We start from the raw sequence: 144,179 nt of genomic DNA on the forward strand, positions 1-144,179 counted from the left end.
TCTGATCAACGAAAATGTCGTCTAGCTTTGCCCACATCACTGGTAACGGAATTTTGTGGATGTTTGGGCCTTTTGAAATTTAAGTGCGATACAATAATATGGCAACATAAGCCTCAAGATGATAGATTTTAAACTATTATATCTGCAACTGCAGCATCAGCCAAGTCTATAAATAATGGAAAGAATAATGAATAGAGGATCTGGAAAGTGGCTTTGAAGTGAGAATGTTTATTTCTAGGGAACCTCAACGTGAGGTAAGTGTCTTAACAGGTTATGAATTGTAGAAAAGCATAAGCAGAAACAGCGATTGCATGCTACTGACTTGGCTACGATGAAAACTGAATTGACTGATCCTAAATCTTGATACTCCTGATTAGAATACTCAGAAAGCTGTCACACAGCGCTGTTACTTAGACATGCAGTTGCTTAGACGAGTGTGCTTCTTACAGAGGGGTTTTTGCCTCTCTTTCCGAGTGATTGGCGAGGAGAGGTTGCAGGAGAAGCCCAGGAGGTGGCACCCGCGTCCCCAGTTTGGGCTCAGTCAATGCCGGAGTGTGAGTGTTCAGTGAAATTACCTGCTCCAGCTACCAACTGGTGAACAGGAGAGCAGCATCGACCAGAAACTGCAGGTTAAGTATGGCGCTAGATACAAATCGGTATGGGCTAGGCGATACTGATGCTCAGTGAGACAAGATCTATCTGACCACAAACGCCTTTTCTCCATATGAAACCACGTTCCTGCCAAGACTGGAGCGTGGCATGAGCCAAGATCAGGGATCTGCTGCATGATACAGATGCTCCTTTCAAGCCCCTGGGCTGTGCTGCTTTAAATCATGCCAGCTTGATTATACTTGCTGTAGGTTGTTGTCTCTACACTATTAAATAATGGTAGATGCTGGAAAGAAGAAAATTCTTTCTTCTATTTAAAGGTCCATGGACTTATTTGGTAAAAAGCTTATTTGCAATGAGTGTGTTCTGTTTGAATTGCATCTATGGACATTCATTCTGAGCTTTTCATTCTAGGTTTGATTTACCCAAGGGTAACTGGTAGAATACAGAATGTTTCTCTACATAATCCAGCAGAATGCAGGCTACCTAAGTGTCTGTTTAATATATGGCAAGGCTGTAAAATATCTTCCATATTCTTACTCTCTTGTTCTTGGAGGTCTTTCCTGATGCTCTGCAATATTTTCCGCATGACTTTGCTTGATGAATGGCTGTAGTGTGTCTCGAACTTGCTCCAGAGCTTCCACTGATTTCCCTCATTTTACATCTCCAGCAGTGGGAGAGAGCCAGACTTAAAGTATTCATCTACCCAACTGTGTAAGGCTTGTTGTCTGATTAATAACCATTTGAGATTTCATCTAGAACATGGCAGTTCTGTAAATACATCAGTAAGCTGCTGTGAGTGCTCTGTAGTTCTCTTCTGTAAGCAGCTCACGCTTGGCAGAGAATAAAGACTGAGCGCCCTATGAATTTTCAGAAAATTGTGCTGACCAATCTGAACTTAAAAGCTGGACAAATAACTCTCTCACATGCTTCCAAAAATAAGTTGTAATGTTTTGCCCAGACTGGCTTTAAATGCAAGAGCATTCAGAAGGAAGAGGAGAGAAGTGCTGCCGACCAGACACACATCAACAGCTCATCTCAGGGTGGCCCCGGGGCTGCTGTCGGGTGCCAAAACTGAGAGTGGCAGTGAGGTCTGTTCATCAGGACAGTGCAGCCTCTATGGCTTACCTAGGTAAAAAGCATGTTTGACTGCATGTACAAATCCAAAACACACCAGAGTGGACTGGTCAGATACCTTCTTGATAGACCTTCAAAGAATGAGGTTAGGTTTAGGTTGCTATTGATAATGGGAGATGTTTTCTTGAGAAATAAATAGCCCCCCTTAGTGACCTCCCAATTTTGTTTTAATTGCAGGTTTCATTCTCAGATGCACAGGATGGCTTTGTTTTGCAAACTGTTGTATGCACAATCTGTTTCTACTCATTTGGTTGAATATTGAAAACAATTGGTAACATTCAGGATTCAGACAGAAAATTATTGTCCTGATGTGTGTTTTTGGTTTTTTTTGTATTTTTTTTTTTTACTCACTGAAAAATAAGATGTCCTGCACTGCTGAAGATTCTGTGCCTATAACACACACAGACAGATATGTTAACTTCTTTACCCCCAAATTTCTGCATTTCCAGTGTCATGAAATGTATCTGTTCCTTACCAAGGTTTTTGGCAGCACCCAGGACTAGACAGCTAAGAATGATCTTTCCGGCAGATCCTTTGGGGTGACAGCTCCACGCTGCTTAGCCTGTGCCTTCGTCCTTTCTTTCACATAGCTGAATGTGTTTAATTGCAGTGATTGCGGCACCTTCCTGCTTGGCTCTAACTTATTTAGTGATTGAGTTTTCACTGCAGCAATGAGGAATGCAATGCTTTTACCTGTTGTCTCTCTTTAAATTTCTAAACATTTGCAATTGAAATCAGAGTTGTTTTCTACTTGGCCTGTTTTTCTCAGCTATTCAGTTTCTGAAAGAAACAGCTGTGGCTACAGAGACAAATCTGCAATGACTGGAGCCCAAAATGAAGAAGAAAAAAAAATCCTTTCCTCATAAATAATTTATAGTTCACTGCTTTAGTGTAATGAATAGGTTAATCAGCATTCTGCTTGGGATAAGAAAAGGTCTAGACTCACTTTAGTGTATTTCACATTTACTGTGGCACTTTGCATCTGAACTGTACTCTCAAAATGTTCTTCACGCTTACCTTATAAGTAATTAAGTGATTTACTAGTAGATCATAACAAAAACAAGTCCCCGTAGGGAATCCCTGCTGATTTCTGTTTGTTGGAGTTACTAGGAGAGAGGTTATTCATTCATTCAATTATTGATTTGGAGGTAAAGTATCAAGCTGCTGCTGATAAAATCTGCAGTTGGCACACCTGTCGGGGAGTGCTGACAAGGGCAGAGCACCCTGTCCTGTTCCGCTGGCTGGCTCTGCTCAAGTATCTGCATACAAATTCGACTCGGTGCTGAGTTTTTACATCTAGCTGCAGAGGGCGAAAGCAGCACTTAATTCCCTGGAAAGCAATGATACTGGAAATCATAGTGAAAAACTCATCATCTGCTTCTGTGTGATCTTTCAATACATTTGAGCAAAGATGAGCATCACATCACGTTATCTTTGTGTGCTGTATGGATGAGACTGACACTCATGATGTACGATTCTCATTTTTGAAAGGAAGTAGAAAAAATGGAGTGCTGAGAAGGGAAAAGGGAATTATTGAGGGCATGCACTGCTAGTTAAGCTTTTTACATCTTCCAGTATTAGTTTGTTGAAAAGAAAACCAATAGAAAATACCATTGTGGTGTATCAGAACCTCCATAGGGAGAAAATACGAAACAAAGGGTACTTTAATCTCACAGAGAAGGTAGTAAATGGAAATAGAAGTCAGACAAATTCCAATTTAAAATAAGAAGATGGCATATGCAGAATTACAACTGCTTAATCACTGGAACAAACTATGAAGAAAGATGGTGGGGCTTTCATTTTTCAGTGCTTTCCTGGATACTAGATGCCTTTCTGGAAGAGCTGCTTTAGCCCACAGTTACTCAAACTTTCTGCAAGTTCAGGACTCACCTAGGAGTGTTCCCTGGAGCGGCCAGCAGCAGCTCAGTTTCTTTCAGCTGAGAAAGGAAAACCAGCTGAAATATTCCATGTTTACACTCATTCTTCCCTGCAAAAGAAACAGAGGTATCCCCAAAAAGTTAAAGTCCAGAGCAGTTCGCTCACTTGTAGACAAGACTCACTTGTCTTCCTCACTTTTCAACTCTTCTGTTCTGGAAAAGCTGAGCAGCACCTCCAATGTTATTTTCTAGCACTTTCCAGGATCAGACTTTAATGAATCCTAAGGACTGCAGTTTCCATAATGAGAAATACTGCTCTAGCTGAACACAAGCAGAATTAGTTAGTCACAATACAGGTGTAATTGGGTAGAATGTAATGACCTAGGAATCTACAACGGAACTGTCAGTAGCAGTTGGGCATTGCAAAATCTTTCTGTTAACTTAGATTGAAATATTCTCTCATCTAGCTAACCTGTTTGTTAACTTTTTCAAGCGCATTTCATTCTGAGATAAGTTTCTGCCCCAATCCTAGATCAGATTGCTAATATTTGAGTAGTTCAGATTAGGTTTCAAAATACCAGTTGACATATTTTTTGCAAGAGGGTGTTAAGCAAATAGTCAATGGATGGAAGAGGTCTCTTCTCCCTCCACTGAGTAAAGATCAGAAAGAGAAGTATTATCTATGCCTAGTTTTTGGCCGTTGACTGCTGCAATGATACAGATAGCTTAAAATACTTCCTCACTGTCATGAGGTAAACAGAAAAACTTGATAAAGACTGAAAAATGTATTTATTTCATTTCCTATTTTCCTCTCTTTGATTGCTGTCTCCCCTAGCCTACATCTACGAGATCACACAGTTACATTCAAATCCACTTGTTTCCTCACCACCACCAGAACTGCGGACTAGTTAGCGCAACTCAAATTTAACTGACACAGTGAAGTTTTTCTGAAGCTCACCTTGATTTTAGCCAGATTTTGGGAGCGCAACACTTCCAACAGCTGCTTAGGCTTGGCACGCTGGTGCTCAGGTAAGAACCTGAGTTTTGAAGTTTCTGATCTATGAGCACAGGTCTTTTTATGGCATTGTTTTGTTTTAAAATGGGAAAAGGGAGGATTCATGATTATTTTTTTTCTGCTAACTTCTTTCCCCAGCTCTAGAATAATTCTTATTGAAAAGATGCAATTACATCTGGCAGAGGGCATAAACTTTTCCCAGCATTTTCATGAGGAAAAATCCCCATTTCCATAATCTGCCACTATCCAGTGTCATAATGAATCTATTCCAGTGTATGCAAAGTGTAAAATTCTCTCTTCCTTACTATTACAGTAAAATATTGTTTCATTTTTTATAAAAAGAAGAGAAACTTGCATCTGATCAATAGGTACAAATTCTTATACCAAATGTTGAAGTATGAAGAAAAAAAGAACACCTTCATGAACCGCCCCCCCAAACCAAAACCCAAACCCAAACCCTAGAATTAAAATATTTTGCTTTCCTAACTGCTTTCCCCAAGAAAGCTTTGCAACCTTGTCTTTCCATGCTATGCAATATCTCTTCTATTTCCCTACACACAAATCAGTGGAACATACATACTCACGCAGGCCTGCACACCCATGTACCCATGTACATAGCTAACTTTATAAAGCAACATGCTAGGTATTACGTGTTTAGAGGATATGAATTCAAATGCAAACACTATGCCTAGGATCCATCTTCAAATAACTTGAATAGTGTGCACAGAATTATTTTTTTCCTTAACGAGAAACGCAAGGCAGGCTGTGCATGTAAGTCAAGCAAGGTTACTTAATGGCTAAATACTACAGGACAGAAAGAAAGAGTTTCTATTTAGTAATGAGGTGATATATTGGTTGTATAAAGGTCCTATTAACCTCTCCCTAATTTGCAGTTGTTGAATAGGAGAACCATAAAGAATACAAAGCATAAGTTTTCTTTCAATATAAAAAAGCTAGTGAATTATTTTTTTTCTTGACAATCCTAATGTTCTTTTCTAGTTTGATCTATGTACCTCTTTTCTCTATTAAAATCAGCAGTGAAAACTAGAGCCAATATACAGCATAATCATCTACAATACATTTTAAGTGGAATTTAAGCGCCAATATCCACATTTGGTATTTAAAAGCTGCTCAACTGCAGCCAAGTGGCAGTTACAGAACTTCTTAGGTATTGTAACTGTAGATACATTTATGGATTCTAGAGTTAAATCTATTCCTAATTTTGTCTCTGTACATGCTGGAGTTACCCCATTGTCTGCAGCTAAATGTATGCAGAAGCATCCAACCGGCACCTAGAGGTAGCTGGCACCTAGATGACAGAACAGAATGCTTAAATCCCCACGAGATCTGAATCCCAAGCACAGCACACGGAGTATTTATTGATGAGATTTGCTTCCTGCCAAAAGAGCAGCAGCAGCCACTGCTTCTTTTGTGATGTGGCAGAATGAAGAGGAAATAACTCCCCCCTGAGATAACTTATACAGGGAGTCTAATAGTTAGATGACGGTTGAGATCTACATAGCAGGTGGATTCGTTATTTGAGAAAGAGAAGAGATGGGTTGATTGATCACCCCCTTCCTGACACTCCAAAATGTGAGTAATGCCTCATTTTAAATCTAACTTCTGGGAGAATGGTCTTATCAACAGGCTACAGTCTTTTCTGTCAAAACTCATGAGAAGGAGAAGTGGAACTTGTTACTTGTGTTCGCCTGCACTACCATAAAAAAATACTAATTGAAAGAGCAAGAGGAAGCCTGGCTCTGTAGCCCAGTGATTATCTCACTTGCCTGGCAGGGAGAGAGAAAACTGGATTCTGGTACCTACTCCCAGCGTTTATTCTGTATATTAAACCAGCAAGTGTGAATTATCCTAAGAAAGGAGGAGCTTGTGCCACCCACAGAGAAAACTCAGGATCTTTTTTTCCAGGAAATTTCTAAGCATCAGGCTAAAGTCACACATTTTTATCTTTAAAGAATCTTTAAGATCTTTATAGCACTGAAACCAACCAACAGTTTTCAACCTGAGGGGCATATTCCTTTAAAACCAGGAAGGTCCTGCTGGCTGGTCAAGCTCCAGTTTGAAGGCCAAGAAGAGAGATGCCAAAAGGAGTCAACCCCCTGGATCTTTCTCAGGGAAGCAAATAAAACTGCCCAGTTCAGCAGAAGACTAATCTTCTCCTGCCTGCTCTAACCTCAGGAAGACCCGGGCAGACACTGCATCTCTTTGGCCTCTCTTGGCCACTGCTTCCAAATAAAACTTTGGGTGCGTGTGCCTTTTTACAGTTTTAACTATGATTTTATATACACCACATGCTTGTTAAAAGTTTGTTGAATTTTCCCAACAAGGCCTCTTACCAAGATAGAAATTTCCTTTACAAGGCATATCAAGCTTTAACAGGCACAACGGAAGGAATTTAAGATATGCTGGCAGAGGGAGTGAAGAGTTCAGCTCTAGGAAAGAAAAGAGGCTTTCATGATTACTTGCCTACTTGCCTCGGAAAAGGGACTGATTTTCAAATACAGTAGAATATGCCCTTGCCTAAACGTAGGCAAAATCCTTGGACAGTACTTAGATTTTACCAAAAATATATGCTCAGGAGTAGTACGAAGGAATGGAAAATGTATGTAATGATGGAACTGCTCCTTCTCATCTAGAGTTTCAAGACAGTTAATGATGAATTTTCAAAGAGTAGAACAGAATTTTATAGCAGCAGTACAGAAATTTACTTCTGAATTTGATAGCAAAAATCTGCAATTTTCTGTGTTTGAAACTATAAAAACTCTAATTAGAATCAAGCATTTGTTGAGGGTAAAATCTCTTCCACAAATTTAAAATTTGAGTTACCGCATAGTTCAACAGTACTGTAACTGTGGAAAGGTATACTGAGATAAAAAAAGCTAGCTATTCATAGCTTTAATAGATGACTGAAGAGCGAGAGAGGGCACACAAGTACATAAAGCATATACACCATACAAAAGAGAATTCATACCAAAAGAGAGGCTATATCTCTTTTATAGACAGAATGAGCCTACTAAATGTAAATATGAATGTTGAGTATCAGGATGGCATCTATCAAGAGGCTGTGGAACAACCATCCATGAAGTGATGGAAATCTTTTTAGATGTAAAGAAGAGACACTAGCAATCTTGCAAACTGTCAGGTGATGCGATTGGTACATTTAATCTCTAGTATCTAAAAAAAATAAAATTAAAGCATTAATTTGAATTCCCTTAAAAACTTTATGTTTACTGCAGCCATACTACATTGCTGTGGCAATGAAATATGTAAAATTCAAGATCTCTTTGGGAAAACTAATGGACCGAGAGGAATTTTCTTAGTTAAAAACTTAAAGAGCTAAGGGTCAATGACATTTTTGAACTGAGAAGTATTAATCCCAGCAAACATTTATTCTAGAAATGAAGTTTTGTTTATATTTTTCTTGAATTTGAAGTTGCATAATTATGTTTTTATGAAGACAGTTATTCTTCGTTAGCAGTCTGCCAATTTCTGGGATTTTTTTTCCCATTAATGCAACAGTCACACATAGGTCTGTTGTGCATTTAGGAGGATAGTGTGGGTGAGCCATTCTGGCAGTTTAATATTAAGTGTGGGCGTTTATATGCATATTTCAAAATGTTTCATTCTCAGCGTGGCTTATTCACTATTGAGTATATAGATTGTAATGCTCAAAAATGGAACATATTCTCTAAGGAAATGTCATTGGCTATTTTCATAACCTGGCCTCTCCCAGTGTGCCATGCTGGTGGTTTTGCTTTTATGTGTAAACACAGGTGATGATTGCTTTCCAGCTTCTACTTCTTTAGACAGAAATTTATACTGAAAGATGTAATCTTTGCCACATAAATGGTTTTGAAATGGTGCTTAAATTAAACACAGTGTTGCATATATTAAGTACCTTTTACTGAATGCAGGTGCTACAGGTGTAAGGGTTATGGGCCCCTGAGGACACCAACTGGCCTTAGTGGCCCTGACCAGCCTCACCTGGGGCCTCCACCAGCCCCCTGCCCATGACCCCAGTCCCTATCACAGGAGCGCTGCTCTTCAGCTTGGCCACCACTGTGCCAGGCATTGCTACAGGCTCTACTGATCCTGGACCAGTGTACTGACTCCCCAGATTGTCCTCGAATCGGTCTAATCATCAGGACCCTGCCCGACAGCCAGGACTGGGTGCTGGCCCCAGCCTGCCCTGCTCGGGCCCCGGCTGGCCTTGCCCAGCCACATTGTGCTTGGCTCCTCAGCCCCCAGGGAGCTGCTCCCTGATGGAAGGTTGGGGAAATGGAGTTCCAATGTCTGCCATGATGTGGGAGGAGGGAGATGAAGGAGCCTAACAAAGGCCATCCCCCTTGCATCCAGCTCCTTGCTGTCTGAAGCAATGGCATAGAAAAAGCAACCAGCAGGGCACGCATCCACCCCTCCCCAAGCAACGCGTGGGTCAACACCTCCCTCATCATGGATCTAGCAAATAAATCCTCCCTCAGTGCACAAAACAACTAAGAGGAGATGCTGCATGTTTGCTGAGGACCTCTGTTACCAGAGAACATACTCAGTACACAGCAGAGGAGCACTTAATTTTGTCCTTTGCCTCGCAGTACCAAAATGGTAGCTCCCCCTCTGATCACTAAGCACTTGTCAAGTACTTCTGTTGAAGCTGTTCCTCTCTGAATATAAAACTTTAACATTTACTGGTGAAGGATGTGAGTGAAAATAACTTTATAGTTCTACTGAGTGGTTTAAAATAGATTGCAGCAAGAACTAAATACCACATCTCCCTGATCCCCAGTGATACACTAGGACACTCTGCCATTCTTTTTCTTTGGCCTAAGTCTTGATCTACACCATACAAAGGAAAATATGGAGAACATGGAGATGGGTCTGAACATGTTTTGAAGCCTCGCAGCTATTAGCCAGAAAGTAGGAAACACAAATTCAAGCAGAATGAGGAACTGAACTCATTTACCTTTAAAAGCAAGATCATCCAAATGACCAAGAAATGTGAAGAGATGCAATGCTTCCTCTAAGTGCACTATGCTTCAGTGTTTCCTGATATATTACACGTTTAGCAGGATTTTAAAGATCCTGTTCGTTAGTACCCAAATTTTCACCAGAACTGTATAATAACGGCGATTTGATTAGATAGCAACTAAATGTTACAACACTCAATGTTACAGCAACTAGCCTTTTTGATGGAATGGTCTTTCTGCAATCTCATGCAAGCTCCGCTTCAGGGATTCATAAAAGTGTTTCTTAACTTTAAAGCTGATCTTTTCCATTCAAAAGAACACTTATTCAGTTCTTGGAATGAAAAAATTGCAAGAATGGAGTCAGAACAATTTTGGTACATTCTCCTGGACTACAGAATTACAAAGTTAAATGTGAGCTCAGGTAAACAAATGAGAACAGTGAGTTGGTAAAAAAGCTTAGAATGATAAGTGATGTAAATGTTAGTCCCACATGCCTGAAAAAGAGTATTTGAAAATCTAATCACTTCGCCAAAGACTGAAAACCACTGTCACGTGGTGAGCGGGGTATCCTGGTGGCTGTGACAGATAAATCCCTGAATGTCTGTATAACGATAAGCATGTTGACCAGGGTCAGCTAAGTTAGGCATAAGATCACAGAATCACAGTGATTGGAAGAGACCTCTAGACATCGTCTAGTCCAACAGCCCTGCTCAAGCAGGGTCACCTAGAGCATGTTGCACAGGATCACATCCAGGTGGGTTTTGAGTATCTCCAGAGAAGGAGTCTCCACAACCTCTCTGGGCAACATGTTCCAGTGCTCTGTCACCCACAGAGTAAAGAAGTTTTTCCTCATATTCAAATGGAAATACCTTTGTTTCAGTTTGTGTCCATTGCTTCTTGTCCTATCACTGGGCACCACCAAAAAAAAAATCCAGTCCCATCATCTCGACACCACTCCTAAGATATTTATATACACAATGGAAACATCCCCTCTCAGCCATCTCTTCTCCATGCTAAACAGGCCCAGGCCTCTCAGCCTCTCCTCACAAAAAGAGATGCTCCAATTCTCTGACCATCTTCACAGTCCTACACTGGACTCGTTCCAGGAGCTCCAGTACTGGGGAGCCCAGACCTGGACGCAGCACTGCAGGTAAGATCTCTCCAGGGCTGAGAAGAGGGACAAGATCGCCTCCCTCAACCTGCTGGCCACACTCTTCCTAATGCTCCCCAGGATCCCATTGGCTTTCTTGGCCACAAGGGCACATTGCTGGCTCATGGTCAGCCTGCTGTCCACCAGGACTCCCAGGTCCCTCTCTGCAGATCTGCTCTCCAGCAGGTCAGCCCCCAGCCTGTACTGGTGCACGAGGTTATTCCTCCCTACGTGCAGGACCCTGCACTTGCCCTTGTTGAACTTCATGAGGTTCCTCTCGGCCCAACTCCCCAGCCTGTCCAGGTCTCTCTGAATGGCAGCACAGCTTTCTGGTGGATCAGCCACCCCTCCTCATTTTGTGCCACCAGCAAACTTGCTGAGAGTGCGCTTTGTCCCTTCATCCAGGTCATCAACGAGTAAGTTGAACAAGATTGGGTCCAGTACTTACCCCTAAGGGACATCGTTAGCTAAAGGCTTCCAAATAGACTGTGCTGCTGATCACAACCCTCTGAGCTCTGCCATCCAGTCAGTTCTCAAAAGTAACTCACAATTCCTGAGATTAGCTATGAGGATTTGGGGGAAGGCAGTGTCAAAAGCCTTGCTGAAGTCCAGGTAGACAACATCCACTGCTCTCTCCTCATCTATCCAGCCAGTCATCCCAACATAGAAGGATATCAGATTGGTGAAGCACGATCTCCCCTTGGTGAAACCATGCTGACTACTACTGGTCACCTTCTTTTCCTCCACATGCTTAGATGACATCCAGGATGCACTGTTCCATCATCTTTCCAGGGATGGAGGTGAGGCTGACTGGCCTGTAGTTTCCTGGGTCCTCTTTTTCACCCTTTTTGAAGACTGGAGTGACATTGGCTTTCTTCCAGTCCTCAGGCACCTCTCTGTGACCTTTCAAAGATGATGGAGAGTGTCTTAGAAATATCATCCACCAGCTCCCTCAGCACTCGTGGGTGCATCTCATGTAGACCCACGGATCTGTGAGTTTGTGTAAATGATCTCTAACATGATCCTCCTCAACTAAGGCAAAGTCTTTCTTTCTCCAGACTTTCTCTTGTCTCCAGCATTTAGGATTCCTGAGAGCTGGCCTTGGTAGTAAAGACTGAAGCAAAGAAGGCATTTAGTTAGAGATCACTGAAGTGTTTCCTATGCTGTAAGGAAAGGCAAAAATGCAGGTTATGTCTATTTGCAGAACAGGAAGGCTGTGAGGAAAGACATTTAATGGCAGCAGAAGGAAGCGGGTGGTGTGGTTCAGGGCTGGAGGTGCTTTGTAGCAGTGTGTTCCCAGAAGGACACTGTACTGGTGAGAAGGGCCAAGACCTCCCTTCACCTGGTCTGCTGGTCCTACCAAATATAAGACAACCAGAGGTGCACAGAGCTCTGAAAAACCTCCCATTACGTTACTCAACATCTTCCTCCACCCAAATCCTGCACATCAACAGCGAGCCACTAACTGCATCTGGGTCAGGCTGGCGAACACACACCGTTTTTGAAGCTCTAGGTGAGCAACCCAGCTGAGCTAACACCAGCTGAAGAAACACCCAGCGGGAAGCTACTTCAGCCAAATTTTTAGCACCTTCCACATTCACAGCAGCCTAGCCAACCGCCTAGGACTATCTCTAGGACCACACAGGCGGCACGCAGATAAGGGTTATTTATCACACTTCCTGACGCCACAAAAAACCCGCTACAACTCCTGAGGGGGCTGCAGACCCCGGGCGGTCGGGCGGCTGCCGGGACAACCCCACGGCTCCGCGCCGCAGGGCGGCCACGTCAACCCGCCCCGCCCCGCCCCGCTCCTCCAGCAGCCGCGGGCGGCGTGAGCCGGGCGGCCCGGGCGGCGCTGGTTGGCGGGGCCGGGGGAAGCGGCGCGGCCGGAAGGGGCGGCCCAGTCGCCCCGGTGACAGGAGGCCGAGATGGCGGCGCGGGAGGCGGCGGCGAGCGCCAGGCTTTGAATGAGGGGCGGCCGGAGGCTGCGCTTTGGCCGCTTCGGCGCCCGGCGGCCCCCCGGCCGGGGCAGGTGAGCGGGAAGGGGGCCGCCATTTGGCGGAGGGGTGCCCGCTTCCACCTCGGGCACCGCCGGGCCGGGGAAAGGGGCCGGGGGGGGGGTCCCAGAGGCTGGGACAAACGGGAGGAGTCGGGGGCGCAGTCTTGGGTCGTGCTGACAGCAGGCGTGCATAACGAGCCGTGTGGAAGTTGGGCAGTGCAGCTCTAAAGGGTCCGGATCCTGTAGTCCAAAGGTGGACGGCTTCCTCTGGTGTCTGTGCGGTCCTCGGAAAGCTCAGCCCTGGGCCGGTGCTGGGGTGCTGCTTCGTGGTCAGCGATTCGTGCTGCCTCCGTGGCACGTCTAATGAAAAATAGCACAGCGTTCTGCTTTATGGTCCTCCTGGCTACTCTGGGAATACTGGCGAGCTGTGTAGGGACTTCTTCAAGCTGTCTCACACAACACGACCTATAGTGTGTCACGACTGTGAAGTATTGCGGCTTGTTGAGACACCAGATTTTGCAAGATGATTTTGTGGTAGTAACAAGAGTACGTTAATTTATGTTTATGGCTTTCAGTGTGAATACAGATAACTTAAGTCCAGCATGACCAGTAAAGACTGTGGCACAACTGGGATATCATGAAGTCTGTGTCTGAGAACTCCAGTGCTGCATAGGGAGATACGTGAAGTAGTGCACTGTGTCAAAGGTTTCCTATATGACCAAAGTTACTTCCTATATGACCAGTGTAGTATCATGGGATTGCACAGATTCCATCTTTATATTCTGTGTCTGTTTTTAGAAGACAGTAGCACATATAGATAACAAATTATCAAAGAATGACTGTACCTAGTCAGTGGGCTTATATTTTCTGTTTTCACTAATACTATCTCAAAAAACAGGATGCATTCTAGTTCAGAAGAGAAAGCTTCAAGAGCTTGCGTTAACAAGATTGGAACTATACTCAGCTTCTTCGAGAGGAAGGGGTGAGATGAGGTGATACTAGTCTAGAAGTTTTACAACTCCAGGATAGTAGGTTTAAAAAGGAAAAGTTTAAGCTCCAGTCTGTAAACAGTTAGGTGTCTAGGAATGATTTAGGTAGGGCTAGTTTCTGTGTTTACTTATAGAGACAAATACATTCTTTCTTAAATTTTGGTATCCTCTGCAAAAGATTGTCTTAAAATCTCTTCTTGCATTTGAACACCTTGGATGACTTGTCTCACTCCCGCAAGTCATAGGCAAAGTAGTCTTTTCTCCCAGCTGCCTCGTAACGTCTTATTTAGGGTTCTTACACTGAAACTTAGAACATCAGTGTTGAAACTACAGTTCCTTAAGGACATCCCCGTAACCACCCGCATGTAGACAGATTCTACTCTTCTAATGCCATAGTAGCATGGCTACTACAAAATGTCGTAATGCTGCCATTTCATCTATCCATTTATCAAAATCAATGGTAAAGATGTTGGCCTAGTTGTTTTTTTCCTCCTGCCTCAGTGCTCCCAATATTATGTTTCTACGTAAAGCAATTAAAAAAAATAAAGAAGGATCAAATCATACTGGAAGAGGGGAGTGGAACATCTTCATTAGGTTACAGAATCACGGTTACTCTCTGAAGTGCAGGAGATGCTGGTTTTGGCTTTCAGTACCTGGCTGAATGCTGCTCCTGAATCATTACGTTGCTGTTTTAAAAAGTCAATGTCTTTGTACATCTTTTAATGTACACGATTTGGAGGAGGGGTTTTGTGCTTGTAAAGAAACACTTTTTTTTTTATCTCTTTTTACTAATCTTCATAAGGTTCCATCTCCCTGTAAATCTCTGGTCATCTTCAGACTAATGTGGTAGCACTGCTTGTTTAAAATTTTATGTAAAATGAACTTCTAAGAAACCTTATCGTTGCCACTTAAACTTCGGACTAATCATATGGTGCTTTTTGATTTTTATCATCTGTTTGTTCTAGCGCAGACATGCTGGTTCGCTGGTGCTCTTGTGGAGTTTTGGGGCTGACACGTGTGAGTACCCAAGGGCACATTAGTCTTCTGTACCAGGAAATGGATGTCTCATTTTGCCTTAGGAGGTTTTTTGTGGTTACTCATGTAAACATGTTGTTGGTGGGGAAACGATCAGTTTCAGTCAAGTTATTTTTAATTTTGATTTAGACTTCTTCCCTTGGCTATTTAATTAGCTGTATTTAATGCAAGGAAAAGCTACTGTTTCCAAGGTGTCTTCATGTATTCATTGCAGAGTCACAGATGAGCTGATGTGAAAGAATGTGCAATCAACTCACAAAGCAGTGGTAATTCGAGACAGAAATTCCATTCAGAAGGTGATGATATCTCAAGAAAACGACACAGCACAAGTCAGTCAGCATTACAAGTAGAACATGGGAGCAACAGAGGAGAGGATAGGTGTCCTTTAATATTAATCTTCTGACATCGTTTTAACTGTTGGAAGGACGTGAGTTCAGTAAGAGGAAAAAAAACTTAAGTCTTTAAAACCATTTGAGTGCCAGAAAGTGACTTTGTTTTAGAATTGGCTCTGTCTCTTGAGATATTGCTTAAGTAGTGTTTGTGTGTGCAATTAGGTATAAAAGAGGAAGTGCTCCTGCAGACGACGAGGTGCTCGTTGCACGGTGATGGCCAGTGAGCATTTTGTCTCTTGCACCTTAGTTCACATACTCAGCTGGTCGGTGTGTGCCGCAGGCTGGTGCCAGCGAGGTCCGAGTTGCCAGGAGCTCTAACGCCGCTGCAAGCTGAGCGCAGTGTAAAAGTGTTTCAATACATTTCTGAACTTTCCCTGCCTTCCCTGTATTTCCTTTATTGATCCATAAAATGTTTCTAGGGCTAAGTTGCCTTGGGCTTCTCACTTGTCTCTGTGTTCAATGTCTTGCTGCTACCATGCTCTAATCTTTTTGGTACACAACTTCCATGTGAGCAATTGCTGTAACTTCTTACCAGTAGAAAGCAGGATGAGCTACATGAGTCAAACTCTTGCTAGATGTGGTAACTTTTACAAAATTGTTGCACTGACTGCTAAAATTAGATTAATTAGGGTTCATGTCCTGATTCACTTACTTCTATCTATTGCAATGGAGCTTAAAAGTTAGTTGACAGAAAGTCTGATAAATGTTATACATTTGAGGCAATGTTAATGGGAGAAGGAAAACTATTACATGTTGCAAATGGGAAGCTGAGGCATGGGGCGTGATACATGCAAAGCTGTGTCAGGCTGACAGGTTATCAGATTTTTTGAATTCTAGTCCAGTGTTTCACCTCTGCCTCCATCTGTTAAGAAATGTTCGAGTATTCTTGCTGGAGCACTGCCACTCTGTGTTCTGTCTCAGTGCTCTACGTGGCTGTGCATCTCTTCTTCCCTTGGCTGGAAAAGGACTGACAACAGAAATAGAAGGGACACCTTGTTTTACCTAACAAGTCTCGTGTCATGTTGTCAGGTGAATTCAGTTTGCACTAAACTCAGAAAATGCAGTAACACAAATGCTCCAAGTGCTGTTTTAGATGTCTGGCAGGGAATGCTTGACGTGCCCTAATCTTGAACCAAGTACTTGGTTTAAGATTCTTTTTACCTAACGTTTAGCATATTGCCAAAATTAATGCATATGCATTGCTTCACATCTTAATTAGCTGTAGAAAAACTAGATACACTGATAAAAGTACCTTTTAAAGCTGGGTGATTGCTGGCAGTACAATGTCTAGTGATTCCTTGCTGTTGCCAGAACTCTGGCTGTGGATCTGACGACTTTGAGCACAGGGCTTAACTTAATTGGGGAGGTTACAATCAAAGCTTAGAGCAGAAGAAAGCAAAATGATACTTGCTGTCTTGAAGGGCTTGATGCTGCCGTAGTTAAAGTGGAACGCAGCTCAAACACACGCGTGCAGCATGTGGCTGTGTCTCGCCCTCCTTCAATATAACGCTGCAGTTCCTGCGTGGCACATAGGAAGTGGAGCAAGGAGTCACCTGAGCGGTGTGGGGAATGAAGGGAGCTGTTGAACCCTGCTGAACAGGCGTGTGGGTGATATTGGAAGTGTGTGCTGCCACGTATAGGAATGCCCTGGGGAAAATGCAATAATTTCTGGTGACTAACAAACACTTGTCAGCAGTGAACTTCAAGAAATTGTGAGCTAGACTGTCCTTGTGGATTGTGTTTTTTTTTCTTTTTTCTTAAAACTTAGGGAAAAATAATATTGAGTCTAGAAATTTTTGAGTAGTAGTGCTTCCTAAAACAATCTTTTCAATCAGTAGGGTGTTTTGTTTTGTTTTTAAATTTAGGATCTGCCTGGACTGTCTGGTTTGGCAGTTCAGTAGGCTAAACAGTAGGAAAGTAGGAAAGTTGCTTTATTCTTTGAAGTGTTGAGTAACTTTGCTACTAACTCCCTCTGACCCCTAAGCCAATAAAAGAGTGAATTCTGATGGAGAAGAATGGAATGAGCTTCTAAATAACCTTCCTTTCAGAAAAGACATACCTTTATTCTTATTTCAGCAGGTCACCTGCTCTTCATTCCTGAAATCCCAGGTAGATGGCTTTTAGCTGCATCTCTTTAATGTAACAATTTCTTTTGCCAATTAAGTGCTCCTTTGCAGTAATCTTTACCTTTAGAATAGAGAGCTATCCATCCAGTTGCCGTCTGCTGTTTTTTTTGCTAGCTTCCACTGTTCCTAAATCCTTCACATTTTTGACTGATGTATTATCCTGTCACATAGATATTGTCCAAATCGCTTATGCCAGAAGGTGAGGAAGTGCATGAGTACAATACCAAATGATAGTTCTGTTTTTAAATCGGAAAGCTAAGTGTGTTGGCTGGTGTCTGATGTCACTACTTTTTGTGGGAAGTTTGACTGTTTCCTGTTCCTGTTAGGTAAAAAGCCCGTTTGATACCCACTCTTCTACAAAGAGTCTCCTGTGAAATGAGATTAAGACAAGGCCAGCATCGAGGTAGAGGTGAAGTGTGTCCCACAGGGCCTTTCTCCTGAGCTACAGCTTGGTAGCATGGCCTGTAATTTGGTGGTTATATTATATATTTGGTGTAATTATTTTGGTGGTTATGCAAAGGCTTAAGCCTTCCTTTTTTTTTTTTTTTTCAATAAAAGGACCCACTTGCTTAGTAGTAACCCTGCACAACTTTTCAGTAGCAAAAATTCCTTTTCTGGACTGTACGTGAAGTAGTATTTCCAGCACCATGTTACTATGTTTAATACTAGTTATCTAGTAAATGAGCACCAGTAAAGTAAATCTAAGCTCCGTGAAGCTCACAAATCCCATGATGTACTTTTTAATAAAATCCTCAGGGCAGTATTGGAGCAGCCTACCTAATGACCCACCTTCCTGACTCTTCCTAACTTAAAGCCTGGAATATAAAAAGTGATTTAAATGCCATAGCATATTTGAAATCAAGCTGTCCTTCCATGGAATACTCATGGCCTGAGGAAAATGTCACAGGGCTGCCTTCTCTTCTCACCAGGAGGTATGTTAAACTGGCATCAGAAAATGTTGTTACAAGTGTAGCTGTATATAATTAAAAGCTAGTTGTGAAGCCTAACCTCTTCTTCCTTACTCTGAGATGTTCACCTATAGAAGAAAGAAAAGGGATCCTTGAATTACAGTTTATTATTCAAACTGGGTCTGTACCTATTTGAGGGGACCTGTTGGAATAAATGTGATATGTTGAATATGAATTACCTAAATTCTCTAATTGATGCTGAAAAATAGCAACCAGCATTGGTGGTTTCAGCTGAAGATCAATTTTTGCTTATCTGGGTTTGTTAGCATGATCTGGGCTGTCACAGGAGCATTGATGTATCCAGGGGATTAACTTGTCCTGTAGCGCACGTAGTGTGAACAGGATCCTTCTTCCCTGATGATCTTTCAGTGACATTGGTCACTAAAATAAAATGTTGGTTCTCATCACACATCTCCAGTTAAAATCACTGGAAACTTCAAACAACCACTTTTAGGTTTTGACTTAATGCTGATTTCATGTACATTGATAATTTGCATATGCAAGGTTTGCGCAAGGAGGTGTGAGCTTCTTACCGGTCATAATTCCTTTCTCCTTGCATTGTTAGCGTCTAAAATAGATCAGTCACCACAACTGATTGGCACTTTAAAAGTGCTTTTAATTGTGTCTTTATCTATGATTATGTGCTGTTTTTTTTTAAAGGCTGTACACATGAGGTGCTTGCATTTTTTACATCAGTGAAATGTCCAGATAGTAGGCGGGTAGAGTCTCTGCTCTAGGTACCTCCTCTCTTTTCTTGCATGAATGTAGCTTCACAGAATGCTCCCTGTTTATGAGCAACTAAGGAAATTGGCTTTAAGGGCTATAAAGATATATGATGCTCTACATCTAACTTTTTTTTTTTTCTTTTGCAGGAAGGGTTTCTCATCATGGCCATAACACAGTTTCGGCTCTTTAAAATCTGTACTTGCCTGGCAGCTGTGCTTTCTTTTATTAAAAAGTTAATATGCAGGTAAACATGTCTTAATTTGGTTACCTTTTCTGGTTTAATTACAAGTTTTTTCTCTTTTTTCTTTCTCCCCAACACATACCCACCTCTTTTCCTAATTCTGGTTTTGCTACTGATTGCAAAACAATCAAGAAGGATACAAAATAAGTCAAATTCACTCTTTAATCTGCATATTCCTGCGGAGTTCAAAAGTCTGTGTAGTGCAATTGTGAGTCCGTGTATTTTTGTGTTATGATAGCTCTAGTGGGGATTGTTTTCTGAACAGCTATGACAGGGTTTAAAAATTGCCTTTTAACGTTATCCTCTGTCAAGTGACTAAAAACTGTTCACGATTTTTTTAAAAAGGATTTGGCAAGTAATATTTTGTTTTTAAGAGGTTCACTTAATGGCAGCATCCACCCAGTCATCAGTCAGTAGGCTTTCATTGTAAATATAACTCATTCTCGTCCTGCTTGGTCAAGAAACAGTTGCTTGAGATGCTTGAGACTAGGTTCTTCTGCCTGCTAAAGGTTCATACAAATGTTTAGAGGACAGTGATTAGTTTCAGAGAACTGCTTTTTTTTCCCTTTTTTTTTTAATGAACATCTTACAACTTACAAGAGAAAGCAAAAACACTCAGTGTTCTTTTGAGTTGTAAATTCATGAACACAGGGGTAGTATCCAGAAGCATTACAAAAAAAAAAGGACAAAAAAACCCCACACATCTGTATCTATCTATCTATATATCCAGATTTATGGTTATATATTAGTAGGATTCAACAGTACCTGATGCTGATCTTCTCAGATACTGTGCCATCTTCTGGACTACTTTTTCTTCTCATCACCCTTACAGGATGTTGTTTTATTTAAACAATTAGCAGTCTGAAGAAATGTATTCTTCTTTTGTGTATGATAACTACTACCTTGCCACTGAGATTAAAGCATATGCAGAGTATGTGGTAGACACAAAATAGCATCTGAATTGTTTTTTGTCCTGTTCACCTTTGCTCATTGTATGAATAAGAGGAAGCTTTCAGTTCGTTGTTGGTAAATTCACTCCACATTTGTTGAAGTTTTAAAAAGATGCATTTTAATGCTGCATACAACTTAATAGCTGTCAGCTTTAGTTTTGTGATTTGAATACTAAATTAAATTAAGAATACTTGCCATTCAGGTTCTTAAAGAAGTCAAAACACTGAGTTGGTATGATTTCTGTAATATATATTTTTATATAAGTTTCTGTAATATGTGGACCCTTAATCAAAGTGTTAAGGTATCTTTTATAAACAGTACTGTCACTGCACCTAATAAACAATTTTCTTCTTTTTCAATTTCTGAATGAACTAAATCATTGCAGTGAACAGGCGAGGAACTGGTTGGGAGCAAAAAGTAGGAGAATTTTTCTTCTCTTAATAACAGTTAGTTGAAGGAATGAAAATTTTAAAACTTTCACATAAGCAAGTGAGTTGATCAAGTTAGTTCGGTCCGTTAACCACAGAGAGTTCTTCATTTTAATGTCAGCTGCAAAGCATAGTTTAATAAATTTTGTTTTCTTATAATGCACCCCTGCATATGAGTAAGCTTGGTAACCAGCAAATGTGATTAATTAAATGTGAATTTTAATTTGATGGATATGAGCTGGTACTTATTTGGATTACACATTTCAGTTTTTAATTTAAACAAGTGCCTGTAGAGACTGTGCATCTCTCCAGTCAGCATAAAGCCTATGCATAGCACTTGGCATTTTTCAGTTAACTTTCTTTTTTGATGAACAGCAGCCTGCTTGAATCCACTGTTTCCAGCAAACAACAGGTATAAATACAAAATAAGGTGAAATTTCATTCCGTTTACAACCTTCATCCTGCTGACAAATCTGGATGCTGCTAATTATTATAGATAAACAAAACCAAGAAGCATTGAGACATTTGGCCTTCAGAGCAGTGATCAGTGTCTGTCTAATGATGGTTGGGAAGCAGCTGTTTCCAGGCTTGGGTTTCTGTTAGAGACATCAACAAAATCTAGTCAGCCCAAGTATCAGAAGTTTCTAATGTGTTTGAGGGGGCTTTGTTTTTCTTTTTGCCTGTTACAGAACCTAGCGTCAAGTTCGTTAAATATTTTTATGTGAAGGGAAGATTAAAACAGGTCTCATATGACTGCATATGTAAGTCAAACAGGCCTACAACAATGACATTTTTGTCATTGTTGACACCGCAGTAGTAGATTACCTTTTGTATGAAGACTTCATTTTTTTCAAGGATATAATCTGAAAATTGTGCTTAAATTTGGTTGCCTAAGTAGTCTTTTATAACGGAACCTGCTTGAAGATTGAACCTATGCATATGTACTACATAGGATAGAATTTAGAATTCTGTCCCCTATCTTGGTTACCTTGTACTTAGTAATAGCTTTTTCTGAGCTACATTTATTTTAATTTCTTAACATTGTAGAGACTTCCAGACTTAGACAGCTGTAAGTTTCAGTCTTAAAAATCTGAAGCAACTAAGATTTGCTTTCTCTTGAAGACTTCTTGCAAGTGAACTAAACTATGTTGTTTTTAAAGGAACAGTTTCTAAATGGGCTAGAGTTGATTATATGAAGTGAAAATTTGATGATAGCACCTGATCTTTCCTAAGGAGGTATCATTTGGGCCAAAAGTAGGAAAAAAATAACCTAGTCACTCACCAGTGTGCAATGGACCTTGTATTACAAGCAATTCAGCTGTTCTGATGTGGTGGTGGAATGTTCTATAATAATAAAAATAATGGACGTGAACTCCAAGTGGCAGTTCCCTGTGGCATTCTCATCAGTATCAATAAACATGTCTTTGTTCTTCCAAGCTATCAAGGTCCAAGGTCAGTTAGGTGACTGTCTTGATATAGGAGCTGACGTGGGGAGAACACGAGTGTCAGTCTCAAATTCATTCTCTTGTGTTAAAAGCTTTTAAGATACAGCAAATGTCAGCTAAAAATATTTTAATTGTTATTGTGATTTTTTTTAATGTCATTAAGTAAATATTTGCATTATTAGCAATGCAATAGTGTTTGTCTTCAATTAAAATTGATACAGTTGCTGGAACACTTTCACTGCAACACTGTTCTTTAAGTAGAAGCATGTATTGAGCAGAAGCTGTTGACTTGCATAATCTTGTGCTACCTCTCTTTAGACTTCAAAGGAAAAATGCTTTGAGGGGCTTTCAAATCGAACAGCTCAACAAACGATTTGTTAAACGCAGCTTAACGCCTCAGGCCAATAGCAGAATTTCTCGGTTTCCAGTGGAAATGGTTATCTTTGAGCTAATAGAGATCGGTAGTGTTTGCTTCTTTAGAATTGAGAATCTAAAAACTGTAACTGACTATATGCAAATAGCTGATTTAATTCATGCTTTTCAAACTAGCATAGAAACCGAGGAGGAGCAACTCTTTAAGAAACGTGAACAGTAAATGGTGCTTTGAAATTCGTGTGAACCCCGCTTTAAATTCATGATGAGAGTCCTTTGTTTAGCAGGCTCTCTTACTAGCAGTAGACAGTGCTGAGGTAGTTTAAGCACTTAATGTTTTAGCCAGACTACTTGCAGCAGTGCTGTTCTCAGACTTCCTTTTTTTTTTTTTTTTTAAACTTAGTGGTCATGTTTTCAGAGCTTGGAGGAATCCTACGTTTTTCTTTCAGGTCTGGAAGAGGGCGAAAGTTAAGTGGAGACCAAATAACTTTGCCAACCACAGTGGATTATTCATCTGTTCCCAAACAGGTAATTGCTTCAGTGGTAGGTAACTTAATAATTACTTAACAGAGTGATCATACCAGTTATCTTGTCGTAGCAAGATACAGTAAGACACATTTTTATGTGAAATTAATTTGTACCATTCACTTCTATAGCCAGAAGTAGAAGACTGGTCTTCATGGGATGAGGATGCGCCCACCAGTGTAAAGATTGAAGGTGGCAATGGTAATGTGGCAGCTCAGCAAAACCCTTTGGAACAAATGGAACCTGATTATTTCAAAGATATGACACCAACTATAAGAAAAACTCAAAAAGTAGGTATTGAGCTTTCAACTATACTTACTGAGGGCTTTCTATGCTTTAATATAGGTTATAAGTAAATTGGCAACCTACAGATAGTGCTTCAGGCAAAATTATGCTGTCCTGTTGAAATGAGAATAGATGCTGATGTCTAGTCTAACCTGGCTGATTAAAATGGTGACTTTCAGACCTTACCAAATGTGATACCGGTTCGTGTTTACATCGCTAGTCTTACAGTTCTTGGAAATTTATGGTGAACTTCATAGTCTAAATGTTCTAGGAAGTATAAATGTGAGAACCCTCACCTCACTTTTAATTCTGAAAATAGAACCATTGCACTAAGACACTTGTGCTCGTACCTCTTTGTTATTTGAACAGAGACATTCGTTGTCCTGCCCGTACTGATGTTTGATGTAGCAACACTGCTGCCTCAGAAAGCAGTGGGTACTTGTTTTACCAAGCTGTGTTGGGGTGAGTGGTATTAGGGAGCTGATATTTCAAAATAGCTTGCTTTTCAAAGATCAGATATTTGGAGAAAAAACAGATGGGTATCTCCACAGTAGTTTTAAATCCGTGAACTTTTTCTAATTAAACTTCTGGTAATTGCAAGTTTTGTTTCCATGTGGAAATATTCCAGTTGGATACCTACAGGGCTTTGAGTCGATTGGAAAACCTTTTGCACCATGAAAGTAGTCAAGGACTGGAACAGGTTGCCCAGAGTAGTCCAGTCTCCATCAAGACCCCTGCGTACCTTTGTCAGCCTCAGAGCTGACTGTGCTTTGAGCCAGAGATTCATCTGGACACCCTTGAGGCCCCTTCCAACCTTAATTCTCTGGTGCTCCTATGAACTGGAGATGTTAGTGGGTTCAATTTTGTGTATATTTGGGGTCTGCAAGATTGTGTGGATTAGAGTCTCACAAAATCTGGGGGGCAGAGGAGGACTGGGGGATAGGTGGATTTCTCCTTTGTTTCTAATGGCGTTTTCTCTTAATGGATTGAGCTTCTGGTATAGCATAACACTCAGGAAGAATCCGTGCTGCTTGAATACTGCTGTACTGGTTTAGTGTAAACACAACTCTAGGGTTGACTGCAGGCACCATAAAGACCATTGCTGCTAACTTGGCCGTGTTACCAACCTGTAAATACGAATTTGTATTTGCAGTTCCACAGTGTCGGGGCTCAATATGAACTCCAAGATCTGAGGTGGAATCCTTTTGTGTTCCTGCTCATATCTACAATGTGTGCAAATGGAATTTCAGTCAAATAACCACACCTGCCATTGCCAAACGAGACGGTCTAGTCCTGTTTGCTTTCTTGCATTGCACTCGTGTTTGTACAGTCAGTGAAATGGGGGATCTACGTCTTTTGGAAGCAGCAGGGGCTTAAAGTAGGCTAAACAAAACAACTGAGTAAGCTCATGTCTTGAGGTCAAGACAGATAAGGGATACACGATCTTAGCTACTGTGTTAAGCCTGTTAACTTGCCTTTCAGGAGAAGCATTAGTGCACGTTTTTCAGCCAAATTAGCACAGAGCTTTATCAGTTGATGTGACAGTGAGTTGCATTTCAACTACTGAAGCTTAGGTTATCTGCACAGCTGTGCTGTTGAAGTACCTGGAATAGCTCGTGTTCCAAAGCAGTACAGCTGTCCAGACAGCGCTACCTTCAGGAGTAGTATCTTACTTTCCTCTCATGGAAGCAGGGTTTCTCCAAGGAATACCTCATGTAATTGGTAGCTCAGGTGAATACTGGGAGATGTGGCTATTGGATCTGTCATTTTTTGTGCCCTTTCTGTGTTTTGATACAGTCATAGGTTGTCACAGTGCTTTGACCTCTCTTTTTGTTCCTTTTTTGAATATTTTCAGATAGTTATTAAAAAACGAGAACCTTTAAATTTTGGGATTCCAGAGGGAAACACGGGATTCTCTAGCAGATTAGCAGCTACACAAGATATTCCTTTTATTCATCAGTCTGTAAGTATGCTCTAAGTATTGATCTTTATTTGACAGGTAAATGAGTTCCTTAGGAGAAGGAATAATCTGCCTAAGATATATGTTGTGGAGAGCAAGAGCAATAGTTGTGGAATAATATAAATTATTTTAAAATTGAGTGTGTGGTTCAAAGTAATGAAGTAATTGATCTAATTCTAGTTTATTTATTTGACTGTGAAGCTTAACAGATCAGTGGTTAAAAGGTAGGAAGCTTCCAAGCACCTGTATACTAGCAAATCTTGTAAGCCAATGGCTTACATGTGTTTTGGACTCTACACAGTAAGTTCCTAACAAAAGTTTTTTTTGTTTTTTTTTGTTTTTTTCTAGGAAGTCTGTGGGTTTTCTTTGCTTTGTAATCTTGAACCCATATTTAACTTTCTGCTTCTCCCTCCTCTTTGCATAGAGCTTGTCTTCTAAGAGTCTCCTAATTTTTGCTCTTTAGTCCTTGCTAAATAGCCTGGCTATGCAACAGCCTGGCTGTTAGAGGGAGATGCTCATTTTTTCTTCCTTTTTGCCTTCTTTAACAGTGCTTTGTTTAATGTACTGCACAAAGTGGTCTAGGCAGAGAGCAGTACAGAATGGTCATAACACTTCCTTAGACTGTCATAATGAAAATAATTTGGAAAAGGGATCTAGTGAGTAAAAACAGCATTCAGGGAATAACGTTGGTCTGTCCATGCAACTTCCAGAAATTTTTAATACAGTCTTCTCAGTTCACCTGCTCGGCTTGTCTTCTCCTTCCTAAAAATGCACTCTAGTACTTCCTTCTTTCCTTTGTTCTCCAGCAACAGGATCTAAAAATCTATACTAACAAATATAAAGGCAAAAAGTCAGTATTAGAACATGAACAATAAACTGAGAAGTACTGTCATATCTCAGATGTTTCTGGAAGTCTGAAGTACCAGGGTTAAAAATAAGTGTTTTTATCTATTTTTTTTTTCCACATGAGTAGAGTTTTTCTTGTTTTGTTCCAGCCTGAACTGGGAGACTTGGATACTTGGCAAGAAAATACTAATGCCTGGGAAGAAGAAGAAGATGCTGCCTGGCAGGCAGAAGAAGTTCTTAGGTAAATGAAAATAACGTAGCACTACAAAAACTTTTATGCAAAAGAATCAAGTGCAGGTTTGTTTTCTGCAGCACTTCTGTCATTCTCAGTGCCTCACAAAATTAGTGTGAATACCTCATCTGTTTTGTTCTTCTTTTCCATTTTAAGAAGTTGAAGAAGTACAAATGGTAGCAAGGTGCTGGTTGAGTTGAAGCTAATTGCATGCGATGATTTGAGTTGGCAGTGACTTACGTTAACCTGTTTCATTTCAAGGTTTTATCAAACTTTAGGTGCTTGCTGCATGATCAGATAACCTGCCTCAGATCGCTTCAGCTTCCTAACCTGCTCTCATTCTACTCAGAAAATCACAAATCTATGGCTTCAGTGAGACAATAGTGACAGTGGGAAATAAAGACATGATGTTTTTAAAAATCATTCTAAGCCGGTGAATTCTTTAAAGAAAAAAGGTATTTTTTTTCCAGAAAGAAGATCCTGTAGAGCTATTTATTGTACCATTATTTGGGAAAATGTACTTTCCAACAGTAGAGTAAGACAAGAGGGAAGTCATACATCAGAAGCATACTTTTGATGCGTTAGTGGTGGATGATAAATTCAACCAATTCTAATGCTGTCAAACTTACATTGACATTCTGGTTAATATCTGATTAGTTGTTTTTTTGTTTTTAGTGTTATTACTGAAACTGTTTCAAGTCTGTATCACAGAAGCTATGTGATATATCTGAATGTTGTTTCTTTGGGTTGTTTTTGTTCCAGGGATAGTGCCTTTAAAGAACATCAATAGACTCAGTAAGATCTTTAATCTCAGAAGTGCAATCTATTGAGATTCAACCTGTGATGCACCAGACAAAGAAAATGAAAGACAATGAAAAATCCTGCTTATTTTGAATTGGGAAATGCCACTGCTTTTGCTAACTGCAGAGGCTGCATTGTGTTTTACTGAACCCTTACCACATTCCATTAAAGATCTTGTTTTTAAGACTATAAAAACAAGTACTGAAGCTTTCCCGAGCGTGGACTTCTTACAGAAATTAGGTAGTAGTAATCTAGGGAGTGCATGTATGTTTATTTCTGGAGTGTGAAATTGCCTGTGCAGTGGATTTTCTTGGGATGGTCAAAGGTATATTTTCTGCCAATTGTCAGTTTTGTGCTTTAGAATACTTAGTGAGAGGAGTCACTTACATAGGAATAGCAGTGGAGTTTTCCTTCAGCTCTGTTTTTCAAATTATCTTATTTGGTAGAAGCTGTTCTGAAGCTTTTGGCCTGACATATTTTTACTATGGAAAGACTTCAGCTCAAGTGGTTAATTTTCAGAGGCTTCCTCCTCTGCCCCACTAAAAAGTGTTGAACTTTACTTGCTTTAGTAGGGATGAATGTGTCCAAATATTTCAAGTGAACAGAGCACGATTAGAACTGTAACTGTCTGTATTACATATCTCTTGGCCTACTATGAATGGCAACCTCAGCACAACTGATCATTGTCTGAGTTGTACCCCAGCTGTGTGAAGTAAAACCTTTGTTTTATTCAGGACGCATCAAATTACAGTGGTTTTCTTTAACTGTGGTAAATGCTGGCTGATACTTAGCAAGATTGGTAGGAAACGCCTTCCGGGCTTACAGTCTCTCTTGCAGTAGGTATCTGTGGTGGGATTAACATCTAACTTTTGACATAAAACTTCAGTATAGTACTTGATAGGCCTGGCTCTGTTTTTTCAGCAGATTGTGTAGTAAGGGAGTGATCTGGTGTCTGTTCTTAGTGCTGTAGAGACTGCAGCATGATCTACAAAATAATCTGAAGATTTCAGATGCTAGTTGGTGAGCAGCCTCCCTGATTCTCCAGAATGCTGATGCTGATTCTGCTCCAGCAGCGCTTACTGAGGATGGTGTGTGTAGAAAAAGTAAGAATCTCCCTCAGCCAGCTGTGTCTGGGTACCTGTTGGTGCTCAGTCAGTATTCAGCAGTGTCTCAGACTGGAATAATTTTTCTGTAGCAATGGAGTGCTGCTCAATCATGCAAAAACGGGCTGTGGCCTCTTAATAGCAGGGCAGACTGTATCCTGTGTTCTCCCTGGTGACTTAATGTGCACCACAATAGTTGAAATAAGCATGTGTAGTAAGCCAAATGCTTCCTGGAAATCCAAGCGTGCTGGAAGACAGTGCTGAGGAGTAAGCCACCGTTGTCTGAGCAGTTCTTGGAGTCTGTTTCTTGCCCACTCCCCAGCAAGTTCTGGGCTGGTAGCGCTGAAATCTTCCAGTCAGTGACAAATCAGCGTGGTGGATGAAAGCTGGATTTTCATTTTTCTTTACAATTATTTGAAGTTAGGTAGAACTTCGCTGCTGCAAATTGTAGATACCTGTATGTACCTTTAGACTTTCTAATACCAATGAAGTGTTCGGTTTTTTTTTTTTTCCCCAGTGGGAACAGTTAACATAAATGGTCCTTGCTTTAATAAGTAGCTAATCGTAAAACATCCAATGTGTGAGAGTATTTTTTGTACTCTTTAATTGTGTTGAAGGAAATTTAAAAAAAAAAGTGAAATGAAATCATTCTTTGTAGTTTTTCAAAATGCATACAGTAAGAAAAAAACAAACACACACAACCAGTGGAATGTCTGATGACTGTTCTGGTTATAATTAGTGTTCTGCTAACCAATGAGAGAGGTTTAGGTTTTTTTGGACGTAACTAGTGTTAGCAGTGCAAAGCAAGACTGGCATCAATAATGAATACTTTTCTGGTTTAAATGACTGGTATCGTTCCATCCAAACTCTGCTGAACTCCTTGCGTTGGAGCCCAGAATAAGTGAGTCAGATGTGGCTGTAGTTTGTCATAGGCTCTTTATTGAGAAATTGAACCTTTCTGAGCTCGAAAGGTTGTAGTAACTTTATATTGAAAATAAGTAAAAAGTTTGGAATAGATACTAGTGTTTTGAAGAATGACCAAGTAAAAGAGCAGTAAAAGGTAATCACTTCTGTGGTAAGCTACTTGTATGTATTTTCTGGTGACTTCAGTACCTCTGTCTGAGATGACACAAAGATCTCTTCTCATTTGGACTTATGTCCAATAAAATCACTCAGCCAGTAGAGGGCATGGAAACCACTTACAGGAATCTTCACTGTGCAGTGTTCTGTGTTGTACAGCTTATACGGGGGGAAGAAACATGATCTGCTATAAATTTCCTTATTTCACAATAGCAAGTGAATAGCAAAATTGCTTAACACCTCTTGTGGCCTTTTTTTCTTTTAACTCCACTGAATCTTTTTGGAACTGCACTGTCTCTCTGTGCTTTTTACCCTCTTCTGCATCAGTTCAGAGGTATGGGAAATAAAAAAAAAAAGTACAAAATAAAATAAATTTGGGCTTCCATTAACTTCAGTAGAAATGGGAGGTAGATTCTGATGTAAATGATTGATTTCATTCTTCCATGACAGCAGAGTGGTGTATTAGAGGATAGCAAAACTTCTAGCCATTAATAATCTGTCAAATGAAACTGTGGAGGTATTAAGTACAGTTCATCTCCTACCACCGTCCAATACAAAGATAATGTGTAGTCTTGTACCTCAAATATTTTGCTTTATGTGCACAGTTTGCCCATAGTTGACAATTTACCAAAGAAAGTTGCCTCAGGTGAGGATTCTTTTTCAGGGGAGGTTCAGGTTGGAAATGAGGAGACATTTCTTCTCAGAAAGAGCAGTCAGGCATTGGGACAGGTTGCCCAGGGAGGTGGTGGAGTCACCGTCCCTGGGGGTGTTCAAGGAAAGGTTGGACGTGGTGCTTAGGGACATGGTTTGGTGGGTGATGTTGGTGGTAGGGGGATGGTTGGACCAGGTGATCTTGGAGGTCTTTTCCAACCTTTATGATTCTATGATAGTTTTTAATTCTGAATGTTTTACAGACTCGAGTGGACATGCACAAATAACGTGTTGAAAGTTAACTCCTTATTCTCTTGCCAATTAGACTTCTTTATTCTCTTATAATGAGCTATTCTTTATTCTTACTGAACCTGTTAAATTTCTCCTTTTCAAATTAATGAGGCTCCATTTTTTATTTTTAAGTCAGCTTGCAGGCAGCATGGCAATTTTTTTTTAAATACCTAGTAAGCTGAATGCAAAGCAGGAGTGGCCTCTGAACACTTTTCTATTGCTGATTATGAAGTACAGGAGCGAGCTGCCATGTGTCACTTGGAATATGAGCACTATAATGTGTCCCTGAGCAATAGAGTACAGCACGGATCCTGAGCAAGTGAAAAGGAATGTTAAAAGTTCCCATCTCACTTGGTTACATGGAAAATGTTCATAGCACTTGCATTATAAGGAGGACAGCTACTGATGCCTCTGCTGAGGAAAAGGAGGGGCAGAACTCCGTGTTCTAGATGAGTCAAATTGTGTTGGTCTGAATTTGAACAGACAGGTCATCTTGTTGTTGTAGCACTAGATTATTTTTTTTCTAATTAGTGTTGGGCCTTACAATTGCCCAATACTTGCACTAATTCTCCTGAATCTTTGAGAACTGAGTGACTTTCAGATTGTAAATCTTAGGGGGGTGGTTGGACCAGATGATCTTGGAGGTCTTTTCCAACCTTTATGAATCTGTGATATTTGAAGGAATATTACTGCCTAAGACTAGATTAACCTGAGAAAAGACCTTTAGCGTGACCAAAGAGTAACTGTTCTGAACCTAACTACAGTCGACTGAGGCTCTGTTTTCTATTAGTTATAATAAGCTAGTTATTGACTATGCTGAAAATTGGACTCCTGTTTTTTTTAGCAGTTCATTTTTTCTCTAATTACAGGCAACAGAAGATAGCAGAAAGGGAAAAAAGAGCAGCAGAACAACAGCGAAAGAAGATGGAGAAAGAGGCCCAAAGGCTAATGAAAAAAGAACAAAACAAAATTGGTGTAAAACTGTCCTAACAGAAACGACGCATCGATGGCAGTGCCAGTGGGAAAAGAGAATTCCAGCTCTACAACATGCGTATTGGTATTGATTTAAGTATTTCCAGGACTTCAACACACTGCTCAATTTCAATGCATTCTTCAGGTCATTCTTGGAAGCCAGAATTCTCCCAAAGTATCTTGAACTGCTAGTAGATGATTCTTTAAGGAGGAAAAAAAATCACAAAAAACAAAACACACACACAAAATCATGCCTTGGTGAAATGAAGTTTCCTACAATAGTTCTATTCCAGTACCCTTCTTTGCAGCAAAAGTGATTGAGCAAGGATGTTGATTGAGAGAGACTCCTAATGAACAGCTCAAGCCTAGCAAAAAGAATGTAAATATTCAGTGGTGGGGAACCTACTGTATTGTCTGTGCTTACCTGAAACATGTAATTAAACAGTTTTAAATAACCCTTTGCTTCCTACCTGATATCAAAATGTCTGCTTTTGCCTTTTTATAAAAGTATCTATAAATACCTCAGAGTTTTCCGTTGGAGAGGTTTTGGAGGGAGTCCTGATGCGGTGCCAGTATTGTGCAGCAGCAGACACAACCCCGGTGTGATACCACTGCTGTTCTAGCTACACGTGCAGAGCACAGCACTGTATGGGCTGCTGCAGGGAAAGGTGACTCCATCCCAGCCAGACCCAGCACAACATCATGCAGAAGAAGATGACTTGTTATGGGCGACCTGTGGCTGTACGTGTACTCCTGGTGTGCTGTGGTAGAGGACAGCTTACAGCTGAACGCTTCGCTGGGTTTCTCATCACTTCGTCACTTGCAGCTTCCTGGGTTACCGCACCCATTTACAACACTGCGGTGGCTACAGGCAACCGTATCGCTGCCACAACAGGGGCGTGTTCTGCTTACTGAGTGCAGGGGAGTGATTTGTTTCTTTGTATTGGTAAATTTGTATTTCTTGCATAAACTGTTACTTCCTACAGTTAGGAAAAAAATCCTGACATTTCCTATCCATTGCATAGGTAGTATAGTATAGTTGAAAAAAAATCTTCATATTAATAAATTTAGTTTAGAAATTCTCAGTTCAGTTACCAGCACTCCTTGGATTGCATTTATGTACAGGTAGACTTCAGTGGTAGGTGGCCCTGGCACAGGCTGCCCAGAGAAGCTGTGGCTGCCCCATCCCTGGAGGTGCTCAGGGCCAGACTGGATGGGGCTTTGGGCAACCTGGTCTGGTGGGAGGTGTCCCTGCCCATGGCAGGGGGGTGGAACTGGGTGGTCTCTAAGGTCCCTTCCAACCCAAACCATTCTGTGATGCTACGCTGTTATCTCTGAACTCATGGTTCAGGTGTATGGGTTTTTATCTTGTGACAGGTAAGTGAATTCTCACTTCCGTGCCTGAGGCTTGTTCCCCACACATACAGGGAACAAGGAAGTTGTAAAAGAATGGGACTGGTTGGGGGCTTGCCTATGGTGTGCTCAGAAAAACAGAATTTCTAACTAAGTTGCAGGTTCTGACACGGGTTTTGCTTGAAAGATAATTAAGATAGCAAGGTGGTAAGGCCTTAGTGACTGGAAAGTTCTTTACAAAAATGTTTATTCTGCTTGTTGTGTTCCTTAAAGTCTTGCACAAGTTGACTGATTTGACAGAAATCTCAAATGTGAAGTAAGTCCTTGGGAACTGTCCAATTTCAAAATGCATTTTAGAAGGCAACAATATTCACTTTCATGCTCATTTTTTCTGCACAAGTGCTCTGGCTGGAGCAGAACAGACGGCTACGTGCTCCGCAGACTAAACAGCCGCGTGGCAAGTAAATCTTAGAGCAAGCACTGGTAAAGCACCTGGCTGGCGAATGGGAGATAAGGGGAACGGCTGGGAATAAGATTTAATAAAAACCCCGTGTCTGTACTTTTAACCACACTGGTGAAGCGAGGCCGTAAGTGTTGTAACTTTTTCACACCTCCCAGAACGGAGCTGTGAGACGCCCTCTGGATGTGCTCGGTTTCTTTCCCTCTGGCTGCCATAGGCTCCTCCTTCCCCTCCACGCAGCCTCTTGGCCATGCCCTTTATTTTCCCGTCGCTGGGAGCCGAGCTTTCCCTGTTACTGTTGACTCTGGAGGACTGACCTGCTGGGAGGGCTGGAAAATCCTCCTTTCCTTGGCTCTGCTGTAGTGTTCGTATCTGAAATGCCGCGTGTTCGTTTGCCTGAAGGGTTTTGGAACAAAATACTTGTTTGCTCGTGTGGGACACGACACAACTAAAGCAGGACTTTGATTTGAGTGTATTGCTGCAGTCTGGAATTTGGAGGAGGTGGCTGCTTGGGGGGGAAGGAGAGAAACAACTGGATGGTCAGGAGCTAAGAACAGCCTCGTGAGTGCAGGCACAGTAAGAGTGCAGTTTAGGGGCAGGGCAGGTGCCTCTCAGCTGGATGTTAAAGAAAGGCTTACCTCTTCTTGGGTTAGGAAGGAAAGTGTGTGATGGGGTTATCAGCAGGTGTCCCTTAAGCCTGAGAAGGAGCTGCTGTTCCCGTGCTATCCTGAGAGCCTGAAGCTGGGCAGCCCCCTGCTGCTTTACCTCTTGCTGGTGAGCTGCTTGTCCTCCCCAGGTGTGTGATTTGAGGCAAAGATCACAGAATCGTCGACGTCGGAAGAGACCTCCAAGATCACCCAGTCCAACCTCTGACCTAACACTAACAAGTCCTCCACTAAACCATATCGCTAAGCTCTAAATCTAAACGTCTTTTAAAGACCTCCAGGGACAGTGACTCAACCACTTCCCTGGGCAGCCCATTGCACTGCCTAACAGCCCTTTGCTGTACTGGTATGGGCGCAAATTCTTTCTAACTGAGGACAAAAGGAGTTTGCAGTGACCTGTCTGCAGGCTGATGGTCCTCCTAGCTGCTCTGTGCAGCACCAGGGGAACGCAGCTCAGACATGTCAAAGATCAAAGCCGAGTATTAGAGGGGAAAGCAAATGAAGACGGCATGTCTGCAGCTCAGCTGCCCTGTCCCCTGTGGATAGGGTAACAATGGCCATTTCCCCGGTCTGGGATTACAGCATTTATCTTGGTACTGCAGGCCTCTTACAAAAGGCACCATGAGCTGTCCATCTCCTGGTGGCACGGCAGAGGAAAGATGGAGACTTGGAAGCGAGCTGAATTTTGGGCGGAGATCGCAGCAAGGATTTTCTTCAGGTAGGTGATGGGAACTCTGCAGCCTCTCGCTGAGCATAGCTGAATGCTTTTTGAGCTGAGCAAAGACTTTTTTAAGGGCAGGAAGCAACTTTGATATTATTCTAATGTTCGTGCCTCCTACCTTTTAAACAACCTGTTTTAAAACACTGCTGCTATATGGAGCCTGCCCAAAACAGGGTGAGAGGTGAGTTGAGCCTGTTGAAATTTTACATGTGGCGAGGTTTGTGCTTTTTTCCCCGCTTGCTACAAAAGAAACCTGGGTAGTCACAGGTGAGTGTCTCTCCTGGAACTGGAGGTCACTTTCTGCTCTAAGTTATGCTCCATTTCCCCACCACTCGAAGTGAAGAGCACTTAAACAACAGCAGATGTAACAGCGCAACCCACGATTGTAATAAAGATGCTAACACTGGGGCTAGGGAATCGGTCCATTTGCCTTGAACAGACATTTTAAAATAGGAATAATGCAATCTCCGTGACGTTTTTTTTTCATTCACAACAGGAGACATTTAGGAATGATGGGGTAAGAACGAGGCTACCTGCTTCTGTTAGTACAGCGTGGGTGCAGCTGAGCGCGTGGCGGGTGCATCTGCAGACCAAGCGGAGCCTCCTCCTGCGGAGCGCTTCCACTGGGCGCTGTAATTAGTTGTTCCTCAACCTAACTCTCTTCTGAGGGGCCTGACGATTCCTTATGCCCTCACATGGAGCCTCTTCTGGCTATGTATGTGATACCTCATCTGAAACAGAGCATTTTTTAATAGCTTTGCCAAAATAAGACACTCGTACAGTTGTAAGTTTTCTAACATGCTTTAATGAACTTGTAGTTATAAAGGTAATTTATAATAAAGCTATTAAATAAACAATAAGTTAAAACCCAATACATTTATAGATGGTATTTCACATGGCTCGAATGACTATCACGTCCCAATACATTAAGACTTTAAAACAACATTAATATTCAAAGTCTATCCACCCCTATATTTACCATTGTAACACGTTTCAAGACTCCCACCCACTTAACATTTTTGGTTACAGTCCCCTCATACGCACAAGACCAGTGGAATGCTCGAGCAATTGCAGGTTTGGAAGAGCACTACACGAGACAGGCATGAATGATGTGCTGGAAGCTGCCTGGGAAATATGGATTGTTATTATTTTTTTTAAATTGAATTGACGTTTCAGACAACACATGGAAAGCGCTAGCATGCTTTCTAGAGTACACGTGTGATACACTTATGGGAAACGAGCCTCCATCTTACTTAACGCTGCAATTTCACAAGTGTTTTAAGTTAGTGCTGCCTAAGGAAATACCCCACCTTCCTCTCGCCGTTTGTTCACGTATGCATCACATGCTGCCTTTCAGCCAGTGCATTTGCTCAGTGAAGCGGGCAGGGAAACTGAGCTTAAACTAACTCAGCAAGCAAACCTGAAGCAGTGCTAGCTGTAATTCTGCTTGCTGCCCCTGACCCTGTTCACTGGGCAGACGCGCTGATGCAAGAAAGACGCCAGCAGACGGGAGGGACCCGGTGACTGGGCACAGGAGGACTATTTCTGTAGGCAGCAATACAGTCCTACGCCAGTTACAAACATTTTGAGAAACTGCAGGGTTCAGCTTTGTCATTTTGAAACAAGGAACATGTTTTCGAATCAAGTTATAGTGCAAATCAAATAGTCAAGAGCAAAACAATGTAGTCTGCCAGAACATACAGTATTTCTCTTATCCTCCCCCCCGCCCCCTGGTGCCCCGTGACCGAGCAGAAATTAGGTTTTGATGTTGAAGGGTGTACGACGCAGTGAGTGCAGGGCCACCAGGCAGCACCCACGAAGCAGTGATCCGATGTTGTACATGGGGTCTACTCCTCCCCTCTGAGTGCTGAAGGCCCACATGACAGTGGGTATGATGGGGGCTGCTACCGCCAGGAGATCTACAAGGAAGCTGCTGTTCCAGTGCTTCTTCGTTATTCCTGTCTGAGGGCAAGTATTCACATACCAAAACTCTTCATCACATGGCTCTGTAAAATCCAGTTCTTTCATGACCCGGTTCTCGTTAACTTCACAATCCACGTTTCTGTGTGGAGACTCCACAGAAGGCAACAAGATGGCAGAGTTTGGACTGTTCGGAGTTATGTCCACCACCATACCAGAATCCACAGTGTAGGTTCCAGAAGAAAACTCACTCAGTTCCTTCACTGAGGAAGGTGGGCTAGGAAGGGAATCTCGAGATATGAAGATATTTTGAATGAACCACTCCACATTTAGGTCACGTGACATGTCGGTCTGAATGGACCGTTCCGCTGTCATGTTGATGCTTTCCTCCTCTTTCTCAGAAGAAGACAGTTTTTCATCAGAAACATTTTCCTGTGTCTCTCGATCCACAACAGAACTGGAGGAAGATGGATCACTCGCTTCAGAACTTGCGGTGGTTGAACTCTCCCTAGACGAATCGCTCTCGTTACTTGTGTTACTTGTGTCCTCAGTGTCCTCACTCCTCAATGCTTCGTTATCGCCCGTCTCCTCCGAAGCTTGGTCCTCTGCTATGAGGCTTTCTGGTGTCTTGACGTACAGTGCTAACGGCTTCCCTGGGGAGTCAGACACATACTCATCGCTCAGAGAGCCGCTGTGAGCCATCTCCATGCTGTGCAGCAAAGATTCCAGTTTCTTGTTTTGAACGTTTATGTCTATGAAATATTTCTGAATGCCTTTGTCTTTATCTGCCAAGTTGTTCTTCATGGTTTCAATAACCTGCTTGAGTTGTTTAATTTCCTTTTTTGCTTCCTTTAAGGCCAGCTGTGCCTCCACACGGCAACACTCCTCTTCAATCCAGTCTTCTCTCATGCGTTCCAGCTGAGTTTTCAGCTCTTCTATTTCTGTCTCCCTGTAGCAAAAGAAAAATGTTGTAACACTTCTGCTGACTGGCCAGCTAGAGTCAACAAAAGGCTCCACTGCACCGGGATGGCTAGGCAGAGGAGATGCTCCACGGAGGAGGCAAATTCCTCCACGCGCCACTTGCTGACACTGCTGAGAGAGTCAGCAGAGCTGTAAGGCGGCTGCCAAGACACGCTGGCTGACCGCTAACTGGAGTCACCAACCTCACCACGCAGTCAGCAGTCTTGTGGCACTTTTGAGGGTTGTGCCACGACCCCTGACATTTGGAGGTGCAAGTGGTGGCCTGTAGGTTGGATCCAATCAGTACAGCACTTGCACCTCACCTACTGCCTTGCCCTGGAGGAACGGAGAAATGTCTGCCTGGAGAGCACAAGCTACACGTTGCCCACGCCCGCAAGCAGCTCTGTGCCTGCAGCCAGGGTAACGCTGATCTCACGCGGCAGGCGAGCTCCAGACCTGAGAGATGCAGAGGCTGGGCTGGCCTCAGCTGCACCCTGGGGTCCCCGGGACTCTGCCTGGGGAGGATACTCAAATGCCCTTCATGCCTGCTTGCGTTGTGTGTGCTGGAGACCCAGCTCTCAAAGCCCATTCTCAGTCAAAGAAATGACATCTGTCGCTGTGTAATGCACATCGTCACTTCTTTGCTCAGCACCAATACAGAGGGCTATTGTGAAAAATTCAATATAAGCAACAAAAACACAAGCGGACTCACTGGTCTGTGTAACAGCTTTTCTTTCATTAGGGAGTAAGGAGCGCATTTTGAAGTCGTATTTCACCAACAGAGGTAGAAAGAAGACTAAAGTAATACAAGTTTGCAGGGATAAAACTTTTATGTATAAAAATTCTTGGTGCTAAATCAGACTGATAAAAAATACCCTTTATTTTTAATAAAATTGCCTAATATTAGGCAAGTTCAAAGGGAAAAGAGCCAGTTTTATGCATAAATAAACTGCATGGTATGTATTTACTGAGCAGATGAAACCTGCAATACCTTGAAAACAACTTAACCAGTCTGATTATATTTTAAATTTCTTAGTTACAACTTTACGAGGTGAAGAAATTAGTAAAACATTCAGGAGTCCCATCCCTATATGTTCTTGAAAAAACCTTTACAACTCTGATTTCTGAAACGAAATATACCTTTCTTTAAGCTTGCTCTCAGATTCCTTCAGCTTTGTTTTTAAATGTCGTACTGTGACTTCCTTCTGCTGTAGAGGAGTCAAATACTGTTCCGGATTTAGTGGCTTAATGCTACGGTTCTCACCACAAGACAGGTATCTCCCTGATCGCCTGAAAAGAAGGAAAGACAAACAAACCGTCACATAACATCACTCCTACAGTTCTTCAGCTTTGGCAAAAATAAAAATACCATATTGACTGACACAAAACTGAGTTTACACTTGACTCATCTGGGGCTTCTCAGTGTCAGCACAAGTGACTCACTCTGGTAAGTCAAAATACCTGAGGGAACTGCTGATATGTGGCTATAGTGAAACATTTTCTATTTATAGCACTTGGTCTCAGTGCAATTACACCAAAAGAGACATTTATCTTTAAAATAACAAGACATCCCCTCACCTAAAACGGGTGGAGTGTTCAAGAGCAGACAGGCTAAGTAAGTTAATGTAAGAACTGAGTTTAGATCCGCATATGAATTATAAAGTTGTGCACACTGAAACCTAGATTCACCCTGTCTAGCTTCAGGTGTGTATCTGACATGCTGGACTGCTGAGCTGTCTGAGAGAGAAAGGGAGATACAGAAACAGCAGCAGCATGGTGGCAATTTAGTCTCTGCACTATGTGTTGCATCCTCTGGCAAGCATCTGTTTTCTTCCCTCTGCAGGAAACTGCACTCCTTGGGTAGGTGCCTAAGGCTAGGCAGGGTGAATTTTTGCCTGAGTGTATAGTATTTTCTATAGTACCACACCCAACTCTCTCCAAAGCAAAAGGACCCTTATGCGAAAGAACCAGTAAATCCACATGGGAACTGATGGCATGAAACCACATGAAAGAGCCTGCCTTGAAGTGAAAACCAACTACAAGAGACCTTTGACTGAGAGTAACCTTTAATTTTACAGTGCTGAAACAAAAAAGCTTTTGCAGTGGTAGGAAAATATGGGTTGGAGCACCCTGCTGACTGTCAAGCCACCAGTATGAGGAGTCACACCTACGCTGAGGAGCAAGATGACTTGCTTGGCTGTTCCCTCATGCCAGTGCAGAGCACCGAACACTGGGATGATGAAATAAACACTTGCCTCATTATTGGGCTGCTGTCACTTCCTTTGTTACTTCCTGAGTTACTGCTAGGGGGAGAAGCCCCATAAAGTTGTTGGATGCTAAGAGGATTCTGCTGATTTCTGCACAGCGTAGACAAAAGGTCCTTTTCACGGAGAGCAGGTGGGCTGGCTGCAGACTTGTAGGATGACGATCCACTATTCCGACCATAAGGGCCACGACTGGAGAGGAACCAAAATGGTTAAAGCATATTGGGTTATCCTTGTCACACAACCCGTTATGTCTTACTTTACATCCACAATTGTCCATGAGATACCACTGGAACAGATAAATAACTGTGAGCAGCTGGAAAAAGAGCCTAGATATCATCAGCCACTGCATGTTTTTTCATTGACTGTGAGGGTCTTAGTTTGAACTATATGATCTAGGAAACCTCTGGCATTCATTTTCACATTTCTCTGTTTACATTACAGTTCCCAGTAACTCCATCAGATCATCCACGTTCTCTGAACCTCTGACTCCATTAAGTAATCAGAGGGCTACAAACCCGACTAGTTCCAAAAGAACCGCATTTCAGCTTTCCCCTGCCAGGCCTGCAAAGAGATGCCCAGCCTTGGAGGCTGACAGAGGCTTGTTGTAAGACCTCTGTCAGATTCCTCAGCAAGCAGCCTGAGGGATCACCGTGTGAAGTGAAAACAGATTTTGTTTGAGCCACTGTTCTTTTGTGCCTTTGGCAAACTGGGTGCTTCAGCTGTCACTGTCAGCTATTTATTTGCTTAGATATAGTTTGAACCTTGAGAGCAGGCTGAAATGGTATTAAAATAGATGAAGAAAAGCACAGTTTCTTCTTCCTTACAGTTTCTCTTGTACATACCTACCTTTCTTTTCCCTATCTTTATTAACTAACTTGTTCATTGTGTGTGCTTGAATGCAATTCATATCTGCACTGTCCAAGAGCACCAAAGAACTGGGGCACTGGGGACAGCTTTTAGAGGTGCACTCTTCATTTGTTCAGCTGATATGCTTTCCTACACTACTGTGCTGCTACCTTCAGTCTCTACTGGAAGTTGTTCTTCTAAACTCTAATGAAAGGGCAGGTTTCAAAAAATATGGAAAAAGGCAAATCTAGCCAGCAAAAGAGAAGGCTCAAACATAAAAATTAAAATACCACAGAATTATGAAGAGAAATCTCTTCTTAAAATTGTCTGAATTGGTTTCCTCCCTTCTCTGAAAATGGAACAGTTTATCAGGAACAGATGGCTGACTGGCTATGCTGCAAGCCTTCATCACAGTGCTGTGGTTTGGGTGAATTTACAATTATTTTACAATAAAGTGCAGGACTGGGGTTTGTGACAACACTGAAATGTTTCATAGTGAGTTAAAACAATCAGTTAAAAAAGAACGTGTTACAAAGGAGACATCTCTTTCCACTTTGTACAGTACAGCATCGACTTTTGTGTAATAACACAGCAATGCATTTGAAGGAGCATTATTACAGAGGACTTCTATCCAATTAAGTAGGTCAGTATAGTCTAATATTTATGTTTATATTTAAATACACAATAATAAATGAAATTACACGTTCTTGTCATTTTAGGGCTTCATATTACACCTAGTTTTTTTCCACAAGTAGTAACCTTATATTGTTAGATTTAATCCAGAGAGAGCTTAACTGATCCTTATTTTTCTAACAGTCTCATGATACAGATAGGAAATTGTTCGTTAAGCATCATTCTGCTGATCTCTGTACACTGGGCCACACTGAAGAAGTCTGTGTGACTTCAGCATATGGGTATCCTGCTGCTGGTCCCAGTCTGCCTGCCAACTCCTCTCTCGTGACTCCACAAAGGGCAGGAAACAAGTCTTGTCAACTTGAACTCTTTCCACCTACTCAAAAAAATGTACCAGCAGGGATTGCGTGGGCAGAGCACAATGTGCACTGCTTCATCCAAACACCCCAGTATTCACAAGCTGTCTAGATCTGCAGTTCACAGATGATACGGAGAAAACTTACTGAAATCTTTCAATGAAAGGTTCATTGAGGTAGATGACTATGATCATCTTTTTTATTTGCATATAATTTTAGTTATATAAAGGCTGGACGAGGGTGTTTCAGAAAAGAACATTAAAGGCAATATTGTCAACTTCTTCCTACAGAAAATAAGGTCATAACCTGGAAGTACTGATATTGTAAGCATTAATCGCAAGATCTTACACTGCAGTCTTTGCACTAGCGACACTTGAAATATACAGAAAAATTTAGTTTGCTTACTTGCGAGAAAAAGAAAATCTTTTGTTTCCAACAACAGACATACGGACTTCAGGAACTGAAACACTGCCCGTGCTGCTTGAGGAGCTAAAATCAGCTTCACTCCCTGGAAAGGAAGAGGGAACAGTAAAGATATGATGGAAATTATAACTCAAAGACTGTTTGCAAAATAACAATGAATCACAAGCATCCTTCCTTTGTCTGCATTGTGTGAATCTTAGAAGTTACATGAATTTTCAAACATCCCCAAGGACAAGCACTGGATATGTTCCAGATTTTCAACACTTCTTCAGAACTGGAACTTCAACAAGAGCACAAAAAAAATTTGGACACCATACACCGCACTCTACAGAAGCCATTTTAGAACCAGGCTAGAAACATTTGTTATGACAACCTGTTTGCTTTTTCACAGCTATCAGTATATGAATGAAGCTGCTGACATGGCTCCTTCAAGAGCATGGTGATTAAAAGCATCCAACTGTAACTACATTTCTCTTGTTTCAAACCATATGAAAATAGTATCTGCTGAGAGGAAAGCTGCTTCTAGGTTGGTTTCTGAGCTGATGTACGTGTATATGTATGTATAAATGTATATAGGCTAACAGGCAATATATATATTTATCTGTCTCTATATATGCAGGTTTCCATGTGGCACAGAAGCATAGTAAGGCAGTTCTAACAGCTTTAAAATAATCCCTTAATAATAATGCCTGGCTCTCAAGTGCTTCTTGGGTGTTAAGCCACCTATCTGATTACTGACTTCCTATAGATTACAGCCTGTGTATCCCAGGTGCTGTTAAATATGAAACAACTGATCTCATATTGCTAAGGTCAGTAGTGGATAAATGTATTAACACAGTCTTACCATGTGGAAGAAAACCCTGATGTTAGGATTTGTTTGTTGCTCAAAATGCCATTGTACCAAGCCACTTCCAAGTCTAACGCTGCAGGGTTGCAATGACAGATAATAGCTTTATTTGAGGGAATGGAAATAACTTTTTGAGGTCTTTAAGAACAGCTGCTCAGCACGAAGGCACACCGTGATCATCCAGCACCTGCCCCCCGAGAACTGGTAGGCACCTCGCAGCCGCTGCTTCCTCACACTACCGAGGACAGAGCAGAGGCCAGTGGGTGCCCTGGTGCCCTCCCAAATCAGCATGGGGATGGCTGTGGGTGGTGGCAAGGCTCGGGAGAAGCCTCCTGCTGGAGCCCTCCTGCAGGCTGATGACAGGGCCCTGCGGGTACTGGCCCTCGGTGCCCCCACCACAGCCACCTGCCCCACTCAGCAGCTGAGGACTTAGCAGAGAACTCATTTTTGCTATAAGCCACGTTTCCACGAGGGGGAGATGCAGCTACAGCTGCTGTGATCCCCACCATGGCAAATAAGCCTTTAAGTTCACAGATCCTTCAACCTTTAACAAAGCTGACAGGCAAATCTTATGCTCCTGTAATGTGCTTGGAAGAAGGCACCGTCAGAGCACCTCTTCACAGACACAGGCTGAAACGGGATGAAGCATTTAGCAACCACTCCAAGTGGCCTTCAGTTCACAGGTTTTCTGATTTAACTCGGTATTTTCCCAATTTTGCACAGTCTGAGCGCCAAGATTCACATGATTCATGACTCCGACCTGCCCACCCGGTCTCGAATAGCAGCTGGCCAGAAGCGCTCCGGCTTTTCAGCAAGGAAAGCGCTGCCCTTCCTGTGACGTTCTTTTGCCGCCTGCTTGGACGCTGCAGGGCTCAGCAGGATCCAGCTGGTTTCATTGTTCTTTTTTAGGCTGCAAGGCCACAAGCTATAGATCAAGCCTAGATACCTGTCACACACGTGGAAGCAAGGGAGTGCCACACACTCAGGCACAAAACCAACCTCGGCCCAGTCACAAGCATTTAATGGGGTCCCTTGTGATGACAGGGCAGAAGTCCACCACAGAGGGGAAAAACATTTCAGTATCTTGGCTGTTTTCACACTGTAGAGTTCCAATAAATGGAGTATTCAAGGAACATGTCTTCTGCTCCCCACAGAAAAGACAGCTCCAAGCCACAGTTATGGGGAGAGGGAGCAGGCAGCCAGGAGTGGGGGCAGCAACGCAGGTGGCCCTGACTCCGCTAGGGGCTGAGCAAGAAGTCTGTGACAGAAATGTAACCGTGCCTCCTAACTAGCAAAACCTGCGGACCACTAAATCATAGAGGACAGGAGTTTTACAAGAGGAGTTTGTTCTGAAACAGCCTCCACCATCTCACTGATGGCTGGTGTGTGCCAGGGCTGCCGGCGGCCCTCGGGGCCAAGCGTCCCTCACAGGAGGGTGACGCAAGGCGTGGGGGGGCAGCCGGGGCCTTCATGGGCACGCAGCCAGCTGTAGGCATCACTCCCTGTTTCTCCATTCGGCCCAGCCCACCCCACTCCAGGGTCTGATTTCAAAGCATGGAAATTCATAGCTTAGTTCTCAAAAAAGCTGTGCCAGGGACCCAGTTTTATCGCCCCCAGCCAATCCCAAATCCAGTTCGACATCCCTGATAACCAGACCCGGGGTGACCCAAGTCGCTACGGCTCTAAGCAAATCGAAACCACATGCAGAGGCAGGGAAGGGCGGGGAGGCAGAGCGACAATTCTGCTTTGTTCCATAGAATATTTATATCGTGTCTACAAATGCAGATGTCAGTGACCCTCTCCTTGGGGAAGTGAAATGACCGTGGGACGTAATATCTGAAGCTGCAGCAGTTTTCCTGGTAAACAAAGCACTCTCATCTAAGAGATTACAGTACAAACAACACTGCCTCGGAACCACACAAATCTACTTTTACAAACAAGACCCGAACAGGTAAACACGTCGCACGGATTTCATACCTCCGATGTTCAGGCCCCCAAAGCATTCGTGCCCTTGCAAGACGCCAACAGCTTTCCAAAGCCCAGCACTGGCTGCTACACAGAGAAACGAGCCCTGGCCAGGGCTCATCTATGATTAAGCAGACCACATCATAATCAGATCTTGTTATTGAAAGCATTTCAAGGAAGCAAGGCTTAATAATAGCCTCTCCCTGACCTGTTTGGCTTGCAACGTAGTGCTGGGAAGGGCTGCCAAGCTAGGTACTGCAGATGTGATTTAGCAGAGCCTGGAAATGCAACCACCTCAAATGCTGAGATTTCTGAAAGACTGAAGTGCATTTGAAACCAGGAACTGCTTCTGCAGAGCAAGAATTAACCTTTCTGGCCCCAATTCTGATAACTGCTATATACAAGCTTAACACTGAGCACAGGAGAATACTCATGCTCAAAATGAAGCATATGTATATTTATAGCATCTTCCAGAACGTTTTATAAATTAAAGGGGCCACTGTCTGTAATGTTTCCAAGTGTGTTAGTTATGTTCAAGCTAGCTCTGCGTGTAACAGAGCTCAACAGTAATGTTACTAGGAGAACTAAAAATATTTTCTCCTACTTGGTAGGTACCTCTACGTAAAATAACCCATATGATATAAATTGCAAGGTATTATTCTGGGTATTACTTCTGTCTTACAAATGCTCTAACAAAGAGCACAGGCAGAAGCAGAACGCAGGCCCTCACCCTTCCTACAGCCATTTTGTCACAGACAGCAACCCAAGGAAGCCTGTTGACTATTTCTGTTGCTGTGACAATGAGGCTGCAAAAGCTCACAAATGCAAGCAGCAGAACAGCCCTCAGAAGCAGCATTAACCATGACAGCAACTGACATCTCTCAAAAAACATCGTTTTTTTTTAAATCCTAAATGGCCATAACACTTGTTTTGCCCTGATCTGAGGCTCCCCTGTTGAAGAGGGCTGTATCACCCACCCTTTCCCACAACAGACCCCACAGGCTGAGCTGCCAGCTTTTGAGGTATCTCTTGAAATTCATTCACATAATCTTCCATGCTGCAGCCGCCTGGCACCACAGCATCAATAGGCTGCTGGCAGGCGAGCTGACACAGGAATATGCTCTGACAGAAATGCTGGCGCAGCCCGTCACTCCAGCCGGCCATGCAGCGGGCTCCCGAGCGGCAGCACACGCATTCTGCAGGCAAGGCGGAGCACAGCCATGAGCTGGGAAGAGCACCAGCTTCTGCTGTAACATTTTCCAGAATTGCTTCTTGCCTTGAATGGGTATCTGAGATGCAGGAGCAAAATTGTGCAGCATCTGGCACTGCCCCTGTACTGCTCGGTGGGCAATGGCACCGAGCTAACAGCATGATGCCACCAGCATCGTGCTCACTGCTGCCTTTTAGCCTTCTTGCTGCCCTGACAGCACCGTGACTGTCACGTAGCTCTGGCCGGCATAGAGAGGAGGAGAAAGGAGCCTCCAGCCCTGTGACTGCAGGCTGTGCAGCCCCATGTGGTAGGGGCATGTGGTGCATGGGTGCAGGACCACACACAGCTGCAAAGAGGGTGGCTGAAGCCTGCTGGGTGGGTGATGGCACTTATCTGTGTCCTGACCAGTCATCCTGCTGCAGCACTGCAAGTGGCTGGGCAGCCACAACTCATTACTCACGGCCAAATTCTCCAACCCATGCGTGATGCAATTGCAAACTTAATTAAAATTAAGGAGGAGGAAATGATGCCTGTGCATGGCCAGGTAATCCTCCAGTGGGCACTGCTGTATGTTTGTCCTGTTCACACACTACAGCCATTCCACCTACATTTGTGGGTGTAGATTACATTCAGAGCATTTACAGGCAGAACAGATTAGGTACACTGGATCCACCAGGATGGTATGCAAACACCGAAATACCACACCCTGTATGTATATATGCATATAGACTCAGCATGTATGTTTCTTACACAGACAGACACACAATAACCCCACATGCATACCTGGAGGACAGCGTTCCAGTCTGCTGCTTCTAGCCGTTACAGGTGGTCAAATACCACGCTGTACGGTCTTCTGGCCTCAGTATTAAAATTTTACTTGCACTTTAGCATTTAATCTTTTTCCTTTCAAAAGATTAAAGATGAAACTTTCTCGTGTGCATTCTATTGTTCATTTTTTATATGAAAAGTAAGATTAAAATACGGATAAATGGAAAAAGTTCAAGTAACATTTGCATCAGGAACACTGATAGCTGATTGGCAGAACTGGCTTCCCAAAACTCAGGAAGCATATGAGCTTATCAAAATTTAGTCTTTTTGTGTGTCAGATTTTAAATTTGATTATTATTTCATAGCTGCCAACATACATAAACCATGGAATTTACCTACCTTGTGACTCCATAAACACAGTCTCTTTATATATATCAGTCTTGATGCTACATTTTGCATATAGTCACCCAGTGAAACAGAGCTGTAAATAAAACAGGGCTGACAGAGACAGCTTGTCCTTAAGATGTAAAGCACTTAAATTCACTGAGCCTCCTTGCCTTTAAAAGCATCCTGTTATATGGCAATGGGACCAAAGTACGCATACGTGTTCACCAGCAGCAAACAGAGAAATAAATGGAATGCTGTCTCTGTAGACAGCTTTATTTAGAGACCCCAGGGGAAGAGATAGGGCCTGACTGTGCAAAAACTCCAGCAGAGCCATTAGGAGCAGCTGGAAAAGCAGACGGCCTTGTAATGCATGCTTTTGAAAGGATCTGTGGTTTTAAGAGATTTGCTTTCCTTTATCTTGAAACCTTCAATTCATCTCTCTAGCTCTGATCTCTAACAGCACAAGCAGTGTGTGCCCAGGCAATACCAACGCTGCATCCTTTCTGCTTAACATGGGGTTGCTCCCGCATGGTCCTCATGCACCACAAGCATCCTAGGGGAGAACAGCCCACTATCCCCATGCGCTGACAGAAGCAAGAAAAAGAAGCTGGAAAGAAGTGATGAGGTCTCGCTTCAGCGTTTCAGTCTTTCCTTCAGGTGGCACCCTTAAAACAACCTGTTTCGAGGGCAACGTCTCCCAGCGGACTACACGCCCAATTTTCAGTGCCAGGTCCATAACTGCCAGTGGCTTTTGTTTGCACTCCTTGATCTTTAACTTATTTCTTATTTGACTTATTACATGTGAGAGTTCTATCTGGGACTTGCTATTCTATTTTACACCACACAGTAACGAGGTAAAAGCAGATATATTCCTGTGCGCAAGGAACAGGACGTGGAGCTCTCCTCCATGTGGACTGCTCTAACTTTTGGGTGACACAAGTTGCTCTTGCATGCTCTCCTTCTGCCCATGGCTCATACTCTTGTTCAGCATGAACTCCACAGTAAATGGAGGAAGGTGAGATCAGTGGATCAGGATCTCTTACGAGAGGTGTGGATTTGAACTCCATTAGTCTAAGGAGAGTGCTGCACTCAAATCTTTTGCTTGAGCTCCAGCTCAAGGAAGCTGTTTTTGTGTAACTGCTGCACTAAACGTGGTGCTGACACTAGTGGTGGCCGTATTTCAACGAAATGAAGCATGCTGGTTGTCTGAACTGACATGGCACAGTCTAGCTGCTGCAAGGAGGTTTGGAGTGAATCTGAGGCACACTGAGGACTACAAGAAGATGGCTCAGTCAGGGAGCTAGGCACTTCTCTCTGGTATTTCCTATGGACTGGTGGAGGTGTTTTCCTGCCTGGCATGTTCTCTGCTGTGAATCTTGGATTTTAGTACCTAACAAACTCCTCATTTTATATGCAGTTCAGTCATCAAGCTCAGACTTATGAGTTGCGCTCCCAGAACCAGACAAGAAGAAGCTGGGCACAGCAATGCCTGGCATCATCAACCCTAAGTGGAGAACAGGCATACCCTCCCCTATCCCTCTGCATTGCCCAATGAAGTTACCACTCGCTACTCTTGGGTGGACAGCCACCCAAACCTTTCTCAGCACTCCCCCGCCAGCCTGCAGTGCTGCCCACACAGCACTATTAACCCCAGCTCAGCTGATGGCATGCTCCAGCCACAGCCAGTATAACCTGGGCAGCTGGCAAAGGGGCAGCCAGAAGGGATGTGGAGCCAAACTGTCAGTGTGAGCCTCCACAAACTGTTCAGAACTGCTGGGTGAGGAGACTTCCAGCTCAGTATTAACTAGCAGACTTCTGGGAAGATCTGCAATGCAGATCCTGCTTCCCAGTGTTTGAATCTAAACTTGATTTTATAAATGATCCCTTCCATTCAGTCTGCTGGCTGTGTGATCTGAACTATTTATTCCTCTTGATTTTTGCTCATCTTGCTTGCTTACTCCTCTTACTTTGGAAGAAGATTTGTTATCAAACAATATAATCAAAATTTATCTCATTAAGCAGTTTTCTGATCTCATCCAAGTACTATAGTTTGGGTAGTAATCTGAACTGTATTAATGCAAATTCTAAAGACTGCACATCTCAAAATGAATACAGAATGTGACTTGTGTATGCTGTGAAACCACAATCAATCAAGCTCCTCTCTAAAATCACAGTCACTACAAACTAATTACTGATGCTGGCAGAGAGCCATCATGTATATTCTGCATATCACTATGATCTAAGCTTGTTTTTCTTAACTGTTTTTAATTCATGCTCTTGTAGAGCAGCTACAAGTGGATGTTGGAACAGATAAAAGGCATTTCATGTAAATTATTTTTTCTGCTATATATAACTTAAGGAGATCCTTCACACAGAAATCTGCCTGACCCAATTATTTTTTGTACTGTTATAAGCAGTTTGAGCTGGTCTGACAATAACTTAGAAGTGGCTCCCACAAACTTTTCTTCTCAGCCCCTTGGCAGGGGAACTTGTTCACAGGGCAGAAGGGAAGAGTCTGGGGAGCCTACCTTCCTGTTCAGACAGACAAACAGGCTCTTGGGATCAGAGGAGGAAGAATGCCACTTTGCTACACCAACTTCACTAGAAACATTGAAACTGGATGTCTGAAAAATATACTGATAGTGATATAACCTGGTATTCAACTTGCATTTGACAGTTTTATACAATGTATGTGCAAATGCACCAATATACAAGTATCCTTTACAAGTAAATGTGTGCTGTCACCTCAGGAGATTTTTTTGCTCTGTACCTAGCAGTGCTATTTGTTCTGTTTCAAGGGAAATAGACAGGCTGGTCAGATGTATTTTTAGGAGCTGGAAAATGTCATCTTTGGCAGGATGACTTAGCAGTACACAGAAAGGGAGCGAACTCCATCACAGACTGGGAAAACATCCCAGCCCTCCTGTCACGTTGGTGGCAGAAGTTTAACAAAGGGCTTTCAGAGGCCCCTTCTTCACGTCTGCTAAATCTGGTTCCAATACACCAGGAAGAGAGAGGCTGCCTCGTGTACAGCAATTAATTGTACAGGCACGCGTCCACAGTATATATGCAAATGTATGGGCTGACATGCTAAACTTGATTCAGCTGAAAGTTTTTGCACAGTCTCCCTTAATATAAAACATATGGTTTTCATTACAATGTAAACAAAACAATTTAAATCAGTTTGACATGTTTTCAACTGGGAAGAGAAAAACACGGGAACAAGAAACATATCTGGGAGGTAACCATCTAAACAACCCTGAGGTCCCAAGGATGAAAAGCAAAATTCATCATAATCCAATAAAACATTACCATAACATACGCATTGAAATCATTACAAAAACTAATTGAGTTCAAGTGTCATTGACTGACAAGAACACTAAAACCCTACCCTGTATATCAACTAGTTGCCTAAACTACTGCTTTTATAGTAATAAAGCTACACCAGTTCTGAGGGCAATACATTACAAGTTATGACTGCTGTCACTTGCTGTTCAAGGTGTCCCTCCCCCCCCCCCCCCCCCAATAGCACTTATTGAGAAGCACTAATTACAGACATGAAGCCTGTGCTTTTCAGTTTATTAATCCCTGAGGGTTTATTGTCACACTGTGTTCTGCCAGTTCTAGCAAACAGACACAGCCTGATGAGCTCCTGGGTTCAGAAAGATAACAACATGGTATTACCTGAAGAATTTCAGAAGTGATATAGATGCCCTATTATAAAGTAGGTTCACTTTTTGGTGATAGAATCATGGAAGCATTAGGGCTGAAAAAGACCTCCAGGATCATCTGGTCCAACCGTCCACCAACCACCAATATTTCCCACTAAACCATGTCCCTAAGCACCACATCCAGTAACGTCACATTGAAGGTGGTAACACCCCAAGCTTCTTGGGAAAGTGATATCCACCTTGCAACAACTGGAGACGAGACTGATGAAACATCAGGTCTCCAGCTCCAAAGGGGGAATTTCAGAAAAAGTGCTCCCTGCCACTCACCCTGGGAATACCTCCCGCCAGTTAATCTCTCTGTTGCAGTCACCAAAACTTCTCAGATGTGTGAAGCCCTTTCTGGGTACACCGAGAAGTGGGTCAGCTTTAAAAGTGCTCAACAGCTCAAAACCTGGCCCATGTCTCACATGGTTCCCTGTGCCTGGCTTAGGGACACTGGGGTGCTTAGGGACATGGTTTAGTGGGTGACATTGGCAGTAGGGTGATGATTGGACCAGATAATCTTGAAGGTCTTTTCCAACCTTAATGATTCTATGATTTCCATCACAGTTGTTGAACTTTCTGTGGGATATCACAGACACATTGCACAGAGGAACAGACCTGAGAAAATTAAGTTCTACAATCTGAAGTTTTGGGCAAAGTTGGGCAACCGCTATCTACTTGCTCTTCCAGCTGCTTTTCTATTATTTATTTATGTACTTATGGTTTATTTGTTGGAATAGGGGACTGGAAATGCATTTCTCCTAGGCTCTTCCTCAGCTCACCATAGTAACTTCAAATGAGAACCACAACACAGTGTAGGCATCTAAAACATAACTTCACCAGGATTTAGATATCTATGAACATAAAAGGAAGTAAAATACCAGTGCTTAAACAGGCCAAGTGTTCAAAATGCCAAAGCTATCTGCAAAAACTTGCTTAGTTGTTTATGGCTGAGCTTCCACTTCTGAGCCCAGTAATCACCAACTTAGCTGATGTCTTTACACCACAGTGAAATCAAGTAAGTGAGATTTGCAGGACTAAATTAAAGACATTCCCTTAGCTTTCCATGCCTATGGATGAATACAGATATACAAACACAAGGAATATATAGACATAAACAAAACTTTTAAGGGAGTAATTTACTTACCAAAACACAAAGTTCAGAGAACACTGAAACTATGATTCGAGGTCAAACACGGCCAAAAAAAGGCAAATCAGAAACTTCAATTTTCTGTTTGAAATGGTGTTTAAATTTTGAAAATGATCAGATTTCTTTCTGCTTTTAAAAGGGGTTAAAAACATTAAAGTATCTCCCCAAATATTCTACATATTTTAGATTTAATATCATCTTTGTTCAGTATGAAACAAAGATTTTGTTTAATGTTTTGATTTGGCAGCAACACTCCAAATCAGCTATTTGCATCGTTCCACTTTGAACACAGTAAGATGACATACAAGAAAGAAATAATGGAAATAAAGGAGAATAAAAAAGGAAATAATCTATCATTTTTTAAGTAAACATTGCTCATAAAACTGTTTAAATCCCAGGATCCTCATTAAAAAGGCATTAATAACCTGGAGGAATTCCAAAAAAGGTCAACAATAATGATAATAGGATTACAGGGCACTGTTTATGAAGGGAGATTAAGGAAATGCAATTTGTGTATTCAAAGATAAAAAGAAATACTGGCAACACTGTTTATCATGGGGAGGAGGAATACAGCTGGAAAACCATAAAGAATGTCACAGCAACACAGGATTCTGGCTGTGATGTGTGATATTTTACGAATAATGACTTGAAACAAAAACTGATGGTTAGTGGGAGTTGTGCATAGTAAAATTTAGCTGGAGTTGACTCAGAATACTTTTACTATAACTGGGGAATCAGAAAGCTATTTTAAAACGTTGACATAAATAATACAGATCGTAATTTAAAAGCAGAGCACAAAAAAAATCTCCAAAGGGAAGATTCATAATGGCCTCTTTCATATGCACAGTATTTTATTCTGTGGAGGTGAAGCAGGCTGGAAGCCACAGAAAACAGCCAGAAGGAGCAGAAAATTTGCTGCAGTACATTCACAAATTGCAAATCATGTTCCAGCTTGACCTCACGCATAGTTTAAAATAAATACTTAGGAACGTATAGTGTGTATAGCATCAGTTTCTCTTTTTTGGGCTCATACTCCATTCTGGATTACCAGAGGGGATGGAAAACCTGCCTGAATAAAGGTTACAGCTACTGTCATCTTCCACGCCTGCCTCAACTCTGACCTCTAAACCCCAGTGCCTTTCTTGTGTGAGGAACATGAGAAGCACATGTCCCTCCTTTCCCCTGAGATCTGTATCTCTGTCAAAAGGCATTTGGAGCTAAAAGATGACCTGGCTGGCACAGGTCTCTGCACGACCATCAGCCCAGAGTTTTTATGGGCAGAGAGCAACTTTAGGTACCAGCCTGCAGAGCATCCTAGAGAGAGAATCTCCCTTTGAAGGTGGATGTCCCACTTTTCCTAAATCATGAGTGATACTGGGATAAATGGGCCAGAGAGAAAGGAGTTACGGTGTGCCTGCTGGGAACTCTGCTTCAAATACCCAATAAAACAGTTACTAAATTATCTGAAGTAGAACAGCTTCCCTGGGAGAAGACTCTGAATCCCCTCACCCTACCCTGCAGTCTGCTGCAAGGGCTCTCTTCTCGTATGTGCTCAAGTCCATCCTTCCAAAGATGCACACACAGATCTAAGCTTTTCCCTTCACTTGACTACTTAACAGGGATCTCCTCCCTTTTCTCCTGAGAAAGGACTTAACTACCTAACTGCAGAAAAATTGTGCCCAGGACCCTTAATTGTTGGTCTGTGCTGCCAGCCCAGAGTTGGGCAGGTAATTATCTTTGATATGTGCGATTTGGGCCTTTGCCCTTTACTTGCCATATCTTCCTCTGCGTCTTGTCAACTTCTCTTTTGGATACTCCACTTTCACCGCAGCATCTGGGCCCTTGGCACAACCTGAGAGTCTTCTGAACAGTGAGAGATACACATCTTGAGAGTCCACAACACAACCAGTAATTGCCTTCATCTCTACTAAGCAATTTCTAAATTATGTTTTCAGAAGATGGGGATCATAAAACTTATAATACAAAATTAAAAGACTGTTTTTCTAGGACACTTTAATTGGAACTTGTAGATTTGGGTTCAAAAATATGAAACACTTTGAAGTCAAAACACTTTCTGTAGCTACTACTTTCCTTATTCTCATTTCAAATAACTACTTGGCTATTTGAACATGTTTTCAACATTAATTCAAGTAAGTTTGTTTAAATTATAGTTGCAAACTAAAAATAACTGATATGCTAATAATTATCTAACTTGTTAAGAGTCTTCTGCTCAAAAATGTATACTCTAATTATATTCTAATATTAGCTATCAGAAGTTATAGAGCATTTTTTCACTTCAGTGCAATTTATTTAGCCTGTGCTCTAAAAATGCTTCATTCCTGCTGGCTAATGAAATTTGCAGTGCAAAATAACATACAGGATCTCCCTGTATAATGCTAGGCTCCTGAGGCAGTGGTCCTCAGAAACAGGACAAACAGCCTAAGCTTATCAGGGATGAACAGAAGAGCAAAAGGCATCTAATCAGACCTACTGACCTATGTTGAGTAGCCATTAGCTTCCAAGCACGATCTTCAGTCATAAACCTTCTTCTGCAACTATATGACTAAGACTGACTTTGCATTCTGTTAAACAAAAAAAGAAAGAGAAAAGAGACTTCACTTGGCTTCAATAAAGGCTAACAGCAGAGTTGTAAGAGACCTCATCTGGAATAGGGGAAACCTAAATGTCTCTAGACATCTATGTCTGAGACAGCTTAGGTCCCATTTTCAGTCAGTGCAGAGTTAGTCAGTATAACTGGTGATTTTAAAGCACTGTTTATCTTATCCTAAAGTAAGTACTTGTTTCTGGTCAGAAAACCCGCACGCTAAATTCACTCATTTTATTAATTATATCTCCTTCAACACCAAATAGGACTTTTGTCAACTCGGGTAGGCAGGGATGATTACAGCCGCAACTACAGATAAATTGCAGCCCATCACCACTCCATCCAGTTTGGCTCAAGACCATGAATTCACATCTCCCTCACCTCCAAAACCACTTTTATAACCACAGGAAGGAGAGCAAATGACAGTTTGAGCTGTGAAAGCTGCTCCACTTCCTACACACAACTGGACCAGTGGAAGTCTCCGTCCCCATCTACAGCCCAGGGCATCTGAGAGTAACCAAGGGAGGCACGCACATTGACTCCTCACCTTTCCTGACTCACAAATATTCAGGGATTTAAGCAAGAAAGAGTAGCTCCAACAGGATCTGCCGGCTCCGCTGGATCAACCGCTCCAACTGAGGGACCGTTCAGAAATCGCCACGGCGACGATTCTGAAACACACGGGCGGGGGGCGTGATGCGATGGTGACATGGGCCAGGGGGTGTGTGATGTGACGGTGACATGGCGGTGCGACCCCAGGCGCAGCTCCTGCCCACAGCCCATGGCTGTGAGGCACAGAGCCTCCCCGGGCTGAGCTCCGGGACGCTGGACGTGAGGCTAGCGCAGGCTTTTGAAGGCAGAGATGTGTATTTTAATCTCCCTGCGAAGTATACTCGGGTACTGCTGTATCCATGGAGATGAAGTCTTTAATAACTCCCTGTGCTAGCAGGTCAAGTAAGCAAATCTACACAGCTCCATAGCAACAGACGTGAAATTAAAGTGGATCCCATCAGTAAAATATGCAGAAGGGCTCTGTGCATACAGAATTATTAGCTGGAAACACTTTGTTTAAAGAAATCAGCAGTAGCTACTTCGTGTAGGCCCAAACAAGATGCTAAGAGACCAAAGAAAAGCAAAAGTAAATGAAGGAAAGGAATTGGGCCAGAAGCTGCCACAACTGTTTCTGTCAGATTGTGGGTCAGCAAATGTCTCAGGAACTTTATTGTCCCAAATCAAATGATGAAGTTGACATACAAAAAAAGGGAGAAGGCCGAGATCAAAATTCTACAGCAAATAAATGTTTCACACCGGTAGGTCTGAATGTGAGGTTACGCTGTCTGCTCTCAGGTACGGCACAGAAGTGAAGTAATCAAAGCATGTACTAACATCTGAGAAAGGCAACATGTGCTCAAGTGCCTGCTCCATTTTATTGCCAAAGCCACGTTTTTAAAAGCAGATGAAAAGCCTCCCAGAAAAGCAAGTAATCGACCACTGTGTATCTGTTCTTTGCCAAATATTGATCTGCTTAAAAATCTAATGCTCATGTGAAAGCCATCCTCGTCAGGTTTACGTGACTCAAGGAACCTGAGCTTTTGCTCTTCCTCTTCTCACTTGGAAGCTCCTCTGCACACTTCAGAGAATTTATGTTTTACACATGTAAATAAGCATGGCCACATCAAAAGACTGTTTATTATTAAATCAAATACTTCATGGAGAAAGAAAAAAAACAAGTGTATGAAAAATGCTCCATCATTTGGTATCAACTTACTTCACTCAGCCTGTCTTCAGAACATTTTTTTTGTTCTACAACCAGTTATTTAAATTACACTGAATCAGGTGTAGATCATTTCCTGATTCAGTATTTTTATATGCTTGACACCAGCCATATATTGAACTATTTGAATATTCCCAGGCATGGAAGAATGGTTCTGCTCATCTTCCCTGCACAAGCAAAGTTATGACTGACTGCAGGATGGTAGCACAGTGTACTCTGATTAAATCCAGCATTTGTGACTGAATTAAATGTTCTTTGAATTAAATGTTCTTCTTTCATCCTCTTGTTCTTACTTATTCCCCCCTTTAGAAAAAGTGCAGTACTGAAATGTGGTTATGAAATATTGGTAAATAAATCACAACATAAATAGATATACATTACAGTGAGGCCACCAGTCTCCTCATTGCTCCCACCTTTGTGTGATCCTGCTTTTACAATGAGGTACAGCAACTTATTTTGAGGAATCAGTTAAGGCAAATTCCTACCTCCACATACAGGTTTTTTGTTATTTTATTTTTGAAACAACCAAACAGGGTGGCTTTGCGTTAGAATGCACAGTTGACCAGCAGCATTTTAAAAAGTATTTCTATATGAGAGGTGAAAGTACAACTCAGCTACAAAGAACAATGAATCTCTCTGCATGACATAGGATCTATTCTAGTTAGCCCATTCTCTAACTTTGTTTTTGTATTCTGTACCTTTGCTCCTGAACAATGGGCATAACCATTCTTTTTCCCACTGCTTGCACAAATTTGATACAGAGAATGAGCAAAACCCACACATATACAAAATAAAATGTTGTTGGATAAATGCATCAGTAAAACATGTATTTCTAATATTTCATCAGTCTTCCTAAGATACAACACAGAGAAGTCCTATCATTACATCTTTCTGCAATCAGAAATGTAAAGTGCTTCAGAATGAAGCAGATTTCCAGAACTGCCTCTAAGAAAAAATTCTTGCAGAACTCATACACCAACTAATCTGTTTTCAAGGTAAAGCACATATAACATGTTGGAGTCAGACATTATTATTCCCACCTTATTACTGAAGTGAGGGAGAGAGCTGACAAAAGATTTGTAAAACCACACAGCCAGATTTCAGTAACATTAAGCTTAATCAGACCCTTTATGTTTTGCTTTTAAAACTACCAAAGTGACTCTGCTTTTAGCATACAAATACGCATGGAAGTAGAGCAGCAATATGGATAAACTTACCTGTTAATTTTACATTATTGGATTAGCTTGCCTTTCTTGCACAGAATGACCCCAAGAATAAGTTCCTGCACATTTAGTATCCTGGGAATCTGATGTTCACACACCAGACAACACAAAAAGATCAGCAGGAAGAGCATGATGCTTTAACAGCAAGACTTGCATTTCCTGTCTCATCTGTTTGGGTTATTTAACTCTAACTGTAATGTTCCCGAATGCCATTGGTCATATCCCTTGTCTCCTTTTTGTTAACTATGATCAGCTCTAATGCTGATTAAAAAAGCATCTGCAAACCTACTCAGTACTCACAACCAATTTAAGGCCAATATAGCCTGCTCCATCTGTCCCTTCTGAAAATCCTAATAGTCCTAAAACCTTCTGAGATTAATCTGTTGAGACCAGGACATCCTGTCTCAAGTCTCATTTACTTGTGACTCGACAAATTTACTGTGAAGAAGCAGGAAAGATCATAATGACAACATATGCTGAGTACAACGTTACTTACTATTGCTCAAAGTTAAATGACATTGTAATTCAATTTTGATTGTTAAAACTGCTTTTATGTATTCTTTCATTTCTGCGAACTCATTATAAGCAGAATGGTAGTACACAGATGTGAAAGGGTAGGAAAAGCACAAACTGTGCCTTGCAATGACTTAGCTAAAGATCTGGGTGATGCACTATTTAAAAGAAAAAGAGTCTGCACAACACAGAATCACTGGGGTTGGAAGAGATCTCTTGAGATCCAACTCTTGAGGTTCAACCCCCTGCTCACACGAGTTTAGCTGGAACAGGCTGCACAGGACTGTGTCCAGCTGAGTTTTGAATACCTCCATAGATGGACACTCCACAACATCTCTGGGCAAACTGTCTGACCAGTGTCACAGTAAAAACAGTGTTTCCTTGGGCTCAGATGAAGTTCTACTTTTTTTAATGTGTGCTCTTTGCCTATTGTCCAACAAAGGTAGGTGCTCTAAGTGGTAGAAACCTCTGAGATTTTCCCATTAATTTGGATAGAATGAAGTTTTAATGCCTGAATTCTAAATGACGACCTTTCTTCAAATACAATCCATTGCAGTTCAACTGCAGCACAATCCAAAATACTGCTGTTTTAGCCAAAGCCAGTAATAAACGGCCAAATATTTTATCAGCAGTGAAAGAGAAAAGCTTTTTGTATAGTCTGCTGCTACTTGGAGTGGTTATTACTGAACCGAGCTGTGAATGATGAACAGCCAGCCTTTACGAGATTCGGAAGCTGACCCTGACTGCTGCTCACCCAGGACCCCTTTCGTGCAGCTGTGCACAAATCTGTGCAGGCTCCTAAAGGTACAAAAGGCACAGGTGTGCGGAAGTCTTAATGTTTTATCTTAAATCCTAATAATTTCACGTGAACCTTCAGCACTTCTATGGGATCTCAGAGACAGCTCCAACAACCACCTTAGCTCATTCAGTAGGCTGGATCAGGGTTGCCCATGGCACCAGAAGCACGTGAAGATCAGAACTTTCACCAGAAACACTGCACACAGTCAGCTGATCTGATGCCATTCTCAAACTATGATGCTCATGGACACTGAAATGCAGGTTAGTACAGCTTTGTGTTACTTTAAACATAGAAGGCTTGAAAAAGCTATTGACACAACTCTTGCTCATGATTCCTTTCTTTATCCACATGTCCTTGGAAGTTTATCATGACTTTCCAGCTTGCAGGTCCAGATTTTGAATCCTTGTACTAAGTATTCATATGGAGGTCAAGAGATGAGATGAGAAAGACTGTCAAAGAAAACAAAATAGTTCCCACTATTCTTAACAAGATCTGGACATGAGGTACAGGAATTCAGGATGGATCTTCACAGGGTAAGTAGAACAAGAATGTGAACATGTAGAAATGCTTATGCTGCTGTTTATTCTATTACAGAAGCTGTAGGTTCAGCGCAGCATCATGATACAAAACTAGGACTAGTGTTAATTAATCTTACCGTGTCGTTTTGCTGGTTCATTTTCTGCAATGCATTTTCTTAGTATTTAGTATTGCAAAAATGAATCACATCCAAAACAGGGAAAAACTTCTAAAATCTTCAAATTAAAAGGCTTGTAACTTCCTCCTGGAGTGGATGTTGTGTGTCCACTTATGTGTTCCTTAATTTACCTGTGCTCTCTGTCCTTTCCTCGGAAAGCAGTCACAGATTTTAAGCCAAATTCACCTATAACACTGCTATGATTCAGTTTTAATGCACATGAAAAACATTAGCAACTATCCCCAATGAACAACATTTTTATGATTATAAATCTTTCAGAGGTTTAGCAAGATGCAGCGATAATGCATTCCAGGATTAAATACGGTTCACTATGTGAACAACATAAATTATGAATGATATCCAAACCTAGTTTGTTAATACTTCAAGAGCTGAGTATGACTTAGATCCACATAACAATGTCTGAGGCTGTTAGAGAAAAGAAAGCTATGTTGTATTTCATATTCTGAAGTGTAGAAGAGAGAGATGAAGTGATACTGCTAGCGTAAAAGAAAAGCACTGGAGCTTGGGAATAGCCAAAAAAAAGTCCCAAGAGTTCATTCTCAGTGCTATCCCACTCCGACATTTCCTGAATTATCCAAATATTTGTGTGAGTGTTACTTCTGAGATTCAGCATGTTCCAAGAAGACAGTCCTAGAAACAGATAAATTTTAGGCAAAATGGCAAGGCATTTTGAAGATGCACACTGACTGATGTACTTGCTTACGGAAATGTAGCAGAGGACATGGTCCATAAGATATTAGTAGACCGGATTTTTGTATCTTACATCTGGCTCCTGCTATGTACCCATTATCACAAGGCATTTCAGATAAATACTACATACAGATTATCTTCATAAATCAGTAAGGACTCAAGGTAGAGGGAAAGATATTATGCATGACTTTTTGCACTGTACTTTGAGCGATCTAGCTGTATATAGAACCAGGTTATGTATGACGTGGGTATATTGCTGTTATTCTCCTTCCACAGCTTACTTTCCTTGTACTGCTCCTGTTACTCCCTGTGCGTTTTGCTACAAGACAATGCCTTCTCTTTGTACATGGGCTCTGTCTTCCTGAGTTGCCAGGAATTCATGCACAGAAAGGTCACCAGGAATGGACTGGATCCACTTGAAACCAAGAGATAGTGATGGAACCAGCTTCCTGCTCAGAGGGTTTTGATGGATCCCAGGAATGACAGGCCTGAACTCCAGAGATCAGTTTCCAACGTTAGAGATTAATCAATGAAAAGATACTGATGCCTACTGAATAGTCTACCTACAAGAACAGCCAAATAAAGAGGAAGCTACAAAGATGACAAGTTATGAGCTTCAAATGAATGGGTGAGGGTGTCAGTATATCTGTCTGTGCCCAAAAGAGCATTAAAGGCAGTTCCACAAGCAGTAAAATAATAAAGCAAGTTGCTTTTGACTCCTCTTCACTATTTTTTTTTACCTTAGGCATATTAAAATTCTACACGGATTGCTTTTGTTTCATCCTTTCAGCCTTTTAGCCATTTGTACAACCTTACTGATTCTCCTACTCTTTTTCAAAAAATTAGCTAAGCCTGTTCAGGAAGTAAAAAAAAAAAACACAACTTAGTGATGATGGAGGTAAGAGAGGAGGCACAGGCAAGCATGACTACATGTGCAGAAAAGAATAACTAAAGCTGGTGAAGCGACTAGAAAACAAGACTTCTGAGGAGTGGCTGAGGGAACTTGGGATGTTCAGTCCGAAGAGGAGGTTGAGAGCAGACCTACTTGCTCTCTGTAACTACCTCAAAAGAGGTTGCAACTAAGATGGTGTCAGTCTCTTTCCTTAGGTAACAAGTGATAGGAAGCAAGGAAATGGTCCCCAGAGAAGGTTTAGATTGGACATTAGGAATAATTTTTTGCTGTTGAGGGTGGTCAAGAACTGGAACGGGCTGCCCAGCAAAGTGGTGGAGTCCCCATTGCTAGAGGTGTTTAAGAGACACATGGCACATGCTTTAGTGATGGGACTCAGTAGGTCAGGTTGATGGTTGGACTTGGTGATCTTGAAGATCTTTTCCAACCTAGATGAATCTATGATAAGCCTAATATTTCAAACAAAAGTAGTCTAAAGAAGATATTTTTAAAAATATCTACGCTAAGTCAGTTCAGAGATTTGAAATAGTACCATCAAGGAAAACAAAGATGACTTCTGACTATTAATGGAAAGGCTATTAACTCACTATTATTGTTTAAGTGTAAGAATTGAAAACAATGAAGTAATTTATTGAAACAAGTGCATAACTCTTTTCCATGTGCATAGGACTCCTCAGTATAATAAACTTTTAAAATTCTTTATCCACATTTTCTCAAGCTACATCTGTATTCACATATAAAATGGATGTGACAGCCATGGCTGCAGGTTTGACTGACATATATAATATTCACCACATTCTACCTGCATTAAATTCCTTTATTTTAGTGGAAAAGAAACCTTGAAAAAATATAATCTACCATCATGCAAGACTGAGAACACACAAGTAATATGGGTGCTATGAAATGATTTGAAGAACTTTGCAAGGATATTGATAAATCAGATTTAATCACCCCTTTCAGTGATCAAGCCAGCGAAGAGTTTTTGCAACAGATTCTCTACTGCTTCTAATTGCTGAAATATGGTGCTAGAAAATGTGAATGACTCCTCTTGAAAGTGTCTAAACTGCTTCCAGAGGTAAAATGACTCTGGAAACAATACAGCCATGAGGTACCTGAGCTCATAAACCATGTCAGTTCTGCAGCTGGTTCTTCACAGGGTCAAAACACCCTCTCTGTCTCCATGATTAATTAAATAACAGTACAAATATCCTGGCCATTTGTAATCAAGAGCTGCTTCTACATGAATCACAAAAATATTTTATATCCACTCATTAAAGTTACTGCCGTCTGTGACACACCAGGATATTTAGTCTTGGATGTGTGACAAGCAGGTGCTGATTTAATTGGTGGTCTAAGGTAGCCCATTAGCTTGAGGCAATGGGAGACATGCTCTTGACTCAGACAATGCACTACGGAGCTACATCTGCATAACTCCCACATATATACTGCCCATTATCCTGCCTCGATTTGACAAGTTGTACCCTGAGAGTTATCACAGCCTGATGGCATGAACTTCAGGCAGGGTCTAGCCATCAATCTACCAACATTAGAAGACTAAAATTCTTTGTTTCAACAGAAAGAGTAATTTATCTTTGGCCGGTGAAATATGAGTGCAATTACCATGGAATAGGATAAAATCCATTTCAGTTGTTATTTGACATCATCATCCACCCTCATAAAAGAAAGTGAAGACATCAATTAATTTTACTTCCATGAAGAAGCTAATACCCATAGTGTTTTCAAATCTTGCAGGTGGTTCCATAAGAAAGAACCCAATTATCTTTTCTATTTATTATCAGCAATAGTTGTATCACAGGCAGCACAATACAAAGCATCTGGACACCTGTAGATGTACTATTCAATTAGAGAGTGTAATTAAAGAAGTGAAAGGAACTATGCTATACTTACCAGGCTTTACAAGGCTTGTCTTTGTCTCCTTCTTACATCGAGTCAGCTGTGTGTTTCCTTCACTCATTGTCCCTGAATTGAATTTCTTCCTGGAGAAGTCTCCATCACTACCAGTGCAAAAACTGATTGGACTGTGTCCAGCATCAGAAGGAGTCTTAACTGGAGATACTGACTGGCTACTAGGACAGCCAGTGTCATCTAAAGAGAAAAGGAGAAACATCAGAATTTCTAACTAGTAAGTACATGAAGCTGGCAAAATGAAAAAAATATATATATAAAAAAATGGGCTACAACTATTTACAGTCTTACTTGTTACATCTAACCTTGGCTCTGAAATCTGCTGAGAAGCTATTAGTTTCTCCCATTTGTTTAAAAATTTTGGATACCTTATGGTGGTCTGAAATGGTGAGTGCTTGTTTCACCAAGCCTGATAAAAATCAGGGGCTACACAATAAAAACCAATATCTAAGATAAATTCTTTTGACTCATCGAGGATAGGGAATACTGTGACATGAACATTAAGAAATGTCCGTAAGACATGAGAATGGCTTGTATCACTGTGTGCACACTGCATGACAAGCAAGCATGGGCCATACATGTTCCTTCAAGGTATGTTCCTATCTGAACAAGAGGAAGATCTACTGATAGAACTATAGGTCTACATGAACTATCTAGAACTATCTGTCTGTATGTACAAAGTCAAGATTTTCATTTAACTGGAATTAATAAATGTTTTTTTATTATTATTATTTCTTTTAAAGTGAGCATGATCACAGCGCTCCTTCATTCTTAACGAGTGGATGTGTGTTGTTACCTCTTTCTGAAAAGGGTGCATTACACACAGACTGCTTTTGTTTAAAGCAGAATTCTTCTGAGGGAACACCCATGCTGGGAACACCAGCAATCACTGTTTGGAACAGAGCAGCTTTTCTGATCTCCAAAAATACAAACACTGCAGCTCTTAACAATGAAATGCAAAGTAAAATGTCAGAGTCGAGATGAAATCCACACATCAACCCCCACCCCTGGCCTTCACCTAAATCCCTCTTGAATAATCACATCTCTTGTAAAAGTCACGGTGGTTTTAGAGAAAGACAACAAAAACAAACACGCTACCCTGACACTGGGAAGCCATGAATATTCACCCTCCTTGAGCAATGTAATCGTTTGTTCTTTCCCAGGACAAAATGAAAGCTGCCATCTTACTAATGCAATTGCACTCAGTTCCCAGTGCATTACCTTTGTCTAACATGAAACTCAAAGAAGTACCTGTAATTTGCATGACCATATTGCACCTACCACTTCCATCCTGTTCCTAATTTAGGTCAAGCCTGATCTTGCAACGAGCTTTGCATGGGCAGACTATTTTAGTCAGCCTGTGACTGTACGTTTATGAGGTTAGAAAAAAAAAGTCTAACGCCCCCCCAGACCCCTCCCCAGCAAAGAGCAGCTTTTCCTGCGATTAACTATCGCTCCCTCAGTACAGTAAAACGTCTGCATCCTTCCATGTGAAGGAGTTTCCATGGTGTCTGACCTCTCTGCCTTCACCCACTGAAATGTTCTGCCCCCCTTCTCTCCATGTTGTGCCCCCAGCACTAGGCAGGTTACCCAGAAGAGCTGACTGTCCAGTGCCTGTAACACGCAGCAGCACGGAAGAGCAGCCAGCACTCGGAGGTATTGCTGCCCGCACCCATACAAGCTGCCACAAAAGATGCCAGCCACAGGAGGAGCCAAGCCTATTCTGAGAATGAGCTCCCCAGGCACAAAGGTGAGTAACGGTGCGAACACCTCATCCTGCTTAATTGTATTTCATTCCTCCAGCACAGTTAAGCCCGCAAGCAGCTCCTTTTGGCATCTTGCTACCGACTTCTGCGGTTCAGAATTAGGTCCTAGAGAAATAATGGCAAAGAGAAGACTGCTCGTAAGGCTTCCTGCCCATCCATTTCAGCCCACGTTCACACTGACTGAAGCAGTGCTGTCCAACGCACGGCTTTTGTTTACTTTTCATCCTTTCCATTCACATCAACATCACGATATAACTCAACACAGAGAAGACAGAAAGCAGTTTCCTCCCAGGTCTGTGCCCATTTCCTTTTTCAAGGGTTCAGAGTCTTTTCTACAGGCTGTAGGGCTGTTATCTGCAGGGGAGTGAATCAGCGTGGCAGTGAGCTTTTGAATTGTATTTAAGCAGTTCCTTTAGCTACACCCAATGTTTCTTCTCTTTAGCAGCACACAAATATTTATAATCAAACATATTTAGGATAAAGTGCATGTTCGCGGAGTTTATTTTTCTTACAGCCTTTGCACTTAGATGCTTCTCTTTGTAGTATTATTTTCATAACACTGTGTTCAAAAAACAAAAGACTGAAGAAGACTGAGAAAGAAACTAGTTACACCCACCAATAAAATCACTGCAATTACTAAACAGAATCTGCAGACCTTATGGATGTGTTTTATATGGGAGACTTTGTGTACATATGACAACCAGAGATATAAAGATCCCACCTGAAGAACCTCAGAACTGATAAAACCTCAAAATGATGAAAAACCTAAGCTGCAGCATTACGAATTGCTGCATTAGAAGACAAATATGCAAAACCACCTCTGAGTTAAGAAAATAGGGTAGCTAAAGAAAGCATACAAAACTAAATATTTTAATTACAAGCTTCCCTCCCGTTGCTGCTGCTACCACATTGATTGCATTGATCAGATAATGCCAGATGTGCATCTCCTTATTTTATGCTTAAGGACTACAGTTTTTGTTGCATCAGGGCATTTATTAAAGGAACAAATGGCATGAAGAACAACAGGTCTTCTCTACTTGTACCGCTGGCAACCTTTAGCCACACTGATAATCAGGTGAGCGTTCCCACTCCAACTGAAGGAAATGAATGATTTTATTGTACTCTGTTTTCTCTGATAGTTTGGCATTTTTAATGTAATGTATACCCTCTACTCCTTCTACAGAAATAAAAAACCAGAATTAGCCAGAAATATGAACAAAATTTAATATTTCCAATTTTTCTTCCATGCTGCTGACAAACATTTTTCCGTGACTGCTTTTTGCAGTGCCTTTTAAAGAATCAAAGCATTTACTGTCACAGGAAGGAACAGTTGCCTGTGAAACATGGGAGCTCACCACCGAAGGCCGGGTTGCAGAGGCTGTGCTGCACAGGGAGGGACACACCTCCCCACCAGCCTGCACCTCGCCGTTCTGCTACAAGGAAAAGTCCTTGGGGTGCCACCCACCTGCTCAGTGCAGGGCAAACTGCCTGCACTTACCTTTGTTTCTTCCTGCTACTGAAGCCTTAAGGAGCTAGTTGTTTATATTCAGCCACCCTCCATCCCACACAGCCCGCCCTGCCCACTGCCACAGCACGCACCTCTTCTTCCACAAAAGGCTGCAGTGGAGGTCCCAGGGGACCAAGACTTCCCCCCATACCTCCAGGCTCCTCCAAAACCATGCTGACAGCTCAGAGAGGAGGAGGTGAAAACCCCAACCTGGCCAGCAACAGGCCGAGATAAGGAACCTGTTTCCAAAGCTGGGTATGGGGAAACAGGAGCGGACGAGCCCACAGTGGAGTTCACCCTCTGCTGAAGGCATGGTGGGAACGCAGTTTTCAGCAACATCAGCAAAGGATCCAGTCTGATAATTTGCATTGCCCCATAAAGGATTTCAGGTCCAGCTCTCAGGACCATACATACACTTAATTTACCTTCTTGGGCACGAGTACCGGGGGGACAGCAGAGAGAAAGCTGGTGAAATCTGCTATGAAAGTCAATACCAATAATCCTGCTTGTGTTATTTACTTGACAAACAGAGGGAAAACACATAAATAACGCATGACTTGCACTGCTTTCCTAGCTATACTCATGGTGTCTTGTTTTCACCGCGGCCTCCCAAGAGCGTTCTGGAAGTAGCTTTTCCCTTTGAACATCAGCTGGATTTCATCACTGAAGCGCTGTGTCTAACCCCTCTCCCAGATCAGATGCACTCGCCAAGTTTCGAAGCCAAACATGGGATAGTGTCTCCTCAAACAAACAACGGGGGAAGTTACTCAGCATACTCTGACATTTGCATGCACTGACTAACTTTCAAATATTAAAGTCAGAGTATAAACAAGAGTGTTAAAGGCAATAATACTCTAACAACTGACAAAAAAATTGTTCTCACGGACTTAAATGCCACGCGTGATATTTTTCTCTGATCTTCTGGGCACAGAGGATATACAACTTTCACTGCAATGCACTTCAGAGCCTTTAGAAAAATACCACCTTTTCCTAAAGTCTTCAAGCAATACTCGTGTATGTGGCAACAATACACAACCTCCTCATTTAATCCATCCAGCTAATTAATTCACTCTTTCTGTGGAACCACTCACTTACTTCTACCTTCATTCCTAGCTGCCAGATCTAGTTGTGTGCTTTTACGAGTCCACACTGTCTGCCCCCTACCTGACCTCTTTGCTCCTGTCGTGTGTTCATCTTCTCTTAAGGTTCCCTCGATCGACGTTCAAACTCTACCCACCCTGCATTTCCACCAAGGAGTGTGCGTTTCAGAATTAAACACAGGACTCTAACGAACTTTTAGCAGTGCACTGAGGCACAACCTGTACCCTGACTTTCACCTGACAGTTCCCTTTCTGCCCGCCCAGGGCTCTGCAGGTCTGTGGAGCCGTGGCTCTGCAAACACGGTGCGCTGTGAGCTGGTCAGTGACAATGAGCCACCAAGGCTATTTCAGAATTATTCAGGAGAATCTCCCATTCTGATGGTTTGCCCCACATTTTTTAAACCCTTAAGGGTTGTTTTGGTCTTCTTTTCATGGCTGGTCTTGTAACACGGATATTTTATGCACTGATGAAAGTTGCTGGTAGACAGCAAAGAATATATCACTGAGGTTTAGTCATCTGCTACCAACAGTTTGTCACCTGCAGACCAGGACAGATTTTTACAAAACCACAGACTGTTGACAAAAGTGTTGAATGACTTCCCCAGAAGTAGAACCCTAAAAATACTAGTTGTGGTCTTTCTGATTAATCCTAAATTCATTTTACATTTTTATTTTTAAGATCTATTGGGATTGTATTTAATAAAATTAATTTGAATATCATGCGCTTCTAAGGCAGATGTCTTACCAGAAATCAAGCATACTAAAGCAGAGTAGAAGAGCAACCAAAGCTATAGCCCTGTCCAAAAAAGAGAAGAGGTTTATCTGACAAGGCCTACTTACGTGAAATCCTGCTAAGCAAATTATTTCCACATTTAATCTCTCTGCCTCTGCAGACCGAACTTGAATGAACTGTGCTGCACTTTGCCTGTGTGTGAAGGCAGGCTAACAGCTCCACCACCCCCTCAGGCAACCTGGCGAGGTTGTGCCAACTCCTGTCCTCGAAAGTTTTCAAGGCTCTGAGACACAAAGCCTTGGCTGGTGTGATGTAATGCTGGCAACAGCCCTGCCTCGGAGAAGAGGTTGGACTAAATGATCCTGGACAAACTACATGCTCAGGATCATACTTCTCCTTGACATTTTGTATATATTCCACAGCTGGGAACCATTTTTTTTCCCCAGTCCATCTTTCAAGCTGTTTTAATGTTCTAGTTGCAAAACCTAACCCAGTAGTGAGGTAGGTAAAATCAAGACCAAACACCTCCAACTCCTCTTCGTTGCTGCTTATGTTCCTATCATCATCATACAGACAACCACGACGTCTGCCCTTTACCAGTCATTTTGTGCTTGCGTCCACCACACCCAGAGGCACACAAACTGCCCGCTGCATTCAGCAAGAAGTTCCTCTGCTCGCTCACCGCGTGGCACAAACGCTGACAGGCTCACATTCTGCAGAAGATGGGAGACCAAGGTGAAAAGGGATGGATCAAGAACTCCTAAAGCTTGGGCATCTTTTACCAGGTAGTCTTTTCCATAAACGTGTCCCTAAACATATCAGCTCTTGACATCTGACTGATAATAAATGTTATACTCAAGCAGCAAATTTTAATTGACTTTGGCAGCAAACGATGCCTTTGCTAATCTTCGTTGTATTTGAACATTTCACTAATAAGCAGGACTGATCTGAGTTCTGGGAAACCACCTGAAAAGAGGACTCTGTCGTTACATTTATAGCACAACTAATGGCATTGGTATTAGAGAACAGAAGCATCAATGCCTACTAGTAAAGATATCAATAAAAAGAGCATTGTTACTAGGAGAACACTGTGGTCAGCAATAGCACAGCGCCTGGAGTTTTGGTATCACATCACAGAAAACATTTGGACAAGGTGTTTAACATGATAAAGGACTGGAAATTTTGAAGAAAAATTTTAACTAAAGATGAGGAAAGCAAAGAATCTGAAAAAGAGAGAAAGAAGAGTCTTGGCAGTTTGGTAGTTTTTTAAAGCACTTTCCTAGACCTAAATAACCTTTTGTGAGGCCAACAGTTGGAAATAGAACCACTGCTGGGAACCCTGACAGCACCAAATGTAAGTAACGTTGCCCATTTCACATGAACATCATGTGGAACATGTACAGACGGGTTTGTGTGTGTGTTTATTTCTACTATGCAGCAAGGGAAGAAACAACAAACATTCTATCCAGTTTTGAAGGGATCGATTTTGGAAAGAAAGATATTAAACAGACCACAAAGAAATTTGTAACTGTTCCTCAAATGGTATAAAACATTAAACTCCTTCTTTCTCATATCGCTCTGTCTCCTCCGTGGCTGGCAGCGTATGAATGTGACCCTCGCACAACATCACCTCACACAGTTGCACTGTTTACCTTCTGGTGGTGCCTGGAAGCCACATATATTCTATCTATTGTTGTTGTATGTATATTTTACATATTTTTTTATTTTTTTTTAACTGATACCAAACTCAGACTGGCATTTAGCATCACTCCAGGACCCTCTGACTGTAGTTGGTGATATACACACCTCAGAACACTGCTGCAAGATTTCGGGGATATATATTAACCCTATAAATGCACGGTTAGAATGCATCAAGTCGAATTTGTTTTAAAGTATCAAGACTTTCCTTTAATACAGAAGAAATCAAAGACTTGTGATTCGATAAAAGTTTCATTTCTGCTTCAAGTTGTGATGTTCTTCAGTATGCATGGCACCACTCAACTCAGTACAAAATTGTGTGAAAACTATGTTAAAGGAAAAATATTAGATTATGTACTGGTGGTGAAGAAAACATACTATATAGCTTAGAAGTAAGTCAATATAGTTATCACAGTACACAGCACATTGTGACAAATGGTACCAGAAAGGGTGCAGCACAAAGTGTTCTCAGGACACAATCCAAAACGTCCCAGGGACAATGGGGACGCTTCTGCTGACTTCAGGAGGCTCTCGGTCCGGATTTAATGGTTCACAGTGCTGACAGATACATAAAAAGGTGACAACAAACATTCAAAAGGTCAAATATTTTGGCTTCCAGATGTTGTTGTGTGGCACAGACACAAAAGGATAGTTCCTCAGTAAGAGGGAATAAACAGGGAAGTTGAAAGGGATGAAAGGAAAGGCCAAAAATGGAGGAACAGGCAGGCTTTGCTTTTAGTACCTAGACACTTTTCTCACTTCCATGTTTGGAACCCATTTCTGCTGCACAGAAACAGAAATGGTGGCTCACAATACGAAGCAATAATAAATTATTGCACGTACGTTGGCTCAGCAGGAAAATCTCCAGGGAAACAGCAGTGAGAAAAAGAGGCATGTCACCAGCACTGCCCTTATGCAGAGGCCATGCGTGCGTTTTTAAAAGTGGATTTTGTTTTGATGTTTTTGGAAAATTATTATCACAGTGATTGCTACACTGCCTTACAGAGTGCTGCAATCAAAATCCCTGGAGAACAGCTCTACTTCAGAAGTTTGAAAAAATGGCAAAAGCACTGTGCAAAAGCGTAGCACAAAGGACTGCAGGAAAGAGGAGCCAGCTTTCAGTATCAGACATTTGAGCACTTCTAAGTGTTCTCTTCAATCCAGGAACACCAAGAACAAAAAAAAAAGAATAAAAATAAACAAGCCAATAAGGAATTATTTAAACAGAATATTTCTTCATGTAACAAGAAACAAAAAGAATGGGACAGCTTACTGTTTCCATAGTAATACATAAATATATATATATATCCATCCAAATATACATAAATAACAGGGGTAATTATTTATATATACACACATACATGTATATATATATATATATATATATCAATAGTAGGGTAATTATTTTAGTAATTTATCCTAATGCTATATATGCCTTAATCTATTGACTTGTTAAAATACTGCAAATTTACTTTCCTCTATCTTTCTATTCGGAAATCTATATTTAGGTACACAGTATTGCAGCCTCAAGGGCTAGATGGCTTATGGTACACCCTACTCCAACGCTCTAGCAAAGGAATGATTTAGTAGAGTCACAGGGGGTACACAGGTCTTCGTCCAGCAACACAGGTTCAATGCACCTGTACAAACGCCCTGCTCCCCTGCCATGTGGCTAGCAACATGGGTAGTGCATCCACGCTGATTTTAATAAGCCTGTCGGGAGCCCACATGCTTTTTTTGACATATGCACTGTGAACTCAGTCTTAGCATCCCTCAACAGTTGGGCCCACTGGCAAATAATCTCCAAGTTCAAGTGGGCCATGCACAGGAGCCGCTGAGCAGCGTACGCTAAGACAGAAACTCCTGCTGCTGCAGCGCTTACACCGCAGAGCTTACAATGCCAGCATGTCACCTGAACACTATAGCCTATTACGCTACAAAATTGAGCAAGAAGTTTTTTTAAAAAAAGATCTTTATACCAGATTAATATACATATATGTATATGGAATAAACATTGAACCCAGATCCTGAAATTTGAAGGGAAAAAAAAAAAGAATCTTAAACTCCAAATTCCTATTTTGGAAAGCTCTGGTGGAACGAATCATAATCACTCATACACAGTAACCCTATTTTTTCAATGGCCTGCAGCACTACATAGTCTAGTTACTGAGATGATCTGCAGGTAAGCCTAAGAAAGGAGGAAGAGTTTGCTACCAGAAGACAACAGCTCCTCTGGCTCATAAAGTCTTTTCTGAACTGATTATTAAATATGCAAGTGCTTCTTGCAAAGCTGCATCTGAGTTAACGAAGTACTGCTGCATTATCTGCAGAAACTCAGCCAGCTGGCTTCTGGGAACAGGCTGAAGGTTAAGGCTGAGCATCGTTAAAAAGGTCGCCTCTAAGAACTCTTCTGAATAAGAAATTCAAAATCTAAGCTATTTGGAGGCAGAAACTAGAAAAAAAGAAAAGCCCAAACTGACTTTCTTTTAGAACTGAAAGCTATGCAGACTATTACTGAGATTAGCACTTCCAGGCTGCCTTCAATCCAACCAACAGGCGATTTGCTTGGTATCAAAAGGATGTGTACATAAAAATCAAGAATAACACCCCACCCTCAGCACCCTATTTCTTGTAAGGCAAATAGCGCAACTGCAAGTACCAAAGAGAGCCTCATTCCTTCTCAGAGCAGCTGCCAGGCCAGGGACCTGTGAGCAAACTGCATGTTTGTGATGTCTAAAAACGCTCTCCTCCGACGGACAAGGTAAGGGTGCACGGCAGCTTCAAAGCCAGAAGTTATGAGGAAAACATGCATGACATGGGGAAATACTCAGTAGCAGTCGAGCCAGATGAAGCTGCTGGGAGAACATTTTCTCATCACTTAACATGTGCGTTCTGTGGCTGACGTCCAAGCCAGAGGAGGGCAGAGGTTGAAGGAAGAGAAATGCTCCAGTATCAGATGACAAACAGGACCCCAGATGCGCTAAGATTTTAAAGATGGATTGCTCTCAGTGAATAGTGATGCAAAGACTCAGCTTTCAGCTTTCAAAGCTTTCTCAGTTTTCAAAGAGTCAGCAAAGACACAACATTCAGGGAGCATCCAGCTCCATTTGGTATAAACAAGGAATACTGAAAATATATTTCATCACGAATATCACAGGTGAAGTGGATTAACAGTCTCACCCTGGTTCATACAGTCTTACAAAGCAAACTGACACAAAGTCAATTGTAAAAACTTGACCAACACAAACAACCGAGTCTCTGATCTGGTCTTGTAAGACAAAGAGGGAGCTGATCATGCAAATTTAAAACTTATCTCAGCCAGAACTAACAAATTCTTCATAAGACATTACGCAGAAAAAAATGAAGTTATCTTTTGCCTACTGCTGAGCGGTACTTTTTGCTGTTTCCACCATACCCACAAAATCATGACAATTCCCCAAAGTTCTCAACCCCTTTATTTTCCTGTCCTTTGCCTACCTAAAACATCATTATCAATAACTACAAGACACTGCTGCTCCCATTTAGAGAGAAACAACTCCAAGCCTTCTTTTATGGACTGGGACCAATGTAAGCACACCAGGGAAATGGACAATGCCAGAAGCTCTAGGGAATCAAGCAGGAAATACATATTCACACAGACTGAGGATGAAAAATCAGTTCTACCAGGGGAAAAAAGAAGTCTACTGATCATAACCACTTAGTGTCAATAATAAGGGAAGAAAGGTAGATAGCAACTTTTCAAGAGAAGGGTAAAGAGGAAAGGAATTATACACTACCTGCTGCTTATCATGAAACTTCTGGCATTTAATGCCCACTACAGAATTATAAAAAAGGCATTTATCCAAATGCTCATGAGCTTCACATACACATGCTAACATTCAACATATTATTCATCTGCTCACCTTTTCTGCTTCAGAAACATTACTTGACAATTTCATTGCAGCACTTGCTGCATGTCACTTTCCAATAAGATGAAAAAGCCGGCTGGAGGCTGCAACCTCTCCACTCACCTCTCCACACTGCTCTTCTCCATCCCCTCCCCAGGAACAGGAACCAGCAGCCATCTGCTGCTGCTGCTGGGGAATTTCAATCTAAATTAGCCATATGATTATAAGGAAGGATCGTAAGTGAAAGGCAGCAAAGAGACATCAGAGAATGAGGAAATCAAGTAAGTGACTTATTATACCTGCATCATGGTAAAAAAAAAAAAAGCCACCAAACCCATTAACAACAAAAACATATCCTGTGATGGAGGACAGAGATCTGATCATGACCGATCCTCAGCTCAGTAAGTTCTAAAGACTCGCAGCAAACTGAGTGGCGTGTAATTGTTTGGGTGCTGCAGGTAGCTTGAGAGCACAAAGTTCTCAGCATAGGAAAAAAAAATACCAAACTAAACCAATAAAGCATCCAAGGAAGAATGAAAGATGAATTACAAAGAGAAAAATATCACCAGTTTTGCTTAAAAAGGCTAAGAGAACAGCATCACACTTGAATACCTCCATGAACAGTGCCTTAGAACTGCCCATCCATGAAATCTGGTACACCCAAAGTAAACACAGAGCTGCTGTGGGGACTCAAGAAATAGCCTACATAGCCTCGTGGGAAAGTAAGGATATTGCTTTGGCAGCACTACCATGAGTAAATTTGAACATGATGCAAAACTAAAGGGTATCAGAAAAAAAAAAGAACGTTAGAATGTCAGCAACCAAAATGAAAGACTTGTTAATGCACAGGAAAAAAATCAGCCACTTGGAAGAGATCGTAAAAATAATGTATTTCTAGAAAGCTTCAAATAATTTTACACATTATTTTCCTACGAGGGAACAGGCAAACTCAAACAGGTGAGGTGGAGGGATTCACAAGGCGTGGGAAAAATTCTTCAGCGTTCTCCTGACCCAAGTAGCTGTTTGTTTAACAATCTGCATTGTTCAGTAAACAATAACCAAACAGACCACTCCACTGAGCCTGAATTGCAAAATCTATCCAAGCTGAGAATGAAATATTGCAATCAGACACAGATATTGTGTTTCGTATCTAGGAAAAATCACTGTACATAGTGCTAGAGGTACTGCTTTTTGTTAGAAGAAGCATATGTGAAGACAATGATAAATGGGAGCATTTCTGATCATCCTCAGGAAAACGTCTGGTAACTTAAAACACTTTATTCATAAAGAAAGGGAAAGTTCAGAAACTTGCTCTGAAATTAAGCATTACAAAATGTCTGTTATAATTTGGGAGTTTTAGCTAGATGGAGAATGTTATACTTTCCAAACTACCAACGATTAAAACCTAATTTTCAGTCACCAAAAAATCTTTGGACCTACCACATGCATCCACTACCCAAGGACTTCATGATCTGACCCTCAAAGCCATCATCCACGTGCGTAACCTCACACAGGGCGAAGCGTTTCACTGAGCTGAAAGATTACTCACAGCTAGTAAGCATCTGAGTCACTCACTGCTAGATGAGGGACTTCAATTGTGCTCAACTCCACACATGACAAACGTTTAACATCAAACAGTCCCTGACATACAGGGATTTTGAAGAGCAAATGACACTCATTGGGGAGAGCAAATGACACTTTTGTGGTGTACAGCCGGGGAGCCCTAGCTTCCTTCTGATACATCCCCCGGCCACAGCCCCCTGCTCAGAGGTGGCACCGTGCCCAGCTCACGGCTGGCTGCACGCTGGCCAGGAGCAGCCCGAATTATCCCAATCCTCAAAGTTAACTTCCAGATGGAAACCTCGCCGACACACCGTGGCCCCGCAGGGAGCTCGGTGTCCCAAAACACGCCGAGTTACGGCATCTGACCCACGCCTGATACCTTTACCAGCACTGGCCCCGTCTCCACAGGCGGAGGCTCTCTGGTTTATGGGATTTTCAGGATTCCTCAGGCAGCCGCTGCAGGTTTTAAGGCAAATCTTCCTCTTTAGGCAACCGCTCTGCGGCAGTAGACCCGCCAGCTTTGAGCAGCGGGCAGCAGAGCCCTCAGACCCCGGGCGGGCAACATCTGGTGCCACTTCGGGCCGCGTACTCGAGGCACAGCCACCGGCTTTCTGCGGGGAATGGGGGGGCTGCGGCTCTCCCCCTCAGAGCAGCGGGACCCCGGTACCTGAGCAGAAGCTGTTGCTGCTGACGGTCCTGGCGGAGCCTCCGGAGGAGCTGGGCGGGTTGAACTCCCGGCTCTCCTCCTCCGAGAAGGGCGACTCGGAGGCGGGGGACACCTTCTGCTGGTGGTGGTGCTGCTGCTGCTGGTACTGCGGCCGGAGGACGAGGCGGGGGATGCGGCTGCGGGACGCCTCCTTCTCGGGCAGCGCCTTCTGCTCCTTTCTCGGCAAGGAAAAGCCCCCCCCCGGCCTGTCAGGGCCCTCCGCCGCCCGCGGAGGCGGGCAGCCAGCGGCCTCCGCCCCCGGGGGTGGGGGGAGCCCGGCGGGATCAGCCCGGCGGGGGCAGCCCGGCTCCCCCCCGCAAGGACCGCGGCGCCCCCTGCCCCTCAGCCCCGTTCCCCCCCCCCCCACCTTCTCCTTTACCCCCTTCCCCTCCCCGTCCCCCGTCCCCGTCCGGCCCGGCTCTCACCTTGCCGCTCTCCCGCAGGGGCCCCATGGCGCCTTCAGTCACCGCGCAGCCGGGGACGGGCACCTGGCATGGGCGAGAGGGACGCGCTCAGCCGCCGCCGCCGCCGCCGCCGCTCCTCCCGCGGCCGCCTCTGCGCTGCGGGTGGCGGAGCCCGGCCCGGCCCCGCCGCTCCCCGCCCCGACACGTGGTGCCGCCGCCGCCACCGCCGCACAGGGGGGCTGAGGACGGCGGGTCCGGGCCCGGGGGAGCCCCCGAGGCCGCCGCCGAGCCCCCCGAGGCCCGCGGCAGGTGTGGGGCAGGGGCCGGGGACTGCCCCCCGTGGCGGTTGCGCTGGGTGGCCGCGGGCCTTGGTCAGGCGCCGAGGGAGGCCGGTGCTGTGTGAGCGTGTTGCCTCCGTTCCCGGCAGCGGGGCAGCGGCTGAGCCTGCCGCCCCTCGATGTGCATGTGTGAACCCCGCACATCTGCTCCCCAAAAAGTGCTGGGAGTGGATGCAAGGGGTGTGTGTCAGCAGGACTGCCATCTGTGCTGGGTCCACACAGCCCAAAAGGAATCACATAATCATTACGGTTGGCTAAGACCTCCAAGATCATCTGGTCCAACCATCCCCCTACCACCGGTGTCACCCACCAAACCATGTCCCTAAGCACCACGTCCAACCTTTCCTTGAACACCCCCAGGAACGGTGACTCCACCACCTCCCTGGGCAACCCGTCCCAATGCCTGACTGCTCTTTCTGAGAAGAAATGTCTCCTAATTCCCAACCTGAACCTCCCCTGGCGCAACTTGAGGCCATTCCCTCTAGTCCTATCACTAGTTACCTGTGAGAAGAGGCCGACCCCCAGCTCCCCACACCTTCCTTTCAGGTAGCTGTAGAGAGCAATAAGGTCTCCCTGAGCCTCCTCTTCTCCAGACTAAACACCCACAGTTCCCTCAGCCGATCTTCATAGGACTTTTGCTCCAGGCCCTTCACCAGCTTTGTAGCCCTTCTCTGGACACATTCCAGGGCCTCAATGTCCTTCTTGTAGTGAGGGGCCCAAAACTGAACACAGTACTCGACATGCGGCCTCACCAGAGCTGAGTACAGGGGAACGATCACCTCCCTGGTCCTGCTGGCTATGCTATGCCTGATAAAAGCCAGGATGCTGGTTGCCTTCTTGGCCACCTGGGCACACTGCTGGCTCATGTTCAGACACTGCCGGCTCATGTTCAAACACTGCCAGCTCATGTTCAGGACCTCATGGCCACAAAAAAGGAGGGTGAGGTTCTCAATGTGGAGTTCGCTTGAGGTTCCACACACACATCTCCCTAAAGCACTTAGCAAACCTGCCAAAAATACTTTCATCAGGAGTGTTTTGGGGCAAAGACTTCCTTCGCATGTCTGCTTTGTACGAAGGGCCCCAATTCCTGTAGGGAACTTCTGGTTGCTATTAGAGTGTAAATATTAAATGCTGTCTCAAAAATAATGAAGAGCAAATGTGTCCATTTTGTGCAGTGCAGAGCACATACCATCAGTAATAGGAAAGGTGATGCATATTCATCTAGTCCTCAAAAGGGAAAGAGGACACTGGTGAGCACTGTCACACTGATTGTTACATAGACAACGAATTATAATTACTAATTTATTAACCTGGTGCTAGGATTAGATCCATTACTTATGTAAAGCTCCAAGTTATGATCTGCCAAAAAAATGAAGCCACCCTCCCCTGGCACTGTCAAGACAACTGTAGTTAGTTATATTTGCAAAAATGCTTAAAATTTCTGTGTTAAAAATGCTGCATGCATATAAAATACCTTCTAAACACAGGAATACACCTTCCTGAGGGTCAAAAGAGAGTATATATTCTGGACCTTCCCCTAATACTCCAAGACCATTTCCATAGAAAATTGGAAATCACATATTTTAATCCCCCAAATTTGGTGTTTCATTCAGTAGAAAACAGGGCACCTGAGCACGCAGCCTCTTGCGAGCCACACGTGGCATGTGTGCGGTGGAAATTTCTCCTGTACGTTTAGAAAGCTGTTGTATTGGTGGGAAGAGCAGAAGATGCCGTGCAGCAGCACTGCCATTGCCATAGTAACTCCGCTAGAGACTTGATGATGATTCGATTGTCGGAGCCTGCTCTACTTTCTTCCATTTGGAGCTCAAATTTTTGCCTTGCTGAGAAAAACACAAAAAGTAAAGTCTTTAAGCTGCCTCAGGAGTCATAATGGGATGTGACTCCCTTTGGTCTCCTGTCCTTTTTGCATATTTATACCTTTATCATAAATCATAAAACAATCATTAACTTTCAAGAAAAATTTTTTCCTTTCCCCTAATGGTCCGTGTATATCTAATAAACATTGAGGAATTAAGTCACTTTTCAGCTTATTGCTGTGCACTAGGTAACCAGCAGTACTGGGAGGAGCACGTACCTGAAAAGATCGCACAGTAACACTCTTAGTCTCTTCTCGTCTTTTACAAACTTTCAGTACTGCTGTATTACCTATTAAACCAATTTCTGTAATTTATATGTAACTCTGAAACAAACTGTATTTGCTGTGGAATGGAAAAACATTACAAAAAACATGAGGGCCTCACAAACCCTAGCGAACACAGTATCTTCGTAGGCTTTTTCTTGCTTTACTCCGTCCTAACAAGTACCAGCCCCACAGGAAGCTGCAGTGGGCTGCAAATTTAGCAGAAGTGCCTGGGCATGAGGAGTTGCCAGGGAAAGCTGGGCACCGGGCCAGGCCTTTTGGTTAGACCTTATGCTTTCCTGCTGGGGAGCAAGGTACATGAAGCAGTTTTTGTTCCAGGCTTTGCTACTAATATCTCCACTCAGATGGGGTGCTCTGCAGGAAGAAGACCAAGGGCGGTTTGCTGTCCCTCTGAAGCTGCTTTGCTCTCCGAGCCATCTCAGTGGAAGGGGGAATGTGCTCCTAATTCATCACAATTTTATTAGCCAGCAATTCCTCGTGTCCCTTAGCACACAGACAAGGAACTTGGTGCGTTGCTGCTTCCACATCTCAGCTATGAAGAAAAAAGCTTCACCTGGTGTTTTTACAAAGCTTTGTGTGAAATTTGTTTTTGTAAGATTATTCTATCTGATGGCACGTTGACTCTAGACATCTGCAAATTCTGTTTTCCAGTTTGACTTTTTGTAATGTATTTTTTTTGCTCTTGAGGTTTCAGAATAGCAGCAGCAGAGAAGTCAGTCCAGTAAAGGGCTCCTCTGCTCAGAATTGGGCACTTCAGAAGATCAAGACAAAAAAATACTGTAGCTGGGAGAGGACCGCGTAGAGCTCAGCAGTGCATACAAGGTCCCTTTACACCCTTCAGCACAAGAAGTTTATTCATGCTGCCAGCAGAGATCAGGTCTCAACTGAGACCATCCCTGTGGCAGAGCTGTGTACACTGCTGCTCTGATGCCATGCATTTTCCTCCTTTTCCATACAGGAGTTCAGCTTCAGCAAGAAGGTTTCCACTCCTAATTTATTTTACCTTTGGCCAGTCCCTTGTGTAGTAGAAGAAAGCAGGACTCCTAGGGAAACAGAGGTTGTAGTCTCCCCAAGTCGCAAAAGGAGTGGAACCTGTATTTTCCGTTTTCTTTTTTTGGTGTAATAATTATCAGGCTAAACAATGGTTCCTGCCTTACGTGTTTGCTCACTAAGCACTCATCCCCATGCATCACTGCTGTGTTTTATGCTCTGATTATTTGGCTGCATTGCGTCTACTTGCAAAATTTGACCTTGTGGGGAAGTGGCATGCTTCTGCCCTCGGTTTATCACCTGGAGGAAGCTGGGACATACCATACTGGCTCATTGCTCTGACCAGGACAGTTTCAAGTTTTTATACAACTGACAGAACTTGTGGACATTCAGGATGAAAACACCAGACACTTTGCAATCTTGGGTTCACTGGAGTTAGGTGGCTTTCTTGCAAAATTATTTTGTATCACTGAATTGGAGAGTTTTCATGCCTGAATTTGTTTAAGTTCAGTTTCATGTGGTTAAATTTTTCCTTTAGGTTTAGGGCTTTCAGAGGTTAACAAAATGCAGGCAATACTTATACTGCTTCAGTTCCATAAGCCAGATTTTCTTCTTGAATTGCATCCCCCTGTGAGGTCAAAGGAAATAGGGCAGAGGGCAGAGCTGGGCTCTACAATCCCAATACTGAACAATTTCATTAATGCAGGCAGATAGCTGATAGTCTGTGACCTATAGAGCATCTTAATTTTGCCAGCTGAGGCCTGTGATATTTTGATTATTTTTTTTTCTCACCCAAAAGAAGAGGATGATGCTGAAATTAGGTTTCCTGATTTTGAAAGATTGCGAAAGCACAGAAGGCTAGAGAAAATGAAGGAAACACAGCAGATTGTAAATAGTAAAAATAATTAATTGACTTGGTGATCTTATTTAAACATTTACTTTCTAACCAAGTGATTAATATGTGGGCGAGAAAGCACAATTAAAAACATTGCTAACTGTACAAGACTGTTCATTTCCTATCATGTGTTTCAGTATATTAGTAAGGGATAGGACAGAAAGAAATGATGAAGGAATTAGAACTGAAGTGTTAGAAGATCACAAATGAATCTACATTTAAAACATCAGAATCACAATGCTTTTGCATGGATTATAGATGGTAAATCAGTATAAAGTACAATCAGATAAGTATAAAAATAGAGGAAAATAAAAGATTAAGCAAATAAATATTCATTGAGTATGTTTGTTTTTAATATTTACCAATGCTATTTTTACATTTTTAAATTTTGTTTGGTGGTGGTAAACAGATGCTTTTTCTGCTTTAGAAACAAATGTGAAATCTCTATTCTGTCTGGTCTTAGTTCCAACGAGTTCAAATTCCCCAGGCTGAATAACATGCTCAAATTTGCTTATCAGATGTGTTGATCCTGATTTTCCATTCACACGGATCTCACTCAAACGTTTCCCAAATGCTAAGAAGAACATCAGCTGGAGCTAACCATTTTCATATCAGTAGTCTACACCTAGAGGTCTTCTGGGAATTACCTGAAAAAATTTTTCATCATCTTTAAGAAATACTGGAAATAAGACACAGATGAGAAGGCTATGAATAGCATTATGCTGTACAGAAAAGACAAAAAGGGAACCACAGTTCCATGTCAGTGTTGGGCAAAGTAAGAGAATAATTAATTTGGGACTCTAGCAACACAGATCAGAGGTTAAAAATATGACTAATAACTATAAGGATGTCTTTGCGGGAAGTATATCTTGTCAGAAAACATTGTTATATAGAGTGAATAGTAATGAATAAAAAAAAAAAGAGAGAGAAATTCAAAGAAAAACACCTATGACAAAATTAAAAAGCTCCTCCAACAGGATAGGAAACTGTTTTGGAAAACAATTACAAGAAAAATGTTTTGGAGTCATAATACTTAAATGCCTCATGTGAATTCCTCAACCACGACTGTGGGTAAAAGAACGAATGCCCAAGGAGAGGAATATTTAACTGAGATGGGGGAGCAATCTTGTCTGTGTACGCGGCGTCAGTGAGATGTCTGCTGGAACAGTGTGTTCAGTTCCAGTGGGGAAGAGTTCAAGGGAGATGTTATTTTCTGCAAGACGTTTATTTAATCTGACTTTTGATAAGAACTGGATGATCTGTTTGCACCGAGTAGATCAGTGTCAGTACTACTCAGCGTAACGCAAGCCAGAAAGCAACCTGAAGCACTGCACACCCTCGGATGCTTGCGTAGCAGCTCATGTGCCTAGGAATTACTTGGAGTTGACTTGTCTGACTTCAGGCATCTGGAGTTACTGTGTGAAATTGAGATAGACAGGGGCAAAGTCATGGCAAGCAGGCACACCCGTGTCTGAGCTTGGAGACGGAGGTGTGAGAAAGGACCTGTGCCTGCCTGGGGTTTAGCTTCCTTCCCCAGGGGCTCCCAGAGCTCTGCCAAAACTTGGGACTTAGTTCTGCATCCAAACAGTTTAGGAAGTATGGGCTGAAATTCAGTTTGGATCTGCTCTTGAAATACAGTACAAACATCATAAAAAATCTTACTAGAAACCACTAGGTTTCAGGAATTTATCTAGTTTATAGAATGGTTGTGTACAGCAGGACATGTATTTTGATAACCTCTGAAGATATGGCTTGATCCGGTGTCAAAGTTTAGGAGCAGCCTTGTTGTGATGCCTGAAATTCAACCAGTTGAGCTGAATATCTGTAGCTTACGACACCATATGGCTTTTTCATGTAATTTACACTCTATACTGATTTGCAGTGGGACTTGTGATGAGGCTGTGGTGAGGTCCTGAAAACGTTGATGGCATGAGGCTATTTTGGTTAGATGAGCCCTGGTTTAATCAATAGCCCTGACTGTTTTAGGGTTTGGTGTGATAGTGCTGAAATACGAACTCTCACAGAAGATGGATTGTTCTGAGATGGCCACATACACAGTGACTCCTACCTACTTTCAAAAGATTTTTTTTTGCTTTGGGGCAAGTGTTCTTCACTGCACTGTCTTGGCTCAGTGGATATCAGCCAACCAGCTTTTAAACTGAAGGATACAAGCACGGTGGATCAGACACAGACATTTTAAATACTAAATCAGAATCAGTGAGAAAGTAAGTAGAAGTGGTATTCAGTGGTTAATTATTTCTGCATGCTGCATCTCCTGGGCTTATCAAGAAAATTAATGAAGTATCTTGCTCCATTGTCCGCAATACCTTATGTATGTTTACACAGTATATTGCATTTCCAGTGTACAGCGGATGGAAAAAGCATTTGGTTGGGAATTTGGACTGAAGCACAACTTGGAGAGGAACAGTTGATGTTTTTAGTTCTATTTGGAGACGAGTGTCTCTTGATGAGTATAGCATTTGTGAAAGGATGATTTTGACCCCAAAAGGCGTGTCTGAGAAGCGTCTGCTCATTCACCTTGCACATCTATTTGTGTCTCTCCATTTTGATGAGTAGATTTATTTCAGAGCTACTTTTATTCTGTTCTTATCCTGTGGGTAGAGAGGAGTCTGATATCAAATGCTCTTCGCTGTGGGAAAGACAAAGCATGCAGTGATACCTGTATATCAAAAAGTTTCCCAGGAACTGAAGCACACTCTTGCAGAGAAAGATCTTTAGGTGAGCATGAAATTGGTTGATGACATTCAATACGGTTAAGAGGATAAGCTCTCAGTGACCTGGAATCTAATATGGTTCGTATGAGCTCTCTGCTTTGAATCAAACTAATGCCTTGCCAATTGCCACATGCTTCTGGCAAAATGTAATGTTTGAGCTAGGACAAATTTCATCAATTTATCAGAGCGCTTGCACAGGATCAAAAGGCAAAATGAGAGACCATCATGGCAGGGAAAGGGATGAGGTCTAGGAGTTCCCCACAGGCTCTTTTGAGTGCTGCACGTGCTGTAGCCAAGGTATCAGCATATATAGGAGGTAACGATCAGCGCAAAGTCCCTGCGCGGCAGCCAGGAAGGAAATGGGGAAAAGCCTATCTAGGGTGCAGATGTGATCCAAGACACTGCTGGCCAAAATAATATGATTTCCCATGCTCACTGTATGGAGCACAAATCCATCTGAACTGCCACTGACATAAGGAAAAACAACATAAATGGTATGCAGCTATCAATGTCAGTATTTGTTCAACTTAAGTAAAGAGCTGAAACTGTGTTAGCAGAGCATACAATTTGAGCTCAGGATAACTGAATTGGATTTTTAAAACATTTCACATGTAACAGTAATGAAAGATTGTTAAAACTGAGGCCTTTTATCTTGATAATGTCCTTTTAAATGGCAAAAACACGAACAATACTTTCCCCCCTTTAAATTTTAAGAAGTAAGAGTCTTACAAAGTCTTTTATCCTAACTATCATGTTAAGTACTGGATTAGTCCTTCTGGCATTGCTTTAATAATAAAATTAAGGATATAAATGAGTCTGTTCAGTACTGAGGTCCTGTGCTGAACAAGTAGAAATTTATGTATGTGTATTTATGTTCATGAAAACATCAATAGCACCAAAGAGGAACCAGAAACATGATGAGCTCTTTATTCTTTATATCTTGGTCTTATCCTTCTAAGCCTGACCTTTCTTCCAACAAGTTCACAGTACCATAGTTATTCTGCCCTTCTTCCTCCATTTTTATTGGTGTTCTTGGCTAGACACTTACCCAACACTGGGCTGCTCAGAGGCGCTCTCAGAGCAGGGTTAGAGCCTGTGAGCAAAGACAAGGCCTTTTGATCTAATTTTTTCCAGTATCTACTGTGGTCTTGAGCAGGGCCTTGACATGCTACTTCGGTATTAACAACAGATGATAGTATTAATAGGAGTAAATGATAAATTTCAATGCCTTCAACGTAATAAAGATTGCTGTGAGGCCATCTGTGAGACTGTAAATTCTTCAAGCTATTAAACAGATTGTTGTAGTCATTGGCAGTTTTTAAATCATCGGAGTAAAGGTTTTGGAGAAGAGTGTTTGTGGTTTATTTGGGTGTGTGGTTCCTGCCAGATGCATTTCTGGTTGATAACATCCCCAATATGAATGAGTTTGGTTGTTACGATCCTCACACTTCCTGTCAATAGAATAATTGTGCTATCTGGGACACTTCTAAGGCAAATGCCACGTTTTTATGTACTTATCCTCTTTCTATGGTGCTATAGTACTAATGGTACTACATTTTGCATAACTGTCAGTAAACAGCAGTGACACTGCTTTGATACAAGGGCTTAGAAACTTTCTGAGAACCCTGAATAAATATGCAAAGGAAAGAAGTACAGCTCTCCACTTCCAGGAAAAGCTGTGTGTTTGTAGGGCTGCCGGAGACTCTTACTGTGGTTTGGAAATACCAAGAAGAGAAAATGAGATTTTTAATCTTCATTCAGCATTTAATTCAATCATTTTATGTTATTATTTTGTGATCATACTTACATTTTCTGTAAAAGCAGACAAGATAAGCAAGAAAATATTTCCTACCATTCCTGAATGGTCAACTATGTCAAATATATTGTTGATTTATAGCCTGGTTATTTAGTTGAAAGAAATTGATCCAGTTTGAGCCATGAATTTACATTGTGCATGATTGTGAAAGACTGCACCAGGCTCGCTCACCTCTTTGCTCACACTCAGCTGTTTCACAGATGTTGCCCTGCTCTGGATGAGGCCCCAGGCTACAGCCCAGTGCGATGGCAAAAATCCTGCTGAGATCTGCCTTGGCTCATGCTGTGTTGTTCCAAGCTTGCTGGAGGCACACGGCCAGCAAGCTCCAGTGGACTGGGGATTGCCTCAGAGTCCCCTTGGATTTCCCCCTAAATGCCCTGTATTAAAACAGGCAGCAGGAAACAGATCCTGGTCCCATTTTGCTTTGACTTGCAAAAACAGAATAAGCTGCCTTGTAAGGTTTGTTAAACAAACTGGCAAGGAAGGGGTCTGTGTAGGGGATGGGGACAAACAGGAAGCCTGTCTGAGCTGATTTAATGTCCTGTTCCCTGTGGAAGCTCCCAGGGGGACAGGATCAGCTCTCTCTTGGGGTGCAGTGCCCCTGGGCACAGCTGGCACTGCTGGCTTCCAGCATCTCCAGCTGCAGCGCAAAGCAGGTGCAAGGCTAGCCTCACATCAGGGAAGACTAATGGGTAAGGCCAAGTAAGTCCGAAATATGATTCAGTCCTGTGGTCGCCATATATCCATAATGACCAGAACAGCTGAAAGGTTAGGTTCTGCCTTTCAGTGCTTGCCAGGCTAAAACTTGAAAATCTTCTACAGGGGAATTTTAGATCCTAAGAGTAACTCCTATAAATGCAATCTTTTTGCACCTATTGGTGATATGAATATCAGAAGCTTCAAATCCTCATTAGTAATAACATCTGTTATTAAAAGTTACCTGTTTTCTACATTTGTTTTCCTGATTTTCTTGTAGGTCGCTATGTTCATCTAGACCTCAGACAATCATTGAGCCTTCTAACTGGTTTGGGGGAGAATCAATGCAGAGTCAACCATTTAGTTTCAAAACTGTTAATTTTTCCTTTGTAAAAGTGTATTAAATGTATTAAAGTGTAGCAACTGATAGATTCTTTTCTCTTATTCCTTATGCCTGTCAATCTTTGTCATTTTCTTGGCTATATTTAATATCTTTATTTTATAAATCAGCATGAAAGACTATCCTTGCTGCTTACTGTGGCCTTGAATTAAGAGTGTATAGCAGTAAAAACCACCCGCTCAACCCACTGGATGCATTAGCCTTGTCTCTTCAAGGAATGCACGTTTAACCCATGTCAACACATGAGCCCATTAATCCGTGAGGCTGATGCAAGAAGGACTGCCATCAAGTTCATCAGCAGGCACGCACTGGCAGTTCTGCAGGATCTGGCCTCAGTCCAGAATTAAAATTACATCACTACTGGAAGATGACTTAAAAAAATTTGCATAAACAATACCCAAATAATACCCAGTGTTTTTTTTTTTTTTTTTATGGTATCAGTAGAGTTAAACATACTTCTAAACTAGACTCTAGAGAGAACTTGTGACAAAATGAAATACAGCCTGTTGAAACCTACTGTAAGCAAATACCACAAGCTATGCCAACCCATTATATTAGTTTCTCTGTAAAAGTAGGCCCAAATAAGAAGAAAGGACTTGCATATTCCTATCCCCATTGTTTTTAAATGGTACATCCATGAAGAGGGTTGGTGATCATATGGCTAAAAAAAATAATTAAACAATGCACTGCAAATATCTAATACACAGTATATCTATCTAAATATCTAATCAATACAGTTTCAGGGACTTGTTTTTTATGAGGAAAAAAAATGGAAATGAATATCAAATATGCTTCCTAATCCTACTTAGTAATATTTAGAGACCCTGCTTTTATTTCAGAATTCCATTTTCATTATGGTTTAAATTCTCTTTGGCTCCTCTGATCCAGTGTAAGATACAGACTCATTTTCTACTTTTCATTTAGAAAAGCTGTGGTGTAATGCATCTTCTATTTGCAGCAAAGCAGCAAAAATGGAATTAATGTTTACTTCATGCCAAGTCCATTATAACATTTATAAATGTAAATGGATTTCTATGGACGCCTCTGAAGTGCTGAGGTTATATGTACTTGAAACATCAGCTGTGGTGTACATGTGTCTAAAACAGTAGCTTCTGATATTCTTTTGCCAAAAGGTACTAAGCTTTGTATGCTTGTCTAAGAAAAATGAGGCTGACAACAGATCTGGGATCACAGACTCCTGGCTCAGGGCCCTTGGTGCAATTTCTCATCAGATATTCCAGTGCTTTTTCAAATATTCATTTTCTGTAACCTGACCTCAACCTCCTGCGAGAAACTCCCTTCTCCACTGCAGCAGATGAAGCTGGCCATGACTGGAGGATACAGAGTCTGATAATGTGGGGGGATTTTATCTTTACAGTTTGTCAGAGCACTCTACCAACAGTTTTGCCTTCTGAGCTGAGTTAGACTTTTTCTTTAAAGAACCGTTTGTTTTTGCCAACTGGCAATCTTCACAAATATTCAACTTGTTTTGCCAACTGGCAATCTTCACAAATATTCAATGTTAGCAATACTGCAACAGCAGTACAAGTATCTCAAGGGTTTTATATCTATATTTTTCCAAAGTGTGTGTATTGGTTTATATGTAGCCCCCACTTTTGTGTACTGTAATGTATCTTTCCATTGTACCTCACTAAACTTGTTCTTCACAGTCTATCATCAGTCAACATTACACACAAGGCACTAAGCCAACCCAGTCTAATCCCACCAAAAGTTAACTGGATTTGGGTAACTTTTTGCATCACCTAGCAAATCATTCAGTTCATTTTCAGGGCTCCCTTCTTTATCTTTTCCCAGTTTCTGTAGAATTTTTTAGTGTTGTGGCATATAGTAAATCAGGAACATGTATATGAAGAATACAAGGGGAAGTTCCAGCTTTGAAAGTGGGCCAAGTATTATCATTATTAGTAATAACTGCTATGCACAATTCAAGCTTGTAGTCATGCCTTATCAACAATATTTTGTTATTTTATCCCTGATCCTATTTTCAAGCTGTAAGAGAAAACTGATTTTAGTTATATATATTTGTATATATTGGTTCATTTGCTTTCTAGAGGTAGCCTTAACCTCAGTTCCATGACCTCAGTTAACCTTGTAAACCACACTAGTTTTTATGGGTACTTTGGCATAAACCATAAAATGATCTAATCATTTTAATGACTTCACTGAACTATACATTTTTAACAGTGTTTTTATCTTCCAGCTCCTTGTGACTTTGGAGGCAGTGTACTGAAACTGTTAATGACGTACAGTTCTTGAAGAGGGCAGAGATTTCTTTCTTTTTCTTTTTTTTTTTTTTTTCCAGGTTATAGCTGTTGCAATCTTCCATAACTTTTTCCAGCTCATCAGAATACTAGATAGTAAACTGAGAGGTGCCGTTAACTCTCTGGATGGATGAGAGACCTTGCAGAGGGATCTAGATACGTTAGAGCATTGGTCAATTGGCAACAGCATGAAGTCCAACAAAGAAAAATGACAGGTCCTGCACTTGGGATGGCGTAATGCTGGACACAGGTACAGGCTGGGAGATGAGCAGCTGGAGAACAGCACTGCAGAAAGGGATCTGGGGGTGCTGGCTGACAGCTGGCTCAACATGAACCAGCAGTGTGCCCTGCAGCCAAGAGGGCAAACTGCATTTCTGGGTGCCTTAAACACAGCACAGCCAGCTGGTCAGAAGGTGTGACCTCCCCTATCCCAGCTCCATGCCGTTCCCTCGGGTCCTGTCGCTGTCCCCAGAGAGCAGAGCTCAGCGCCTGCCCCTCCGCTCCCCTCGTGAGGGAGCTGCAGGCCGCCATGAGGCCTCCCCTCGGCCTGCTCTGCGCTGGGCTGAACAAACCAAGAGAACTCAGACCCTCCTCATACATTGCCCTCTAGACCCTTCGCCATCTTCGTAGGCCTTCTTTGGACACTCTCCAATAGTTTTATGTCCTTTTCGTACTGTGGTGCCCAGACCTGCACACAGCACTCGAGGTGCGGCCTCATCAGTGCAGAGCAGAGCAGAGCAGGACAATCCCTTCCCTCAATCAGCTAGCAATGCCGTGCCTGATGCGCCCCAGGGTATGGGTGGCCCTCCTGGCTGCCAGGGCATGCTGTTGACTCATACTCAACTTGCTGTCGACCAAACCCCCAGATTCTTTTCCATGGGGCTGCTCTCCAGCCTCTCATTCCCCAGCCTGTACAGCCAGGGCTGCCCCTTCCCAGGTACAGAATGTGGCACTTGCTCCTGTTAAACTTCAAGTGGTTGGTGGTTGCTCAGCTATCTAATTTGTCAAGATCTCTCTGCAAGAGCTCTCTGCCCTCAACCGAGTCAACAGCTACTCTCAATTTAGTATCATTTGCAAATTTACTCAAAACACCTTCTAGTCACAGAATCACAGAATCACAGAATGACGGAGGTTGGAAAAGACCTCTGAAGATCATCTTATCGACCCCCCCTGCTGAGCAGGATCACCTAGAGCTCATTGAGCAGGATGTAGTCCTACGTCCAACTCATTCGTGGAAACATTGAAGAAAACTAACCCTAAAACGGAGCCCTGGGGAACTAGTGACTGGCCACCAGCCTTATGTAACCCCCATTTACTATAACCCTTTGAGTACAATGCATCAGCCAGTTGTCCACCGATTGTATTATGTTTTTATCTAGCTGTATGATGGACATTTTGTCCAGAAGAAAGGTCCCTTTCAACTGAACTATTCTATTCTATTCTATTCTATTCTATTCTATTCTATTCTATTCTATTCTATTCTATTCTATTCTATTCTATTCTATTCTATTCTATTCTATTCTATTCTATTCTAGGGGCACAACAAATTATAAGAAGTCATTGAAAAGTGTATTTCATACTGCAACATTTTTTAGATTTTGGAATGTTAAAATATCAGCCATCAGTAAGAACCAAAACTACAGGAACTGTTGCATGAAAAAGGCCATTTCTAATTGTTTAGCTTGACTGATAGTATTAGTTAACTTCTCATTTCTTATGCTGGTTATATATGTGATTGTCCAAATTCATGCCATGACAGGCTTCTCATTTGGTTTTGGGAGGTATTTGCATTTTTTCTAATGTGAACAGTACCCTGTAGTTAGTAGAATTCCATCTTCTGTCTACTTCAAACTCTAAGAAACATTAATTCAGATATCCGGCATTCATTTTAACCTAAGATAAGAACATTTAGGAATTTGAGAAACTAGTGGTACCTTATAGGGAGGAAACATCCACTCGTAAGGTCCACTTTCAGTGACAGGCAATGAATAGCATCAGCAGAGGTGTTGGTATTTCTTATTTCTACAATTAGAATCTCATGTTCTGTAGACATAGAAAAAGTTATTACATCTCTCACTCTATTCTTACTGCAGTGCTTCACAGATGCTGTTCACACTCCCTGAATTTTTCACGGTTCTCAGATGATGTGATGCCTTTTCTAACTTTTCTTTATGATCACTTATTTCTGCTTTCATTAAAGCCCTCATAAGCTTTCCCCAGCTCCTTGTCAGAAGCTGCTCAGTTCCTAACAGGGCTAGAAAAAATATGGACAATATGAAGTCATAGTTGGATTTTTTCCCATTCACAAAATGCTTTTAGACTAAAGAGTCTGACCTCATTTGATATCTAAAATTATAGTGTTATTAAAGAAACCTGAATTCATTTTGTTCTCTGCAACACAGAAAATAAATGAAGGAAGTTTGCACGGGAGTTGATTAAATGTTTCTAATAATGGGACTTTTTATTATTCTCCTGAAAGCTCTGGTTCTTGGTGAAAATCATTGTCTTTGTAATAATTACAAAGACATGAAATTGTGGTACAGATGGCATCTTATCCTGTTGCTTACAGTAGGACATTGGAGGAAAGCAAGATAACCCCTGAACCTGTGGGTAGCTGCGTGCACATGATTTCCAAAGGGCTGTGCAAAGGTGCAGGCAGAAGGTCATCTGCAGGTGCTCAGACTTTCTGTTGCTGTAGTTAACAAGTCAGGTTCCTTCCTAACATTGTTGTGTGTGTGTTTTGATTCTCTCCTTTGTTGAGTATATCAAATAATAATGCTGGATCATGAACACAGATCACGTTTGGCTTCTACACATAAAGTGTTCTCTGCAAATAGTAATTATTCTAGCAGTAAGAGTAAATAATTCAAGCTATGGGGAGAGGATGAGGAATTCCCATTTTTGGAGTGAAGATACCCTGATTGTTAAGGTAAGAAGAAATACCTCTTAGGGGGAAAATTATTCATGCCTTCCTTGTATGGGCTCCTTCACACCTTCTTTTGGAAGCCTTTGGCTAGCTACTCTGATGACACAGAGCTAGCTGTACCACTGGCTTGATGGAATGGCAACATTTCCACTTCTTTTCTTAAAAATCCTTTAGGGACTGGCAAAATTTTACTCTGTATACATACATTATGATTATCAAAGCCTTTTCTGTTGAAGAACTGGATTAGAGGGAATTGATATCAATTTATCTCCTTTGCTTCTAGATTTCTAAATGATAGCAATGCTTTTCTAATCAAAAATAATTAGACGGATTTTTTTCCAGTGGTGTCTCTCAGCAGTACTGAATTGGAGCCAGAAGGGAGATCAGGGAGCTCATTCCGCTGATTCAGCTATGCCTGTGTTGTTTCTGGTGGATACAAGTCTAACATGCTCTTTGCAGTCTCCAGCGATGGTTTCCATAACCTCCCCAGCTAAATAATTCCTCCACTCTTAATTATATTGTCCAGGTGTGAACTTTCTGTGCTAGCGTTAAACTCATTTCTTCTTCTTGTGTCCACCACAGACATGAAGAACAGACGTCTGTTTCCTCTTTGTGGCGACTTTTTATGTGCCTGAGTATTGCCCTCTACTTATCTCCTTTGTTTATCATCATTTTTAGGCTTAATACTTGTATTTTATGCAAACTTTTACTTTAAGGCCATTTTGCATCATACCTATAACAACCTTCTAGATTGCCTTTGACTGAACCAGCCCTACATGGCATTGAAACCTGGACACACTCCTCCACTTTAGCCTCTACAAGCGGAAGAATTACTCCGCATTTTAGTGTCTCCAGAAACCATATTGCATTTTTTTCTGTTCATATGACAGTGGAGTCAGTTTGTATTTTACAGTGATACCAATACTTCATTGCAGAACTGCTTCCTAACAATTTCTTCTTCATCCTGTGCAGCACATTGTTTCTTCAGTAATTTTCACCTATCCTTTTTAGAAAAGCATCCTATTATACTAAGATGATGTAATTTGTTAGGATTCTTTTGAATTCTAAGCATTCTACAATGTATTGACAGCCCCATTCAGCTTGGAATTGTCTTCCTATTAATAATATACTCCTTATTTCGTTATCCAGGCTATTCATGAATCTTCTTGCCAGACCCAGGGCAGATCCCTGAGGACCCTACCAAAATATATGCTGCCATTTTTTTTTATAGTGAACTACTGATAGTATTTCTCCTGATACGATTTTGTAACCGGTTTTGCAGCTGAAAATGATATTTTCACCTCTATTGTGTCCCTAGTTTGCTTTGAGGATGAACTGTCAGTACAGTGTCAGAAGAAGGACTAAAATCAAAATATATGACTTCAGCTGTTTCTCTCTTACCCATCAGACCTGTCAGCCTGTCACAAAAGACTTTATATCATCTTGACATAATTTATTCTTAGCTAATTCATTTTGGCTGTTAGTCATCTGTTGTTTCTTTGGATGCTTACAGATAGTAAAAAAAAAAAAAAAAAAAGAAGACGATCTAGGCGAGGACTTGAGGGGGAACTGAGATCAGGCCAGCACGATGGCTGGCTCCCAGGTGAACATCAGTGGATACTATCGGGACAAAATCTACCTCTTCAGGCTCGTCAGCCCAGTTGCTCTTCAGACTGCAGCAGGGATTGTTACTGCCCAGGAGTTTGACGACAGGGATGTGGTCCTCCTGTGCTCTTCCAGGTGCACCTTCAATGTTCTTCACCTCCTGCATCCCTTCTCAAAGCTGAGATCTTGCACAGTTGTCACCAGTGGCAACCACTTGATTGGCAAGTGATCTTTTTAGTGAAATGGAACATAGCATCATTTGTTGCACGGAGTGGTACAATGACAGTTTGCATTTTTCTCCTGTTATTAAAGTACTCCTAATGTACATTGTTAATTGCATTACACATATATATTTTTTCACTTTTATGAAGCTAATAAGTTTGTCTTGCAATTACGACCTGTTATCTGATAGTCCTTTCAAAAAACTTTGCCATTGAATTTGGCAGAGGTGTTCATTTTCACTAAAACATGTGACAGCTTAAAATGTATGTTGATGTCACTCCATTTTAAAACAACCTCTGATACACTTATTTCAGAAAATGGGCAATTGAAGATAACAAATACCATAAACTAATCTATATGTGTATGCATACATTTACATATATGTATAATCATTGTATTTCTCTAGGAATAAATGATTTTATTTATTTTTTTCAATAATAAACTCATCAAAATCACTCTGATTAAGCTATTTAGTTATATACTTGATTTTACCCCTTAAAAGAGAAAATTAGTTCTGGTATTCAGTAGTAAATATAACAATATGTGAACAGACAAAAAAATTAATCATAACTGTGGTCTGCCTGTACAGTATTATAAATTATATACACTCATATTACTCCACCTAAATGGACCATTCTATGGAATTAATTTATTTGTATGGAAATCCTTTTTCTGCATCAGAAAATATCCTGTCTTTAGAAGGAATATCTTCTGGCGGGTACTCATTCTACATGAGAAGTACACTAAATAGTGCTAAAATTGAATACATTTTTTTTTTGAATATAAGGGAAAAAGGTACAAGCTAAAACACCATACTGACAGAAGGCCCCCAAAATTAAATGTGTAAAAATGATGCCATGCTGTCAAACTTACTTTGGAAATTTTGTGACTAAAATTTCTTTCCCTTTTATTTTGCAAATTTGTATTTATTATCATGCAAACACTTGAGCTAATGAAAGCCTACAAACGGCCATACAAGATGAGGCTGAAGGCCTGTGTGATACAGCATCCATCTGCCACTGGCCAACAGTGGGTGCACGAGAAAGACTATAAGGGCAGGGTTAATTATGCAGTGAGATGTTTGCAAAATATTTTCTCAGCCTCTGGAAATTTGTTGGTCAAAAGCTTTCTGTAGCAAGTTTGATGTATTTTAAATTTTACTTTATAACACATATTTATATTATAAAAAATTCCAACAGGACTTTTGCTCCATGACTTTGCCCAGTTGTGTTCTGCAGCCGTCTCTCAACATACACCACCTGCAGAAGGGAGTCCCAGAATCTAGTTAGATGTGGGGACACGTCGCTACTTTCCCTTGATTTTTTTCCATGCTGGTATGGCCAAATCACCTCTGCAGCAGCGCTCAGGAACCCGCATCTTGCCCTGAACTCTGTCAGCAGCAGCACTGCCCTCTCTTGTCACTGCTTTTTCACTTTGTGTTCTTCAATTGCACGGATCCATCTAGGATGGAAGAACTCAAGAAACCATCCTTGGCCCCTTCCTTCCCTACCCTGCTGCAGAATTACTCGTAGTCTTTGGTTTGCATTTCCAGGTAGCGACCTACCCAGGGAGTCTTTCTGTAGACTTCGTTCTGCAGCACCCTCTCCTGGCTGGCTCCAGGGCGGCAGCGCAGCCTTAGAAAGTGCCAGGTGTGTTGGAGGTGGAGACGAGACCGACTACACTTTGAATGGAAAGTCAAAGTGGGAATGAGGAGGAGCGAATTGAAATAATTCTTCTTTTTCCCAGCGACCCTGAGACTATTTATAGGATCGGAGAGGGGTTAAATTTGCCATAAATTGTTATTCACGGGCCCGTTGATAAGGCCGTGCCCAGGAAAGGAAATCATACAATTGCATTTTCACGTGCTCAGAAGCAGACACAGCAAGCCACCTGCGGGATGCTGTGGGGCCACAGGTCTGGTGCTGGGTGCAGACCACATGTGGTGCCAAAATCAGTCTCATGCCTAACAAGAAAAATTTCTACAAAAATTTCTAAAAACACCTCCTAATAAAGCAAACACTGACAGTTGCACCTATACTCCTAAAACACAGTAATTTTATTCCTCTTTCATTTCATTTGGTGCCTATGGGTGTTAGGATGTCATGAAATGAAAGGCAAGGCTCAAAGTCAGGCTGTTTTAAGAAAATGCTGACAAATTATACATTGTAACAATGTATCAGAGAAATATAATTTAAATGTTTTTCATGACTTCAAGGTATTTTGTGAGGATGTTTATACTGAAGGATGTATACAAAATATAAGATTAAATGAATATGAAGAAGTGAGTAATTTCACTCTTAGAGATTAGGAATAATGCCAAATTGTAACAAAGAAATTTTCAAGCCCTTTAACAATCATTTTCTCATAATGGTAAGAATAAGTCAGATGTAAGGCATTAGTTTTGATATCAAAAGAATTATCTTTGATTATAGGGTATATTACTTCCTCAAAATCTTGGTCTGAAGAATAACACTTGAAAAAGGGAAGTATTTTGTTTACTGCAATGAGACTTCAGTGACACTTAGTGATTTCAGCCATCAACTGAGCAAATCAGCTGTTATTGCAAGGTGTGGTATAACCAGATGTATGCACATGCATAGCTACAAAAGTCTTAAATGAAGCATAAAAGAGTGGATGTATCACAATAGCTTATGTCTCTTGAGCTTGTATTGACAATGTACTGTAACAGCAGTAAATTAAATCTTGTTAAATTATTACTGCAACGCTACTTGAAGCAAATAATCTTACCGCTTTCTGTTCCATGGATTTCAGCTGTTTCACGTGTAGGTATTCAGTTTAGTAACACCCTTGATTATAGCACTGGAGTTTTAGATGTATTATTCCTTTTCCACAGACTAAATGCACAGAACCACTACATGATGCATAGGGACCTATTTGACAGAGGTGCTGGAGAGCTGCTTGACTTACCAATAGCAAACACTGAAGGTCTTATGTAGTGCCCTATGAGTGACCTCCAAGCCCTCTTCTGATCAGGGTGTAGGTGTCTTCCTGTGGCCTATGTGGATGTGCCTCATGGTGCCCAAATCTGGATGCTTTCTTAAAATGAACCGTCTTAGTTTTACCCGTTGGGCATGTCAACACTATTCTCTCCCATACTCTCTAATTCGGTTTGAGATGGATCGTCCTTTTCCTTTGAAGGGATATGAACTTTCTGGAGAGTAAAACGAAGTGTGTGCAAGTGTCTTGGTCTGACATTAGGCCATTTGCCCATGCATCTGGGAGGAAATATTTCAGTCCTTCCTCCAAGACTGCCTAAATGTCATGTAAGCAGGGATCACAGTCACCTCTATCCTGCTGACTCCATCTGATGATGCTTATATTTGCCACATGGCCCAGTGACTTTAACTAGGCCATGAGCATGGGAATGGCTGCACCGGGAAGAACCATGCTCCAGTGCCTTGGAGATACTTGTGGGAATGTGTCCTTGAAGCTTGGAAAAGGAAACATGTCCAGAGACACTCTGGCCCTGCTCAACTTCAGGAAGAGGGTAATGGCAACCAGAGTGATGAGATGCTGCACGTCAGCATCCACGTGGAGAGGTCCCTCAGTGATCTTTGCAGTGGGTAGGGGGATCCTGTGGTTGTACCTCTACTTTCTGTGTAGCTCCTAGCTACTGAAGTCTCCAAATTGTCTAACACAGAAAATTAAATCAGTTGTTGACTTTTGTAAATAGAAGACTTTCAGTCCTTTACAATGCTCCTAATGTACAGAACTTACTTTGGAAAAAGGCCTTTATCTGCTATGGGAGAAGAAGGGCAGATCAGATGACCTATAGATGAAGTTTCTGAGAAAGAGTTTTTGAAATGAGCCATGCATAAATTGTAATTACAGTTTTGTCATTCTGTTTGGTAGCACTGGAGTCATTTTGTCTTGATACAGATATAGTAAATTTGGTCAAAATTGCTGAAAGTAAATGCTGAAACTGAAGTAAAAATATCCGGTTCCCTGTATTCTTCAATGATTTGTGTAACTTATCAGATCTTAATAGAAATAGAAAGTCATAGCAGCACACATATTATTACATAAAGGCACACAAATTATTACTCATACATTTATATCTAAATGTGAATATACAAATACAAAGATAATTCAAGCTGATGTAAGAAAATGAACATTTTTCAGAATCATTAAATCCATCCTCCACTCAGAGTAATTATAGTCACACACCACTGTCTCCAGACACATTAGTTTGACATTAAATTACATCCCTTGTGCTGTATGAGCAATGGGAAGTAAGAGATTTTTCATAATGTACTTATATTTCTACTGCTAGAGAAGCTGTTCCTATATGAAAAGAAATAAAAGTCTCATTGTCAATCACTTTTTCAATTTGCCTTCTGTTTGCCAGCTATTTTTAAGTTCTTTTAGAGAAATAACATTTTTGTAATTGTGCAGGAAAAGTGAAAGCTCCTAAAAGATTCACTTATTCAGACATTAGGGAGACAAATGAAATTGCGCAATGTATTACAAACAGGGCAGTTTCGAAGGACCAATCTGGCAACAACCCCAATATAAGAAGCGGGGCAGAGGCTCTTGAACCAAAGAGCTCAACAACAACAAGAACCTTGCTCTGCCAAGAGCTGCCCAACATACCTGCCTCTGCACACTTCATCAGGGATCCTGACCTATCTGAGACAATGATTCTTAGTGGGTAAAAGGCATTTTGAAATTTCCTATGAATACTGCTAGAGATTTTTTTCTGATAAAATTAATGTAATAATTAAATCTACATGGAGAACAAACTATGGCTAATGGTAATTAACATGATAATCTAGAGCTCTGCAAAATTCCTTCAATAGTTATTATTCCTTTGCAAAAGCTGCAGTATTGAGGTACAAGGTAATTATTTTCATTGTGTCCGTAAATGGAAATTGTATTAATCTTATTGGGTTAATATAAAACATTAAATATCGGGTTCTTTCTTTCTTTCTTTCTTTCTTTCTTTCTTTCTTTCTTTCTTTCTTTCTTTCTTTCTTTCTTTCTTTCTTTCTTTCTTTCTTTCTTTCTTTCTTTCTTTCTTTCTTTTTCTTTCTTCTTTCTTTCTCTCTTTCTTTCTCTCTTTCTCTCTTTCTTTCTCTCTTTCTCTCTTCCTCCCTTTCCTTCCTTCCTTCCTTCCTTCCTTCCTTCCTTCCTTCCTTCCTTCCTTCCTTCCTTCCTTCCTTCCTTCCTTCCTTCCTTCCTTCCTTCCTTCCTTCCTTCCTTTCATTTTTAATAATGAGATGTATTACACTTTGTTTCCAAATCCCACATATGCATTCAAAGCAATTGCATTAATACCATTTAGAAATACTGCAGAAATGTAGGTCAGAAAAAAATGCAGTGCTACTCTCAATTTTACAGAATCTAATGGTATTATAGCTGATTTCAGGCTATCAATTTTGAAATAAATTCACTGAAGTAGCACTCTTTTGGTGACCCAGTCACCATAGTACCACTGTAGCTCTCATGACCTGAATTAACTATTACTACTTAGGCTCAAAGTCAATCTCATGAACAATATTTTCTGTCTTTATTCTTACTGAGATTTAATGATCAGTGACCTTCCAAATCTTAGTATTCTACAGAACTGTAGAAAATCTTCAGTATCTAGCGTGAGGTACTGGCTGGGCTTTGACTGTTGTGCTTATGAAAGGGCAGCAGCAATATGAAAAATGACACACTGATATAAAAATATGATGTCTGTTGCTCTTTGCCTTTGTTTCACAAATCCATCTGGGAATTGCAGGTTTAAACCTTCTTGCACACCTGCATTCCTTTAATGTTTATGGAGATGGCCTTAGGTAATTGATTGCTTGTTTGTGAGAAATGGCCAAAAATTGATTTCCTCAGACCCTCAGCTACCTGCTTTCCCAGATTTTCTGAAATTTTCAGTAAGAAAGCATCCATAGATCTGAGGTTCCATGGAGTGCAGCTAATCAATGTCTGGGACTGCTTTGTAAGCTATGGTCTAGATCATTGGCTCTGGGGGTAGATTGTCCTCCCTCTGTCTTCTTATGTGTAGCCAATGGCTTAGAAGATTGAGCACCTTAGCTAGGACCTCCTTTATCTCAGTTGAGGTGTTGTCCTATGGCCAACAATTCAGGGATCTGGATCAGGATAACAATTCAGGGCTCTGATAATTCTCAGCTGGAGACCACCCAAGCACATGTGCCATAGCCATGCAATCAATATCTAAATATTATTTAGAACTGGAAAAAGAAACAAACAACAAAAAAACCCTACCTAAGCAAACAGAAACTAATTTCCAAAATGATTTTCCAAACTATTTTTTTTCCTTGAAGAAGATTAAAAATTAAGTTTCAAAATTTTTTCATGAACACAGAAGTGAAGAATTTGTCCCATGGTCTAGAGGCATAATTTTTAACAGGGCCACTTAAGGTCTGCTGATGGGTAGTTAGTGCAGTCTGAGTCAAATTTCCTTTTTTATGCTAATTTTTAATTGATGTAATTTTACATCATTCATTGAGAATAATCAAAATCTTCACAGATGCAAATGAAAGGAAAATAATCTTGGCCATTTTCTGAATCCATGGCATACACAAATGACACAACATGGTATTTATTAATTGCTCAGCTTTATATGTATTTAGCAGGTCTTAAACCAAACTAATTATCATTAATTCTTCCATAAAACTAATATATTTGGTATCATAATTCCATGAGAAATAGCTAGCTCTGAAGCAAATAACATTTCTAGTCTTGAAGTCCATTATCATCAGGTGAATTACCTCTTCAAACACCTTTAGTCCAGGAGGATATATATAGTATATTGCCAGTCGTCTTCTTTGGCATCATGCATAGCAATCTGATTAAGTTCTTAGCAAATTTCTCTGCTGTTTCCCTTACACTGCTTATGTGACAAAAATACAATCCATTTCTTTCTGCTAATAGAAAGTTTAATTAAGTCCTTGAAAATATGTCTCTCTTGGTATGAGAGACTTTTCAGTTGTTTTGCAACACTCATATTTTGTTATTATTACATGTTTATATCTTTCCTTGTGGGCAGATCTGAAACCAGTGAGTATCTGAAAATCTCTATTAACCTCCAACTTGAATGTCATATTTACCTGTAAAAGTGTAAAATACTGAGTCCAATTCAATTATCAATGTTCTGTTCTAGGCATATTTTCTAAGGCTGCACCAGATCCAAAGGAAAATTATAATTTCATAGCCTGACATCTTGTTTTTTTCCCATAGTCAGAATAGGCTGAAAAACAGGGAATTGCACCTTCTTTCTGTCAAATCTGTGTGTATTGCTGACAGCTGTACAAAATGGCTGTCATGTTCCTTCTTCACAGGTGATGGAGGAAATTATCCATACACTAAAATTGCTCTTTAAATGATCCTAATAAAAGAAAGGAATCAAGGACAAAGTTTCTATAATGCAGCAATTTATGTTGCAGTAATTGGGCAATAGTGAATAACTACATGCTTATTCTTAAGATAGATCCAAAGTCACTTGGGTTAATATAGACATTTTTTTCAGTACAGGCTAGGATGTCTTGAATGACATCATCCTTGTGCCAGACTTGGAAAGTTCAGCTTCTGTAATTCAGCTGATAAACCTGATCATTTGTTTGAGTCCACAGGTGGCATTTGCCTTTTTTTTTTCTTTTGTATAGAGTATTTTGTTTGTATTTTCTTTGAATTAATCCAGATACTTTAGAAATTCTGTATTAAATTTGACCTTTTCTTTCTGAAGAGTGAGGGTAATTTATGCTTATACACAGATACCTTAATTACATAATGTCAGTAGAGATTTAAAATCCAATCATGATCTTGCATAAGATTGTTTAAAATGGAAGTTCCGAGCTTTATAAAATTTGCTAAAACATGTGCAGTGCTTCAGTGTATCCCAGCTTATGAAGTTGATCATGAGGCCTCCCACAGAGAAGATGGTCCTAAGATGAATCAACTCATCAGCAAGCTACTGTACACCAGCAGCTTGCAGCATCTGGCTTTGGAAACACTTTTCTCAAATGAATGGGCAATTGCCTTTCTTTCACACAGAGTAACCTACCTAAATTACTTCACATTTTTTGGGGGATAGGAGGGCACACGGACAATTATTGTGGAACAGATGACATGTAACTTATTCTGTGCATTCAGAGTGTGAAATGAATGGGAATGCTGAGCAGCATCACAGACTTTCCTGAGGAGCACTGAGACAGAGGAAACTACTGGGAATTATTAGGGGAACTTAAAGCAAGTAAGCATAGCAGATCAGATGGACCTTCCTTTTACTTCTTAGTCTCTAATTATTTATAAAACTAGATTTTCTTAACTGACTTTGAGACTCACATGAGTTTCATCAAATAAGAATGTAGAAAACTCATTTTGTATAGTCTCAGTGTAGGCAAGAGAATACACAGAGAACTGTTATGAGGACTTTTGAATAGCAAAAATATTACAAGTTGTTTTGCAACAAAAATGAAAACAATGAACAATAGAGAGATTATTTGAGACATTTCACAGATCCTAGATTCGTTAAGTTATCTATTCTATATGGCAAGGAAAGAAAAAGGACAAAAACCTAAACACTGGTTCATACAGAAACTCCATATGAACTCTTTATACAAGACAGATAATTCCAGTTAGCATCAAATGTGATTCTCCTTATCTACATAAGACTAAAAGCTGTCATTCAAGGTCATGTACTTCTTTTATTTATGCTGACTCCAGCAGGACTAACTGTGCAATGAAGCAGAATTTGAGTGTGGCTTGATGAAGCACATGGCTGTCTGCATCCTTGGCTTGGGGGACTTAAAATATAAATGAGAATTTCAGCTTTCATTTTCCTATGAAGATAGCACAGAAAAGGAAACCCAGCTATTGCTCAGTGCAAACTTATGACAGCAAAAACGAGGGCACCTGTCTGTAATGGTGTTGCCTACACTTTATTCAAGTTCATAGGCTCTTCCCACAAAAATTCACTGCTCTTCCTTTCCTCCCTGTAGCATATTCATAGCGGTAACATCAAGGCAGAAAGTGACATCAATGAAGTTCAATATGCACCCACAACAGATCTACATGCTGCTCTTCTAAGATGCACACTAAGCACCAGGAAGATATTGGAATCAAAGGCAAAATGATTTGCCACCGGTTGTGAGCCCACGTCTCCAGAGCAAAACATGTTGCCTTGCCAGTTTGGCAGTGTTCTGGGTTAAGCACACTTAATTTACTCATTTACACATTTTGACCTCTTATAGAACTATGATTTCAACCCTATCAAGTTTAATTTCATGTTTTTATAAAAGGAAAGGGTAGAAATATTTTACATCAAATCAAATAATTATTTATATACTTCAAAACACAGCAAACACTTTTTTTTTTTTATGTCAGACCTTTCAAATACAGTTATATCTTACGGGAAATTTAAAAGGTTAAATAATATAAGGCTAAATAGTAATTCTCAAAGTTATATAAAGGAACTGCAATCACGTTAATAACTACTGTTTTTGTTTCAGATGCTTGTCTATTTATGCTGGATTGCAAAGCGAATTTGGTCTTGTTATTACTCACATCAAATGCTGTTGACACTGATAAAGGCTATTAAAATCAGTTAGTGTGAAATCCTCTCTAAAAAGCCAAAAGGCACCCAAAACAGTAATTTAAAGATTATTGTAACAGTCAAAGATTAAGATTTCTGTGTTACTGTCTGAGATGAAACATGCTGATTTCTTGATTGCTCTATTATTTTGAAGCTATGAACATGAAGGATTTTCAAAATGATTTCCCGCCCACAAACATTATTTTCTTAACCTTTTCAGTAACAATTCCTGGAACAAATCCCGTTGATTTGATTTAAGAAATCAGGCAGAGCTTGGGGCAGCATTGTCAGTACAATAGAAATGATAAATCTCCTTCAGACTTCAAACAAGAAAAGACTTGCCTTTTGAGAAGAAGAGACGAGATAACACAACAATAGCTGTGTTCTTCTTAGAGAACTCTGTCTTGGACACTCCGGTAAAAGGTATCTTCTTTCTTGATCTGGACCCAAACAATGGAGCAGTTTAAATGCACTTAGCATGCAACTGTTGTGCCCCTTGCAAACAGAAAGCAGAAAGACATGTACTAAGTCCTTAGTTGCAGAACTGCACCTTTGTTCTAGGCAGAATGCTAATGAAAAAAATGCTACTTAACACTGCTCCGTTACTTTGTTGAGCAATGATTTGATCTGACAAAGAGCTTCCAGCCAAATACCATGTTATTTTATAAGACCCACTGAGCTGTACCCTTCCAGAGTGAATGTGGACATCCACCCTGCCCCCCCCCCAAAAAAAAAAAAAAGACACCACAACCAACCAAGCTAAAAAAAAAAAAAAAACAAACCAACAACAACAACAAAAAAAACACTACTGCTAAAACAACAGTTAAGAGCATGGATACATTAAGCTGAAGAATATCAAAGCCCTGAGCATGGAACTGTTTCTTGCCCTTCCCAGAAATTCTCATACAAAGCATATGCAAGAAATGAAAATAAAATTTTAAATTTGACTAATTCCAATCCTTTCTTAACCTGCTCATATCAATGACAGTGAACATGTCCATAAGATAGTCTGAGTCAGTTGTGTCAGTACTGCTCCTGAGCACTATATGTCTCCTGCAAGGAAGATGCATTTTACAAAATGAAAAGGATGTACACACAGGAGTAAGGAGATAAACTGTAGTCAAGGAAAATACGGAGTAAAACTGAGAACACTTCCTATGAATTCCATTATAATATTTCAGAAATTTAATTCGACATGGCACAAAAGAGCAGAATCTCTTTTGGACAACGCCACCTGTCCCATGGCAAGTGTCACAGCTGGGACTGTGAAAAATCCATCTCTTTAATGAATCTACTCACATGCTTTGAGTACTGTAAGTCAGAAGAAAGTTGGTTACATGGATTTTGATTATTTTCCCCCTCTATTGTAAATATCCACAAAGTCCTACTTAGGAAGAAAAAAAAAGATAAGGAATAAAAAGCTCCAACTAATGAAGTCATAGCATAGCAATGGAATTAATTGTTATCGTACACACTAGGAATGCTCCTAAACACCCCAGAGATCTCCCAGGCCTACAAGATAGGTTGCCCTTCACTGGTATCACTCTTTGAGGTTTCCATCTCATTTTCTCTGTCTCAGGGAGAGCTTTTCTGCACTATTTGTGACTGTGACTGCTTTATTACCTTTGTTTATATGCTCCTCATTCACTTACTTCTTCTCTGGCTACTTGCCAGCAGGAAGACTGCTTCCTGTGTGCCATTCATCTTAATTAGCCTCCTTCTCAAAACTCTTGGTGTCCCTGTATGAAGGACACACTATCCCTCTATGGAAGTGGCTGTTATTTTAAGTGTTTCTTTGACTCAGAGTTTCTGGGTTGCCAAAGCCATCCTCCGCTGCCGCGGGGCTGGAGGGGCTGCTGCAGCACCACGGACAGCGCCGGGCCGTGCGGGGCCGTGCGGGGCAGAATGGGGTGGAACTGGCCCATGCAGGGCCATGCAGGGCCATGTGGGGCCATACGGGGCCATATGGAGCTGTGTGGGGTGGAACGGGGCCATGCAGGGCCATGCGGGGCCATACGGGGCCATATGGAGCTGCGTGGGGTGGAACGGGGCCATGCGGGGCCATGCGGGGCCATGCGGGGCCATGTGGAGCTGTGTGGGGTGGAACGGGGCCATGCGGGGCCATGCGGGGCCATGTGGGGCCATGTGGCCGCCCCTGCTGCTGCAGCTGAAGCCATTCCCCGAAGCGCACGGGACATGTGCCGTTAGTCCTAATGGGAGGCAACCCAGGCTCCAGTCTTATGGGAATTGTGCTCATGGAAGGAGTGTGATTAATGGTAATGGGAAGTGGGCTCGGCCTTATGCATACTGAGTATAAGAGCTGAGAGTGCTTTGCACATCTCCGAATGTAGCATCAAGAGGGCTTTAAAGCAGCAGAAGAGTAGCACAAGAGGCCAAGGTATCTGGCCTTTCAGCATTACATTGCATCTATTTGATGTGCAGCATAGCCTGAGTATTTCACCTGTATGAGTCAGGGTGTGTAATCCCCATAAAACATATCCTCAAAGTTGGACAGTATGAACTGCAAAAATGAAAAGGTACATGCAAAGCATCTTTTACATCTCATGTCAATCAAAGCATTGAATATATATACCAAACAACAACAGCTGTCCTGGTCAGTAACACAATTCAGTAAAGTTAATAAAATACATGCAAGCAGATAAGCTTCCTGAAACTGGATGATTATAGTGATGCTCTGGTCCTTTGTGGATGTGCAGAAAGACTGATATTTTCCAAAAAGCTTTGCTTTCATTGCACATTTACCTCTGGCTGTGGAACACATCCATGAGAACATATGATTCCTGTGCTTGCTATATTTTGGCCCCTGATGAAAGACCTGAACTCACATGTTTATTGCTGTCATATAGCACTTGCAGGGCACTTGAAGCCTTTTCATCTGTAATGAAGTACTATCCAGGCAAAAGTTCAAACAAGAAGGCAATTCTTCAAAACCCAAGAAGGCAAGATGGCTCAGTGGGAAATTATATATATACATATATTATATACATATACATATATTATATATATATTTTTTTTTTCATTGTAAAAACAATGAATGTATGGTAGTCCTGGTTATGAAGAAACGATCTTGACTTGGTGGGGTTAAAGCAGTTGCAACCAGGGTAATGTGACAGATCTGCTAAGGACTCTGTGCTCATCTGCATTTGAGATTATTGGAAGCATGTTAAATGGGCTTTTATACATCGGGATATAGCTGCTTCTCCAATTCTGAAAGAAGAAATGCCTTTGAAAAAAATGAGACGTATTTCTGAACTAGTGTGGCCTGTCAAGTGCTGTTTGTAAAGAGAAATCAGCGTATGACCTACTTCTGTGTTCAGTGCGTTAGCTAAAATACTTCTGGCACAACAACAAGAAAGAGATGGCTCCTTGCCATATGTGTCTCATACCTGGAACCATCGGCTTACCTCACCTCCATTTCTCCCCTACTATAGCCCTAGAATACAAAATATTTGATAATTGTACATTGTGCTTGTACATCTATTACAATGATTTTCACATTCCAATATTAAATTGAGTGTTTATCGTGAACTTCTCAAAGATGGGTGGATAAGATATCCTGTACATAGTCTCTTAGATAGTAAAGAGATAATCCACAGTAGTACTTTTAAAGCTATGTTTATTTAAAGGGCCAGACTTGGTCCTTTGAGCTTCACACAGTCCCAGGATGCACTGACACAGATATTAAACACAGCAGTGACACGGTACTTCAACAATCCACGATCTATGCACATCTGAAAAAAATGCGGTTGTATTTGTGAAGGACATAGAAGGCGTGAGGAGCAGAGACATCCCAAGCACCCTGTCAGCTCCTGTTGCAGCGATGGAGATGGCAGAAGAGGCTGCCAAGCAGCCATGCCATCACCATAGTAACAGAAAGGAGTGGATGACGATTCTGTATCGAACATGTACTCTTTCCATTGCTATGCAACCTCTTGCTGCAGGATTTTTTAAGTGCAGTCTCCAAATCGAACCTTCTTTTTACACTAAACCATCTGAAAATGCAGAGATTGCAGAGCAATCCTGTACTGCTGGGCAAGCCTGAATAAACAGAGGAGAATTTTATGTCTGATTGCTAAGTCATCACAAATATAAAAAACATTAAAATATTTGCTGAAGAGGTTTTGGAATAAATCCTACACTTATTGAATAGAGTTAAGTGATGCTTTTAGATTCCTCTGTGCATTACAGGTCCCCCCCCACTCAGGGAGCTCAGCTGTAAGTCTTTAAGTTGCTTAGTGAAAGGAGGTGGAGTAGTCTGTGAGTTACTCACAACCAGCTCTGTGAATCACTTTGACAAATATGATGTTTTTCTTCACCAAAGGGAAATGCAAAAATGGGTTAAAACTAAATTACATGAGCGTTTATAAGAGGAAAATATATTTTCTAGACTATATCTAAGAAGTCTTCAGCAGTTTGGAGTGTGGTTAATTGTGGGTACATCTGTGTGGATCTTTACCAGCAGACTGGGGCCTGCTGCATCAAGGCCCTACCCACATCCCAGCTTTCTCCACTTTCCTCCAAGCAAACTGGTACTCAGATTACTATATTAGTGTAAAGATATACTGTGGTGCTTTTCTTATCGATGCTTAATAGCACAGAATTGGTGACGTACAGCACAGCTTCTGAGATGGAGGCAGGATTAGCTGGGCGTTACCACTGACAGCCATGCTGATATACCACAAAGGCTTTCACATATTCTGTTCCTTGGTTCCTGCAGTAAATTTAGATACAGGCACACATTTCATGGAACACATGCTCAAGATTCAAGTATGCTTACACTACGGGTAGAACATAATGTAAAGACCAACAGGTGAAACTGTAGCTGGCTTTTTCTTTGATTCTACGTTAGGAAAATATAGGAGTGTGATTAATTCTTCTATGCATTTTTTTTTCTAATTTCTTTTCCTAGCAAATGAATCTCTTTTCTCTCTCCCTGTATTTTTTTTTCTTTTTTTTAGTGTTTCTTTTTCTGGGATTTTCTACTGTGTCAATATAGAGAACGTTGGCATGGTCAACGGGCATAAGGCAGTAAAATGTAATCTGATTTGCATAGTATTTTTTTTATAATGGCGAATCTTCCACTGAAGCATTAAGAAGAGGATTTATACATGGTCAAGTATTTAACCCATGGTTCCTACATATGATGGCAATAAACACATAAGAAATTCACCCCAAAAAAGCATGATTGCAAGTATGTAGAGGAAATTAAGTATGTATAGCTGCCAATACTCCTTCCTTCTAATGACTAGATTCCACATCTTTTCCTAGCTATAAATGACATATTTTAATTACATATATTTTTAATTTCTGCATATATTTTACAGAAAGAAAAAAGCAGTGAGAGATGAAACTGCATGTTTTAAGCAAGTGAGAAGAATAAGGCAGATGATTCTGAGATACTGTTTTTGATATTAACATTTACTGACAAGTTTGTTGTACTACACAGCAGCACTGACCTTATTATGCCAGTCTCATTTTCGAGCATCCTCCACGCAGCAACAGGAAAAGAGGGTAGGCTATTTTTATAAAATACAAGATGAGCATAGATCACAGTGCTCACTGAAGCAAACACATCTTATAATGACTTTAAAAGAGAAGTAAAAAAAAATGTATTTTTTTTTCTTGAGCTTGTAAGATGAATAACTGCTACTCAAAGCGTAGTGTTGGAGCTGAACTGGGGCAGATATGCCACAGTTATGACTGTGAATTCAATGAGTAAGACATTTGAGAATAAATCCCCAAGACAGATATTATTGACATAGGTATGCTTCAGTTTGAACAAACATACTTAACACTGGCAAATTCCTTTTACATTTTTTTTTATTGGAAAACGTTTTTTATGAATTTTAGAAAAGCATTCATAGGTTACAGGGCTTTTCCATTCTTCTATAATTCCTTTGGTCTAGCTCCTAACATATGAAGGCCCTCCCATGTGTAGTGGGTTTATCTGGCAAGGTTTTGGTAGCGGGGTCTATAGGGGTGGCTTCTGCGAGAAGAATCCAGAAGCTGCCCAATGTTAGATAAGGGCCCCGCTGCTGGCAAGAGCCGAGCCAATAAATGATGTTTGTGCCTCTGTGAAAGCAGATTTAAGAAAGGGAAACATTGCTGGGGAACAGCAGCTAGGAGAGAGAGAGGAGTGAGAACCAGCCCTGCAGCCCCCAAGGTCCATGCAGCAGGAGGGCAGGAGGTGCTCCAGGCACGCAGCAGCAGTTCCCCTGCGGCCTGTGGAGAGGCCCCTGGTGGAGCAGGCTGTCCCCCTGCAGCCCACGGGTCCCACACGGAGCAGATCTCCACGCTGCAGCCCGTGGAGGAGCCCCCGGTGGAGCAGGTGGATGTGGCCTGGAGGAGGCTGCGGCCCATGGAGAGCCCCCGCAGGAGCAGGCCCCGGGCCGGAGCTGCAGCCCGTGGAGAGGAGCCCACGCAGGAGCAGGGGTCTGGGGGGAGCTGCCGCCCGTGGGGGACCCGTGCTGGAGCAGTTTGCTCCTGGGGGATGGACCCCGTGGTACGGAGCCGTGTGGGAGCAGTTCCTGAAGAGCTGCTGCCTGTGGGCAGCCCCCGCAGGCTCAGTTCGGGCAGGACGGCATCCCGTGGGAGGGACCCCACGGGGAGCAGGGGCAGAGAGGGACCGTGAAGGAGTGGTGGAGACGAAGCATCAGGGACTGACCGCAGCCCCTATTCCCCCATTGCCCAGCACCGCTCAAGGGGAGGCAGCAGAAGAGGGTGGATGGGGTAAGATGATTTTAGTTTCTTTCCTTTGTTTCTCACTTCTCTAGCTTGTTAGTAAAATTTATTGCCGATTACTGTCTCCCTACTCAGAGTCTGTTTTGCTCGTCACGATAATTGTTGAGTGATCTCCCCATCCTTATCTCAACCCTTGAGTCCTTTCCATTATATTTTCTCCCCCTTTCCCTTTGAGGAGGGGGAGTGAGAAGAGTGGCTGTGGTAGAGCTCAGCTGCCCAGCCAAGTAAAACCACCGCACCATGACCTATTGAAAAGCAGTTCATATTCTCAAGCTGTGTCTCACAGATTTTACTCCTGTCTAAGAAACTCACCTTGGATACATTCAGTTGTTGTCCAGGGTCCCTCCTTCTGGAACAGAAAAGCTAACTAAAGGCAAATACAAACCTATACACTTGAGGCTAATTCTCTGAATTCAGCATGGCATTCAAATTGTATCAGTGGTGCAAAGCAAAGATGGTTTTATTTCTAAAGACAGGGGGAACACATTCATTCTCTACCTCCTCAGCCCCTCTTATCATGTAATAGTAAGCCTTATTTAAAAGAGTTATCAGAAATTCAGAATAATATGGTAAATCCGTTCGAGTACTTCCTGGAAGGAACATTAAAATGGGGAGTGAAAGAAAACTCAATTTAGAGGATTAATTTTATTTACTGAATACTACAAGGATTAGCTCTTTCTCCCTAATCCAATTTAACATGTACTTGCAGATAGATTAAGATGATATGGAGTGGCAGGTGATACAGACTTACCTGAGCTTTACCACATATAGCAACAAGACTTAGAAAAATAACAAATATTGGCATAATATCTGCCAGTACATGAAGAACTGCTGGAAACTGAGCAATTCTGGACAGTCTTGGTGCAGCCTTTTTTTTTTTTTTTTTTAAAGCAATATACCTGTGACTGCTTAATTTAGTCCCCTAATGAAGATAACTGCTGGATTCCTCACCAACATTAAATCTTAACCATTTCAAGCTGACTTCTATTTTTCACTTTATTTCTGCTGGCTCCACAGCTTTGGTGTAGGCCTATGACCCTTCACAGATCCGAAGCCTCAGGAAGCTCCACCTGGAACCCACCACCAACACATTAGCAGCAGTGGTTGCCACAAGCACATCAAACTAGTCTCCACTTGCTGGCTTCTCACAGAGTATCAGATCAAATTCAAAATCCTTGTCTCTTATTTTCAAAGCATTAAAAGGCTAGAGATCAAAGAGTGTAAAAAGCCATTTAACCTTTAGGCTGAACACAATGTCTGAAGATAAAGGAACAAGCAAATCACACAAGTTAATCACCCATGCTTAATACAGTACCAGAAGAACTTGTATTATGGCAGAGGGTGAGAGAAAAAAACAAATAGATGCCCTTGATAGTCACAACAGAGGTGAGATAAACAACCACCATTTGCCACCAAAGAGGGTCGCTTGTGATCATAAGCAAACCATGCTTGTGAGAGGTTTGCTTTGTCATGGATTACCTGGTATTTAAGTTGTAGATGGAGGATTTTGGTTCCCAGAGCTGTCAGTCTGATGTGCTACGATGTCTCATATCCACTAAGCTGCATCTGATACCTGCTTGATGGTATTAGCTTCACAAAGCTCTCTGAAGGCTGAATCATGTTCCAGTTTGACTCAGATGCCAGCTCAAGTACTTACCATGGAGTAAGATCTTTAGAAGATTCTCTTCCACTCAGAGAGCTCATTTCATTTGATACCATCTGAGGAACTTGAAAGGCACTAGAATTATGCCTTGGATGTTGGTGGCAGGATGCTTCCAGCTGACAGTCCCAGCATTAGAATGCAGTTCTATTGCTTGCACACTAAAGAAAAAGAAAACATGATTTTCTGGAGACTCAATCACTAGCTTGTTAAGAAAGCTGGGAATCTTGCTATGAAACTTAAAAGTTGGGCATTTCTATGAATAAGTTAGTCTGTGCTTGGTGCTTCTGTAATTGGACATTTTTTCCTAAGATAAAGGAGAAGGGAAAAGATTGTAAATGACCACAAAGTACAAACTATAAAACAGGCATTTTACAACAGCATGAATTTAATTAAGTAAATAAAAAAAAAGGTAGGCATTTACTATATTGTTAAGAGGTAAAGTGACAGAACAAATACTCCTGTCTTCATGGTAATATATTTAGTTATCCTTGTATTTTCCCAGTGCCTTTAGCACCAAGGGAAATGTGGTACATGTTTTCCTTTGATGTCAAATACTACTATGAAGTCCTTGCGTGACTCCATGAGTACAGTCAGGAAAGGACCTTCCTGTTTTATGTGTAAGCTAGAAAAATACCAACCAGAAGAAATGTATCCTTTTTCCAGCCAGATGGATGAATTTACCTCACCCCGAGCTGTAGTTGCTTTGAAATAAATTGTTACTTACACAGAATTTGTCATGACTAGTGTTGATTTCTGGTCTTTTTATGAGAAGTGATAGCATGCAAGTAATATTTTAAATTTTACTGAACTTCAAAGAAATAGGATAAAAAGACTTTTTACCTGACAGCAATTGCATTTTAGAACAAAGATGTTAATGTGCAGAAACTGTAGCCCATCTCAGTAATCAAAACCATTTCTAACACTGCAGTGGAAACAAACAGGAACCCTTCAACATTTTCTCTATTTTTTTCATAATCCTACAATATACCTGTGTTCTGTGCTGAGAAGCTCTGGACCCACCATCACTCAACCTCCATTGCATTTATTGGTGAAGAATCACAAAATCTTAGGCATGTGGATGACATCTCTTCCCTTCTCCACATTAACCCCTTTTGTTCAGGTGCTGTGTAACACGGACAACTCTGGAGCTGACAGCTCCTGAAGTAGCCTTTGCTGTAAGAGTTGATCTGAAGAGATCCTGACTTGACCCAGATAATCCCCTTACTGATTCTTTTGATCTGTTTTTTTAGACAGCCAGCTTGTTTCATCAGGGCTTTCATTCCTAATCTTAGGCATCATATCAGTTCCATGTATTATCTGTAATTCTACTCTTTGCAGAATTTAATCTCCCAAATATTTTACATTCTATCTTAAATAAATAAATTCTATTTAAAAAAATCTATCTTAAAAAATCACGAGCATTTCTTTTAAACTATAGTCTGGCCATCCTTGATATAGGGTTTGTCTAAATTTAGTGTTGAGTATTTCTGATCTTACATTCAAAATTAATAAGGTTATCAGTTATCAGGCACATTAATAAGGTCAGCAGTTATCAGGCCACAAATATATCTATAAACGTCCTGTAAACTGTAAAGTCTTAATGAAAGGCAGAAGAAGTAACAGACAGTGAAGCAAACAATCACCTTCCATTTTCAGACTGTATTTTCATGTGCTACACTGAACAAAGGAGCATCAGAACTGATCAAGTAATAATAGTAATTCACAACGATTTGCTTGTTGAAAACGAGCACTTATGCTTTGCTGCTGAAACAAAAAGAGAATAAAGCCATGAATATAGGGAGATTCTGAGAGCTGTTCAAAGCAGCCTTGACTACCCAGTCTGCCTCTTCATTTTGGCTGCGAGAATATTATGGGCTACTCTGATGAAAGCTTTCTAAATCCATATCCACGGGTCTTCAGCTGTTAGCTGAGCCAGTCATCTCATCCCATAAAGCTGCCAGGCTCGTCAGGCATGGTGTGCTCCTGGTAAATCTGTGCTTGGTGTTCCCAATCAACTTATTCTACTTCAAGTGCCTGGAAATGGCCTCCAGGAAGATTTGACCATTAATTTTCCTGTGAATAGATGTTAAATGAACTGGCTAGCCAGGTTTTCTTTCTTGCCCTTTGAAGATGGGTGTCACATTTGCCTTTTGTAATCATTGGGGATTTCACCTAATGTTCTTGACCTTACAGTGATGATTCAGATTGGCCTTGCAGTGGCATACAGCATCTCTCATGGTACCCACAAACACATCCACCCAGTCCTATGGGCTTGTTTACAAACAATTTCCTTAAGTGGTCCCTAATTTGATTCAAAAGGCCAGAGACAGCTGTGTGGCAGGAAGTATCTTTGCATTTGTACATTACTGTGAGATCATTTACACCATTTCCATTACACATGGGGGCTGTAAAAGCATCTGTAAATCAAAGCCAGTTTAATGAGTTGTTGAAAGACAGGCAAATTGGGCTATGACAATATTGCACCACCATCTTTAGGTTAATCCAGACTACATTTGGTATGGCGGGGGGTTGTTTCCTCATAAATTTCAGAATGTATTTTTAGTTGTTTGATTCTTTATTCTGGCAGCTGTAATTAAAGAAAACAATTATGTCTGAATTATTCAGTAACTGTCACGCAGCAAATCTGATTAGAAAGCAAGTGTTTTTAAATACAGGAGATGACAGACTCTTGAATATTGTCTAATTCTAAGGCATTTCTTGTGTTAGCTCACATCCCAGTGTAATGAATAAAAATAAAAGAAAATTCCATCAATTCCAGCATGAAATTGTAGGTCATGCTTCAGGGGTCAGCATTCTAACAACATACTGTGTTTGTCAGTCTGAACTTGTTAATGTATGATACGAATATAAATCCATGTGGGACATAACACACTGTTTTGCATGCATGAATTGTCACTTATTTCTATATTTTCTCAAGAAATTCAATCTTAAATATGTAATTTCCTTTCAGGTTTTTTTTTTTTTTTTTTTACATTGGAAACTATTCTCCATAGTGTAGCAATGAAAATGAATTTATATATAATTCTACAGTAATGTGATTATCTCTGTATTTGAAATGAACAGTGTAAAATTACTGTTATATTTGCACCTCTATTTCATTATTCAAATATTAATGAAAAATATCATAATTTGATTATAAGATTAAACTCTTACAGCTATAGCAGCTGAATTCTACAGCTTTCTGGTTTCCAGCATCTTCACACTTCATATTGTTTGTATGTTTGAATTTAGTTTCTCTTGTAAAGACAAGGATTCGATAAAAATTGGAGTCTTGAATGTGTATGTTCCTATTGAAGAATCCTCAAAATGCTGTTTCTTTGCTACAATATAAAGTACTAAAGACCCAATGAAGATAAAGGCAAGATTCCAGAACTGTCTCAGACATCTGAAGCCTGACTAGTTGGGGAAAAAAACATCCCATTCAATAAACACCTGATCCCTAGGCAGCTGCCTCTGCAGGTTTCACTGTTTTTGGTGCAGATAAGAGTGCATCCACACTGGTAGCTGGTGTGGTGCAGAGAGGGTAGGACCAGGGTTTGACTTGACGTCAACATTACAATCTAGGACTGCGTTCACAAATTTTTGCATCTAAAAAAGTGCATCCAGTGCACTGAATTGTTAAGGTAGATACATTCACAGAGGTTCTTTCTTGGTCAATTTCCAGAGGCTACTGGTTTTAGCCTCTGTCTAAACCTCTGGGGATCCTAAAAGTTCTTCTGTTAATCACTACTTTCAACTCCTGTCTGTCTTCAGACAGCCATACTCACTCCTCTTCATGTCTTCCACTTCCTGGATGAGAGCTCTTTCACTCAACAGCTCCCAACCCTGTTTTACTCAGAGAATGGTGCCACTGCATTCTTTCAAAGCGAGCAGAAATTAGGGCTGGAGGTCTAGGGGAGTGAAGATACTTGTTTGCAACAATAAGTCCTCAAAAGAGGTACCTCTGCCTTGAATAAGACAGTGTTTAGCATGCTGCCCTTAGAAAGTCTGACAGGCAGTTCTCTCATGGAGCATCAGTCCAAGTCCAAGGGCTGGGAGCATATGGGCCAGACCATAGGATTTGCTGCTACAGCTGGCAACTTCAATCTATCAGAGTCTGTTACTTGATTTGACCCGTGGATGTCTATCAAATACTGTTCTTTACTTCTCCCCAGAGGTTAAAATAAGCTTGGATCTTGGTCTTTTTTAGGGACTGAGAATCACCAAAAGTGAACGTCGAGTTTAACAGATGAAATCTTGTAATCTGACAATTTTCTTGTTTTACCTGTTGTTTAGTGTGATTTTAGTGCTTGTTAAATAAAGATAATAAAGATAATCACAGTCAATATTATACCCTGGAGTACATCACTAATGGCTCAAGGGGTATAAATAAAATGTGAAATCTTCTAAGCAGAGAGGTTTCCATAGAACATGATTGACGGCTGGAGATCTAGAGGAACTTTACTAGCAGACTCTCTGCGCTCACATACCAGGAGATACAGAAAAACAGAGAATCACTCCCATGAGGTGCTGAGTTCCTTCAAACCTACCGGGTGTTTTGAGAGTTGAGTGTGTGAAGAGCTCTCTGTGACTGAACCCACAGGAATCCCACTGTGAACCCACAGGGTTTGAGAACTTACTATCATGCCTCAGCTGACAGATTGCGGGCAGGATAGACTGGATAGGCATTACAGACCTTCCGTCTAAATAATCACAGTTCGATTCCCTTTTTACATTCCTGCCCTCCCTCTACAAGCTGATCTTCACTTTGACAACATTCACGAGGAGCACGATTGCCTTTCCGTAGCTTTGTCCCCATCACCTGGCCGTAAGAGAAACTCCAAATCTGGAAAAATGCAGCCTCACACAGCTCTTTCCTCACAGGTGAGTTTTAGTTTAGAAGAAAAAGCTGTGTATAGGTTTTGCTCATCTGATAGTCTATCGGCAAGCGGTTAGTGTAGTGTTGAATGTGTTTTATTTCTTCTCATTTCCCGTTTCTGTTTCATGGCTTGCAGTCTGAACGTTAGGAAAGAAGGTGCATTCTAGTTTGAACCTCCTTCCTTCTACATCTTAGAAGTGAAATCCTGAAAAAATCTCATGTTAATCACATAGAGAATACAATTTTATGCTTCAGGATGGCTATTCCAGTGTACTTGAAAAAGCTCGTAAGCCAGTCCAGACTGCTCAGACTATTTCAGAAAGAGCTGAAATCTGTTAACATGCATCCAGCTTCATGGTTGCTTAGAGACAAGTCACTCTAAGGACAATTCATAAATGTTTCAAATGACGGCAGATGCTGACACCCAGAGGCAGGATAATGCAGTACTTCTCAGTGGCTCACGTAAATGTGAACACCAATGCATGTCAGAAGAAACTGCAGAAATGGATTCTGAGTAAACTGGTTAGATATTGACACCTGTAATCCAGGTAGTTACTAGCATAAAAAGTAAAGAAACAAAAACAGAAGATAAAGGATATATTTTGAAATGAGATGGCATGGATCTTTTAAAAGTCTGTATTCCTTGGAGATGGCAAATGTTACAGGCAGATAGCTGCATCTTTGATTCTCCTTCTCCTACATGAAACATTTTCCTATTCCACTTCAAAGCAAGGCCACCAAGGCCACCATTTCCTTCAAAGCCCTCCTCAAGATTTCTACACCTGTCATGTCTGAAACAAAACAAAACTCTACTATTTTAGAGTCTTATAAAAGAGATATTGTGTGAGTAGTTTGATCATAGTCTACTATACAAACTTCACTGGAATGATCTTACCTAAGAGTGGGAAGAGAAGCATTTAAATGCTAGGAAATATAACTTAGAAATGTTAATTCACAACCTTTTGTTTATTCCCATGACAGATACATATATATGTTTTTCCTCCCCAGGACAGTGTTTCTTTATTAGTGTCTGTCCCAAAACATTGGTATTACTCAATCTTCAAATTCCAGTTTATAAAAAGATCAATATATTCCTCATTCAGTTGATCCAAAATAATCTTAAAAGTTAGTGAAATTAATCTCCCAGTACCATTAAAGTATTATCTGGTATTAATCAATCCTATTTTACAGGCAGGGGGCTAAGGGACATTGAGGGTAATGCTGAGTGTCCCTTAATTCTGATGCCTAGCTTTAGACAAATATAAGTTGATTTTTTGAATTCTGTGAAATCAATTTAATACTTCATGCATTCAAAGCACTGGCATGTCTATCAGGAGCTTGGACTAGGGACCTCCTGACATCCCTTTCAGCCCTGGATTGTTCTGTGATTCTATGCCTCAGCAGTCAGAAAATTCAGACAACAATATCACAAGTTACATGTCCAAAAAATGAAGAACATGGGGCTAGTGACTACTTGAAGAAAGTTTGGCTTACATGATTAGCTCTGCAACACTCTGTGACAGAGATAAAGGACAACACTCAGCCTCTCTGATCATACTACCATTTTATCTCTTTCTGTAACAAGGCAAGAATAATCCAGACAACTACCTTTTAACCTGAATTTTAGTCAGCCTGGGAGGCTGTAAAATATGAGAAATTTCAGGCCCATTGTCCATGATGAGATTTCAATTTTAAAAATAGATTTCACCACAGAAACAGGGCTGAGAATATAATACTTAATGAGCATTCATTGTTTTGCCTGAGGTTTAGTTGTTTATAAATTAAAGCCTCTATGGACTTGTTGGTCTGCAGAGATTTTTGTAAAATATTGAGCAGTCCGTGCATTACAGAAAATGCCAGAGAAGACTGGGAAGATCTAAGTAACAGCTTTTCTTCCTGTTATCATAAAGGGCCTGAATGATGCCATGCGCATCACCCAGAAGTACATGTGTAATCATGTAATTAATGACAGTGTTATAATGCTTCAGTGCTGGCATTTCCTCACTTGCAAGTGCCTCGTTCTATACTATTAGTAATATTTTGTTCTGACAAAAATGCTATCACGTAGGATGAGTGTAAATGTTGGAGCTATTAAATTCACTGCAAAGACCTTCAGGGATTTCCTTTTCCCTGCCTTTTCTCACCAGACTGTTCATCTTAACAGCATTTGACTCGTACGTCCCTGGTCTCAGCTCTCTGCCTTCATGAACCTGGCCCCTACAGACTTGAGCTGTGGTCAGTCTCTGCCTTTCCAAGGCCCAACCTCTGCTGACACTGGCCTGTGCAAATGGTGCAAGTGCTCAATGCTAACAAGCAAGCAAGCAGCACCTGTGGATCTGATGTCAAAGGTTCTTCAGGGGTCTGAAATGGCTCTAGTTGGCATAAAGCAAACTGGTGTGTGGGATGGGATGCTGCTGGAGGCAATAAACTGGCTGCAGAGCCTTGTCTTCTGCTGTGGCACATTACTTGCTGTGGCAGGGCAGGACCCCACTTGTGGCATGGTAGCTGTGGTGAGGCAGTCTCTCTGCATGGCTGAGGATGTTAGCGTACAGTTCCAGTTGTAACAGGAACATCTGGTGTGTTTTTAAAGACTCTTCTGAAACTGGGACAGAGTCCTCTGTTGCCTCTCCAGATCTTTCCTTCTGCCCTTTTGCTCCCCATGACAACTGTGGCCTGTTCCTCATATTTGAAATGACAAATCCAGTGTTGTAGTTCTTGCTGTGAAGCCGTGGTGTATCTCTGATCATGTCTTGCACCATGGCTCCCTTTCCTATCACTCCCTACCTTTGTTCAGTGTTCCAAGCTTGCCTGTGACAGCTCCTGTTTCCACCTCGGTAGGTGTTATCCTTCTTGCATTGCTTCATCCTCCCCTCCACAAGTACTTATGGCAGCAAACAAAGACTTTACCTATTCTGTGCAAGATTTAATTTCCAGTTCACTGAATTGTCCATGTAAGATTTTTCTAATCCGATCTAATTTCACCTTCTCACTCTAAACATCTTCCAACCTGTTGCCAGGAACATTTTATTTTATACTTCTCACCAAGTTTTGAAGAGAAGATGGAGACCACATTGGGTGTGCTTAACACACACAACATGAAGTGCTGGTACACATACAAGGGAACAAGCTCATAACTGTGGGCTGGGCAATGACTTGATGTTTTGCTGTATGTAACTCAGTCTAGAATGATGGTTTTGGCAAGAGATGAACGAAATTTTTACTGCCACAAGATGGCAGATGGTGACAAGACAAGACTGCAAGGATGCAATTTAATGGAACTGTAGTTTTTTTCTCACCTTTGAGCCAAATAATAGTTATTGATAGTGATTCCTCTACCTTGTGAATCACAATAGGATCTTCATGGCAAGCAACAAAGTTTTTTCACTGATGTCAAAGGGAAGCAGATGATGCTTAGGAGAGAGCTGGTGCTAAAACAATAGCATAAAAACAGCTCAGAGACTAATGACGTTAAGATTCAAAGTAGCACTCTGGATTCTATAATACTGATCTTTAAAAGAAATACATTTAGTAGGTATGACTCTCAAGTAAGAGTATGATGACAGTAAATGACTGATTTGTTGGGTTTATATATATATTTCACTTTTTATTTATTTATTTTTTATTAATTCAACTAAACGTATGCATCAAGATGACATCCCTTTCCTGATGTGGTATGTAGTTTATTTGCTCTTCTTTTTTTGTTCTAGTTTCATTCACTTGTTCACAGGCCACTCTCTCTTCCCCATTGTAATCTAAACAATCATCTCTCCTTCTTACGTGGCTAAATGCCTGAGAAACCTTCCCCTGCTCCAAGACACTGCCCTGATGGAAGCATATAATCTCCCCACAGAAGCCTGAGCTTTATTTTCTTTGGCCTTGAGCTGTTCTGAGCAATCTGAAAAACAGTGGCATCTGAGCCCCCATACAAGTGAGCTGCTCAGCCTGGCCCTCTTTGGGACCAACCAAGTGCAAGGACTGGTGCTGTGCTAAAACATTGTCACATAAACAAAAAAAATCTTGGAAGTCATTTGCAAGTCAGTTTTCTGGCCAATTGGTCTGGCTGCATGACTTACAAGTGTTTCTTTTGACATTTTGTTTGAGAGAAGGTAGGGGCTCCACATGGATTTAACATCACTGTGAAATGCAAGCTGTGTTCAAATAAAATAATACACTGTGCCTTAGCAAGAAGCTAAACAGCACCAGTCTGGCAGCCCTCCAGGCCCACTGAATTACAAGTGAAAATCAAGTAGACAGAGCAGCTTTTAAGCTTCTGCCTGCCAGCCAAAGCAGCCTTGTTAGCAGGGACACAGCTTCATGGCAGCAGCAGTGTGCGAAAGCAGCGGGTGTGGGTGCAAGCAGCTTTTGGACCCTTAGCTTCTGGCAGGCCATTGCTTCTCCCTTGAAAGGTGGTTGTGAAACTCAGAAAGTTTCACTGAAGAAATTGCTGGTGCATGATCTGTATGGCCTTGAGCAGAGCTTTCCCTGGAGCAAGGTGTTCTCTGGGACAAGCGTCATCCATCGCGGTGCTCGCTTACAGCTGAGATATTTTTGCTTCTGCAGCTATTACAGCACGTAACAGTTCATGGCAGGTACCTCAAACAGGTCTTGTACACCCACTAGGAGACTAACGCTGTTGTCAGGGCTCTGCAAGGGCTGGCAGCCCTCTGAGGCCAGGGGATATGGGGCAGCAAGCCAGGGCCTGTCAGCCAGGCCTGTCCCAGCTCCAGCCAGGTGCGGGACAGCCAGGGGCAGGCCCAGCCCTGGGCAGGGGGCACCGTGCTGTGTACAGAGTTGGACAGGGTCCCACACGGAGGCCCAGCTCTGCGGGGCCCATGGCCAGGCAGGGCAGAGCAGCGGCTCCCACTGCCGGGGTGGGCCCTGGCTCAGTCTCCCCGGCAGGGTAAGGGCCACCTCGGCTGCCCCAGCTCTGAGCTGCTCAAAGTCCCACGGTTAGACCCCCCACCTCTGCAGCCCTCACAAAGCCCGATAGCGCTATTACTAATTTACTCCTATATTTCATTACTCAGATTGGTTTCCTTGTGGTTTTCAAGTAATATTTTCAGCTTTTGGCTTTACTTAGAAAGACCCAAATGTTGAAACGTAGAATTATAGAATGAAAGGGACCGTAAGGATCATCTAATTCTGACACCCCTGCCATGGGCAGGGACACCTTCCGCTAGACCAGGTTGCTCGAAGTGATGCCTCTTTGAGGGATTGCCAGTGTTGGTACATGCCTGGAAAAATGGATTCCGCCCTGCAGAACACCTTCATATCTGAAGGCCTGACATTCATTTTGCAAGCTGTGAACCAAAACCAACACCTTAAAAGTTCCAGATGGCTAAAACATGGACTTTTAAATAGCTACTGATATAAAATACCCCAACTTCCAGCCAGGCAAAGCAGATGTAAGGGCAGTCTGTTACATCCCAGCTGAGTGATCAATGGCTGAGGCTGGAGAGCGAGTCTCTTTTCAGCTTGCCTAATTGAGCTGATCTGCTTTGTGTAAATAATTAAATATTCATTACATCTCTGAGCTCTGTAGTACTTTCCTAATCCATGCTCTGCCTCTTCACTGCACTGGTTCTTCTGGGTTAGGCTCTCAGTTGCTATCCAATGCACCTCAGGAGCCTGTGCAGTGATATTTTTATGAAGCCAAAAAAATCCTCAAAGAACATTAATGCATAGATGGAAGTAATGAAAAACTATCCACCTTTATGTGGGAAAAATGGATTAAAAATATCTTAACGATGTTTTAACATGATGTCCTTCAGAGTAAGAGCTGGATATTGCTGGCAAGATAATCTCTCCTGCCTCTTAGCCTGCTTTGGAGCCATCTTAATATTTGGATTGAAACAGATGTAGTTTGCCGGTTCTCAAAATGTGCTCTTCTGCCGTATCTTCCTGTGCTGTAGTGGAAATGTAAGAATATGGATGGATAGATGCTTTTGTGGAAATGGAGAAATAAACTGTTTCTGGACAGCTTGGGAATAAAACTGTTTGCTAAATATTGATAAAGTTTGCTAAATATTGATATAGTCTCACCAAGTACCAAGCAGTAGCAAAAAGTATTGCTTTCCTTCCTCTTTCCTTCCTCTACAGAGGTACATGAAAAGCCCACCTATCTGACTGTTCTGTTGCGTGTTTCCTATTTCCCTGAATATTTCATGTGCGACTTCTCTACAGGAGCTGTGACTCAGCTCATGCAAAGCAAAAATGCTCCCACTTACCTTCCTGTAAAGGAAAGTTTATTTTAGTTAAATAGAATGATTACATAGGAGAAATGAATGTTTGCCTTTTCAAGCAGAGGAGAAGTCAAAGAACCATCAGAGGTGGTGAGATCTTAAATGAGATTGATGGTATCTCCCAGTTTATCCCCTTGCATTCCCAAAGAAGTTATAAAGTCTAGGCCACACTAGATGTGCTGTGACTTCAAGCCAGGTTAATCAATATGGCTCTTAGATACTATGTTCATATGCATTAAGGGAAAGTATGACTCAAACCCTCTCTCTTGTGGTTTACAGGCGGTATGGTTTCATATAGACATAGCAAGAAACTGGAGCAGGTTAGACAGCAGTCTGCAATGGCTTGGCCAAACCCAGGACTACATGAACTTTCTTACTTGAGGCCTAAATGTAAGTATTTCAAGTGTGATGGACTTAACAATCATCTAAACACATATGTGTGTACATATACACAATATGTATACCTATATACGTATACACATACACTCACATGTATGTATACATACATGTGATGGGAGCCAGATGAAACAACATGTGGACTTGCACACAATATTGTATACACACATAAGTGTATAATATGTGTAGATTATATGTGTGTGTGTATGTAAGTATACAGGTACACATGGCTTTCCTGTAGTTCCAACCTGTATAAAAGTTAAACATTTTATAATCCTAGGCTATTCAGTAGCCATAATTCATCTCTGTTGCCTAGAGACTGATCTCAAGAATGAAACCACACTCAGACTGTCTCTTTCAGGCAGTCTCTTAGAGAGACACCCAACACTGAGGCAGAGATCCTAATTCCTGATTTCTGAGACCCCACATAACTTACCTGTTAGATACTGAATACTGAAGTGTGAATAGCAGTAATCGCTCCATGAACTGCATTCTAAACAGGACTTTTAATGGTACTTCTCTAGACTCATACTGATAATAGCTGCAATCTACTCAAATGTAAACAAATTTGATGTAGCACAAGGGATTTCTTCTGGAAAGAGTTGTGCACTTGTGTCAACCCTGAAAGTGCCAGGCATTGCCATGTAAGATCACCATGTCCACCTTAATGGCAAAACCCATCCTCCTCTTTTTAAATAGTAAGACTATAGCTAAAATGATTCTCCAGAAGATCTGTATGAGAATCAAGTTTATGGCTTTTCAACAGTAATCAGTTCCAGCATTTCAGATTTTCTGCCAAGAAAATGCAATTTATTCCTCTTGGGCATGCAGAAAAAATATATTTTGGATCATTTTCCTAAAGAAGGATGATTATGGGACTTCTCTGCCTGTTTGTTACTTCCCTCCTTGCAGTAGCTTTTGAATCTAAAGCTTAATTTCAACTGTATTTAATGAGCTATTCTACCCCCAAACTTTGATAAAAAATGATAGCAGGGAAAGGAGGGAGATAAAATGAATATCTCTGATGAGATAAAGGATTATCTGAGCTCAACTGATATTTCTTTTGTGGTTTGCAGGTTAGTCATTCAGCATATCCACATAGCCAGTCAGTCACCATGGGCGTAGCTGGAATCAGCTGGGAGTTTGGAGGCAGAGGGGAGTTGTCAGAGTGTGGATGAGGGGAGAACATACATAAATTTCACTGCATGCATGAAAGAAACCAATTTGTAGGAAGAGAAGCTTCAGTAGTTATAAATACTCATGGAACAATGTTTTCATCTGTGATTAACTAGGAGATTTTATCCATCCTTGGTGCATGCACAGCTAGCCAGACTCATCAGTGCCCTTTGCAGCATTAAACCAAAGTGTTGGACAGAGTTCCAGCTTTAGCCGTAGAGAGCACTCAGACAGTCTGTTTAGTCAAATACCAGACAAGCTGTCATATTACTTACTACAGTTAGCCACTGTAAGCCCACTGTTGTGCTGCTTTTACATTCTCCTATGGGTTCAATTCTTCGAGGTGCTTCTGGACTCCACAGTCTTACAAGTATGTCTCTAGAAAAATACCTGACTTTTGGTGCCCTTTCACAAGTTACCATAATCAAAGACCCTTTCATTGATGATCCTTAATCAGTTACACTTCGATACCGGAGCTAAGCCATTTACAACAGAAATAGCTTTATACTTTTTTTTTCTTTTTTTTTTCTTTTTATTTATTTTTTTTTCTTCTCACTCTAGTGAGAAAAAAGCTAGTTTTTACTGAGGTAGAAAGGCTAGGGATGATGTGGATGAAATTATTAGGGGTTGAAAATGATATGGTTGACAAATATTAGTCTTTGTAGCAGTGGATATTAACAGAAAGATTCCAGATAATATTACTAAAGTGCTATAATGCTGGAAACTATCCACAGTGAGTGAAGGTCTTGCTAGTTGTCTGCAAAGAGGTGGCTTCAATCATGCCACAATTGTCCCAACTGTCATTTTCAACAAGACTAGGACTTCTAAGTACTTATCAGGACAATTTAAAAGCTATATTAAGTACCTACTCACAGAAAAAAGACAATTTGCCATAATTAATCTGATGCACGATACCATCTGCTCCCCATTTGACTGGCATCACGGGCTTCTTCTATACCAGTAAATCAAACAGGCCAAACTTTATTGTTTGGTTGTGAGGGCAAGCAGCGTTGTGTATCCCATACCTGTTTGCCTAAAAGAACTCCCCTGATGATCTTTCCTGGTTTATACAGCCTACTGAGGAGGTTTTGTGTTTCATGCTATTCCCTGAAATGTGCTCAGTCATTCATTTTCTGGTGGTGTGTTAGTTGGGGTAGGCCAAAAGCATGCTGTGAACACGCTAGCAGTTCAAGAATACAATCGTGTTCCAATATTTCTGTGAATTATTTGGCATTACTGTTTACTGGTACACACACAGTAGCCGTTTTTCATCCAGGCTCACCACTAACACGAACTATGCGATCAAACATTTAAAAAACTGAAGCTTAATTTAGGTGACCAACATACAGTTAGATGCTAGATGCTACACTTTAGAAGGAAAACAAATAATAGGAACAGTCCAGAAATACCCTGGATGTTAGCTAATCAGTTGGATCAAAGGAACCATGATGCTGTTTAAAAAATCTTAGAACTCCAGGGTAAAGCTTTAGCCTGAAACCTAGAGCAATAAATCAACTCCATTACCCACCATTCTACAAAACATTCGAACATGACGTCTTTGTTGCATGACAGGTGTGTACCTGTCGTACAATGGGGACACGTGCAGCTGCTGGATCATAGGATGAAGTGTTCATTTCTGACATGCCAAGTGCACTTCTACTCATATGCCTGTAGGCTGGGCCTGGAAAGGGGCTAGGCCAGCTATGTACAAAAGTACGGCAAAATAGTACTATGTTGTAATAATATCATAATATTGAAATACATTCAGTCATGTCATAGATTGACATTATGTTGGATATGTTAAATTGTGTGACAAGGAGCGTGCCGTTAAATGTAGTCCTTAAGTGTTTCCATAAATGTCTGTGGAGTTTACTGATGGGAAAGTAACTGTCACTGTTTTATCTTGGCAATGTGGACTTCATACAGAACAGAGTGCTGCACAATGCCTGTCACAAAAATTAGGGGCCAACCTAAGAAAAAGCTTTTATGTATTTCAATAATTAAAAATAAGCAGATAATAGCACAAGATATACTTTCCTATTTTGACCCAGTTTCTTTAGGAGGAAAATTTAGTTAATACATTGTGAATACCACTTGCTAGGATTCATGTGAAGAACAAAATACACGTTTATTTAAAGACTGTGAGAGGTTTGGTGTGACCCTGGAGTCAAGAAAAAAATGCCTTCTGCAAGACACGAGGCAGCTGTGCTCTGAGGGGAAAACAATTCTAATGAGAAAGGTAGTTTGAACAGCCTGCTTAATTCATAGTATTAATTGAAGGAGTTAGGAGCACAGGAAGATAAAAATAAAACATTTTCTCAGCTGCTGTCACAGATGTGAATCTTCATGCAGCAAGAACACCTTAACTGGTAACACACAAATACAGAGGTGACAGCAAGTGCTTGGAGCCTTGTTTGATTGAGCAAGAGAAGGAAGGCATCTCTGGTATATTTGAAGGCACTGCAAGGTCAAATCTAGTTTCTCTAAGTGATTTACTGCTAGTAAGTATTTTCCAAGGACAAAGAATTCAGGAGAATAAAGTTCAACATATGAATGACTGCCTTAGTGCAGATTTCAGTTTAACCGAATATGAGAGTCATTAATAAGATGTACATTACTTTTTTAGCAAGCAGCATTGCGAGAACTCATCCCATATAAAAGTAGTTAGCATCTTACCACTGAAGAATTATCTCTAATTGCATGCATCAAAACTCCAGAACATTTCTATTGTAAATGTGTAATTAATTTGCATGCTAAAAATATTTCATATCCTATGCGTGTCTTAAAGCTTAATTATGGAGAACCTGTTTCCTAAACATGGGATTCAGGAAATAGCCAAAGGTGGGTTAGAAAAATACTCTCTTTTTAGATTGTCATAAGGAATTTTAGTGCGATTTATGATGTGGGAAGAAATGCTTGTAATAATGAGGCTATGTATTCCTATATGATTATTGCTATCTGTATTACAATACAAACAGGCAAAAAGCATGAATACCATACAAAGCATGACAAAGCAATAATTTTTCAGGACTTTTCTACTGAAAACTGGTAAAAATGTCTAAATATTTCTAGCCCTATACATTTTCCTTGAATGGTAATTGGGGTCTGTAGCTCTTTGGGTGATATCCTTTGCACACATAACAGTCGTGCTAATGTCAGCTTCATATTAAGCCAGAGATAGATTAATCCAATTTAAGAGTAATATTAGTGTCTTATTTGAATTACCTCTTGTTCAGTGGTTTTCCTCAGCTGAAACAGGGAGGTAACACATTGTTGTCTGTTGTTCCAGAAGGCTCATTGTATTGGCTTTATCCTCAAAAAAACACTTGGCTGACCTCTGAAGGAGGCACACACACAAAGGAAATGGCAGGAAGCTAAGCCCAACTGACATTGTGCACATGGCCCTGGGCAACCAGCTCTGGGTGTCCCTGGTTGAGCAGGGGTATTGGACCAGAGGTCCTCCAGAGGTCCTGTCCAACCTCAACCATTCTATGATTCTGTGAATCTGGACCTGGAACCAGGGCAACAGAGAAAGTAATTGGGTTTCTTGTACTGTTCTGTGTTTCTACACATTAACTCTAGACATTGCTTATGATGGAGCTTAGAAGAAATTTCCTCTCTGTTCTGGATGTTGGGAAATGAAGGCCTGCTGGGAAAAGTGAAGAAAGTCATTCAGCAGTTTTGTGGGAGAAAACTTATTTGCTCACCTTGTATTATTTATGACGTATTCACTTTTTCTAACGAATGGTGCAATTAAGATTTGAAAGATCTTAGGCTGAGTATTTTAAGTAATTTTCTCCACAAAATTCTTATTATCAACTAAATGGCATTATTGCCTGCATTTCTTTGATGCTGAGACCTTTATACAAATGGATTTTAAAAGTAAGGTAAGATCTATTGAGGTCAAGATCAAGAAACATCTTTATCCCAGCATTTAAGAATAAAGTCATGTCTAATTAAAGTGAACATCTGAGGAAACCAAATAGTGTTTAACATTTACTTAGGAGATAATAAACCTTGATGTTCTGCAGACAGTGCCGTGCTCTCATACCTAATCAGCACTATCTGGGAATCCTTCCATAAACCACAGCTTGGAGCTCTGTGGTTAATTTTCATCCAGATCTGCTGGGTAATGTTGCTGAGGTCTGTTCAGTAGGAAGCAGAATGCCAGTTCCTCTTCTTCTGAGCCAGACAGATGCTGCACATCCCTTCTGAATTGAAAACGGAGCCAGCATACAGCAGCTGCTCCCTGAAGGACAGGGAAAACACTGACAAATACAAGCTCTCCCACTAGAATTGGGGACAGTCTTAGTGAGGTTTAGGAAGATGCATTGTGTACTTTTTTTTTAGATCTAGGCTCTAATCCATGTAATGTAAACATGAGGAAACTTGCTGCAGAGTAATCTTAAAAAACTGTAAGTTGATACAAAAGAAAAGCATAAACATGCAATATAATTCAAATATAGATAGTGAAGATTATTGTGTGTTACTTGACTGGCTTCAGAAATGGGCTGCTGAGAGGCCAGGATTTCTACGGAGTGAAACAGGATGCAAAAAATCTCTGTGGAAGTAGATGAGCTGCCTTTGTTTTAGCCCTCAGTGTTATTAACCTTCAAGGGGGCAAATAGCATCTCCTCATGTCTCCTCAAATCCAATCAATTAATGCCATTTAACTGAGCTACAAAGTGCATAAAAACAACAAACAAAATAATCAAGTTATTGCACTAAGAAGATGCTTGTTATCTTCTTAGTGAGTGAGGTTCAGTTTTGTGTCTTTTCCCTAAACATATTCAGCTGCAATGGATTAAGTGTTTTGAACACTGCCATTTAGAAGCTGCTAGTCTTTGATTAGTGCAACAGTCCCATCACAAATATTCTTGAAGTCTTCTGGGCAAAAATGGTTGAATAATCAATAATTACATTAGTACAGTCTTAACTGGATGAGGGGGGAAAATATTTTCACATAAACTATTTGCCCCCCTCTCCCCACCTTGAAAAATAAATAAGAGAGCTCTGAACTGCATACTCTTTTTGCTCAACCCAAAATGAAATAGTTTTCTGCTTTTTGAGCCTTTTTTTTTTTCTTATTTAAATTATAAGTGAACAGTCTCCTCTTCCAGTTTTCTAGTAGAAAAAAAAAAAAAAGGTAAATTCACCAAGAGTTTAAGTTTACCTGAAGACTTCATATTTTTCACCAGAAAAAAAAAAAGAAAAAGAAAAAATACAGTTATATTCTTATATCACAGTTACTTATCTTATCTCCTTTGGTAGATAATTGTATTTGATTTATTTTTACATAAATGTGTGAGGATTAATTGCAAATTATTACATATTTTCTGTCTGAAAAGGCAATAGTGCTATTCTCCCTACTGCCAAAGACATAATCAGCCAATTACAGCACGATGTACTCTAAAGGTCAGAGCTGTATATATAGCGTATTGTCCCAGCTCTGAAAATCCTAGCATTGAATTCACTCAGAAAGGAATATAATCAAAAGTATGCAACACAAAACCATTGGTTATAACAGTGAAGGTGTTAAAATTGCATATTCTCAGATTGTTCTGATGCCTTGTCAGATGATGTCCTTTTCAATGTCTCCAGGGATGGAGTGTTTCTCCTAAGCTTTTCTTCATGGTTGTCAGTTTGTGGAATATTATTCATATTATTCATATGAGTAAGTACTGCATCTGCTGTCTCTATGAATTTGGGATATTCCCTGTTGATTTTTTTTTTTGGTCTAATTAGCCATTTAATTGAAAGCTGAAACCAACAACCTCATTTTGTGTTCTGATTTGCTGGAACCAATATGGAGTGAACAATTCTTGTATTTTCTTTAAGATAAAAGGCCCAGCCAGGCAACTGAAAACGACCCTGGAAGTTCAGAATGACACAAAACCTTTATTAGAAGGAAACTGTCTCCATGGGCAACTCACTCAATAATAATGAACTACACCGAGTAACTTTTAATTCCTTTCTCTCCTGGCTACTTCATCCTCAGGATGAAGGAATAGGTGTGTACAGCTCTTGCTCCAAGGTGGACACTTAGGTCCAAAGTGGGACTTTGGGAGCAAAAAATCAGATGTTGCAGTAGTGGGCCTCTGTCGTACACTGCAGGTTCCTGTGCTAGGTGCTCATGGTCTGCTCACAGCCAATGGGGAAAAATGGTGGTTTATCACTGGGTTTAAAAGAATGCATATGTTGATCAGGGAACTGCCTGAAATCAGCCCAAAAATCAACACAATAATGTGCAATATAGCATGAGTCTGCCTGAAATCCCATTCTCGTCCGATGCATATGTATCTGATTTGGTGGAAGAGATCCCTCCCTCCCTCCCTCCCTCCCTCCCTCCCTTCCTTCCTTCCTTCCTTCCTTCCTTCCTTCCTTCCTTCCTTCCTTCCTTCCTTCCTTCCTTCCTTCCTTCTTTCCTTCCTTCTTTCCTTCCTTCCTTCTTTCCTTCCTTCCTGTTCAACTGGAGATTTCTGCTGAAGATAGCCTTCTGGAACTTTATAAGCAATAAATATCTATGTTGTAAACTGTAATGTAGACCGGTGGCTAAAAGTTTGGTTCAGTAAATAGAAGATAATTTCCTCCTGTTTTCCAAATCAGAAAGTTAAGATCTCCAAAGGGCGACAGGACAGAAGCAGAAATACCAGATCCATCTTTTACTGTGCTTTTGACTCAATGACTCTTGTCCGCATTTCTGCATAGTGGCATAGATTTGCTGAATATGGTATTTAAGAGTTTAATTCACTGCTGTGTTAAACATTGGAATTTTGGCCACCCAAGACCAACTTTTAAGGGTGCGAGTCCCCTGTTTTACCAAATATCTGGACCTCTGCCTGAAATTAGAGATCCCACGCTTCCCATATTATGCTTATTCTGACTTGGAACTTTTCTCTCCAAAATCCTACTGCAGTTCACATGAAAGAAAAAAAAATCACAGGAAATGTGGTCACATTTTATTTTGCTTGTAAAAACAATTATAAAATCTGTCTATACAAAGCAGTACAAACAAGTATTTTTTTTTTACCTAGATTAAGTTTATAGAAGCTTCTTATATCTTGACTGAAATAAAAATGAGATAGATAGTGCAAACTGCTGCTTTTCTGATGATGAATTATTTCTTATGAGAAAATCATTAAAGAAAATACAGTTAAATAACTAAAAAACTTGTTTATGAAGAGTCTTTCAAAAAATTTTAGCAATTCACACTTTGTGTATTTTGTTAATACTGTCTTATTATCTTTCACCCAGAAGGAAAACGTAAACTGTGTTGTAAGGTAGGAGCTCCTGTGTGAATAATGCTCTGTTCTGCTTTCCTATAGCAAAGGTGCTTTGCTATTGATCTTTGCTTTTCTTCAGTTTCTAAATCTGATTTCTGAATAGTTATGTTCAACAGGAATGTTTATTTTAATTGTGTCTGAGCTGTTCTGGCATCTTTTTATTAAGAGGCTGGTAGTGTGTTTTTTAATACACTCTCTGAAGTTTTCAGTAACTATAAAAAGGACAGCTGGATTTCTTCCCCATAAGCATTATGGTGAAAAAAGAGCTGCTGCCAAGTTCAGTCTTCTTACCAACGCGAATGTGAAATAAATTTAACCATTGCTGAATTGTTTAGGAGGAGGGTTTGTAGGCAGGGTATGAAGTGAATTCTTTCCTCTTACCTTCTAGTGAAGAACTCTGATATGTAGTTGTTATTTAAAGTGTAGGTCACAGCTCCACTACTGTCAAGCCATTATTTACTTCCAAAATGTATGTCCTTGTTCTAGAGAGGCATCTGGGCCATGAGTCATAGTCTGCTATTGACGAGCTGAAACTTTGAAAAGGTGTTGGTTATGAGTAAGATTAGTCCCCAGCTATCCTACTGATTGATTTTGTTGCTTTGTGATTGTGATGGCTACTGAAAATTGTACACCAAGCTGTTTTTCCCTAAATGTGATGCCTAGCTTGGCATCACTCACTGCTCACTAGCTACTCACTAGCTTGGCATGAACCTTACCTCACTCAAGATGGCAGATTCATGTCTGGGACATGTGCTGGGACCCTTCTCAAACCTTTCCTAAATTTTTTGTAGAACATCAGCTTAAAGGTAAATCAGAAACAGACCACAAGAGACAAGCTTTTTTTTTTTTTTAAAGAGCAAAAATAAAATATTTTTATTCACAGTACAGATAGAGATAATCATGCATTTGGGTCACCACAAATGAACTCCATCTGAAATCTCTCACAAATATGATGTATGATCTTTTTGATTAAATAAAACTGAAATAACTAAGATATGGTAGAGGCTAAAAGAATTTATAGACTTCATTTCCAAAGGAAATGACAAAGAAGAAAAGCTTTGGTGCAGAAAAATAAAAGGACCAAATTCGAGAGCAATTGCTTCTGTTGATGCTTTGTACTTGGTAGGGTACAGAAATAGCCAAGCAACAGAGTGCTTACTTGAAAAACAGACGGATGATGGTCAGAACTGAACATGTAAAGATGATAAGATAGAAAAGCAAAGAAAATCTGATTAGGCAGTACAGTTAAACTCCTAGACACCCGTATAGGTATGGAATTGGACATGTAAAATTGCCAGTGTAGGCATGATACAACATACAGCATTAATAGCGATTTTCCACTTCACTGTCAAGCAGGAAAAGATTGTCTTAAAATTCATTAGAGTGATTTATGATGTGTAGGGGTGTTAGATTTACTGAACTGCACAGATTAATCAAGGAGAAAAATATAAACAAGCTATTATTTTAGGATTCTCCTTGCAGGAACTGCACCAGAAACGAAAGGCTCCTTGTAAAAACTTAGGGCCTTGGGAATAGCAGTGACAAAATAATGACACGTTTTACACAGAGTTATAAGTAGTACTGTCCTTTCACTAACTCAGATGTAACAAAATACCAGTCTTCATCCCACTGCAAACAGCGCTTGTTTAAACTTTCCCATACAAGAATGTCAAGAGTGTATTTGTGTTATTTAAACAAACAAACAAACAAAAAGTTATCAATCATTTTGAAAGAAAACTTTGTTTATTCAGGAATGAAAAGTGTACTTCTCCTCAACAAAAAAATCCTGATAGTATGGGTGAGATATTGAGTGCATTGCATTTAATATGATATAAGAGAAGGTTGCAGTGACAGTTGAAAACTGCTTGCCTGAATGGATTCTGGGGAGAAAAAATAGATTGCTGGAGAGATCAAGGCTGAGTTTAATTAACCTGAAAGTAGAGCAAAAAACTGGGGCACTCTTCTTATTGATTAAAACCAAAACGGTTAGCATACTAAGCTGCACCTATAGACACGTTGAATGAAGATAAGTTGGCTTTGTTTTAGCAATGAATGGCATTTACCTTTTCTCACTGAAGTTCTTTTGTTAGCTCAATGATTAATGGTTTGGTTGACAATGTTCATACCTTTTAATGTATTTCAGGGCCCAGATATCTCATCTGTGTGTATGTGTCTAATAAAAGATGTTAACAAAAGTTTTTTGACACAAGAGACAATAGCAAAATAAAAAAGAAGCATGCATTATCTAATAAGCAAGACTTAGCTAACAGACTTCAGGAAAAAAAGGAAGAGGAACTGGTACAAGCTTAAATGCAGTGTCAGGCAATGAGGAAGAACTCTGGCACTTAGGCAATGTGTGTACTAGTGAAACCAGAGGGACAATGTCATTCTCTGCTTCTTATGACAAGTGGGATCACACAGCTTGTATCCATACAACCAAACTCTCCCTCCAGAACAGGATGGCTGGTCCCTGCTGCTGCCTGTGAATGGTTTCTGGCTTTTACTGATTTCCTAAGCACTCCAGGCACTGCTTGGGATACGGCTAAAGGGACAAACCAAAAACATGCCGGGGTCGGTGCCATTAGTGTGAGTGACTGTGTATCTGTGCAAGAATTTGTGCCTTAGTCCTTTTGGCAGGTGAGTGAAAATATGGCTGTTATATCCAGAAAGTTCAAGTATCAACACAGGTCACATGCAAGGGAAGGAGTTAAATACTGGAAAAAGCCCAGACAACTAAGTAAGCTGATCATCAACCCAACAAAAGCAATATTTCAGGAGCTTCTTCTGCATGCATCCAAGGCAGCGGTCTTTCTAGACCTAAGATATAGTAGGCTAGAAGTGTAAGTTAATATATAAAAGAATGAATTAAAATAACTGACAACAAATCAAGACCAAAGCAACCAACCAAAAAAAAACCACAAAACAAAAAACCAACCCAACCCGACCCAAACCAAAAAAAAAAACAAAACACTGAACAAACAAAAAAAACAGAACCTGTGAGAGTGTGAATTTACTGTGTAAAGTTGCTCCAGATTTCCAGCTTGGATACCATCCTAGTTCCTGCATGATGAAAAAGCATTCTTGTCATTTATGTTGTTCCCCTGGGCTGTGATTTTATATCAGAATTACAGGGATCCTGCTTAATGCTTAAGGTTAAGGGGTATTATCAGAAATCCATGCTGTATGGCTCATGGCAAGATTAGTAGCAGTACACTCAGTCTTCTCACTAGATGAGTTTTTCCTTTCCATAAGCATAGAACAAAAGCTCAGCTGAAATAAGGAATCCCAATGCTCTCTCACAGAAACTGTAAGCTAAAAGGCACACTATTCGGAAAAGGCAGTACTATGGAATGAACTTTTTTTTTTTTTTAAGCACTACAGATGCACAGAACTATACAGTAATTAAATATTATTGTTATTATTCTTATTTTTTTTCATCCAAAAACTACATCACATTTGCTAAGGTTAGATGAATAATGTTTCCAACCTAATTAACCAACCAGCACATATAGTAAGTTATCTCCCTCTGAGATTAACATGAAAAATAGCAGACTGCTGCCTATTGCAATTATAGAAAAGAACACAGGATGTGATTTGTAGACATGAATGAGTTATTGTCAGTCACCCAAAATTATGCATGAAAAAAATGAATGTGTAAGAAAGTGAAAAGTGCTAACTGCAAACTGATTTTTTTCTAAAATTTAATTTCTCATCAGCCGTGAAAAATAAAAAGGGCTACCTCCTTTAAATCTTTTATTCAACTTTAAATGTGTTCAGAGAGTAAAAACTGTAATCCAAGGATAATTATACTTTTATTTATGAAGATTATTTTCTCTGGTATCGATTATAAGTCTCTTATTTTATTTTCCTGGTAACATTTCTGTCAAGTCATTGCTGTGGCAGAACCAAGGGAGTAATAGCAAAAGAGAAAGTTCACCTGAAGGTCAGCTTTGAACATGCATTGTTCTGTTTTAGTGATTCTTTATCACAAGTCCTCTAGTTTGACATCATTTGACCACCATTAACCCCAGGTCTGTGCATTGCCAAGTCAACTGACAAGACAAAAGCAGGTCAGTCTAGGCATCATTACACACAGTTCAGACGTGCATTATGGGGCTAACAAGATGCTTCAATAATGCCTCAATCACACTGCCATGTGTAGCAGACTGTGTTTGTCCACCCGGTAAGTGTCTGGCCTAGGGATGGAGGAACACCAGCTGCTTCGCACTTTGGGAGTTTTGGGCAGCTCCCCGAAGGCAGGAGTAGGGTGTAGGGGCGAACGGTTTGTTACCCAAACCAGCCACCACCCAGGAACCACACATATTAAATATTTAATGTCGGGCAAGGGTAGGCTGCCTTCTGCATTGCAGCACAGAGGGAGTGTCGTGTCCTTTCCATCTCCCAGAGCACGCCACAGTGGATGGAAGAGATGGAGGTGGACTTAGCAAAGCCTGAAGCATTCGTGTTGCTGGGAAATCCTCAGCGGTGCCTCCAGTGAACAGCAACCTGCTCTGTATGATGTCTAGGTTCACGAGGAAACTCCTGATTATGCTAGCAGTTTGGGACTGGGGTAATTGCTGGAAGGGGACATTCAGGCTGGGAAGAACCTGAGGATTATTGTTAGAAGGGTGAACTTACCCCTAATTTAGTATGGCAGGAAATGAACACGACAATGTTAAAAAGTTTGAGTAAGAAGGCTGTGCTAGATGTGAGGGAGATGGCCATCCCTGGCTCCTGTCATGGTCATCCATCTCTTTAGGGTTGAAAAGATTTGTGAAGTGGCATCCAGCCAGGTGGTAAACGTGTGAAGTGTCATACCAAGCTTTGCTCCATGACCTTCCCCCATTATACTGACACCATTGATAGGATGCATTTTCTTATCAGCTGCCTTCAACAGCCAAACCCGAATGAGAAAGAAGGCAGTTGCTCCGCAGGGCTGCAACCTGTGGCAGATAACCAGGGGCCACTGAACTCAGCAGTGCTGTACAAGTCTTGACTGGCAACCTTGCCTGCAGACAAGTCTGTCAAGACCTGCCTGCAAAGCGCTGTAGAGGGTATTAGCTCAGCACAGATGTCAAAAACAGAGGATTTTTTGTTTCTCTTGAAGCATACTTTGCTCTTGAAGCATACTTAATACAGAAATTATTATTTTTTTTTCCAGTGGACTAGTTCATAAATCAGTTTATTTATTTATTTATTTTTTCTCAGCAAACTCCATGTAAAAGTTATGCTGACATTACTTTGTAAATAGGCAGTCATTCAACATTTCATGGCAAAGTTGAGATTTTCTATTTTTTTTGTATCCCCTGCAGGTGAGTGACAGTCTAGGAATGACTAGTTGTGTCTTCACAAAGATCGACTACCCAAATAATTACTGGAAGATTTGAAAGCTAATTTGTTAAGTTTGGAGGTCACCTAATTAGGCAATCACAGACTATACATGACCTGACACATATCTGGTGTCTATTTTGATTTGATATCTTAAAAAATGTATCAACATAATTCCATGACAGAGAATAGAGTTAAAGTGGGAAGCACATGGGAACTGTCATGTCAGATTTTCTTTTTGTATTTTCTGAGTTCCTAAAACTAGGGGGAGAGTGGATAACATTTCTTATAGTGCCTCCCTGAACTGAGATTTGATAATACAGTAAACTCACCTACCAGTCTCCTAGCACTCAATCCAAAATGACACGTTGACATGACACAGAATATTGGTTTGCATCAAAATCCCAGTTCTAAACTGCATTTATTAAAACATTCGAGTAAATTAATGTTACTGTGGCTAAGTTGGTGCCTGTCCCACTGCTGTAACTCCACACCAAGGAACATGAACGCTGTCTAAAAGTCGCGATAACTGTCAGATGCTGCCTAAAAATAACTGATACTGATCAGCTACTTAGTGGCTTTTCTCATCACATATTTTTCCAAGGGTTTTCTGTGAGATCAAGCTGAGTAATTCCTCTACCAAAGATGCTTGAAGAGCATATTACTGCCTTTGTGAGCTGATCATCTCTTTTCAGAGTTTGATCCTGTGCACTTAGGTTCCAGGATGGGTTTAAGATGGGAGTCTGCAGTATAAAAGTGTTGTTCCTCTATTTTCAATGTAAATAGTTAGTTCTGTTTTAGATCAAACGTAGAGCATAAAAATAGAAAATAATCTGATTTCATTAAAATAAATAAAGAGATGATTTATGCTTATTCATGTATTACATTGAAACTTTCTTTTTTCTAAACCAAGACGAATGTTTTAAGGAGTATTATTTAATAGTTCAGCTCTGCTCTAGTAGGCAGCTAATGCTCCAAGAGACTGAGCCTTCCCATCAGTGACATCAGACTGTCATTTATTTCAGAGTTTATTAGTTCAATCTTTATATGATGATCCTGAATGAACATCAACCACACACACAATTCTAAACTGTGTATTGTTTATAGATTCACTATTTACAGACAATTTGAGTTTTTTTTTTTTTTTCCTGAACTCAGGTGTTTAAACCATGACAAAATTCTGTAGGACTCATCTTTCATATATGTATATTTTTATGTGTATATATGTATATTTTACAAATGCCAATTGGAATTAATCAACTATCAATTTTCATTTCCTAGGTCTTCTGAGTAATTATTTGAGAGGCTCGGACTGCAGAGAGCTGTTCATCCTAACCTAAGGTTTTCTCTCATTTCTTTGACTATTGAAAAAACATAAATAATTAACTCAGACTACTTCTAACTCTCAGGCAGGCACAAGCAGATGAATCCCATCCATCACCTGAAAATTGAGCTTACGCATGAGCTTTGAGTTTGAAAAGGGCAAGCAGTATTTGTATTCTCAGACATGATCCTTAACATTTGCAAGACTAATAGGTGTGCATTTACAGACAAGCAAGTAACATCACTCTTCTCATTGTTTATTTTAAGTGTACTTTTTGTATTTTAAGTGCATACAGGAGTAATGAAAAGAAATGAACAAATAAATGAACCAAAACCTTTTGATGAACCAAGACCTTTTTCTATGGTCTCTTATAAATAAGAGACCATAGAAAAAAACATCAGCTTAGTTCAGAAAGCACATGCTACAGGGGTAGTTTGGATTTTTTTAAGTTTGGGAAGGAGATCAGTGTCTGCCATAGTCAGCTGGATTTAATAATTTTGCTATGTCCTTCAAGCTGGGACTTCTCATAAGCCCCCCTGCAATAAGGCTATCTCCCTGGCTGCACCATTTAAACATTTGATCAGTAGCATTCCTGAACAGTTCACTTTGAGTCACAGGAGTAAATATGATAATTTATGAGCAATACAGAACGGAGTCTCTGAAAAATTAAAGCTGTCTCCATTTACTTTTGGCATAGGCAAAGCACTATCCATTTACACAAGCGATTTCCCAGCTAAGAGAACGCTGCTCGTGGGAGCACTCTGACTTGAGTGTGGGGAAAATGCGCGCTGCATTCCCACGCATGCTTTCTTAGAGCAGTGTAACACAATAGATTCTGACTAGCAAAGACTGCTCTAGGTAAATAGTACAGTGGTTTTTACAACCAGGGTAGTAACGCTGGTTCAGGAGAAGAAATGGGCTAAACCTTTTATAAGGATAGAGAGTATCTAGAGTAGATGGATCAGGGTTTAAGAAAATCTTCCCTGAGGAAGATTCTACCATACCTCATCTGCATCCCCTTCTCATCTCTGTCCTTAAAATTTTCTCCATCCTTTCCTGTTCATTTGGTCTTCACTGATACACGGCTACCTCTTTATGCTACTTACTGGCGGCTGGGTACAATGTAAGGCCATGTTTTTTTCATTTCGTCCCAAGTACTAAAAATGTCTTTTATGTCCTTCAAGTCTTCTAAGCCACTCAATGCATATTTTATGACTGTTGTTGAGAGTCTCCATCTCCAAGGGTAACATCCAAAGGCTTCTAATCAAACATTCATGCCACCAAATGTTCTCTTTGATATAGCACTTTTTATAGTCTGAAAAAAAATTTGATAAGGAACCTTTAAGAAATTTAAGTTTTTTAACCTTCTGTGGTGACAAGTTCTCATAAATGGTGAAAATTAGCAAATGTAAGTTCCTTGCAATTCATCTGAGAAACTGGTATATACATGATTCTCTGAGCATTATTAATGGGTGTTAGATGGGTGTTTAACTTTTTTTTTTCCTGAAAACTTCAAAACCTCATTAACTTAACTCTGTCAAATTTGATTTGAAAATCAGAATTATGCTTTTGCACCTTGAACTTCTTTTTTACTTCTTTGCTGCCCTCCCAGAGTGCTAAGTACAATGCAGCACTTGCTTAGCAAAAAACAGAACATCTTCTTCCTTACACTCAGTTGAACATCATTTCAAAACACAGATTAAATGATTTTAGGCTCTCAGGGTGTGTCCTGCTAACTTCATTGGCATGAATCACTTCATTGCATACCTGTGAAGCAGGGGAGGCAAGATTAAGTGTCTAGAAATCAAAAGGGGCTCATGATTTATTCTTAGAATTTAGAACTGTTTCAAATCAAACTATTGTACCAACAACTGTAGGTGAACAGGCAATACTAATATGTAAGACTTTGGATTATTCTAGTCATATGCGATGAAATGATTTATTGCCACACTTAACAAAGCAGCATATGGGATACATAGAATGTGTAACTTCTTGTTTGCAACCTTGCTGGATGGATTTCTGATTTGCAAGGCAGGGGGGATCTCTGCAGCTTGCTTTATGGTTCTTCAGTCTTCAATTCATAGCTTACTAGTGATAAGCTTCTCTTTTCAAATTAGAATGTTGATAACATCCATTCAACTGCACTGAAAATTATTTGTCATGGCTGTATCCAAATACAGTAATGTTTATTTTAAACAAATGGTGGTCTTTTTTCCTATTTACATATCTGCTTCGGAAGACTAGTGAATACCTGAAATGCTCTATTTTCATTAAAACTAGCTGCTGCTGTTCCAGGGGAAAAACAAAACAAAACAAAAGAAAAACCACAACATAAAAATATAAGCAGATTAACTCTAAAGATGTCTCTTGGGTCCTCAGAATGGATTACTGAACTACGAAATTTATTTTTTAAACTGTTGTTTGTGTGTTGTCGAATGATTCTTATTTATTTATTTATTTATTTTTGGAGTGTTATCACCCACTGGAGCAGGCAATGGTCCCACTGTCACCCAGATACCCCAACCTGTGATTGCTCTCTCTTGCACATCCTTGGTCTGGCAGAACAGCTTCAGAAACAATGTTAAGACTTTGGTGCCTAGCAAGGAGTTAAATCAGAAATCCGTGGGTCCAGTTTCTGGCATTTCACTTTAAATATTTGAATAATTCTTTTGGCTTGTGTTTTATTTTAAACTTCTACAAGTTTAAATTTAGTCACTTTCACATGCATTTTGATGAGTTAACCTTCATGAGGAGATCTAGGGAAGTATTTCTGTGCCCAGAGATAGTTGTATGCCAAAGTAGCTAGGTGATTCAGTTTTGTAACTAAGCATTTGCCTTCTTTAATATATAGAAAAAACCACGCATTCAGGCACAAATAAAGAAGTAAAATTTAAATGTCTCTGGAAATCTTGGATTTTGAAAATCAAGTCTGCAAGTCCATTGTACAGGACACGAAGAGTAGTTATTCTGCGTACAACTGAAGGGCAGGAATTATTCATCTATCTATCTGTCTGTCTGTCTGTCTGTCTATCTACATATAATTTATTGAGTTTTCAGTGGAAAGAGATTAGGCACTTCTGCAGTTCAATTAATTGTTTAGTAAGGCGTGTGTTTAAGAAAGATGGGGTGGGTTAGCCTTTGCAGATCTCTCTCTGTTCTTTGGCTGTGGTGGGAGCCTAAGTAACCAGTTCACTGCTAATCAGCCACTGACACTGACTGAAATTTCAGTCTGGCCCAAGGGATTCCTCAGTACCAGTACATCAAAAGTACCAGGAATATTTTCTGGCAATGAGGTCATCTGGTATAAAGTGGTGGGTTTTCTTACTGTTGAATATATTCTCACTCCAAAATGCCACAAAAGGTTAAAAAAGCAACTGGTATCTCTGGGTACTTCATCTAGTAATCTGCGTGGTCTTTTTCATGTCCATGTTCTATTTAAATCCATTTTTTTTGTGTGTGTGTAATAAAATAAAATTTAGAATATAAAATTATGCCACAGATTTTTTTTTTTCAAAATGAAAACACCTTTTACTGGGAAAAACTTTCATTCAGAACAGTTTGTTGTATACTTAAATGCTTTCTACAAGTTTTGGTTCGTACAGACACAGAAATGTTGATATACTGCTCGGAAACATAATATTTTATCTGAAAGCTCTTAGGAAAACTGAAGTAGTATATTTCTAGGCAACCAATTTCCAGACCCTGCAGATCAAGAGAGTCTGGATAAAATAACAACCAACAAGTTCATTTCTTAGCTTCTAATGTTTCTCTAAACAGTAGTTACACTCCCACTCACTGCAAGATAAAATAATTATCTTAAACATTTTCATTTATCACTTATTATGAAAGTTTGTCCTGTACGTCTCTTCTGAATTAGTGTGAGCTAAAAACTCCTTATCCAGAAACGCTGCCAGTCATGAGCTCAGTTCATACGGCTTTTGCCATCTGTGAAAGAAGATGTATGTCGAGAAAGAAAAGAACTCTTGGGTAAAATAAAGCTCTAGGTTTCTCTCTGTAACAGAATAATTTAAGTTTAGGAAGGTAAGAGATCTACTGGCGGTAAGAAAACCATCAGATAACAGGTAACCAGTAAAGAAAAAGGGGGGAAATCAGTGAAACTAGAAATAAGAGTAGTAGAAAACAGAAGGGGAAGCAACAATACAGTAAGACAAGGGCTGGTGCCAAGGACATCATCTATTGTACTCCCACGTGCAAGTCTGTTGTACTCTGCTGCTCAAACCCATTTTCTTTTTCTTCCTAGGGTAACTTTCAAGAGAGTCTTTATAAAATTGTATTTTATTGAGTCAGCTGAACAAAATGTTTTTTAGAAAGCCATATGAATTCCTGCCCTATATCAATTATTTAAGCCACAATGTATTATTTAGTGTTCATTTGTTTTTGGGCAATCAATCTATGTATATCAAAGGAATGACATTCTGATTTGAGCACTTTTTCTAAAATGGTATTAAGAATTACTTTCAAAAAGAGCTGTTAGAGCTCATAAGACTTTCTGTATTTCAAGAAACTATAAGTGACTCTTTCCTGCTTCATATGATAGATTGTTTAATTTTACTTCTCAGGTCTCAGGCAAATATACACTGTGTAATATGAATGTATTATCTAACCTTTTACAATTACAATTTTTTTTAAAATTACAATTATATATTGTAATTTATAAAAATTGTTGTTTTTCTTGTAATGGATGGGATACGTCCCTTTTCTGTATTCTATGTGCTACCTGGGCAGCTATCTGAGCATGGGTGCCTGCCTGAAAGGGACATTCCAGTGGAGGAGTCTTTGCATGCCGAGGTGAGGAGCTCTTCTTCCTTCCAGTCTAATGGAAGTAAATTCTAATGGAATCCTTTTTTTTTTTTTTTTTTCTTTCCACCTGTTGATGCTTATTTTTGTTTCTCGTGCCACAAGTGTCAGTAGTGGAGATCAAGTGCAACAAGAAGCAACATTAAGGCTGAGTTTCCAGGCTTAAAAGCTGTAAGAAATTTTCCATTGATCATACCAGCAGGCATGGCAGTGGGAAAGGTAGGACCTCTGGGAAAGGAAGAGGGGCTTTCCTGCCATCAACAGTGATACTGCTTCCTACAGGTGGCTATCCTGGTAATTTCCTTGTTGTAAACCATACTAACATGTTTTGTCGCCATTCAGAGAAAGTGGTTTTAATTTAGAAACTTCCTGTGGCAGGATAGTATTTTCTAACTAGTTTTAGGATGAAAAAAAGACATAAAATTTAATTTTGTGGTAGACAAGAGTGTTAGAGAAAGTCAGCTTCCTTCAGTCTGTCAGTTTTCCTGGAGCCTTAACAAACTGTTAAGTACTTTGTGACGGAGCAAGGAGTTTACAAGCCCTGAGGGCCCAGCTCCAAGTGAGCATGTGTTTCACCAAGTCTACATTGAGGAACCAGGATCCCCATCGTGATGCGCCAGGTACTGCAGGGTTTCCTTGGTGTCATGTATTCTGAAGCTGTATAGGTGAGCTGGCAGCATCTTTGGTGAAAAACCTGTAGAAAATATTTCTGAGAAGAGTTTTGAAGACCTTTTTTTTTTTTTTTTTTTTTTCATATTGGATTGGCTTTATTGGAAGATGCCCAACAGACTCTGCTGTTTTTCACATACGGAGTTCACTGGATGTGCAAGTGTTTTAGGAATTTAGTTTAGACTTACAATTAACAACACTAAAGAGGAAATTAAAAGAAAGAAGCTAATTTGCGTCTCTTACTAATCCTATCCTATCCTTCATTTGAATTTTATTGACTGATTAGACTGACCAAAGATTAGGGAAGCATATTTTCAGTGAATGGAGAGGAGAATTTAGTTTTTTTTCTCCGCCCCCCCCCCCCCCCCCCAGCCCTGTTTTCCAGGCTTGCTTTGTTTCCTTATTCTCACTCATGTAGGTCTCTCTTTAATGGGTTTAAATTGCAATGCCCATTCAATTTAAATAATTAATAGTCAAGTGAATTTCCTGTTTATAAATATTTGCAAAAAAAAGTGATGCCTGCTTAGTATAATGTCTTGAAAAATTACTTTCAGGAGTCAGCAGATAATTTTTTACAGCAAGAAAGTTGAGGACCAGATGAAGGACTGAAGTACAATTCACCAAGGAGAAATAATTCAGAAAGCCAGCCTG

The 144,179-nt window shown here is 41.0% G+C and overlaps 2 protein-coding genes across 10 annotated transcripts; one reads left to right on the forward strand and one right to left on the reverse strand.

Moving 5' to 3' along the window:
• Positions 1-12,610: 12,610 nt before the first annotated feature.
• On the forward strand, positions 12,611-31,660 carry EBAG9 (estrogen receptor binding site associated antigen 9). Of its 4 annotated transcripts, none has more exons than XM_080582034.1 (8): positions 12,611-12,802; positions 18,068-18,243; positions 19,152-19,249; positions 22,846-22,970; positions 23,099-23,257; positions 25,108-25,215; positions 26,208-26,299; positions 31,086-31,660. In XM_080582034.1, the coding sequence occupies exons 4-8, from the start codon at positions 22,851-22,853 to the stop codon at positions 31,204-31,206; spliced, it is 600 nt and encodes a 199-aa protein (XP_080438160.1). In that variant the 5' UTR covers positions 12,611-12,802; positions 18,068-18,243; positions 19,152-19,249; positions 22,846-22,850; the 3' UTR covers positions 31,207-31,660. The 4 variants fall into 4 exon arrangements, with proteins under 4 accessions (XP_080438160.1, XP_080438161.1, XP_080438159.1 ...); XM_080582033.1 differs by having other exon boundaries at positions 12,613-12,802; positions 22,892-22,970; XM_080582035.1 differs by lacking the exon at positions 18,068-18,243.
• A 3,515-nt stretch (positions 31,661-35,175) lies between these two features.
• On the reverse strand, positions 35,176-76,541 carry SYBU (syntabulin). Of its 6 annotated transcripts, XM_080582026.1 has the most exons (7): positions 76,373-76,541; positions 75,909-76,122; positions 62,970-63,167; positions 41,775-41,877; positions 39,523-39,723; positions 38,408-38,557; positions 35,176-37,256 (listed from the first exon to the last, which is right to left on the reverse strand). In XM_080582026.1, the coding sequence occupies exons 1-7, from the start codon at positions 76,397-76,399 to the stop codon at positions 36,143-36,145; spliced, it is 2,007 nt and encodes a 668-aa protein (XP_080438152.1). In that variant the 5' UTR covers positions 76,400-76,541; the 3' UTR covers positions 35,176-36,142. The 6 variants fall into 6 exon arrangements, with proteins under 6 accessions (XP_080438152.1, XP_080438153.1, XP_080438157.1 ...); XM_080582027.1 differs by lacking the exon at positions 62,970-63,167; XM_080582031.1 differs by lacking the exons at positions 75,909-76,122; positions 76,373-76,541 and adding an exon at positions 75,621-75,887.
• Between the last annotated feature and the right edge of the window lie 67,638 nt (positions 76,542-144,179).

The sequence above is a fragment of the Anser brachyrhynchus genome (genome assembly GCF_964034855.1).
Source record: "Anser brachyrhynchus genome assembly, chromosome: 2".
NCBI lineage: Eukaryota > Metazoa > Chordata > Aves > Anseriformes > Anatidae > Anser > Anser brachyrhynchus.

Coding starts and splice junctions, on each gene's coding strand:
- EBAG9 (XM_080582033.1), top strand. CDS start 19,167: ATGGCCATAACACAGTTTCGGCTCTTTAAAATCTGTACTTGCCTGGCA. Junction 19,250..22,891: donor ATTAAAAAGTTAATATGCAG/GTAAACATGTCT, acceptor TTTTTCTTTCAG/GTCTGGAAGAGGGCGAAAGT. Junction 23,258..25,107: donor CTATAAGAAAAACTCAAAAA/GTAGGTATTGAG, acceptor GAATATTTTCAG/ATAGTTATTAAAAAACGAGA.
- SYBU (XM_080582026.1), bottom strand. CDS start 76,399: ATGGGGCCCCTGCGGGAGAGCGGCAAG. Junction 63,168..75,908: donor CAGCAACAGCTTCTGCTCAG/GTACCGGGGTCC, acceptor TTTTCTCTTTAG/ATGACACTGGCTGTCCTAGT. Junction 37,257..38,407: donor GAGAGCAAGCTTAAAGAAAG/GTATATTTCGTT, acceptor CTTTTGCTACAG/GGAGACAGAAATAGAAGAGC.